Below are 144,179 nucleotides of genomic sequence, written 5' to 3' on the forward strand. Positions count from 1 at the left end.
ATTATGGAGTACAGGGAACCAACTTGTTGGTAGAATCATCCTAAAAGATATTGAACTCATCAAGAAAAATGACAGGAGTAATGCTGGAGAGTGTCACAAGGGTGTAATTTCTTCTTTTTGCCCTACCACATCAATTCTCTATACCTGTTTATCAGGCTCTGTGTCCCAAGAAGCTTACTTATCAGGATAGCCTCAGTGAGCTCCCTTGTCTTTTGTCTTCTGCTTAGATTCCGTCAATTGAAGAACAAAGGGCAGGAGAAAGTGAAATATCTCTAGTTCCCTCCCTGCTGTGTGGCTGGTTTGGCTGTCCTCTTTAATCAAAAGCCAAATCTCTTACAGGCCCTTAGTTTCAATAAATGTTCCTTTATCTATCGCCTTTAGGCTTGTGAGTGGTAATAATTCCGTGATGATATTGCATTGCTAGCCCTAGGATATTATGCTATCTGTGCTGGTTTGTATATTTATGTCCTCCCGAAAAAGCCATATTTAATGCATTCTTGTAGGGGTGGACTTATTAGTGTGGATTGGGTTGGAACCTATTGGTTCAGTGTCCATGGAGATGTGACCCACCCAACTGTAGGTGATAACTCTGATTGGATAATTTCCATGGAGGCGTGGCCCCACTCATTCAGTGTGGGCCTGATTTAGTTTACTGGGGCTCTATATAAGCTCAGACAGAAGGAGCTCATTTAGCTGGAGCTGAGACAGATGTTTTGAAGATGGCCATTGGAAGCTGATGCAGACATTTTGGAGAATGCCATTTTGAAATGCAACCTTGGAGCAAGCAGACACCAGCCGTGTTCTTTCCCAGCTAACAAAGACTTTCTGGATGCCAATGCTTTCTTCAGTGAAGGTACCCTTTGTTGATGGACACTTTATGGGCTTGAGACTTTTTAAAGTCTCTTTTAAAAGCCAATCCATTTCTGGTGTCTTGCATTCCAGCAGCATTAGCAAACCAGAACACTATCCTTTTTCAATATCCCTAAACCCTATATACACCTTTGTAGATAGTTCCTTTAGTAAACTTCTTAACTGTCCTAATTGAATGTGCAATGACTATTTTTCTGGGATTTTTACCAGTAATTAGGTTTCAGAAAAATAAATGATATTGGGTGGTATAGTTTAATGGTAGGGGATTCAAAACTAGGATTTTATTTCTAGAGAGCCCAAAAGAATAATGACCAGGAATAGCAACAAAGAACAAAGGGGATAGCTTTGCCCATTCCATACTCGCTAATATTAAAGGGATGGTAAGAGAAATATCCATATTTGAGAGGAATGGCCATTGAACAATGTCCTTAGGGAAGAGCAGGGACATAAAGGAAAGGTTTTCATTTTAGTGAGAACATAAGAAAAGACTGGAGAAGAGATTGATGATATAGGGAATTTGCTATTGAGTCCCAGAAGGCATGGAGGAATAATTTCAAGAGCAAATCAATCAGAAAAGTGGATATATATGGGGATTTGAGTATGAGGGATCACTAGACTATCTGGATTACTAATAGTTTACTGACATAAATCAGTGATAATGATTGTTATAATATTAATCTGAGTGTTTCAAACAGATGATGGCAGAGAATGAAAATTTTAAATGAGGGAAAAACATCAGTTTTTACCAAAAGCACAGAGGTCTCTGACAACTTGGAGACTCAGCTGTTGCAAGGGTGGAGGTAGGCAGACAGGTAATTTTACACAAAGCCTGAGACTCTGTTTTGACCCTTTCCATTGAAAGATCTGGAGTCTGGTAGAGGGATATTTTTACTTCCAGTTCCATGGTTCCCTCCTAACTGTTGATGAAGATGCCAAAACTGGAAAATCAGCTATATTTTGCAATTCTTCTGATGTAATAATTTCCATTATTTATATAATTTATAAAATTAGAAGCCAGCAAGATATAATTCAAGTTATAAAACTGGACATCATGAGGATTTTGGGTGAGGGTAATGCAGGAGTGAATGATGGAAACCAACTTTCCTTTGCAAGATAATCCCTGGAAGAGTTACAGACTTTTTAATAAAGATACACACTCATCAGCAAAAAGACAAAGGGCTGCTTTTGTAGAGACTATATCAGAAATTATATTTTATTAAGAATAAAGTGTTGGACTAAATAAAATAATTATTGAGGAAATCTCCAAATTTCCACCAGATAAAATTAATATCTATATTGATTTCATTTTATAACCAATATTTTGTACTAATTGTCATCTTATTTATAAGATGACCACCATGGCACTTTACTTCAGGGTTTTTGTTTTTTTTTTTTAACTTTTGAGGGGTTATGGAATCCTTTGAAAAGTGATGAACAATCAAGAACCTTATAACAGAAAAATGTACATATGGGGTGAGGGAAATAGACAATTAAGGGTGATGCTTAGTATTTTGGTTTGAGCAAATGAGTAAATTGAGGGACCATAAAATGATATTGTAAGAAACGGGTGGGGATAAAGAAGTTTGTTTCACATGGATTAAATGTGAAATGCCTTTTGTGCCGGTTTGGATGTATTGTGTCCCCCAAGCGCCATTATCTTTGATGTAGTCTTGTGTGGGCAGGCATTGTCAGTGTTGATTAGATTGTAATTCTTTGAGTGTTTCTGTGGAGATGTGCCCCACCCAGCTGTGGGTGATGACTCTGGTTGGATAATTTTCATGGAGGTGTTGCTCCGCCCATTCGGGATGGGTCTAAGTTGATCAGTGGAGCCATATAAATGAGCTGACAAACAGAAGGAACTCTGTGCAGCTGTGAATGATATTTTGAAGTGCAGCTGAGAGGGACACTTTGAAGAATGCAGAGAAGCTGAGAGAGTAGCTGCAGATGAGAGACAGCTTGAAGACGGCCGTTGAATGCAGACTCCTGCTCCAGAGAAGCTAAGAGAGGACAAATGCCCCAAGAGCAACTGAGAGTGACATTTTGATGAGGAGCCGTGGCCTAGAGAGGAACGTCCTGGGAGAAAGCCATTTTCAAACCAGAACTTGGAGCAGAAGTCAGCCACATGTCTTCCCAGCTAACAGAGATTTTACAGACACCATTGGCCATCCTTCAGTGAAGGTACCTGATTGTTCATGTGTTACCTTGGACACTTTATGGCCTTAAGACTGTAACTGAATAACCAAGTAAACCCCCTTTTATAAAAGCCAATCCATCTCTGGTGTTTTGCATTCTGGCAGCATTAGCAAACTAGGACACCCTTTAACAGTCAAGTCCAGACACCATGCTGGCATTTTGATGGTGTATTGGAGCTCAGACGAGGAACAATGTATAGCCATAGTCATTTATATTTTACTTTAAGCCATAGGGGGGAAGGGGAAGGGATGCTTCTTGACATTTGGTAAAATAGAGTAGGAAACTCAAGATTAAATCTTAGTTACCTTCAAAATTTTGAATTTGGAAAGAAAAGAATTAAAAAGGAAGCTGAGGAACAGCCATAGAGGTAGGAAAAAATGGGAATATGGAGAGAGCAATATGGTGTTTGTGTGTTTGGAAAGGGAACAAAGCAGAGGGCAAAAAGCAGAATTATCACATCACACTCACTTTACCTAATATTATTGTTTCAAAAATGTATGTTAGTATGATTTGTTGTTGTTGTCATCTCAATGCTGTCAATTTTCCTGTTTTAGTTTCCTAGGCTGCTTAAAGTAGTACCATGAAATGGTGTTCCAACCCAGCTCAGCCTCAAGACTGAAGAATATACCAGGAACAGAGTTAGACAGGAGTTTAATGAGACTTACAGACAAGAGAGCTGGTTCCATGGTGGCAGCTGGCCGGGAAAAGATGGAAGTTAGCACTCTATAAGAGTAGGGGGTGCCAGGGAGTGGTTTATAAGGGTTAGAACAAAGATATCCCATAGGGTATGAAAAAGAGTTTCTGCAGGGTCTTGTGACACAGGAGTGTGTAGATTTGTTATCAACAGTGTTCAGAGTAGGGGAGTTTCAGTGCTTTGTTTACAATATGATTCATAATTCTTTCCCTCCTGGGAGGTCTGATGACTTACAACGTCTGTTCTGGTCAAGTAGGTGGCTACGTGAAATAATTCACTTTCACTATGGAGAGGAGGGGTCCTGAACCTTGGGTCCCCACATATGAGTTTGGCTTGAACTATGGGAATTTATTCACTTTTGACTAGAGTCTAGGAAAATGTCTAAATTAAGGCGTCATTAAGGTGATGCTTTCTTCCTAAACTGGCTGCTGGTGATCCGTGGCTGCTTTGCTACATGGCAAAATACATGGCGATGTCTCTGGTCTCTTTCTCTTTCAGATTTCGTTGCTTTCAGCTTCTTGCTTCATGGTGATCAAGTCTGCTGATGTCAAAAATGTGAGGTTGGTTTAAAATTTGAAAACCTATCATTAAATTGGCTGCATTATATAGTCATTTCATTTAACACATGTGAATCATTTGTAATATTAAAAATCTCCTTATGATTCCAAAAAGGTATCAAATTAGGGATAGGAAGAAATCCCTATAATCTGATAGATAATCTAAAATAATTTAGAGGAAACATTTAATTTAATGGTGAAATATTAAATGTTTCCCCCAAAATGTGGATTGACACAAAAGTGCCCTTTCTAATTGCCTGTATTCATTTTGTATTGGAGGACCTCGACAGTGCATTAAGGAAAGGCAATAAGTGATAAAAGGTATAAAGATTGTAACAGAAAACATAAAACTACTCCCATTCACAGACATAATATCCAAAGGAATCTATAAATAAATTTGTAGTAAATTTTGAATGTTTTCTGGATACAATATAAAGGTGACACAAATAAATTGCCTATCTACATAGCAGTGTATTAGTTAAGGTTCTCTAGGAAAACAGAATCAACAAGAGATATCTATAAATATAAGATTTATTAAAGTGTCTCATGCAACTGTGGGTATGCACGAACCCAAATTCCGTAGGGCAGACAGCAGACTGGCAACTCCAATGAAGGTGTTCAATGAACTCCTCAGGCAACAAACTGGCAACTTCAATGAACTCTTCAAGAAATGCTTTGTTGGTCAGCCAAAGAAGGAGTGAAGGTCCTCTGTCTCATTAAAAGTCTTCAACTGATTGGATTAAATCCAGCTGATTGCATTCTTTCATTGTGGAAGACACACCCTTTGTTGATATAATCGGTCAAAGCTGCAGCCAATTGACTGATGATTTAACAAACCAGCCTTCTGGTTTAATAACCAGCCACAAATGTCCTTGCAGTAACGGTTAGGCCAGTGCTTGCTTGACCAGACACCTGGGTTCCATCACCTGGCCAAGCTGACACATGAACCTAACCATCACAAGCAGCAATATACAATCAATCAGAAAATGAAATTTCAAAATTATACCATTTATAGTGCCATTGTAACACATCAAATACCAAGAGGTGAATCTAATGAAATATGTGTAAGAACACTATACAGACCACCCTAAAATATTTTGAAAGAAATAAACTCTAAGTAAATGATATGCTATGTCCTATAATTGGATGACTAAATTTTATAAAAATAACAGTCCTCCAAAATACACTGATGCTACCTGATCAAACCTCAGCGGGTTTGTTTTTGAGAAAACTGATAACCTGATTCTAAAATTTATATGGAAATTTAAGAAGTCAAAAATGATTAAGGTAATATTGCAAAAAAATGAAGAAATTTATATGACTTACAATATCAAATTCCAAGGTATATTGCCATGATCTTTTAATTCAGACAGTGTGATATTAGTGCAATAAAATGAACAGAACAGAATATTGAGTTTACAAACACATCTACACATTTATTATGCAATAAAGAAATATGGTTTATGCTAGCCATGGCCGTACATTACATTGAAGAACATGGAGTCTTTTCAAGAAGTGGAGCTCAATTAATTGGATATCCTTGTGGAAATGTAAAATCACTAACACTTAACCCATACTAAGCACAGAATACACACACAAACCAATCCCTGAATTTGAAAGGCAAAACAGAAAATTTTCTAAAGGATAAGAGGCCATCTTCATGATCTTGAGATAGGCAAAGTGCTTTTTAAGCAGGACATGCCACAAAAATTTTCCAGAAAGAATAAAAACCCACAATTTTACTATTAAATTTTAAGGACTTATGTCTTAGTGCTGATCTATGAGTCAAAATAACTTGTAAAATTACACTATGTAATTACATTTATTATTTTAATAGTCAAGTTTGTGTATTAAATCATTAAGTTATGCTTACACTGTACAAATCTCTTTCTACTGATAAAAAATGGAGTTAAGATAATTGTTCAAGACGAATTATATGTTACCATTGCCTAGTCTAGGCACAGAGAAGTACATTTCCTTTTCTTTTTTTAATGATCTATTGAATATCTTAGAAAGAGGGCAAACATTTTGGGCAAGACAATAAACTACAAGATTTAAGTATGGTATTTGTCCATAAACTGAGCCAGTCATGCTGATCAATAAAGAACAATGATGAATAAGTCCTTTTTCTTCCAGTATGTCAGTATATGCTTCCATAGTACAAGCAATCAGACCACCCAGTAAGAGCATTTTTATTAATAGTTCCTGCTTACATAAGGGTGCTTCATTTATCAACTTCATTGACTGCGACAAAGTGCTTATGCCACTGGCAAAGGCTTGCTCAGCCAAAGGGCAAAGAAATAGCAACTGCAGGAAAGTCAAAGTATGGGGTCTGCTTGAATCAGCCCCTAATTGTTTAGCTGAAGAAACAGAGTTGTGGGATTAAAAGCCCTAAAATTTTATATATTTTTTGGCCTAAATTGGTATTTCTAAAGATGACAGTAATTGTAATCATGTGATCATGTGTGTGAGTGTGTGTATGTGGGGTAAGATCAAGTGTTATCTAGATTTGCTGCATCATATTGCATTAATTCAATGGAATTATTTGAATATCCTTAGAATTTTGTCCCCTGTTTATTTTATAATCAGGTCAGAGTGGAAACTTTGTTTCATGTGGCTTAAGAATTCCCTACGACATCTGATATCAGCTCACGTATTATTTGGTCATGAAGAATTGGATTTGATTAAGTCAGCTGTGTTGAGAATGTTGCATTCATAGGCATCACACGGTAAATGAAGTTAAGACTCTCTTATTTGTTTTTGTTTTTTGTTTTTTTTTTTGACATTTGGAAACAGTTTTCATTGTTCAATACGTTTAAACTTCCGTCAGTCACTGTTCACATTTTCACCATATCCCAATTAGTAGGTGTAGCATAATGAAAAACTTGTCAGGTCTTTGTCCCTAAATCCTGGGATCCCTCTGAATCTTTGCAATTTCCCAGATAGGAGTCTTTTGTTTTTCATACTGAGCCCAGGAGCACACCTCATAGCTCCTATGCTAATGAGATGACAGGGAGGGGCCAGCTACAACTGCAGTTTTAGGATGGGGTGATGTGTTCTGACTCCATACGGAGAGAACAGGAAAGCTTGCATTTGTGACCCTCCCAGACTTTACTCTATGTGTCTCTTCTTTTGGTGGTGTTCTGGTTTGCTAATGGTGCCATTATGCAAAATATCAGAAATGGATTGGCTTTTATAAAGGGGATTTATTAGGTTACAAATAACCTAAGTTCAAAGGCCGTAAAAGTGTCCAAACAAAGGCATCAACAAGAGGATACCTTCACTGAAGCCAGGCCAATGGCACCTGGAACACCTCTGTCAGCTGGGAAGGCATGTGGCTGGCGTCTGCTGCTCCTTTGCTCCGGGGTTGCATTTCAAAATGGCTTTTTCCAAAATGCCTCTGGGCTTCTGCCTCTCTTAGCTTCTCTCTCTCAGCTCCTGTGCATCTTTGCTTGTTCTCCAGGTGTTTCTCTCTAAGTGTCTGGGGGTCCTCTCTTTGCTTCTCTGGGGCAAACTCTGGACTTCATTTCTTAGCTTAGCATCACCAACTGTCTTTCTGTCTGCATATCCAGGTGGCTCTGGATCTCTCTCAAGTACTCCAGTGAACTAATCAAGACCCACCCTGAATGGATGGGGCCACACCTTCATGGAAATAATCTAATCAAAAGGTCTCACCCACAGTTGAGTGAGTCACATCTCCAAGGAAACACTCAATCCAAGGTTCCACCCTAATCAAAAGAGTCATAAGTCTGCACCGACAAGATTGCATTAAAGAACATGGCTTTTCTAGGGGATGTCATATATCCAAACTGGCAAAAGTGTCCCCTCATTTGTATTCTTTTACTATAATAAACTATAATAGCAAGTATAGAGCTTTCAGTGAATTCTGTGAGTCATTCTAGAAATTATCAAACCTAAAGAAGTTGTGGGAACCCTTAAATTTGTAGCCTAAATTTTGATCTAATTTAATCTAAATTTTGACTAAAAGCCTAGTCTCATTTTAGTTCTTTTTAATATTTACAATGACTTGCTTTGGGTTATTTTCAAATGCATGTATAAACATAGGAATAGAATTATGTCTCTTTTAAAGTGTGTTTTTTATATATATATGTGTGTTTGCAGTTTTCAAATATGGAGAGATATAGGAAGTGTTCTTTGTTACTTAACTTTTAAAAATAATTATTGTCTAAAATACATATACACAAGTTTTATTGATTAAAAAAATAAAATTCTTAAGGATATGACAGTTGTTCATTGTTCCCATTCTTTCAGTCAAACCCAAGTTAACTCTGATATCCAAATCATAATTCCTTCTCAGAGGTTAGGCCTGGGTCAAAAAATTCAAATATGACCTTGTAATTCTCAAGAGTTAGATCAAATGTTAAGCTCCTGCCTTTTTCTGCTGAGATAGGGTTAGAATTAGGGTGGTGGCTTGGCTGAGCAAAGGGCGTATTCCCAGAAGTGGTCAGGCTCCCTTGAGAAAGATCTCTCTGAGAAGAACAGCAATAAACAGAACCTGGGGGCCAAAAGGCCACGCAGAATTTTAGAAGCTTGCTATTCAAAGTATGGTACATGAATCACCACTACCTGCATCATCTGGAAGTTTATTAGAAATAGTTTTCTAGGGTCCTGAGGTTTAAATGATGCCCAGAAAATGGGACATGGCTTTGGTCCTTAGTTCCTGATGTTTTCCATCATCCACCATTAGTTCTTCTGTTAAATGATGCTCCTGTCAAATATTGGTTCTCTATACTCAATATAGCACTACTACTATAGCAAGCCTCAGAGATGTTCGATAAGCTTTCCTTGTCATTGAGCAGGTTTAGAACAAAGACCTTTGCACTTACTCTCAAGGAGAGGTGAAAGGATTTAGGACTTGGAGGCAAGCAACAGTAAATTTTGAGATTTGTTTTTATACACATAGAAATATCCCAAACACCCTCCTTTTCTGACTGTGGTAGAAGCTATATCCTTCCAGCCTCCCATCTTCTTCTATCCCCATGAAAAGTACAGTTTTGTCCCTTTAAGTGAGCTTAGACTTCTAAACAAGAGGCCTGAATGGAGAATGGCTTCTGGTTTTCTGGCAGCTTTTGTTTCAGAAATATAAGATATACAATATACAAACACTGATATCTCCCTGGGTTTAGAGTGCCCAGAACTCAGAATATAGAGGGTTGGCCATCTACTAGCTCCCAGAACAAGGCAAGCTAAGGACTAACAGTGATGATGGAAAAACCATGACCTGACATAATAAATTATACTGGAACCCTATCAGTACTAATAGTTAAGACTTTTATATCTCTCACTGTGTACCAGGTGTGTTTTGAGTGTTTTATTATTACACCCATTTTCAGAGAAGGAAACAGGCACAGAAAGGTTAGGTAATATTTGCTCCAGCTTATTTTTAGCTACTAGTGGGGGATCCAGGATTAGAGCTCAGTCTGATTCCGGTGTCTGGCCTTTTATCCACCATATTATGCTGCCTCCTAACCCCTGAATACTTACATACTTACTTGTGCTGAGCAGTATGCCAGGAGCTTTTTGTAAACTGATGCATTTAATCATCTTGTCACATTAGTGAACCAAGTAATAGTATCTCAATTTTAATGTCTGGGAAACTGAGGCTTTAAAGTATTATTTTTTTCAATAGTAAAAGAGACATGATTTAACATTGAGGTAGCACAACCCTCTAGGATTCAGAAAAGCTTACTTTGTTTCTTCCTTTTCTCAAACAAACTTTCTACATTGCCATTTCCACATTTTGAAAATTATGTTTTTCTCCACTTGGATTAACCTCCCTCAATCTCTACCTTTCCACATTTTACCCATTATTCAAGTCCCTCCTCAAATGCTCCTACACCCTTTTCAAATTCCTAATTATGTGATCTCCCTTTCTTTTGAATGCACATAGACTTCTGTGCCAACACATTTTCTCATATATCATGTTATAGCAGTATTTTATGTATGTGCCTTAGAATATGAGTAAGAGAGACTAGGTACAGTATTCTCTACTCGACCTGAACCACCTACCCCTATCACCTAGCATGATCCACCTCTACATGGCAAGCACTCCATACATAGTTTTTGAATGGATAAGAAAATGAGGGGGGAAAATGAGATTATTGTAAAGGTCCAACTAGTACTGTTCTCACTTCTCTCTCTCTTTCTCCCCATCTCTCTCCCCCTTCCTCCCTCCCTCTCTGTCTAATGGTAATTTTAATATGTGGGGAATTCAACAATTAGTTTAAAGCTTGCAAAACCTTTTGAATAAAATTATCTTCTACAGAAATTGAAGATTATATCACTAATACTAACTTTATTTTTACTATTAAAATACAGATATGCATGGATGCATAATGTTAATGGAGCTGAATTTTTCACTATTGAGAATATTTGATCTGCTGTGGGATATAATTATGTCTCAGGATAGAGGACTTTCACATTAGTGTCAAATAAGACAAGAAATTAATTTTTTTTTTTTGGGTATTTTTTTTTTTTAATCTTCATTTTATTGAGATATATTCACATACCATGCAGTCATACAAAACAAATCGTACATTCGATTGTTCACAGTACCATTACACAGTTGTACATTCATCACCTAAATCAATCCCTGACACCTTCATTAGCACACACACAAAAATAACAAGAATAATAATTAAAGTGAAAAAGAGCAATTGAAGTAAAAAAGAACACTGGGTACCTTTGTCTGTTTGTTTGTTTGTTTCCTTCCCCTATTTTTCTACTCATCCATCCATAAACTAGACAAAGTGGAGTGTGGTCCTTATGGCTTTCCCAATCCCATTGTCACCCCTCATAAGCTACATTTTTATACAATTGTCTTTGAGATTCATGGGTTCTGGGTTGTAGTTTGATAGTTTCAGGTATCCACCACCAGCTACCCCAATTCTTTAGAACCTAAAAAGGGTTGTCTAAAGTGTGCATAAGAGTGCCCACCAGAGTGACCTCTCGGCTCCTTTTGGAATCTCTCTGCCACTGAAGCTTATTTCATTTCCTTTCACATCCCCCTTTTGGTCAAAAAGATGTTCTCCGTCCCACGATGCCAGGTCTACATTCCTCCCCGGGAGTCATATTCCACGTTGCCAGGGAGATTCACTCCCCTGGGTGTCTGATCCCACGTAGGGGGGAGGGCAGTGATTTCACCTTTCAAATTGGCTTAGCTAGAGAGAGAGGGCCACATCTGAGCAACAAAGAGGCATTCTGGAGGAGGCTCTTAGGCACAATTATAGGGAGGCCTAGCTTCTCCTTTGCAGCAACCGTCTTCCCAAGGGTAAAACCTATGGTAGAGGGCTCAACCCATCAAACCACCAGTCCTCTATGTCTGTGGTCATGTTAGCAACCATGGAGGTGGGGTAGGCCAATACCCCTGGCATTCTCCACAGACTCCTCAAGCGGGCACTACATATTTTTTTCCTTGTTTTTCTTTTTTTTTTTTTAACTTTCCTTTCTTTTTTAAATCAACTGTATGAAAAAAATTAAAAAAAACAAACATACAATAAAAGAACATTTCAAAGAGACCATAACAAGGGAGTAAGAAAAAGACAACTAACCTAAGATAACTGCTTTACTTCCAACCTGTTCCTACTTTACCCCAAGAAAGTTACCTAATATAGCAACATTTCTATGAACTTGTTCCTACTATATCCATCAGAAGTTAACAGACCATAGTCATTCCTGGGCATCCCCAGAACGTTAAATAGCTTATTTGTTCTTCTTGGATTATTGTTCCCCCTTCCTTAATTGCTCTCTATTGCTAGTTCCCCTACATTCTACATTATAAACCATTTGTTTTACATCTTTCAAAGTTCACATTAGTGGTAGCATATAATATTTCTCTTTTGTGCCTGGCTTATTTCGCTCAGCATTATGTCTTCAAGGTTCATCCATGTTGTCATATGTTTCACGAGATCGTTCCTTTTTACTGCCGCGTAGTATTCCATCGTGTGTATATACCACATTTTATTTATCCACTCATCTGTTGAAGGACATTTGGGTTGTTTCCATCTCTTGGCAATTGTGAATAATGCTGCTATGAACATTGGCGTGCAGATATCTGTTCGTGTCACTGCTTTCCGATCTTCCGGGTATATACCGAGAAGTGCAATCGCTGGATCGAACAGTAACTCTATATCTAGTTTTCTAAGGAACTGCTAGACTGACTTCCAGAGTGGCTGAACCATTATACAGTCCCACCAACAATGAATAAGAGTTCCAATTTCTCCACATCCCCTCCAGCATTTGTAGTTTCCTGTTTGTTTAATGGCAGCCATTCTAACCGGTGTTAGATGGTATCTCATTGTGGTCTTAATTTGCATCTCTCTAATAGCTAGTGAAGCTGAACATTTTTTCATGTGTTTCTTGGCCATTTGTATTTCCTCTTCAGAGAACTGTCTTTTCATATGTTTTGCCCATTTTATAATTGGGCTGTCTGTACTATTATCATTGAGTTGTAGGATTTCTTTATATATGCAAGATATCAGTCTTTTGTCAGATACATGGTTTCCAAAAATTTTTTCCCATTGAGTTGGCTGCCTCTTTGCCTTTTTGAGAAATTCCTTTGAGGTGCAGAAACTTCTAAGCTTGAGGAGTTCCCATTTATCTATTTTTTCTTTTGTTGCTTGTGCTTTGGGTGTAAAGTCTAGGAAGTGGCCACCTAATACAAGGTCTTGAAGATGTTTTCCTACATTATCTTCTAGGAGTTTTATGGTACTTTCTTTTATAACGAGATCTTTCATCTATTTTGAGTTAATTTTTGTGTAGGGTGTGAGGTAGGGGTCCTCTTTCATTCTTTTGGATATGGATATCCAACTCTCCCAGCCCCATTTGTTGAAAAGACCATTATGACTCAGTTCAGTGACTTTGGGGGCCTTATCAAAGATCAGTCGGCCATAGATCTGGGGGTCTATCTCCGAATTCTCAATTCGATTCCATTGATCTATATGTCTATCTTTGTGCCAGTACCATGCTGTTTTGACAACTGTGGCTTTATAATAAGCTTCAAAGTCAGGGAGTGTAAGTCCTCCCACTTTGTTTTTCTTTTTTAGAGTGTCTTTAGCAATCTGAGGCATCTTTCCTTTCCAAATAAATTTGATAACTAGCTTTTCCAAGTCTGCAAAGTAGGTTGATGGAATTTTGATTGGGATTGCATTGAATCTGTAGATGAGTTTGGGTAGAATTGACATCTTAATGACATTTAGCCTTCCCATCCATGAACATGGAATATTTTTCCATCTTTTAAGGTCCCCTTCTATTTCTTTTAGTAGAGTTGTGTAGTTTTCTTTATATAGGTCTTTTACATCTTTGGTTAAGTTTATTCCTAGGTACTTGATTTTTTTAGTTGCTATTGAAAATGGTATCTTTTTCTTGAGTGTCTCTTCAGTTTGTTCATTTCTAGCATATAGAAACATTACTGACTTATGTGCATTAATCTTGTATCCCGCTACTTTGCTAAATTTGTTTATTAGCTCTAGTAGCTGTATCGTCGATTTCTCAGGGTTTTCCAGATATAAGATCCTATCATCTGCAAACAATGACAGTTTTACTTCTTCTTTTCCAATTTGGATGCCTTTTATTTCTTTGTCTTGCCGGATTGCCCTGGCTAGCACTTCCAGCACAATGTTGAATAACAGTGGTGACAGAGGGCATCCTTGTCTTGTTCCTGATCTTAGAGGGAAGGCTTTCAGTCTCTCACCATTGAGTACTATGCTGGCTGTGGGTTTTTCATATATGCTCTTTATGATATTGAGGAAGTTTCCTTCAATTCCTACCTTTTGAAGTGTTTTTATCAAAAACGAATGTTGGATTTTGACAAATGCTTTTTCAGCATCTATGGAGATGATCATTTGATTTTTCCCTTTCAAATTTTTAATGTGTTGTAATACATTGATTGATTTTCTTGTGTTGAACCATCCTTGCATGCCTGGCATGAACCCCACTTGGTCATGGTGTATGATTTTTTTAATGTGTCTTTGGATTCGATTTGCAAGTATTTTGTTGAGGATTTTTGCATCTATATTCATTAGGGAGATTGGCCGGTAGTTTTCCTTTTTTGTAGCATCTTTGCCTGGTTTTGGTATTAGATTGATGTTAGCTTCATAAAATGAGTTAGGTAGTGTTCCATTTTCTTCAATGTTTTGAAAGAGTTTGAGTAAGATTTGTGTCAGTTCTTTCTGGAAAGTTTGGTAGAATTCCCCTGTGAAGCCATCTGGCCCTGGGCATTTATTTGTGGGAAGATTTTTGATGACTGATTGGATCTCTCTGCTTGTGATGGGTTGGTTGAGGTCTTCTATTTCTTCTCTGGTCAGTCTACATTGTTCATATGTTTCCAGGAAATTGTCCATTTCCTCTACAATATCCAGTTTGTTGCCATACAGTTGTTCATAATATCCTCTTATAATTTTTTTAATTTATTCAGGATCTGCAGTTATGTCACCTTTTTCATTCATTATTTTGTTTATATGGGTCTTCTCTCTTTTTGATTTTGTCATTCTAGCTAGGGGCTTGTCAATCTTGTTGATCTTCTCAAAGCACCAACTTTTGGTGATATTTATCCTCTCTATTGTTTTTTTTTTGTTCTCTATGTCATTTATTTCTGCATTAATCCTTGTTATTTCTTTTCTTCTACTTGGTTTAGGATTGGTTTGCTGTTCATTTTCTAGCTTCTTCAGTTGATCCATTAGTTCTTTGATTTTGGCTCTTTCTTCCTTCTTAATATATGCATTTAGTGCTATAAATTTCCCCCTTAGCACTGCTTTTGCTGCATCCCATAGGTTTTGGTATGTTGTGTTCTCATTTTCATTCATCTCTATATATTTAGCAATTTCTCTTGCTATTTCTTCTTTAACCCACTGATTGTTTAGGAGTGCATTGTTTAACCTCCAGGTATTTGTGAATTTTCTAAGTCTCTGATGGTTATTGACTTCTAATTGTATTCCATTGTGGTCAGAGAATGTGCTTTGAATAATTTCAATCTTTTTAAATTTATTGAGGCTTGTTTTATGTCCCAGCATATGATCTATTCTGGAGAAAGTTCCGTGAGCACTAGAAAAGTATGTGTATCCTGGTGATTTGGGATGTAATGTCCTGTATATGTCTGTTAAATCTAATTCATTTATCAGATTGTTTAGGTTTTCAATTTCCTTATTGGTCTTCTGTCTGGTTGATCTATCTATAGGAGAGAGTGATGTGTTGAAGTCTCCCACAATTATTGTGGAAACATCAATTGCTTCCTTTAGTTTTGCCAGTGTTTCTCTCATGTATTTTGTGGCACCTTGATTGGGTGCATAGACATTTACGATTCTTATTTCTTCTTGTTGAATTGCCCCTTTTATTAGTATGTAGTGGCCTTCTTTGTCTCTCAAAACATCCCTGCATTTAAAGTCTATTTAATCTGAGATTAATATTGCTACACCTGCTTTCTTTTGGCTATAGCTTGCATGAAAAATTTTTTTCCATCCTTTCACTTTCAATTTCTTTGTGTCCCTGTGTCTAAGATGAGTCTCTTGTATGCAACATATTGATGGTTCATTTTTTTTTGATCCATTCTGCGAATCTATATCTTTTAATTGGGGAGTTTTTTCCATTTACATTCAACGTTATAACCATGAAGACATTTCTTGAATCAGCCATCTTATCCTTTGGTTTATGTTTGTCATATTTTTCCCCTCTCTCTATTAATATCCTTTATTGTACCCATACCGAATCTCTTTAGTACTGAACCTTTCTCCAAGTCTCTCTATCCTTTCTTTGTTTCTCTGTCTGTAGGGCTCCCTTTAGTATCTCCAGTAGGGCAGGTCTCTTGTTAGCAAATTCTCTCAGCATTTGTTTGTCTGTGAAAAATTTAAGCTCTCCCTCAAATTTGAAGGAGAGCTTTGCTGGATAAAGTATTCTTGGTTGGAAATTTTTCTCACTCAGAATTTTAAATATATCATGCCACTGCCTTCTCGCCTCCATGGTGGCTGCTGTGTAGTCACTACTTAGTCTTATGCTGTTTCTTTTGTATGTGGTGAATTGCTTTTCTCTTGCTGCTTTCAGAACTTGCTCCTTCTCTTCCGTGTTTGACAGTGTGATCAGAATATTGTCTCGGAGTGGGTTTATTTGGATTTATTCTATTTGGAGTTCGCTGAGCATTTATGATTTGTGTATTTATGTTGTTTAGAAGATTTGGGAAGTTTTCTCCAACAATTTCTTTGAATACTCTTCCTAGACCTTTTTCTTCCCCTTCTGGAACACCAATGAGTCTTATATTCGGACTTTTATATTATCTATCATATCCCTGAGGTCTGTTTCAATTTTTTCAATTTTTTTCCCCATTCTTTCTTTTATGCTTTCATTTTCCATACTGTCATCTTCCAGGTCACTGATTCTTTGTTCAGCTTCCTCTAGTCTTGTACTGTGAGTGTCCAGAATCTTTTTAATTTGGTCAACAGTTTCTTTAATTCCCATAAGATCATCTATTTTTTTATTTAGTCTTCCAATGTCTTCTTTATGCTCTTCTAGGGTCTTCCTGATCTCCTTTGTATCCCGTACTATGGTCTCATTGTTCATCTTTAGTTCTTTGAGTAGCTGCTCTAGGTGCTGTGTCTCTTCTGATCTTTTGATTTGGGTGCTTGGGCTTGGGTTGTCCATATCGTCTGTTTTTTTCATATGCTTTATAATTTTCTGTTGTTCTTGGCCTCTTGGCATTTGCTGAACTTGATAGGGTTCTTTTAGGATTTGTAGACCAATTGAAGTCCTTATCTCTAATTTATCAGATCTACAGCTTCGTGGAGTACACTTTCTCTAACTAACCAGCAGGTGGTGTCCACGAGCCACCTGTTCTCCACAAGCCAGTTCTCCCCTGCTTAGCCTTTGTGGTGAGTGGGGGAGTGAGTCTTGTGGGGTCCAATTGGTATACCAAGCTTGCATGTGTAGTTGGTGTTGCCCGCCCTGTATATGGGGCGTGTTTCTGGGCAGTCAGGGAGGGGGGTGGCTCTAACAATCAAATCTCCCTGGTGATCCTGCAGTTTTAAAGCTGCTGCAATAGTCTAATCCTTCAGTTCAGTCCTGCCACAGTTTGTCTCTGCCACTGACCCACAAGTCCTTGGTTTTGGCGTATGGCTCCTGCGACTTGTGAGTGGGTCCCTCTTCCAGGCCGTGCACCCGCTAGTCCTCTGTTGAGGGATGACTGTGCTATGTCACAGGTGAGTACCGTCCCCCAGGGCAGTTCTGGGCTGCTGGGCTGTGTAGGGAGGCTCCCAGTCTGCTGAAATGATGGCTGAATGGGGCTTTGTTAATTCACACTGTTCTACCTTCCCAACTCTGGGACAATCAGCTGAGGTTGCAGGGAAGGCTAATGTCCACTCCCAGTTTTGTGGTGTTTGCCTGTTATTTGAAGTACTTCCATCACACTGGGTTGTCTGGGGCAGCTCTGGGCTATGGGGCTGGCGATGGGCAGGAGTGTTTCCTGTCCACCAGGATGATGGCTGTGAGTGGACACCCCCCTTTTCTTGAGAAGTTGTGGTGTTTAGTGAATTCTTTCAGCCACTGGATTATTGCCTTTTGTCTCAGAGCTCTCTTAGTTCTGCTCTTGTCTTGACCTGCCCAAACTGCAAGTCTTTGAAGCTTTCTGTATTGGGCTTCTTAGAGTAATTGTTTTAGAAAAAGAAAAAAGGATTAAAAAAAAAAAAAAAAAAAAAAAGGTCCCTCCTCAGAGATCTAATGGGTTATTGAAATGCTAAGAGACAAAGCAATTAGGGCCATTAAGGAAAAGTCCACAGAGCAGAGAGATCAGCTTTTCTTTGGGATTTGCATGTGAGCCTCAGGGCCTGAGCTCTGCCCTTCCCCTTTCTATGTTCACCAGAACTCCAAAAATCCTCCGCTTTTATTTTGGAGTTTTTCGTGCTGTTTTTTTCTATGCCTGTCTCCTCTCTGCTGGGCTGGCTGCTCACAGATTCTCTGGTGTCTGGTCTCAGTCTATCTATGGTTGGAGTTTGGATCAGTAGAATGAGTTTCTGATAAGGGCCGCCACTGCAGTTCTCCCTTCTCCTTCCCGGAGCTGACAGCCCCTCCTCCCACGGGACTGAGCCTGGCAGGGAGGGGCGCGGGTCCCCTGGCCACAAAAACTTACAGATTTCGCTGATCTCAGCAGTTCCACATTTTCATGAGTTTTGTATGAAGTATGCCCAAAGTCAGATTGCTCTGTGGTGTCCAGTCCACGCAGTTCCTGGCTTTCTACCTACTTTCCTGGAGGAGTAACTAAAACATACAGCTCACCAGTCCGCCATCTTGCCCCGCCACAAGAAATTAAATTTAATCTCTAGTGGATCTGATTATAAACTTCTGTTGTTGCCATGATATCATGTTCTATTCATTATTTTCCTCATTTTTTATTTATTTCATTATGTTCTTTTAGGCATCTAACAGTCCATATGTTTGCAAAAAATGATTTTCTATCTTTTTTAATGCATTTTACAGGATTTTAATTGTATTGGCTTCAAGTCCCATTGGATTGATAATTTGTAAATATCTGTTTTTCTTTTCTTCTTTTCTGTGTGCCCCATGCTTGATTTCTCTCTGCTGCTTCTGCACCTAGTTAGCTGTGGAATAGTTCTTTCACTTCACAACACTGAGCAACTGGCATTGAAAATAAAGCATTAGTTTCCTGTTTTGACACATAAAATTTGGACATTTTTCTAGATTCCAAATCAAAAGATTTGCCTTAACTAGCTGACTGCTAGTTAGGGTTGTTTAGGATACCGTTTACCTTAAATTTACCTCTAATCTTTAAGTCTCTTAGAATGCTCAGGATTCGGTAAAGTCACTGCTGCCTCCGCATTGATTAAGTTGCCCTTTCTCTCCACATACAGTGTGCTCCTGGAAGAGGTAATCGTCCTCATGTAGTAAGAATTTGGTGCTCAACAGGAACCCAAACCAAGCAGTTGTATTTCATTTCTCCTCCTGGAATTTCCTACACAAAAGCTACAAAATGGACCACGTGCCAGATTTGCCACATACATACCAGCCTATTTCTCAGAAGAAATACAAGTCAATTGACTCAACACAGGAAAGATAAACAATTCATCACTCTACATAAAAAATATTGTCTACTGCAGGGATTCAGAAGACGTCACCCTCTTGCTGATATCTTAAGCACTATCAATATTGATATCTAATAAGATTTCATATCCATTGAACACCTACTAACTGTCAGATGTTGTAACACATGCCTCAAATACCTTCTCCTTTTTAATCTCCACAACAATCTTCTGAGATTTGTATTGCCATTTTGCACCCTGTGATACTAATTTTCACAGAAATTAAAAACATACCAAAAGATTAATGGACTGTAATTGTACTCCTCCTTCCCACCCCCAAAATCAGATCTGTCTCTTTTTGTATCCTCCCCCTTGCTCAATTCTGGATGATATCCTTGACTAATCAATTCCTACTTGTACAATTTCACTTAATTCCTACCTGTTCTTCCTTTCATCAGTCTTTCTCCAAAATTGTTTTTTTTTCCAGATTGACACTAGAAAAATAATAACAGTTTTTATCATGTTATCCACCCCCCCCCCCCCAAAGAGGTTCTGAAACAATCTTTAATCTGAAGTATAAAATTAAGACTTGACTCTTGGTATTTAAAGTGTTTTGAAATCTGACATCGGACATCCTTTTCTCCTCATCTCTCATTTTGCCCTATTAAGTATTCTGTTACTTTGTGATCTTGCTACCCTTCTCACCTCAGACATTCTAGAAACTTTTCATTGCGTTACATCTTTACATTGCTCAGTTGAAGTGCTTCTGATTCAACTTCATCCTCTCTAGGCTTGTTTTGATGATCTGATAATGCAGGTATAGCATATCTTTTACTCTATGGTTTGATTACTGCAACTCCAAATATGTGGGATTGCTGAGTTCTTTATGGAATGCCCAGGATGTTTAAGGAAGTCCGTCTGCACAGCCTGTTTGAAAGTAGACTATGTAGCCACATATGCAAGCTTCAGTCGTTTTTCGCCTTGTAGAGCTCTGATGTTCTTGTTTCCTGGTAGCATTCTTTCCCCAGTAGTTTTTCCTTGTCCAACCTTGTGGGTCTTTCTCTGTGCAGGTACGATGGCCAGAGAACCAAATTGACCGCTATGCACAGCTCCGTCTCTGCACAGCTCCCTTCCATCTAGTACTGTGGCCTAAAAATTCCAGCCACACTAATAGCTCAAATTCTAGTAACAGCTTTTTTAGGTTATCAAGACCATCATGCTCTGTTTGGGCTTCCCCTCTCTGCAATGCAGTTAAAAAAGTGACTTCAGGCAGAAATCCAGCATGATCAAGGAGGCTAATTTATTTGTTTCCCTTTACTTAAGGAGTCCAACCTTGTTATTTCTTTAGTCCAGTAAATCTGGTTAGAGTTATTTCATATATTTTGTTCAGTTTTAGAGTTGTTTACAGCAGGAGAACTAGTCCTATACCAGTTGAGTAATAGTAGTGGAGATGGAAATAAAGTGAATGGAATCAATATGTATTCTACCTTTCAAAATTAGATTAAAACTTTCTTGTTTTGAGTAAGCTTAAAACATTAAATAATTGAAAAATATTGGTTAACCTATGTTTTTTTTTCTGAACAAATCAACTCTATCTGGTAAAATTCTAATTGGCATAATCTCATGAGTTTCCAAAATGAGTTTTGCTGCCCTGATACTTGGCATGAGTTCCAGGTACCTTATTGTCCACTGAGCATTGCTATGCAATAGATTTACTTATTGCCTTGTCCCACTGACCTAATTAGATCCCTTTGGATACACTATATAATCAGAAGGATGACACTTATGGAGAAAATGTTAAAGTCAAATTTATGTCCTGAGTTGGTGATCTGAACATTCCTGGCTTCTTTCTCTTCCCTATTCTGTTCCTCTCTGGTTCCAGTCTGACACAAGCAAAGGCATAAGGGGTTATAGAAAATTGAAGTTTGTTATCAGAATGAAGAGAGCCTTGTAGATATTAACTTACTATTTTTTAGGTTCCTAGTGTAAGTGATAAGAAGTAGTGAGATGTCTTTTGAATAAAGGATGCTTTTTATTACTTACTTAGAAATAAAGCAAAAATATTTGAGAAGAATGAGCCTCAAGATCAAGTTATTGTTTCATTAGTAAAGGTTCTCAATCAACAAGAATATTGCTTCATCATATTTAGGAATGCAATAAAGGAAATGCCGTATTGGTGATTAGGAAGATCAGTCTTAAAACTCAGTGCTTATTGATGCTATTCATTTATACTGGAAAAATAATATAAATATTTTACTCAATAAGAAAATATAGAACAAATACCTTTGAATTTATTATTGTTTTGAAACAAGTAACAGAACCTTTTCAGAACTGTTGTGATTTGCAACTTTCAATTCTGTCATTCAGCCTAGGGGTTTTACTATTATATGAGAATAAGAAGGACATTGTTCTGACAGAAAGTATGGATATAATGGTCCTGACAATTATGCTCAAAAGTGCTAGAAATAAACACTTTACCATTTATTTGGCTTTGTGAGAAAATTTAACAAGGCTTCCATTTTATACAATTAATTAAAAGAGAGCCTGTGTGTTTCTTTCAGTTCAAATTTGTGACTCCACAGACATATCCCAGACAATTCTCAACTATTTGTATTTTTCATCAGAAACAAGGGACACAATTCTGAGAGAATTCATGTACTTTAATAGCTAACTGCTTGTTTGGCCTTTAGAAAGTAACTTTTTTTTTTTTTTAATGTTTATCTTTGCAAATAAATCTTCATTAATTGCCTCATTTGGAAAATGAACATTTGTGATAATAATTAGTTTTTAATGGTTACTTTCATATGTTGGCTGAAATGGTCACAAATTTTATAGGTCTAGGTAAATGTAATTACTATTAGAATGTTATAATGTTCACTTGAATATATGGTAGAGACATTGTCTCCTTGAGATCAAAGTATAATTCCACAGTCTTGAGAACCCCAAGCAACCTCCATTACTAATGCTATTTTAACAAAGGCTTATTTTTTTCCTGTCCTATCCTTTTTTTTTTTTTTTTTTCTTCTGAGGTTAGTTTCCCAGCCTTTTACTTTGACTACTAACAGCATTAAGAGTGTGTTTGGGGGTTTGCCAATATTTCAAATCCAAAACGATGGAGACGCCACCTGAAGAGAATAGCACCCCCAGCCTCCGGCCCAGCCGTAACTACAAGTAGAGAACAGGAGTCTAAGTAGCAGGCCAGCCACCCAGACCTCGGAAAACTGGATAACTCAGACTCCGTTGCTAGAGGGGCCAGCTCTGTCCTGAGTGCAGGTGCTTACGTGAAGAACCCACAGCTCCCCCCTCATCACCAGAAGATCACCAGCAGTTTAGGTGAGCGGTCCCCGGGACTGGGCCACCTGAGGGACATAGCCTTGGGGATGCAGGCGGAAATCGAGGAGCAAGTGGACATTCTTGACCGGCTCACAACCAAAGTGGGCAAGGGAGATGTCGATCTAAAAAGCATACAAAGAAAAGTTTGACACCTTTAAAGAGGTTTTCCACTTCCTTATGATGTGGAAAGATTTTTTTTTTTTAACTCCCAAGAGATTTCACTTATTATTTTGTTAAGTAATGTAATATGTTTGCAAATGTTATAATAGATTTTGTTATTATGTGGAAGCCCATGTCCCACTTTTTCTGAAGGCCAATACCTCTGTTTCGGGCTGAGCATAAATAGCCTGGGAACCTGACCCTGCTGGCCCTGAATATCTTGGGCCTTTGGTTACCATGCTGGAATGAGAAGGAGGACTTGGATTTATCCCTTTGATGAATATATGGAAAGAGGTGGAGAGTTCCAGTATTGGAATCACCATCCTTGGTTTCCTGTGTGCTGTACTTCTCTCATTCCTTCACCTTACAAAGAGTCAGAATGCTAAGGGACTGTGAGCCAGAGGCCTGGGGTGGGAGGGGGCTTTCCACATCGTTTTTTAACAGTCAGCCTCCCACCCCACTGGGCACATTGTGATTCTCTCCACCCCTTAACAAAGGATCATTAGATTTGGAAATAGAGCTAGTAGGCACCCTTTGCTGTTTTATGGACAAATGTTACTTCCTTCCCTCCTGCCGCTCCATCCCTGGCCTTTGTTTTAGTAGAAGGAGTTTAGAATGGCTCTGCTCACTGTGAGCAGGGAAATGTGTAAAGAATTGGGTGAGCCATTCCTCCTGTGTGCTTTCATCTCTAGCTCCCTGTCTCTGGTCAGGAACAGATTCAGCAACAGGGTGGCCCTGTAAAATTTGCAGGAATGGAGTGTCACATGGACATGGCCATAGAGTGGGTTTCTTCCTCTGAGTACTCCACCCCTCTGGGTGTCACCCTACTGACAAGCTTTGGGTAGGTCAGGGATTTATTCAGTATCTGAGGTCTCTTGGCTTGTCCGGGAATCCTACCCCCTTCCCTCTTCTTCCAGGGGGTGATACCAGTTTTAGGATTGGAATTCCACAAATAGTGCTGCCTTTGTTTAGATGGATTTGGTTAAAAAACTAATAAAGAAAAGCCCAGCTCGATCTCTTCTTTTATTTAATCATTTAAAAGCATTAATTAAAATTAAATTCTATAATAAAATGAATTCCTTTCCATTGGTAACTCCAGTGAAATAATTGAAGTCACAAGATCTGTTGAATTTTTAAAAAACAGTAAAAATATTTTGAAGATGGTGAAAGGAACTGATTTTATTAAGACGTGTCAGGAAATGGTTTAAAATAACAGTGCCTTTCACCTTAAAGTGTGACACTAATCTTTGTGACCTTAGCTGGTTTGAGGTCACACTCTGCAGCCTACAAATAAAAGTCCCTTAAGGCATAAGAAACTTCTTAATAATGCTGCAGCAGTGCATTCATATTTATGTAGCAATCTGTAAAAGTTCCATCTCCTGATGCACGACCTTCAGAAAAATACTGACAGCTACCGTCGGCCAACAAATTTCTGTGAACACTGCTCGTGTTCCAGCCCCAGAGAGTCCCATCCCAGTCCTTGTGACAATCCTAGGATGTAAGGATATGATCAAGAGGTTGGTTTATCAGATGAGTTCAACATTATTATTTTTTGTTAACTGATAAAAGGAAAATTTTAAACCTACATCCAGCCCCAAGGAAACTAGTCCTGAAGCTTTCAGTGAAAAGGCTGCTCAAAAGCATGAAACCAGAATGAGGAGCAGCCTTGCATACATTTCCACTCATTCTGATGTTTTCCATTTTCTTTCCTTTCTGATACCTTTCTTGAATGTTGTTACAACTGTTTCTCGTGTTATCATTAGGCATAGATTCATGGAGATTAGTTATTATATCTTATATCTAAACTTCTTTTGCAGATAACTGAGGACAGAGTTCACCACCAAACAATCTTCAATGGACTTCCTGAGGAAAATTGCTATTTTATATAGGGGGATTAGTGATTTAACTACAGTAACATCTTATTCTATTTATGCTGTGTATCTTCCCTGTCTTTTGTTGGTTTGATAAAGCCAATCACTCCCCTCCTTTATTTTTCTTTCCTTTTTTTTTTTTTTTTAACCCCAAGCATATGGAAGGAGACTTGCCCTTATTTCTAGAAATGTCTTCCTCTGACATGGTGGGGGGCTCATCTGTTTTGTTTCATTCTTGTTCAGACTCTGTTCTAAGGCCTTAGCCACCGGCCAGTCTTTAAGCCACACAATGACCTGCTATAGCAGCCAGCTATCTTCTTATTGCTGGGTCTTCAGACCCTGCTTCCTGGCTTTGAAGGACTGACTGCTTACACTACTTTATAAAGCAAAATTGCTTGTTCCTTTTCATAGAGATTGAAGGAAGACCTGAGGAGGCTCCAGAATCTTTTCACATGATGAGTGTCATTAAAAGGGAAAAATTCCGCCTTCTAAACTGACACGTCTCACAGAGATGCTCAACAAAGGGCCAGGCCTGGATTTGGCTACTGGATGTCCTCCCTAACACAGCCTACACCGATGAACTGATAGGACAACACAGTACCGACTGTACCACTTCCTGTACCACTTCCTGCCACTCGCTAATTCTATCTTCTCTCTCTCCCTCTGAGCCCTACTCCACATCCTATCATTATAAAATTGTTCTGGAGAACTATAAATTCTTCTCTTTCATATATGCATAGCAGTATTTATTAGGGATAACTGATTACTCAGGTAAACTCCTCCCAGGGAAATGGGTACTTTCTGATCATAATTACACAATGAAAAGAGGCCACTCAGGTTATTATTTCCAAAATAAATAAAACATAGTGGTAGGTCACTTGTCTATAACCCTAGAAAGACGTGGCAATGTACTTTTGGTTTTAATTCTACCACATTAGTTACCAAGAAAATTAAATTAGATATAAACTCTAAGAATTAAGACTAGGTCCTATAATATATCATTATGGTGGAAAAGTCCTTTATTGAATACTGCAATGCTAGTGACAGAAAGGATGTATTTATCTGATGTACATGGAAAACAGTAAATGATTACCTACAGAAATTAATGGAGAGGGAGAAAACAAAAACAAAGATGATGGGAACAGATTTCTAAATCTAAAATATCCAAATTAGTAGCAAATACAGAAAACTAGGGTAATATAGAGCTCTTAGAAACTCAAAAAGCAAAAAGGAGGTTGGGTAATAGATTCGGAAAGAGATTGACATTGAGCAAAAGGAAGGAAGGATAGGACAAAGGTTAGAAAGGTGTGTGGGGGATGTAATTTTCATCACTTCCATGAACAAGGAAATAAATCAACAGGAATATCAGTAATAGTGTAAACGAATTCAAACCTAACAAAATTCAAACCTAACAATTCAAGCATAAGGTGCAGATTACTTAACAGCAGATATTACAGTTTAAAATGTGAAAAACAGCAAGCATATGCAGGATGTTTAATATATCACAAGGAAAGGTGTATAGATTATTAGGTAAGAAGAAATGCATTCCGTTTGAAAATAGGAGAGATTTGCTTGCCTGTATGGAAAAAATATATAATTTTGACTTCAGACTTATAGTCCATAAAATTCAGTAATATAGCTATCACAAAGGAAAATGAAAATAATTATGAAGAGATAAATATGAGAAAAGAGAGGAAATAAAATAAAAGTGGAACTTTATCACTTTTTTAGTCACTGTACATTTAAAGGCAGTAGAAATCATTGCAGGGGAAAACATGTTTGATAACATAAAATTAATACTTATACATGGCAAAATAATTTACAAGAAAATAACATGAGAGATTTTTGCAGCAAATATTACATAAGTAATTTTTGAAATAAAAGGGTACATATAAATCAGACATAGAACTGTGACAGGCAACCTCTAAAATAGTTCCCTAGTTTTCCCTGTTTCCTGGTATCCCTGTCTTAAGTTTGCTAAAGCTGCCAGAATGCAATATACCAGAAATGGGTTGGGCTTTTACAAGGGGGATTAATTAGCTTACAAATGCACAATTTTAAAGCTGTGAAAATGTCCCAATTCAGTCATCCATAAAACATACCTTCTCTGAAGACTGGTTACAGTCTCCTCTGTCACATGGGAAGGCACATGGTGATGTCTGCTGGTCCTTCTCTCCCAGGTGTCTTTGCTTCAGCTTCTGGTTCTAGTGACTTCCTCTGTGAGTGTCTGTGGGTCCTCTCTTAGTTTCTCAGGAGTGTTTCTCTAAGCTCTCTGGGGTTTTCTCTGTCTTTTATTCTCTTATAAAGGACTCTAGTAAAATAATTAAGACCTACCCTGAATGGGGTCAAAAGGTCCCACCCCAATAAGTATGCATCCACAGGAATGGATTAAAAGAACCTGGCCTTTTCTGGAGGGTACATAACAACTTCAAACCAGTACAATGTCCTTGTGTAATATCCTCTCCTTGAAAGTGAGCTGGACCTAGTGACTTGCTTCTGATGAACAGAAAATGGCAAACACGATGGATGTCATGTTTGAGCTTAGATTACAAAAAGCTGCACCTAATGACTTGCTATAATGAAGAAAATAGTGTACACTGATGAGATGTCACTTCAGACATTAAGTTAAAAAAGAGTATGGGTTCTGTCTTTCACTCCCTCTCTTGTTTTCTCTCTCACAGCCTTTAATCTAGGGGAAGCAAGCTTCCTGGTTGTGAATAGCTCTAGGGAGAGGACCACATGGCAAAGAACAGTTGAGGCCACTTGACATCAGCCAACAAAGCCTTGATGCCTGGTGACAGCCATGTGAGTGAACATGGAAATAGACCCTCCCTCAATTGAGCCTTGAGATTGCTATTGTCCCAGCTGATATCTTGATGGCAGCCTTGAGACTTCACAATGAGGCCTCCAGTGAAACCACATGCAAATTCCAGATCCACAGAAATGGTGAGATAGTAATATTTGTTTTTTTAACTATGATTGGGGATAGTTTATTATATATCAATATATACTTAATACAAATGACAAGACCATAATTGGATAAAAATGGAAATTCCCAAAGAGAAATTTTGGGTAATATTGCTCAGAAGAGAAACTACTGTATTGGAGGAGGAAAACATATCGTGTTCAGTTTGTCAAAATAGAATGCATGTTAGTGAATTCAGGGGTAAATATTTTCTTATGTATACCCGCATTACATTCAATGGTGAAACATGAAAAGTTTTCCAATAAGGACAGTGACAGAATAAGAATGACCTGCTAAATTATTCCTGAAATCATTGATTTGAAATTATGACCAGTCAGCAAGATAGGGATCATAAGTAAGGAGGAGATTTATTAGAAAGATGGGTGCAAAACATCATTATACTTTTGTAGATTATTTAGCCTTAACTGTGTTTACAAGTTGTTTTGTTCAGCATAAAATCATTTATATCATGAGTTCTTAACTCCCGAACTCTTTATTTTGCAAGGTTGTAAGGTACATTATATATGATAATATCTCTTTCACACATGGATGTCAATTTGATGTGAAATAGAATTCTTAGTTAATTTATAAGTTTATAGAAAAAATTCACTCATAATTTAAAAATAAAACATTTTGTTAAAAATAAATATTATGTTGTGTACCCTTCAACAGTTCACTCACTTCTACATTTTCAGAATAAGGGATCACTCATTTTGAGTTTTAATTAACTTGGAAAAGTATGTGTCTCAGAGCTCCAAATTTGGGAATGAGAGAATGAGAGGAAAAGCCTAAGGTGGGCTGGAGAGTGGGGATTGTCCTTGACATGAAAATGTTAAGATGTCTAGGAAGCATACGCCAAGTTTTGGGGGTTAAATGTTGCTGTGTTCTTGGAGGTAGTTTAGGAACCAGGAAATAAGTCAGTCAGACAGGAGACTATGTAGTTATGCATGCCTTTCCAAGAAAAATGGATCCTTAATAAGATCTGGAATACAGTAATTTGGCAGAGATTGGAGGAATGCATTTAGAAAACCTTGGGCCAGGCATGCATGGTGTGGACTAGATTGCCTGATGTGTTCCTAATGCCTGTTTATCTAATTCCCTATAGTTCTCTCTGAGCATTTCATAAAATTGTTTGAAATTTTAAAAGTTGAAGGAATATGATTGTCAATGAAGAGAACATCCCCGTGACAGAACAACCCAATGTTGAATTCTAGAGATGAGTGAAAATTTTTGAACAAAACTTGACCACTGTTTTTAATGTATAGTAGAAGAAATATGAAATTCAAAAAGAATGATATGTTTTCATGGACTTGAGTCATTAAAACAAACTACAAGTTTAAAAAGTAGGAAAGATAAAATAGTACTGAAGATATAAAATTAAAGAAAAATTGGTGAGATTCTTTTGCATACAAACAGGATGACAAAAGAAACATAACTTTAAAAAAATACCTCAGAAGAATGTTAGACAAGGATTTGGGAAGTCGCCATTAGGTAGCAGGTTAAGAATATGCATTTTCTGGCATTAGTGTTCTGGAATATTATGTTTATGGCTCTAGTATACAGTGAGAAAAGGGGAGTAATTTGATAAATTTTCCTTGTCATTATAAGGACATAGGCAAGAGACAACTAGTGTAAAGGGAAGAGATTTAGATATGATCTGTGTAATTCAATGTATTTATATTGAAAGACAATTTTTGTTAATGCAGAAATTGGTTAAACAGCCTTTAATCTTTACCTTCCTATGACAAAACAGACACAAAAACTCTGCTATATTCTTTTCTAAAAAGAGACTTAACCTAGAGTAAGATCCACATCCATTTATTAATGAGAGGCAGTATGGCATAAGAATTAGTAGCATGAACTCTGGAGCCAAACTGCTTGCGTCCAAAACCCAACTCCACTGTTTATTAGCTGGGTGACCTGTAATGGCAAAAAATAAATTTATTGGGTGCCTCAGCATTCTGCCTGGCTTAGGTATGACTTTCCCTTTGAACAACCCTCGGTTAGCCCTACCCTGGGGATAACCACAACTAACAGGGCCTGTATCTTCATATGGCTTGGACTGTACGAAGCTGCCTTTAGCGTCTCTCAACTGCCCTTACCACTTCTGCTTTTTTATACCATATACTTTGAAATTTTCAGTTGGCAGGAAAGTTATATCCCTCCCCTCTGTTTCACAATAAAGGCAAAAGTTTGGAACTCACTTGTGCTCTTCCTCCCCTCTTCCAGGGACCCTCATAGGAGCCTAGGTTAGATAAACCCAGGGTACCCCTCCATTGCCCTCATTCTCTCCTCTGCTCCTCCAGGGCCTTTGTTTGAGCTAACAAAGCTGGCCTTTCATGCTTTCTTGGCTGGCTGCTATCTGTGTTTGTACCTCATCACCGAAGATCTTTCACATAACATCCAAAGCAAAAACCTTGAATAATTTGCATAACTTCTCATGCCTCAGTTTTCTTGTTTACAGAGATGAGGCTAACCATACTATCTATCTCAAAGGCTCATAGGATTAAGGTAAAATTAAGGATTAAGGCACTTAAAATAGTGCCTGGCACATGGCAATTATTGTATAAGTATATGCTGTCATGTGAGTAATTTATTCATTAATGAAGTAAAATATGTCAGTCACCTACTATGTTTAATCACTAGGACATGAGTAATCGACATAGTCAATAAAAGGGAAGAGTGGACCATAAAAGTTAATTTGAAAGGAAAAGCAGAAATCATTAGATAAAGAATCAAGTCAATTGTATGTAATGCATTTCAGGAAGAGCAACTTAAATAGATGTTCAGAGGCTGAGAGACTTTCAGAAGAAACCAGATTCTCACATATCAAACAGTTGGAGAAAATCAGCGTAATGTTCAGTAGCATGAGAGACACATCTGCTAAGAGAAGGCTATTGAACAGGGGCAAATTGTGAGAAGAGCTCATTGATGGTGACTGAATATACTTTGGCCAAGATTATGGTTTAAATAATATTTAAAGCAGAATATTTAGAGCAGAAGGAAATCTATAAAGAATCAAATTGTAAATCTGAGAGAAAACTAATACTTGGACGGTAGAAATACAGTTCAACATTCCATTAAAGAGTTTAAAGAACAAAATAATACTATAGAATTTAGGATAGTAGACTTCAAATGAGGCCAAACTAAGTATTTATTCTGCCTCCGACACTGTCAACTGGGAAATGTTACTTTGCCTATCATGAGCTGCAGTTCCCTCACCTATAAAATGGAGATATAATATCTACTTCAAGAAAGTTTCAAAAAGATTAAATATGATAATATGTGTAAAATACCTAGCAATGGCCAGGAAAACAGTAAGAATACAATTTTGATAGGTAATATAATTAAAGCTTTGAGTGCAATTAAAAATGTAGATAAGATGAAAGAGGAGATTGGAAAAACAATAATTATGTGACAAAATTGAGTTATAAAATATTAATATTTATATTTAGAAAATTTATCTACTAGTCAAAAATAGAATCTAAGTATGTTAATGTGCTTTATAATTAAAAACCTGTATCAAATAACATGCTATATCTGAAAACACTTAGAAAAGTATAAAGTGGTAATTAAATACATTGGTTAAATAAGTACTAAATTTCCATTAAGTTAAAGGACTGGGGCAATTAACAGATGAGAGAACAGCTGTAGTAGTTGAAAATAATGCAACTTTGAAGATAAAGCTTAAAAGTTACAGTAAAATGTACAAAATAAAGGGGGATGGTAATATTATTTTTAAAGGACTTGGGGGATATTTTTTCTAGGAGTTTCAAAAATAATTTTTAATGAAACTTTTGGGAAGGCCAGGGTGCCTTGTCTGTGTTAAGTTTTGATATGTGGATGTACCCATGAAAGCAATCATCACAGTCAAGGTAGGGAATATATTCATTATTCCAGTTGTTCTTCGTGTCCGTTTGTATTCCTTCTTTCCCTCCTTTACCAGCATCACGTATATTCCTCAGGCAACTTATCTGTGCTCTGTAATTATAGATTAGGTTGAATTTTCAATAATTTTCTAGAAATAGAATCCTAAGCATGTACTCTTTTTTTTTGTATGACTTCTTTCAATCAAATTATTTTGAGATTCACCCAGTTGTGGAATTTATCCTTAGTTCATTGAATTTTTACTGTTGAGTGGTATTCCATTGTATGGATCTACCACTGGATATGTTTTCATTTATCCATTGATAGGCATTTGGATTATTCCTGTTTTGAGCTTTGTCATAAATAAAGCTTCAATTAATATTCTTTTACAAGTTTGTATGGATGTAGGCTTTTATATCTCCTGGATATATATCTACAACTTAAAAGCCTGGATCCTAGGGTAGCTGTAGATTTATCTTTTTAAGACACTGCAAAAATACTTTCCAAAGGGATTGTAATACTTCACATACCACCAGAAGTGTTTTAATTAGAATCCCATGTTCTCATCTTCACCAAAACATGGTATAATCAGTCTTTTTAAATTTAACTATTCTAATAAATAATAGGGTATCTCAGTGTGTGTCTGAATGTGTTTTGTTGCTGATGACAGCATTAAGGGTACGAATCAAGGGTTTTTAGTAAATTTAGAGTTGTGCAAACTTCATCGCAATCCAATTTTAGAACATTTCTATTACTCTACAAAAATTGCTTGTGTATATTTCCCATTATTTGCCATTACCATCCATGCCTTAGCAAACAATAGTCTAGTTTCTGTATGTCTAGACTTGCCTTTTATGAACATTTTATATAAACAGAACCATATAATATGTAGTCTTTTGTGTCTGGCTATTTTCACTTAAAATACTGTTTTTGAGGTTCACCCATATTAGCACGTCAGTACTTCATTACTTTTTATTGCCTAATAGTATTCCATTGTATAGATTTGAAGCATTTTGTTGATCTATTAATTGGCTAATGGACATTTAATTTATTCCTAGTTGGGCTATTATAAATAATGCTACTGTAAATATTTAAGCATGGATATTTGTGTAAATATATGGTTCCATTTCTATTGGATATCCAGTTACCCCAGCATCATTTGTTGGAAAAAAATAATTTAACGAATAGTCTTAATTTAACGAATAGTAAAATTTAACAAATAAAAAAGACTATTATTTCCCCATTGAATTTTACTGACATCCTAGTTGAAAATCAGTTAACATACATTTAAGGAATTATTTCTGGAATCTGAATTCTATTCTATTGATCTATAATTCTATTCTTATGCCAGTAATACACTAGATTACTGTTGCTTTGTATTGAAACCAGTGAAAGGGAGTCTCCAGCTTTGTTCATATTTTCTAGATTGTTTTGGTTATCTGGGGTCCCTTGCATTTCCGTGTTAACGTTAGCATAAACTTGCCTTTTCAGACTGAAGGACTCTCTTTAGTTTATCTTGTAAAGCGGGTGTGCTGGCAGTGAACTCTGTTTATCTGGGAATATTTTAATTGTTTGTTTTTGAAAGAGTTTTGCTAACCATAGAATTCTTGGTTGACGGTACTTTTCATTCAGCATTTGACAGTGTCATCCTATTGCCTCTATGGTTTATAATGAGAAATCAACTGTTAATTTTATTGATGACACTTGTAGAGGTTGAGTCTTTTATTTTATTTTTTATTTTTTTGCTACCTTTAAGATTCTCTGTCTTTGACTTTCAACCATTTGATTATGATGTGCCTGAATGGATGTTTCTGAGTTTATCTTATTTAGAGTTTATTGAGCATCATGGGTGTGTATACTAATGCTTTTCATCAGGTTTGAGAAGTTTTTGGACATTATTTCTTCAAATAGCGTTTTTTTCTCTCTTATCTCTCTTCCCTTAGTCTGGGATTCCTATTGTGTATATGCTTGATGGTGTCCCATAGGTTTCTGGAATTTACTTTTTCTTTATTCATTTCTCTTTCTATTTCTAAGGCTCAATGAACTCAATTTCTCTATCTTCGAGTTTAGTGAGTCTTCTAATTTTTTAATGATTTTTCTTATTTTCAGAAGTTGTAGAACAATACATTTTTTTAGTCCCTCTGGTAAATTTTTCATTTCAATTATTGATTTTTTCAAACCCACAATTTCTATTTGGTCCTTTTTATAATTTATATCTTTATTTACAGTCTCTATTTGTTAAGAAATTATTGTCATACTTTCCCTTAATTCTTTTGACATGATTTCTTTTTTCTTTGACATACTTTTAATAGCTGATTAAAATATTTGTCTAATAATTACAACATTTGGACTTCCTCAGGGACAATTTCTATTTACTGTTATTTTTCTTTCATGTACATAGGCCAAATTTTCCTGTTTCTTTAAGTGCCTCCTAGTTTTCATTGGAAACGGAATAGCTTAAATTGTATTATTTGCAAATGTGGAAATCTTATTTCTCCCCCTCCCTAGGATTTTAGATTGTTACTGTTAATTTTGTTGCTGCTGCTTATAGTTTGTTTAATGATTTTCATGAACTGATTCTGTAATGTGTGTATTCTTTGGTGTGTGTGGTCATTGAAATTACTGCCTGGTTAGCTTAGTGGCCCACAAGTGATTGGTCAGGTATATTTTTAATGTTTTGAAGCAGTAAGTCTCCGCCTTTTACTGAAGAACTCTGTGTGTGTGTGTGTTGGGCCATGCCCTAAATGGTCAAGCAGTTTACAACTCTGCCTTAATTTTCACTTTCTTCTTGTGCAGGGCCTCAAGCTCAGACAAAAATTAGAAATTGTGAACTTTTATAGTTGTAGTGGTCTGTGTGCCACTTGATGTTAATTTTTATATATGATACATGATATGGATCATAGTTATTTGTTATGCATATAAATCTTCAATGTTTCAAGAATCATTTGTTGGAAAGTTTACCCATTCTCCATTCAATTGCCTTAGCATCTTTGTCAAAAATAGCTTTCTGTTTATATGTGGGTCTTTTTTCTTTATTCTGCTTAATTTGGATTTAATTTATTCTTTTTATAGTTTCTTAAGATGCTGACTGAGGTCAGTGAGGTCTACCCCTCCTTTTCTAATATAGGTCTTCGGTGGTATGAATCTCCCCACTAAGTATGTCTTTTATGACACACCCCATGCATTTTGATAAGTTGTGTTTTTATTTTCACTCAGTACCAAAAGATTTTACTTTTATTTTTTATTTATTGTTTTACCCCTGGGTTATTTAGAAGTCTGTTAATTCATTTCAATGTATTTTTGTATTTTCCAAAGAGATGTCTGTTTTTGATTTCTTATTTAATTCCATAGTGGTCAGAGAACATGCTGTGTATGAATAGAATCCTTTTAACTAGATTGAGACTTGTTAAGTGGCTGAAAATATTGTATATCTTGGTAAATACTCTGAGTCTTGGAAAGAATGTGTATTCTCCTGTTGTTGGATGCAGTATTCTATAAATGTCAATAAGGTAACATTGATTGACAGTATTGTTCATATCCAGTATATCCTTCCTGATTTTCTGTCTGCTTGTTCCATCCATTATTGTGAGAAAGCTTTTGAAATCACTGACTGTAATTTCAAGTATATCAGTTTTGTTTCATATATTTTGAATCTCTGTTATTAGATGCATAAAAAATTAAGATTATTATGTCCTTTTGATGAATTGACCCCTTAATCATTTTGAAATGACTTCATCCTTGAAAATATTTTTTTTATTCAGAAATCTACATCATCTGATATTAATATACATCACTCCAGCTTTTTTAATCAGTGTTATCATGGTATGTCATTTTACAACATTTTATCTTTAACTTACTAGTATCTTTATATTTAAATTGTGCTTCTTATAAGCAGCATATATCTGGTCTTGCTTTTTTTTTTTTTAATCCATTTTGATAGTCTCTGTCTGTAAATGGGTGCTTAGACCAAATACGGATGTTGTTGGTGTTAGATCTATCATCTTGCTATTTGTCTTCTATTTTTTTTATTTGTTTTGTTTCTTTTTTTTTTTTCCCTCTCTTTCTTCCTTCTTTGGATGAATGTTTTTTTATGGCTCTATCTTATTTTATCTTATCTCTTTACTTATTATTTACACCCCTTTTTTAAAATAAAAATATTTTTGCTGGTTGTCCATACTGACTCACATGTAGTGTGAGGACCCTATACTAGTTTATTACCTATTCCTCTCCCCCCCTTTTATTGTACCATTGCTCTCATACATTTCGTTTTTTGTATGCTACATGCTAATTTTCATATGTTATAACCATACAAATTTTGTTACTACATTTGCTTTAAACAATGTTATCTTTTAGAGCAACTAAAATAATATTTTGTCTTCATTTATTCCATTTCCAGTGCTTTTCATTTCTTTATGTAGATGGACATTTTTATCTGAAGATAGTCCTTTAAAATTTTTTAGAGTAGGTCTGGAAGCAGTGACTTTATTCTTTTTTTTTTTCTTTTTTTTTTTGAGAAATGCATTATTTCTCCTTCATTTTGGACTTACGGTTTTATGCACGGAGGAGAATACAAAGATGAGTCATACGTATATCCTCAAGGTACTTATTATCTGGTGAAATGGTAAAACATAAGCAAAAAGTGTGATATAAAATGACTATGATTAGGAAGAAATACCAATAAAATCATTTCTTAGGTAAGATTAGTAAACCAAAATGCATGTCCTAAGAAATGCAAAACTCCCTCGTAAACAATGATTAACTCATTAGTTTGACCTATATTGGATATTTATTCCTAAGTGCATTTTTACGTTTGGAGCAGCTAAAATCATGGAGAGAAGGGAAACAATATTGTGGAGTCTTCCCCACAGAAACAAAGTGAAAATTTTACCCTCAGAAAGGAGTCCTGAACTATCTAAATATATAAAACGATAACAAAGGCTTTGCCATTTTAATATTTACAATACTTTTTTCTTGAGAAGAACTGTTCTCTATTTTACCTTAATGGCTTTTTTCCTTTTGGAATGTTAAAATACCTGTGGTAAAATGAGAATTAAAATGGGGTGCAGATTTTTGTTTTTTCTTTCATGCTTGCTTTCCCCCCCTGTCATTCTTACTTAGAAAAATTAAGTTGCCAACTTGATGACTGCCCCAGAAGTTTGTAAATTTGTGTGTGTGTGTGTGTGTGTGTGTGTGTGTGTTTCTTTTACTTTAGTGATTTAAGAACTACAAATTCTCAGAATGTGGGCATCCTAAAATACTAGGAGAAATCAATGAGTTTTCTTATACCTAGTTGTTGTTGCTATTACCATTTATATTTCAAAAAGTGTATATGAAAAATGTATGAATATTGAGGAGCATACTTGAAAGAATTTAGATAGAAAGACAGATGAGAGATGTGAATTTTTCTTTAGAATACTTCAATCTTATAAGGTAAAATAAGATTTCTATTACTAGTTATGGATCATAAGAATATATTGGAAGAAAAGAAAGAGCTAGTAAATAGATTCTAGCTTCCATCTTAGACTCTTTTATAGCTTCTGTCTAAACAATATCATTCATTTTCATGTATGCATCTAGTATATATATATTAGTGATTGCCAAATCTATTTTCAACCCCAACATCTCCTGTAGGTTTCATGATTGTATTCCAAATGGCCACTGGACATCTTTAGTGATATCTCACAGGTATGTTAAACTCATCATAGTTCAAACAAATTTATTAATTAGTTTGACTCTAAATGGATTTCCATTTTGAAACATGATTAACTAGCATCATCATTCATTCAGCTTCCTTAACAGGAATCTCTGATGTTAGCCATATATTCACAATTGTCAATCTCCACGTCTAATGTGATATTAAATTCAGCTAAATATAAGTCCTAAATAGCTCACAGATTTATTATTTCCTCACTAACTCATCATTACTATCATAATTTCTATTCTCATTATCTATTTTCTAAACTATTTAAATAGCCTTTTAGCAGATTTCCCTTTCACCAGTGCCTCCTAACTTTCATCTATGTCTGACATTCCCACAAAATTACCTTTGTGTAGTATTCCTCTACTTATTTCACCACTTTTGGCACCTCTCCTTTGCCTATAGTAAAACCTCAAGCTTCTGAGGAAGGTATTTAAGAACATTGATGAACTGCCTCCAAATTTATTCTAACATGTTTTATTTTGATCCCTTCAGTTCAGCTATTTTTAATGATTATGCCCTTATATATGATGCCTTCATCTATACTACTTAACTTAGAATATATACTTACTTATTTAAAACATGCTAAGTTGTTTCTTATACCTAAGACTCATCTTGCATCTTATTACTTCAGTCAAGAACATCCCTTTATCCCTCATAATTAGTCCTGATCCCATAGATTGTTTATGTCTTAATTTATAGCAAATATCTCAAAGTATTTCAGTTACTCATTTCTTTTGTTTTTGGACTTCATTAGGCAAAGGAAACATGGAATTTTAAAAATTTTGTCTCACTGGTTTTGGCATAATTACCAACAGGTGGTTGGTACACAGTATGGGTCTGTTAAATGAAGTAAGTAAACAGCAATATTACTTTACTATGTCACCATCCTACTTTCTTTTTATCATATTTTTTATTGTGGAATATAACATATATAATAGAAGTGATAACTTTCTAAGTGCAATTTAACAAGTAGTGATAGAGCAAATTTCAAAGAATTTTATAAGTTACAGTTCCACAGTTTCAGTTATTTCTGTTTTGTGAAATATAACATATATGCAAAAAGGTAATAACTTTCGAAGTATGATTTAAAAAGTAGTTTATATAGGAAATTTCCAAAAATGTTGACTTATACTATCGTAGTTTTAGTTATTTACTTATTGTGAAATATAACATATATACAAAAGGATGATAACTTTCAAATTACAATTTAACAAGTAGCTATAGAGCAAAATTGAAAGAATACTATGGGTTACAGTTCTACCATTTCATTTCTTTCTTTCTAGCTATTCTAATAACCTAGCAACTAAAAAAAAGCAAATTATATAGAGATACAGTATTCCTAATCCTTTATTAAGTTCGATCTTGTCTGTTGCTACCCCTTCCTCCATTTTAATCACCTTCCCAATTTTCAGGGATGTCTAGGTAGGCAGTAACCACCCTAACTTGTTCATGTTGAAAAGGTGTGGAAACAATATGGGAAAAGGGGACACATCTGGTTAATGTTCTTGAAGAAGCTATTGCTCTGGGTTTGGATACTTACCTGGCATAGTTCTCTGGAGGATTTAAATTTCTAAAGAATAAAATTAGTGAGTGAAAATTTATAGAGTCTCAGATAGGGAGCTGGGTATTCTTTAGGGTTTTTGGTACTTCTGTTGACTTGGGCTTATCATACTGTGGCCACTTGGCATATCTAGCTAAAGCTTGCATGGGGTAACCTCCATGACAGCCTCTTGACTCTATTTGAATTCTCTTAGCCACTGAAACTTTATCTTGTTGCCTTTCTTTTCCCCCTTTTGTTCAAAAAGGCATTCTCAATCCCTCAATGCCAGGGAGACTCATTCACCTGGGGGGGTCCTGTGCCATTGTTGGGGGGAGAATGATGAATTTATTTGCAGAGTTGGTCTTAGAGAGAGAAAGTCCACATTTGAGCAACAAAACAGGTTCTCTGGAGGAGTCTCAATAGGCATAATTATAGGTGGGCTTAGCCTCCCCTTTACAACCATAAGTTGCACAAGAACAAGCCTCAAGAATGAGGGCTTGACTTATAAAGTAGAGGGTTCCTAAATTCACATAGCATATGTTCTGTTCTTGATAATCCATCCATATCTCACATAATCATCACTTAGTTGTACACTCCTCATTGTTCTCCATTTTAAACAATTCTCGTGACCCAACACACCCCACAGCTCTTTTCAGCCCTTAATTATTTGTCCATAGTATTTGTGTGGTACCGGTAAGAAATTCCTGTTAATTATAGTCCCTGGTATGCAATATGTAGATTTTTCCCATATATCAGTCTTCTGTCAACTCTCTGTACAAGTGTCATACTTTAGAAATATGTTCTGCAAGCACCTATCTATATTTCTAGTGCTAATCTGTGGGATATATGCCTTTAAACAACCCCTTTCAATCTTATTTGCATTCAATAGAGCGCTGATACTTATAATCCCATTAACAAACAATTGTCACCCCTATCCATTACCATATTATGAATTCACCCTCATTAATATATCTGAACATATTAGATTATCATTCCTCCTCCAATAGCTTCTGTCTATCACTAAGTCCCCAATAATCTATATTATAAGACATTGATTTTACATTGTTCTGGGAGTTCATAGTAGTAGTAACATACCACATCTCTCCTTTTGTGTCTGACTGATTTCACTCAGCATTGTATCCTCAAAGGTTATCTATGTTGCCATATGTTTCAGGACCTTGTTCCTTCTTACTGCTGCATATTATTCCATCATACACACACACACACAAACACACACACACACCACATTTTGTTTATCCACTTGTCTGTTGAAGGACACTTGGATTGTTTCCACCTCTTGGCAATTGTGAACAATGCTGCTATGAATATCGGAGTACAAATGTCTGTTTGTGTCACTGCTTTCAGGTCTTCTGATTATATACCGAGAAGTGAAATTGCAGGATTGGAGAATAATTTGATATCTAGTTTTTTGAGAAACTGCCAAACTGTCTTCCACAGAGGCTTTGCCATTATACAGTTCCACTAGCTATGAATAAGAGTTCCAATTACTGCACATCCTCTCCAGCATTTATTGTTTCCTGGTTGTTTAATGGCAGCCATTCTTATTGGTGTGAGATGGTATCTCATTGTGGTTTTGATTTGCATTCCACTAATAGCTAAAGAAGATGAACATTTTTTCATGTGTTTTTTAGCCATTTGTATTTCCTCTTCAGAGAAATGTCTTTTCAGATTTTTGTCCATTTTATAATTGGGCTGTTAATACTATTGTTGTTGAGTTGTAGGATTTCTTTATATATGCAAGATATCAGTCTCTTATCAGATACGTGGTTTCCAAATATTTTTTACCATTGTCTTGGCTGCCTCTTCACCTTTTTGACAAATTCCTTTGACATACAGACGATTTTGATTTTGAGGAGTTCCCATTTATATATATACATATTTTTTTCGTTGCTTGTGCTTTGGGTGTAAGGTCTGAGAAACAACCTCTTAATACTAGGTCTTGAAGATGTTTCCCTACATTATTTTCTAGCAGTTTTATGGTACTGTCTCTTTTATTGAGGTCTTTAGCCCACTTTGAGTTGATTTTTGTATAGGGTATGAGGTAAGGGTCCTCTCTCATTCTTTTGGATATGGATATCCACTTCTCCCAGCCCCATTTGTTGAAGAGGGTGTTATGTCTCAGTCCAGTGGATTTGGGGGTCTTGTCAGAAATCAATTAACCATAGATCTGGAAGTCTACTTTTGAATTCTTAATTCGATTCCATTGATCAATATGTCTATGTTTGTGCCAATACCATGCTGTTTTGACTACTGTGGCTTTATAGTAAGCTTCAAAGTCAGGAAATGTAGACCCTCCCATTCTGTTTTCCTTTTTTAGAATGTTTTTAGCAATTCGAGGCATCTTTCCCTTCTAAATAAATTTGATAACTAGCTTTTCCAAGTCTGCAAAGTAGGTTGTTGGAATTTTGATTGGAATTGCATTGAATCTGTAGATCAGTTTGGGTAGGATTGACATCTTAACAATGTTTAGCCATCCTATGCATGAACATGGAATATCTTTCCATCTCTTTAGGTCCCGTTTTATTTCTTTCAGTAAAGTTATGTAATTTTCTGTGTAGAGGTCTTTTACATCCTTGGTTAAGTTTATTCCTGTGTACTTAATTTTTTTAGTTGCTATTAAGAAAGGAATCTTATTCTTGAATGTCTCTTCAGTTAGGTAATTTCTAGTATATAGGAACATCACTAACTTATATGCATTAATCTTGTCTACTGCCACTTTGCTGAATTTGTTTATTAGTTTAAGAAGCTGTGTCATTGATTTCTCAGGGTTTTCCAAATATAAGATCATATTTTCTGTAAATAATGGCAGTTTTACTTCTTCCTTTCCAATTTGGATGCCTTTTATTTCTTTGTCTTGCTGGATTGCTCTGGGTAGAACTTCTAGCACAATGTTGAATAATAGTGGTGACAGCGGGCATCTTTGTCTCATTCCTGATCTTAGAGGAAAGGCTTTCAGTCTCTCATCGTTGAGTACTGTGCTGGCTGTGGGTTTTTCATACATGCTCTTTATCATATTGAGGAAGTTTCCTTCAATTTCTACCTTTTGCAGTGTTTTTATCATAAAAGGATGCTGAATTTTGTCGAATGCTTTTACAGCATCTGTTGAAATGATCATTTGATTTTTTTCCCTTTTGATTTGTTAATGTATTATATTACATTGATTTTCTTACATTGAACAACACTTGCATGCCTGGAATGAACCCCACTTGGTCATGATATATGATTTTTTTAATGTGTCTTTGGATTTTATTTGCAAGTATTTTGTTGAAAATTTTTGCTGTTTATATTCATGAGGAAGATTGGCCTGTAGTTTTCCTTTCTTGTAGCATCTTTATCTGGTTTTGGTATTAGAATGATGTTCCCTTCATAAAATGAGCTAGGCAGTGTTCTATTTTCCTCAGTTTTTTGAAGGAGTTTAAGTAAGATTGGTGTTAGTTCTTTTTGGAAAGTTTGGTAGAATTCCCCTGTGAAGCCATCTGGCCCTGGGCATTTATTTGTAGGAAGCTTTTTGATGACTGATTGTATCTCCTTATTTGTGATTGGTTGGTTGAGGTCTTCTGTTTCTTCTCTGGTCAGTCTAGGTTGTTCTTGGGTTTCCAGGAAATTATCCATTTCCTCTTAATTATGTAGTTTGTTGGTGTACAGTTGTTCATAGTATCCTCTTACGCTTTTTTGATTTCTTTGGGATCCGCAATAATGTCTCCACTCTCATTTATTATTTTATTGGATCTTCTCTCTTTTTGACTTTGTTATTCTAACTAAGGGTTTGTCAATCTTGTTAATCTTGTCAAAGAACAAACCTTTTGTTTTATTTATTCTCTGTTGTTTTGTTGTTGTTGTTCTCCATATCATTTATTTCTGCTTTAATCCTTGTTATTTCTTTTCTTCTACTAGCTTTAGGATAAGTTTGCTGATCATTTTCTAGCTTCTTCAGTTGTTCCATTAGTTCTTTGATTTTCAGGTCTTTCTTCCTTTTTTAATGTATGCATTTAGAGCTGTAAATCACCCTGCCCCCCCGTACTGCATTCCGAAAGTTTTGATATGTTGTGTTCTCATTTTCATTCATTTCTAGATATTTAGCAGTTTTTCTTGCAATTTCTTCTTTGACCCACTGATTGTTCACTAGTGTCGTTTAATCTCCAGATACTTGTGAATGTTCTGGATCTTGGATGGTTATTGACTTCTAGTTGCATTTCCTTGTGGTTAGAGAAAGTGTTTTGAATAATTTCAATCTTTTTAAATTCACTGAGGCTTGTTTTATGGCCCAGCATGTGATCTATCCTGGAGACAGTTCCATGAGCACTAGACAAGAAGGTATATCCTGGTAATTTGGGATGTAATGCTCTCTATATATCTGTTAAGTCTAATTCATTTATCACATTGTTTAGGTTCTCAGTTTCCTTATTGGTCCTCTGTCTGGTTGGTGTATCTCTAGGAGAGAGTGATGTATTGAAGTCTCCCACAATTATTTTGAAACATCTGTTGCTTCTTTCAGTTTTGCCAATATTTGTCTCATGTACTTTGGAGCACCTTAATTGGGTGCATAAACATTTTTGATTGTTATTTCTTCTTGGTGAATTTCCCTTTTATTGGTCTGTAGTGTCCTTCTTTGTCTTTTATGACATCCTTGCATTTAAAGTCTATTTTATCTGAAATTAGTATTGCTACCCTGATTTCTTTTGGCTGTGGCTTACACGGAATATTTTTCATTCCTTTAACTTTCAATTTCTTTGTGTTGCTGTGTCTAATATGAGTCTCTTGTAAACAACATATTGATGGATCATATTTTTTAATCCATTCTGCCAATCTATATCTTTTAATTGGAGAGTTTATTCCATTCACATTCAATGTTATTACTGTGAAGGCAGTTCTTGAATCAGCCATCTTATCCTTTGTTTTTTATTTGTCAGATGAATTTTTCCCATCTCTCTCTTTATTTACTTTAAGGTTCTCTTACTAAAGCTCTTCAGTTCTGTGCCCTTCCCCAGACCTCTCTGTCCTTTCTTTTTTCTTAGCCAGTAGAGGTCCCTTCAGTATTTCTTGTAGGGCAGGTCTCTAGTTAACAAATTCTTTCAGCATTTGTTTGTTTGTGAAAATTTTAAGCTCTCCCTCAATTTTTTTTTCTAAACCTTTTTTTTCAATTCAATTTTATTGAGATGCATTCACATACCATACAGTCATCCAAAATGTACAATCACTTGTTCACATTACCATCATTCAGTTGTGCGTTCATCACCCCAATCTATTTTTTGAACATTTTCCTTGTACCAGAAAAAGTGAAAATAAGAATAAAAAATAAAAGTAAAAAAGAACACCCCAGACACCCCTCCCTCCTTCCCTATTTTTCATTTCATACTTTGTCCCCATTTTTCTACTCATCCATCCATACACTGGATAAAGGGAATGTGATCCATAAGACTTCCACAATCACACTGTCACTCCTTATAAGCTGCATTGCTATACAATCGTTTTCAAGAGTCAAGGCTACCGGGTTGCAGTTTGATAGTTTCAGGTATTGACTTCTACCTATTCCAATGCATTAAAACCTAAAAAGGGTTATCTATATAAGGATGCCCACCAGAGTGACCTCTCTACTCTATTTGGAATCTCTCAGCCACTGAAATTTATTTCATTTTATTTTGCATCCCCCTTTTGGTCAAGAAAATGTTTTCAATCCCACGATGTTGGGTCCAGCTTCACCCATGGGAGTCATATCCCACATTGCCAAGGAGATTTATACCCTTGGGTGTCAGATCCCACATTGGGGGCAGGGGGGTGGGTAGTGAGTTCACACCCCATGTTGGCTTAGCTAGAGAGAGAGGGCCACATCTGAGCAACAAAGAAATACTCAGGGAGACTCTTAGGCACAATTATAAGCAGGTTTAGCCTCTCCTTTACAGTAACAAGCTTCATAAGGGCAAGTCCCGTGAGAGAGGGCTCGGCACTTCAAACCGCCAGTCCTCAATATTTGTGTGAACATCAGCAACAATCCAGGCGAGGAAGCCCAACACCTCTGCATTTTCCCCCAGCTCCTCAGGGGGGCCCTGCATATATATTTTTATTCTCTGTCCAAATTACTTTGGGATGTGTCGCTATTGCACACTAACCTATGCAAACCTACCAGGTCTCACTTCCTATCCAAAGTTACGTGTAATTATGGTATTTGCACAAACTGTGCGAGTTATATTATTTAGGAAATATAGATCTTGCACCAACTAAACATCTCTTCCTTTGGTCTCACATGGAATTTGAAATTTTAAAACAGTCAGTATTGTCCTTTACCCTTTGGCCCAATTTGCCCTAGTTCTAACCATGTCTGCTTCATTCATATCTTCTGGCTTTTTAATTGTTCATTTGGCTTGTGCGTATCTTCTGGATTCTTCAGGTACTTTATGATTTTCTGTTGGCTTTGTGCATTTTCTTGATAAAATTAATTTGGGGAATGCAGGATTATTTGAGCATTTATATATAATTTGGGAGATCTAGAGCTTGTTGGGGTGCAGTTTCCCTATCCTACCAGCATGTGGCACTCTTGAGCTCGGTATTATTCTCAAATTGGTCTTCCCTGAACTTCTATGCACTGAGTGGAGTCCAAACTGGGTGGGGATCAAGTCAATGCACTAGTTCTCCATGTGTACTGGGGACTGCCTGCCCTTGGGGTGCGATCTGGGCCCTGAGCAGTTCAGCAAGGAGTCCATTGAAGCATACCCACTGGCCTGCCATGCATCTGCGATCCTCTGGGGGTGTCGGAGGGTCTCCTGATGCCTCCGTATGGCGCCCTCTCGTATCCCCGCTTCTTGCCGGTGCATACCCCTGACTTCCATGGGGGATGAGTAAATGCTGCCTCCTGGGTTCCCTCACGGGAGCTCCTGGCTTTACGTCCCCAGCTAACTGCCAAGGTGAGTGCATGGGAGGGGAGAGCTACTGCTCACTCCCTTGCCTGGCAGCCGTCTGCCGTTTCCGGCCCCAGGAGGCCATTCCTGCTGAAAAATTCAACCCATCCATCGAAGCGCTGTGTCTCTCCATTTTTTTCCAAGTCCCCACCATGTACTGTAGGGGGCCATCTATGGCTGGTCAGACCTCGAAACTGCAGCCCTCTGGCCCCTCTCTAGTTTATTTCATGTTGGAGAAGCCTGCTCTGTCTTCCCAACTCCACCATCTTTCCAGAAGTCCATCCTACTTTATTTTATAACCATTATTTTAGTTTTATGGATGCTGAATCAAATATGATAAGGTTGGTTGGCTGAACACCAGGAATTTATTGGCTCACTGTTTCAGAGGCTAGAGGCTTGCTTCCTCCTGGGGTTGGTATCTTCTGGCTGGCCTGCAATCTTTGGAGTTCTTTGGCTTTTCCAAAATGCTGTGCACATGGTGGCATCTTCTTTCTCTTTTGGGTTCCACTGACATCCAGCTTCTGGCTGCTCCCTTGGCTTCTCTTTCCATGTTCAGTTTACTTTGCGTGTAAGGATTTAAGCCATCTAGGATTAAGGCACAGCTTCATTCAGTTTGGGCACACCTTAACTAATAACATCTTCAAAGGTCCTATTTACAAATGGGCTGACACCCATAGTTGACCTTTGTGGAGGACATGATTCAATTCCCAACATTCCACCCTCTGTTCTCCCAAAAAGACATGTTCTTCCCACATGCAAAATACATTCATTCTACCGTAACATCCTAAAGCCTTAAGCCATTTTACAGCAATGCTAAGTACATAGTCTCATTGGGTATAGGCAAAATTATAGGGCAAAATTCCTGTGTCTAATAGACCTGTAAAACCTAGGAAAAAACTTACCTGCTTCCAGTATACAGTGAAGGAGCAGGCAAAGGATAAACGTTTCCAGTCCAGAAGGGAGAAATTGGAAGAAAAACATGGGTCATGAATCCTGAACATGTATGAAAACCAGCATGGAAATTCCATTAAATTTCAAGGTCTGAGAATCATCTGTTGATCAATATTTTCTCCTCTGGACTTGATAGAGTGGCGGCTCTTACTCTTCCAAGGGCTTGTGCGGCAGCCATGCTCTTCCTGACACAGGGGTGAAATTGGGATGGCAGCCAGTCTCTCTGTGAATGCCTGGGCACAGGATCTACCCTCTCTGATCCTTGCGGTCTTAGCTAGGCCCTCTGCAAATGCTATGACATGGGCCCCATCATCTCCAAGTATTGGGGTGGTGGCACTCTCCCTAAAAAATGGAGAACTAGTCTCACTCCCTCCAAGCTCCAGGGTGGATGATCTGCTCCCTCCAAGCACAGCTTACTGTGCTGTAAACTATGGACTATGGTTAATTGTACAATTATAATGATTTTCTTTCATCAGTTTAACAGATATACCACACTAATTTAAGGTGTTAGTAATTGGGAGGGTAAATGGGAACTCTGTATTTTATGCTTGATTTTTCTGTAAACCTATGACTTTTAAAATAAAAAAAAAAGAGGACCTTGTCAACAAAAATGTAAAACATCTCATTCAGAAAATTCAAACAAGTAGTAAAAATAATCATTCATATTCTCAATAACCAAAAATAACCCTTTAGTTTGTTTTTCTAATAATATATGTTGATAGGGTTCTAAGAACATGTTCAACTTTTGATTTTCATAATGTAATCTTATACCTGTGATTGAGATTCAGAAAACTACTCTTTTATTGGAGGTTTTTGTTTTTTATCCATGTCCATTAGTTTATGGTTGATAGATTTAAAACAACTCTGAAACTTGGAGTATGGTTTTAATAAATGGAACATAAAAAAAATGAGTTTTTTTTCCTTTTAGGAAACTGAAGTTTATTATTTTGTATCATAATATATGTAAAGTTGGAAAGTCTCAGAACAAAAACATAAGGAAGAATAACTATATGTTAATAGTTCTAAAGTATTCATATTTTCTTGACAAACAGTAAATTTCAAAAACAAATCATGCTATACCACTATGTATATATAGGAGTACTTTTTGTAAAAAAATGGTTTATATGCTCTCTTTTTTGCCCAAAATAAAAAAGCAACAATAAAAAAGAAGAAACAAATGATCTATGTAATATTTCCACTCTTTAAACTCTTGGAAACCATATGCCAGAAAATCTGCTAAGCGTTGGAATAAAGTAAGACATGTCCTATGCTTTTAAAAATGTTACAGTTATTTGAATGCTAAGACCATGACATGCATAGGTATTCAAAAGTCAGATGTAAACAAGATGGGACTACAAAGTAGAAATAGAAGTAGGACAGGATAGCATTTTGAAGATATGCCAGATATGAAATTGAAAGGATGAATATTTTATTGAAAATAACCTACAACAATTATTGAATGAAATATGAGGCAAAGATTTCTTTTAAAATAATAGCTTACCTGGAGAGAATGTAAAGTGAAACTCCCCTGGCAAAAAAAAAAACAAAAAACAAAAAACAAAAAACAAAGTTAAAGCCATATCACTCATGAACATGGACAAACAGTTGCTTCATAAAATATTGGAAAATGTGGAATCCAGCAGTACATGAAAAGGATACTACATCAAGGCAAAGTGGCATTTATCCCAGGAATGCATGGTTGGTTCATTGTTTTCCCATCAATTAATGCGATTCAACCTATTGACAAATCAAAAAAGAAAAAATAAAGACAAAACATAAGATCATCTCAAAAGATGAAGCAAAATAATTTGAAATAATTCCACATTCATTTGTAATAAAATTTCTGAGTGAAGTATGAATAGAAGACAACTTTCTCAATTTGATAAAGGTATCTGCAAAACCTATGTTTAGCATCATATTAATGTTTATAGCCAGAATACTTTCTATCAAAGATCTAAACAGGGCAAACAAGGGAATCCAGTCTCACCACTTCTATTCAACATTGTCTGTATGTGGAATAAAAGAAGGAAAATTAATTCAGAACGTAAAAGAAAATATAAATCTGTCTTCATTAGCAGACATCCAGATGTGGCATATCAACGCACTGAAACAGTAGAGCTAGTGATGTGTTTTTTCATTGCCACTTAGTAATTAATATACAGCTGTTGCTTCCATGGAAATTATTAATGGTGTAACTCTTCAACTTTAAGGTTTATCAATACAACTAGTTTGAAATATATGAAACTCTACTTTGTCAACACATAGTAAAGGGCATCAAAATGTACGTATTAAATGGTGACATTTATTGTATGAAAATTATATATCAATAAATAAAAGGAAATGAATTAAAAATCATATATTTAAAGGTTAGGCTTTTGCCAGTTTAGTACTTAAAGCATTGAGAGCAAATATTTAAATACTTTTATAGAAATCTGTCAGTTTTGTGGCTTCCTAGGCATAAATCAAGTTAGGTGTCAAAATTATGTTGTGAGTGGCATGTTTCATGAGCTGCATGTTAGTCATAGCAGGGCAGTTTTACAATGTTTAAATTTTAAGGTAACTTACCAATTGTAGTCTCAAAGTGTATAAAAAACTCTTTGGAGTTCAGGGTTTTTGTAGAAGTATGTACTGCTGGTGTATATGCCTGAATACAAATCAATGTTTCTTTCATGGAGAAAGTTTTTCTCCTTCTTCCTACCCCTCTTCCCCGACCCCCCCCCCCACCAATAATAGTTAAATTGGATTGTGTTTAATAAAGTAATGAAGTATTTAAAGCCTAATGTTAATATGTTGTGATTTTATCATGTGAAAGCTAATCATAAACACTTGTGAAGGGACAGAGATAAAGTAGCTATTTAGGAGAAAATTTATGTTGAGTATTTTTCAACTTTGCAATGCATCTGCTGTGTTTATGCAAAATAAAACATAAAACTGTTTCTGATATTTTAATATATGAATTATGCAGCCAGATTTGCTTAATTCTCTGGTATTTTTTGTATTTTTAATGATTCCAATACTGCTATTCAAGTCAAGAAGGCAATATATTTTTTCCTATCAGCCTGTAGCACTCCCTTTAGTATTTCTTGTAGTGCCGGTCTCTTATTCACAAACTCTCTCAGTATCTGTTTGTCTGAAAATGTTTTAATCTCTCCCTCATTTTTGAAGGAAAGTTTTGCTGGATATAGAATTCTTGGTTGGCAGTTTTTCTCTTTCAGTATCTTAAATATATCATGCCACTGTCTTCTTGCCTCCATGGTTTCTGCAGAGAAATCTGTACATAGTCCTATTGACCTTCCCTTGTATGTGATGGATTGATTTTCTCTTGCTGCTTTCAGAATCCTCTCTTTGTCTTTGACATTGGACAATCTGACCAGTAAGTGTCTTGGAGTAGGTCTATTGGGCTCTATTCTATTTGGGGTATGTTGTACTTCTTGAATCTCTAACTTTCTGTCTTTTATAAGAGTTGGGAAATTTTCAGTGAATATGTCTTCTATTACTCTTTCTGCCCCTTTTCCCCTCTCTTCTCCTTCTGGGTTACCCATAACACGTATATTTGTGCGTTTCATGTTGTCACTCAGCTCCCTAAGACTCTGCTCATATTTTTCCATTTTTTTCACCATCTGTTCTTTTGTGTGTATGAATTCGAATGACCTGTCTTCCAGTTCACTGATCCTTTCTTCTGCCTGTTCAAATCTACTGTTGTATCCCTCCATTGTGTTTTTCATCTCCTCCATTGTGGCCTTCATTCCCATGAGTTTTGCCATTTGTTTTTTTAAGTTTATGAATTCTTCTTTATGGTCAGCCAGTGTCTTCTTTATATCCTTCAGCTCTTTTGCTATATCTTCCTTCATTTCATCAAATTTATTTAGCATTAGTTGCCTCCACTCCTGTGTCTCAGCTGAGCTATTAGTTTGTTCCTTTGGCTAGTCCATGTTTTCATGTTTCCTGGTATGGCTTGTTGTCTTAAGTTGTCTAGGCATCTGATTTTCTTGATTAGTTTATTTTGGAGCTTGTTTTCTGTCTTTTACCTAGTGGTTTTCTTGTTGGTTGGCTTTGTTCTCTGGCCTCTGTTATTCAGTTCAACTTATTCTAGACCTCTAACTTAGGTTCTATTTAGTTGATCAGAATTTTTCCCCTCTTGTTTTTTCTGTTTCTTGCTCTGCCTCTATGTAACCTTTTTGTGAGTGGGTCTCCTCAGATATGGTCGACCCTAGTCAGATTTTCCCAGTCTAGTGAGGCCCAGGTCTCATTGGTAGGGTATGGAGTTTTCCTGAGAATGAGACCCTCCTATGAGGCCTTTAGAATTGGTGCTTTTCCTCTTCTGTCCAGCAGGTGGCGCTGGCCAGCCCACAGCTCCCCCACCAGTGTAAGGAGGTATGTAGACTTTAGTTCTCCTGGTGACTCTGATCCTGTCAGGGGCGTGGCTGACTGAAGCCGGAATCTGAATTCCAGCCCCTGGGGTCTGAATTCCCAGAAGGAGGACTGCCAGTTGAGCTGGACCTCCCTCCACTCTCCCAATCCTCAGAACTCCAGTTGTCTCTCAGGGGCACTATTCCGTTCTCCCCTCTCCTCTTTGGGGCCTCTCCAGGTAGATTCCTTGGTCAGCCTGAGTTGCCAATTAAAGACGGGGGTGGAGGCCTTCAGTAGTGAATACGGAATTCAAAGACACTGTGGGTACTCTGTCTCGCCCAAGCCCAGCCTAGTCCCTCAACCTGGGCTTTCCGATAGAAAATAAGCACATATATTACTTTTAGATTTAAAAAAAAAAAAAAAAAAAGTAGAAAAGAAATCAAGAAAAAGAAAAAAGAAAAAAAAAAAAAAGTCTCTTTTAGAAGTCTTTCCCCAGCCTGGAAGTTTTGTCAGTGTCAGAATAGAGCATTTAAAGATATGCTTTGGGCTATTGTCTGATAATTACTCTCCAACCGCTTCAGTTCCACCCCTGCAGGGGGGGGGGGGGACTATTGAAATGCAAAAAGATAAGGGATCAGTGAGAAGCCAGAAGGGACAAAATGTAGGGGAAAAAAATGGCTTTTTTGGAGTCTGGGAATGGGTGCCCGCTTTTATGTGCCCCCACTTCTCGGAGCCCAGCCCTTCTTTAGCACCCCAGCTCCCAAAGTTAGTTAATTAATTTGTTAATTAATTCTGCAGTTGAGGCTGGTTTGAGCCTCCCTTCTTGCCCTCAGCAGATTGCTGTTTTTTGGTTTTTTTTCCCCCCCTTTCAGGAGCCGGCAGCAAGACAGTCTGTGAGGTCTGGGTGGGGAGGGGCGCCAGACCCCTGGTCTGGGGAACTTACAATGTTCGCTGCGATCTCAGCTTTTCCTCCAAGTCCAAACTTGTGTCCAGTGTGTGACTGGTTACTGGAGACCCCGAAAACACTGTTTCATATAGTTCTTGGGTAATTGCCAGCTGCTCTAGGGGAGAGATGAAATTCTGCTCCTCACCACTCTGCCATCTTGCTACGCCTCCGGCAATATATTTTTTAATGACAGATAAGATCCAAGGACAAAAGTAAAAGAAGTTGGAAGAACAGACTTTCTACAGATCATTATGATATATTCCATAATTTTAGCAATTATTGTCAAAGAATTAGGTGATAATCTATTAAAATTATCAATGAACAAATTTACAAATTTGATAAAATATTTTTTTCTTGTTTTCTATTAACAGAAAATTATGCATAGAAAATTTATGGATCAGGATCCATGTCTTTCATGGAAAAGGTTTAAATTTAAATATAAGCTTACAAGTTAAATTATTGGAGTTGGTTACTCACAAAGGTTTAAAGATTGATTTTGAAAATATAGTATAATTTGTTTCATTGTGAATAAATTACTTTAAAATCTCTTCTTACAGTCCCACCCATAAATGTGTGGGGATAGTTTCTCCTCTCTGAATGTTATTAAAACAAAACATAGAAATAGTTTAGATATCCATTATTCCCTGTGAATACCATTGTCATCAGTATATCCTAGATTAGGTAAGCAAAGAGCAAAAAATGAGCTTACTTATTACATTAAAATACTTTAAATATCAGTGTACACAATGCTTGTTCAATGTGCGCAGATACGTGTAATATGGGGAATCATTTCACTTAGAAATTTTCTTTAATTATAATTCCAGAACAACAAAATTTTTCAAGTATTATGGTTATTAGCTGCACCTTAAACATGCCTATTGTGTATTTACAATGAACAATGTTTATAGTTTTCTGTTATGTTTGCACTTGTATATATAGATGCATATTTATTAATTCAACCAATATTTATTATACTCCCACCAAGTGTCAGACATTCTTTTAGGTGTTTGGAATATAGCAACAAAAGAAAACCAAAATCCTATCTCTCTCTTGGACTTTATATTTGTATACTTCATATTTCTGAGAACAAAATATTTAGTAAAGTTGAACATGCACATATTAAATGACACACCAGTTCCATTCCTGGGGATATATACTCTTTGTAATATCACGTATACATGAAGATACATAAAAATATGTTTATATCCAAAAGTGGAAATAACCTAAAAGTTCATCAACAGAAGTAATGAATATAGTGTAATACTATACAGCACTAAAAAACAAAGTTTACATATATATATAAAAGGATCAATTTTATAAATAAAATGAGTGGCATGGAATTTAAGAAAAATGTATTTATGATGATATTTAGATATTTTAAAACATGCATAACTCTTAGGATATATATATAGGGAGTTAAAGTGTTTATAAATCCCTGGAAATGATAAACTTTTCTGGTTATTGTTTACTTCAGCAGGCAGAAGCAGTGATGAAGTTTGATAGCAAAGACTACAAAGGAGGCTCCAAGGATTTTAGTTATGTTTTAATCCTTAAATTGGCTACTGGTGATATGGGTGACCATTGTATTATTATTTATTTCTCTTTGTCAGTCTTAAGTATTTTACAGTAAATCAGAAAAAAAAAAAAAAAGACAATTAAGCAATGTTATATTGGCTTAATTGCCAGAGCCCATGGACTTACTCCAACAGAGCTCATTATCCTGTGTATTTAAGCAGATTATTTTGATAGTTGGATTTATGTATATATTTTATTTCCCCAAGTGTGGAATAACAGTGGTGGTGCAGTTCAGTTTTGGTGAGCACAAGGTCATGTTTATGGGCCTGCAAGTGTGTTGCTGAAATGGAGTTGAATAGGTTAAAGGAGAATAATCTTAGAAGGCCGGGTGAATTATTTGGGAGATACTGAAGTTATAACGAATGATAATAGAATTAAATACTACATGGTTTAGCTTGTTATTTTCTCTCTCTGTTTTCTCCTGCCCTCTTCTACCCCTACTTAATTATTTTTTTAGAAAGGTAAAAGAATACTAGGTTAGAAGAAAAATCATCCAATTTCTGAGCAGCCTCTAGAGGAGAGGAGTATCAAAGAATAGTTCTAAGGACAAAGCCAAGTTTTCACAAAGGTGACTAAAAAGCATTTAGTAAAAAAAGAGAGTGCTAGATTATTTGTTTACAGTAGCATAGAGTTTCAACAGGCATTGGAAAGTTCAGATGGGCAAAAAGAAATTGGGAGGACCTGTCAGAGAACTGAAGCACAAACAGAATCAAGATTAGAGACTTTTGGAAAAGATAGGTATAGTATGCAAAATATACACTTCAGAAACTTTAAATATACTGCCTTGTTTATAGTTTCTTAGGAAGTATGGAAGGCTTTGTTTCTTATGTAGAGAAAGGAAGATTGACTTAAAAATCGCTCGTAACCTCTATAGTCCCTGCTATGGCATCTTTCAAAACATATTATAATACATTGCATTATATTACATAATATTACATTACAATAATGTGTGATTGTGGAATGTTCTAGTAAAATACATTTGAAAAAACATGCTTAGTGCTGTTATAGAGCACTAACGTGTAAAAGTTACTTAAAAATCATAGTTTAAAAAAATGTCACAGGGTCATGACTCTATTCTAATATTTACCAATATTAATGCTATACTTTTTCCAAATAAAATAAAATCATCATTTGAGATCTTTCCAGGGATGTAAACCAAGATACAGACATCAATGTCTTGAATAAAAAGTTTTAACTTCAATATTCATTTATTCATTCATTCATTTTTGCAACAAATATTTACTGTCTACTCAGTGTGTGGTAATAAAATAAATATATTTCTAAACAGATTTAAACGTGTTTTAAAAAGAGGAGAAGATAGGAAACCAAATTATCAAATTCCTTAATATTTAAATCTATGAAATTTTAGATTTAATAGAAAGATGGGATTTTGTATTTATATTTATTTTTGTAACACCCTTCTGTGAAGTGTTTAAATCCGTTGCACTTAGGATGTATAAAAAGGATTTTTAGGTATGATCTCTTTAACACATTATAACAAGTCAGTGTTAAGAGAACTCTTTCTGTCATTGCCATACTGTTTCTGTCATCAACTTAGGCCCCACCAAAATGCTGAGCCAGTGCCCCCAATCCACCTCTATTCCATTCAAAAAGTATTAATCCAAGTTTGCTTTCTAGTGGGGGTAGTTCACATAAAATTCTTATTTCAATACTTTCAGAATAATCTGGCATCTTTATTCCTTATTCATTATATGTCATGCACTTTGTTTTCTGACATTCATCTTAGTCTCTTTTGGCTGTAGTAAATCTATTTTAAAATTACATTGCACATTCATTGGGGTCAGATGTCTTTGGCAGACAAGTTTCCCCTGGTTTATAAAACTCACAAAATGATTTTAACATGATTTTTCTTTATGATCCTTCAACAAGATCTGTCACAGATTGTGCTATAACCTTATTTTTTCATTGCAGTTTCAGAATTTATTTTAAACTCACTTTAGATTTATCAAGAGTTGTAAATAAATTGGCGTGAATAGTCATACCAGGGTGTGTGGCCAAATATAAAAATAGCACTAGCTCTTGCTTCATAGAGAATTATTTTCTTGACCACATGGAATGTATTATGTACACTAAGGCACACACATACACACAGAATGTATCTGCTATCTGCTGCCCTATAAAATGGAGTTTTTATTATGTACATCCACTCATACCATAGATACAATCATGAATGCCTCCTAAGTAACATTTATAACTACTCTTGGACTCTAAAATTAAGATGATACCACACTGTTCAACTTCAAGTTATTGGTCATGACCTATTAGAATGATCTGATAGTTTTCTAATTATAAATTTTGGGAGATAAAATCAATCTATCTCTGATACAACTAATTTTAAAGAGTAAACTAGCAGTTACTTTTAACTTGAGATACAGAATCATGAATTACCAAAAACTATCAGTTTATTCTCATGAAAGAATTGAGCATTCCCTTACAACTTCAATTTGGAGATAATGCATTTCTGGTTTATCTGATTTTAAAAAAGTGCTAGCTGGAATGCTTTTTCTCCCATAACGAAAGTAAGAAAGCATTGCGTTTAGATTTACATTAAAATAGACTTGTGGGATACTCACCTTCGTTCATGGAAAACATCTTTATAAATTGTTTTCATATTTAATTATTCCTTCTACTAATATTTTCTTAGCACTTTTTAAAAAATTGAAACTAACTCAATTCCCTTTTTAAAGTTAGATTCATTCTAAAGATACAGTGTTGGTAAAATCATGATTTTCCTATGTTAATTATATTTATTTTAACATGCACTAAAATAGATATATCATTATTGCGGATTTTAAAAATACTCATCTGTATATTCCATAAAAATCATTTCACATACCACCATTGATTCATATATTTAAGAGAATGTAAGAACAGATTGTTCTTCTTGCCGTAGAATTGTTTCTTGTGGACCAAACTTGAGAATAATGAGGTTTTAAATGACTCCATTTATAGATAGAGATGTACTAGGAGCTGCAAAAAGTTGGTATCAGTGCATAACTTTATGTTTATCTATAATTGACTGTATAATGTCTGATAACCCCAAATATCACTAAAGCAGAAGCTTGAAAAGGAATCATGAGTTATGGCCCAGAATTAGGTATTCTAGCTCCACCCACCCACTCTGTCTCTCTCAGACTATAGACAAAGTAGGGAGGCTTCAAGAGACAATTTGTAAAGATCGTCAATGACAGCAAAAATTAAATATTGGCATATTTTACCCAGCTGGAATTTTTTTTCTGTACTTGGATAGCAGATCTAATCTCTCTTTGAACACACAGTAGAAGACATTTTTATAAATGGAGGGAAGGTTGGCAGTGGGGCAGCCTATAAAAACACCTATTCATATGAAAAGGATGTGAGAATTTTCTTGTGTTACTTTTCCACTTGGGCTTGAGTTCTCTTGCAGGCTCCTGGACACAGAGATCACAGAAAAGAGGGTACTGCCAGAGTCAGGATTTAATAGGTGCTGGAAGGGTTTGACATAGAGCTGGAACTTCTACAAAATCCTGCAAAGGACTCACAACTGCTCCTTCAAAGAGAACACGCGTTTCTGTGTCTGCTACCTGTGGTACATGAATGACCCAGTCCACATTAACCAAAGAAATCACACAATCAACTTAATTGTTTGTAAAAGACCCATTCTCTTCCTCACTTCTGCTTCTAGGCTTCCAGTACAAGAGACATTAGGGCTTAAAAATGTATAGGTTGTTGTGGTAGGTTGAATTATGTTCTTAATATTAATCTGCATTCCTGTGCATGTGACTCTAGTCAACAAGAACTAGGACCTCTTGAAGATGTTGTTTTTGGCTAAGGTGTGGCCCAAATGATTGAAGGCAGTAATCTGAATTACTGGAGTCCTTTATAAGCAGAATAAATTCAGACATAGTCAGAAAAATCTCAGGGGAGGGACAAGAAGCTAGAAGTCAATGGAAGAAAGGAGAGGACATTGCCATGTGACAAGTGATGTGAGGCAGGGATACAAGCCAAGGAACTCCAAGGATGCCAGGAGCCAGTACCAGAGGAGAAAGCATCGCCTTGCTGATGTCTCAATTTTGGACATCCCCTAACTCAAAACTGTGCGACAATAAAGTCCTGTGGTGTGCCAGTTTGGATATATTATGTCCCCTCAAAAGCCATATTCCTTAATGCAATCTTGTGGGGTCAGTGTTTCCATGGAAATGTGACTCAATCAACTGTGGGGTAAACATTGATTAAATTATTTCTGTGGAGATATGGACCCCACCCATTCAGGATGGATCTTGATTTAATCACTGGAGTCCTATAAAAGAGCTCACAAACAGAAAGAGCTCAGAGCAGTCGAGAGGGACATTTTGGAGAGAAGCTAAGAGCTGATACTGAGGCTGACACTTGGAGATGCTTGGAGACCTTTGGAGATGCTAGCCCAGAGTTTGCTCTGGAGAAGCTAGCAGGGGATCCCACTGCTTAGATGTACAAGAACTGAAGAAGTGAAGAGAGAACCAGAGACATTTTGGAGAAAGCCCTTTTGAAATGCAGTCTGGGAGCAAAGGAACAGCAGATGCCAGCCATGTGCCTTCCCAGCTGACAGAGGTGTTCCAGATGCCATTGGCCATTCTTCAGTGAATGTATCATCTTGTTGGTGCCTTAGTTTGGACACTTTTATGGCCTCAGAACTGTAAATTTGTAACTTAACAAATCCTCTTTATAAAAGCCAATCCATTTCTGATATTTTGCATAATGGTATCTTTAGCAAACCGGAACACATGGCTTAAGCCAGAACCAATTTTTGTGGTTTTTATCACAGCAGCCTGGCAAAATTAAGACAGTGGTGTTAAACCGGAACATATCAAGAACTCCAACTCCATTCCAAGGATGGGGAGAAGACCACAGCATCCTCCCAGGTTCAGGTTCTTGAAGAAACAAATTGTTATAGCAGTGGGGTAGGGGAAATTATTGAGTATCAGATATGAGTTTGTAGTTTAAACTGGATGAACATTAAATAAATGAAAATGATGTGAAGTTATAGAATATACCTAGGATTTGCTGCCCAGTGAGGAAAAGATAGGTTGGCATGATACAGTTGAGGAAAATAAAATTCCTTTAAACCAGTTAAGAGAATAAAGGAGAAGACATATGTATTTATATTGTCTGTTGTAATTATTAGTTACCTTTACCTTTACTGACTTCCTGTGGATTCAAATTATTGTCTGGTGTCACTTCCAATCTCAAGGACTTTTTTTTTTTTTTTTTTTTTTTTTTTAGTATTTCTTGTAAGGCAGATCTGCTAACAACAAATTCTCTCAGTTTTTGTTAATGTTATTTCTGCATTTTTTTATGTTAGTTTTGTGGGATATAAGCTTCTTAGATGAGAAGTTTTTTTGTTTTGTTTTATTTTTCTTTTTCTTTCAGGACTATGATTATATCTTCCACTCTACTGTTCTCCATGGTTTCTGATAAGAAGTCAGCTTTTAATGTCACTGGGGTTCCTTTCAATGTGACAAGTAATTTTTACATTTTTTTTTTTAAATTTTTCTCTTTGTGTTTAGCTTTCAGTGTATTTTTAATGATATATGTGGGTGTGGATCTCTTTTTTTTTATCCTACGTGGAGTTTGATGAGCTTCTTGGATGTATAGATTATTGTTTTTCATCAAGTTTGGGGAATTTTTCAGCCATTTTTCCACTAATTTTTTTTCTACTCCTTTTGCTTTTTCCTTTCTTTCTTGTACCTGCATTACATGTATATTGGTTTGCTTAGCTATTTCTCACGCTTATCTGAGGGTCTTATAATTTTTCTTTATTTTCTTTTCTGTCTGTTCTTTAGATTGTATAATATCTATAAGTCTGTCTTAAAAATTGCATATTATTTCTGCTAGTTTAAATCCATTGTTGAGTCCCTCTACTGAATTTTTATCTCAGCTTTTCTATTTTCAACTCCAGAATTTCCATCTGGAATCTTTTAAAAACTAATTGTTGTCTCTTTTATGATATGCTCTGTTTGATGAAACTTTGTTATTGTCTTTGCTTCTTTAATCATGGCTACCTTTAGTTATTTGTCTCTCGAATGTATGTCCACTTTTAAAAATCTAAAGTTTTTCAGTAAATAAATTCTTTTTTCGCTCTCCTTATTGGTCATCTATCTTGCCAGTGAATGCAGGTGAGATTTCTTTAAAGAGTGAAATTGATGAGATTTATATGTAACTGGACCAAATGTGTTAAGGATATCCCCAACACATGGCAATACTATTTTGACATAAGCTTTAGGGTGTAGCTGTGTAAAGCAATATGTTTTTGAAGAAAATGATTATTTAGTGTCATGATACCAGAGAGAAAATGGTCTTAAAACATACAGAAGCCACTAGCTCCATAATAAGCAGCCCTATTAACTAAATAGTGCACACTAAAGTTTTTTTCTATAAAAGCAGATGATGAAGTCCACAAATATAAGCTATGTTTAATTTTCATTGAGGCGTTACTAATGTAAATGAATGGTAATGCCAGATGCAGCTATGCAAAGCAGAGACAAATGTTAATAGGCTATTTTATTACAAAATTAATAACTTTATTCATAATGGACATAATGTATAGACATGATTATAAGTTTCTCTGATAATGTTCTGTGAATTCTGGAAGCATGGTTCTGTATGTGTGTATGTACAGGCGCATAATGTATTTATGAATACACTGTGCCCTATCTTTGTTCCATTTCAGTATAGCTAAGTAAGTTGTTTTCTCCTAGTATAAATACTGTGCCATAAGAAAAAGTTTCCTCATAATTCACACTGAAAATTTCATCATAAAATATTTCTTATATTTTTAGTAATAGTCCTTTATACAATACAATATCTGTGAATCTAGGTAAAAAATTCAGTGCATTAAATATGTGTTCCATGCTTGGTTTCAAAAATATTCTGTGTTCACCTCTACCCATCTTAATGGGCAAAATACATGAAGAACAAATTGCCTTATATAAATTGACAGAAATATTTTATGAATTTAATTTAATTGCAATCATGTTCTTTTTGAGAAAGAACAGTCATGCAAAATGGAGGGGAAGGAAGTGTTTTTTAATTGTCAAAATTAAATTTCCAGACATCGATTCTTTGCTTTGGAGTAGATTAACTTCTAAAAGTTTTATCAGAATTATACAAAGTATCTTCTCTGACCACAATGGTATGAAGTTTGAAATCAATAATTGGTGGAGAAATGGAAGATCTTCAGATATATGGAAGTTAAATAACACACTCTTGAACAATCAATGGGTCAAAGAATAATTCACAAGGGAAATAAATATCTGGAGATGAATGAAAACGAGAATACAACATAGTGAATGTACTTAAAGGGGAGATTTTTGTCTGTATTTGTGTTATTAGAATAAAATTTTTTTTAAAATTTATGGAACTTCACAAAACAGTGAACCCTAAGTTCAACAATGGACTATAGTTCTTAGTACAGTTATAAAATAGTATTTTCACCAGTTGTAACAAATGTACCAGACCAATGCATGGTCTTAATAGTAAGGTGGTATACTGGCCTCCTGTATTATATACATGATTGTTCTGTAAACCTAACTTCCCCAATTAAAAAAAGATAAATAAAAAAAAGACTAATCCAAGTGGATGAAAAATTATAGTAAAACAACTTGAGTGAAATTGTCTTCTTATTTTATTGAGATATCTAAAGATTAAAATATAATAAATTGTAGTAAAATTAATAAAATATAATAATAATATAAAATGGTAAAGTCAGCCACGTTTAGTATATACAACAAAATCATTAAGTGGAAAAAAGACTAACAGTTGAATAAATGTCTTAAATTATTTTTAAAATTTTACTTCTATCATAAAGAATTCTACAAATGTTATAATATAGTTATCCATGATGGACAGAGAGGCAAATAAATAATTTTGTTCACCCTTCAAAAAGAAAAAAAATAGCTTGTGGGAGGTAGTGAAAGCAGTGCTGAAAGGGAAATTTATAGCCCTAAATGCTTTTATTAAAAAAAGAAGACAGGGCTTATATATATATATATATATACACAAAAAAAAAAAACAAAAAAAACAAAAAAAACAAAACCTAACCATACACCTGGGAAAAGAATAGCCCACTAAATCCAAAGTGAGCAGAAGGAAGGAAATAACAAGAATAGAGCAGAAAAAAATGAAATAGAGAATAAAAACACTAAAGAGGGAATTAATAAAATCAAAAGTTGGTTCTTTGGAAAGATCAATAAAAGTGACAAACCTTTAGCTAGACTGAAGGAAAAAAATAGGACAAAAATATTTAAAATCAGAAATGAAGGAGAGGCCATTACTACTGACCCCATAGAAATAAAAAGGATCATAAGCGGATACTGTGAACAACAGTATGTACCAATTAGACAACCTAGCTGAAATGAACAAGTTCCTAGAAACACACAAATAACCTTCACTGACTCTAGAATGAATAGAAAATCTCAGCAGACCAATTACAAGTAAAGATATTTAATCAGTCCTCAAAAACCTCCCAAAAAAGAAAAGTCCAGGATCAGGTGGCTTCAAAGCTGAATTCTACCACATTCCAAGAAGAAACACCAATCCTGTTCAAATGCTTCCAAAAAAATTGAACTGGAAGAAACACTATCTGATTCATTCCATGAAACCAACATCACCCTCATACCAAAGCCAGATAAAGATACCACAAAGAAATTACAGACCAATATCCCTTATGAATATAGATGCAAAATTTCCTCAAGAAAATACTAGCAAACCACATCTAACACCACATTAAAAAAATTATATATCATGATGAAATAGGATTTATCCCAGGTGTAGAATGACTGCTCAACATAAAATCAATTAATGTAATACACCGCATTAACAGAGTGAAGAGAAAAAATATATGATCATCTCATTTGATGTGGAAAAGTCATTTGACCAAACCTAGAACCTCATCTTGATAAAAACAAATAGAAAAACAGGAATAGAAGGAAACTTCCTCGCATCATAAAGGGCATACACAAATAACATCCTATTTAATGGTAAAAGACTGAAAGCTTTCCCTGTATGATCTGGAACAAGAAAAGTATGTACATTGTCATCACCATTATTCAACATTGTACTGGAAGTTCTAGCTAGAGCAATTAGGTAAGAAAAAGTAATAAAAGGCATCCAAATTGGAAAAGACAAAGTAAAACTTTCATGATTTGCAAATGACATGATTGTATATATCTACAACAAAGCTGCTAGAGCTAATTAACAAATTCAGGAAAGTGGTGGGATACAAGATCAACACTCAAAAATCAGTAGTGTTTCTATACATTAGTAATGAACAATCTGAGGAGGGAATTAAGAAAAAAAGTCCACTTGGAATTGCAACTGAAAGAATCAAATTTGTAGGAATAAATTTAACCAAGGGTGTAAAGACGTATACAGAAAACTACAAATCATTGTTTAAAGGAATCAAAGAAGACCTAAATAAATAAAAGGCTACTCCATGCTCATGGATTAGAAGACTAAATATTGTCAAGATGTTAATTAAACCAAAGGTTATTTACAGATTCAATGCAATCACCATTAAAATTCCAATAATCTTCTTTCCAGAAATGGAAAATTCAATCAATTTTTTTTTTTTTTTTTGGCAGAGTAAGGGGCCCTGATTAGCGAAAACCATCTCATCAAAGAAGAGTGAAGTTGGAGGACTCACGCATTCCCAGTTTTAAAACTTACTACAAAGCTACAGTGGTCAAAACAGCATGGTACAAGGGTGTGTGTGTGTGTGTGCGCGCGCGCGTGCGCATGCCTGTGTGTGTGTTTGTGTTTGTGTGTGTACCAATACAATAAAATTGAGAGTTCAGAAATAGACCCTCACATCTATGACCAATTGATTTTTCTGCCAAGTACACTCAATTAGGAAAGAATAGTCTTTTCAACAAGTGGTGCAAGTGAAACTGGATATCCATATGCAACAGAATGAAGAGCACCCCTTTCTTACACTGTATTCGAAATTTAACTCAATGGATCATCCCATTGCCACTTAGCCTGACCTTGAAAACATTCTTTCCTTTGGAGAATAAAGACTGTGACTCCTATAGATTGTTATGCAGAGTTACTGACAGCAATTGAAAGGGTGATGAGTATGTTGGTGGAAACCTGGGTAAGGAGAAGACAGTGGCCTTGAGTTAAAATTTGAGCATAGAGCCTTCCCAACAGATGCACACTCTGGCTCAAAATGTAGGTATCAGGCTGCAAAAGTGGACTTTCTCCTCCAGGGACCATTCAAATTAGACCCTTATTCCAGCTCATATGAAGGATATTTTTTTTTCCTTGAAAACCTGGAGCTCTGAGGCCTGTAGATGGATAGTTGCTTTTTCCTATCTGCCTCATGAGGTATTTAAAATGATAGGCCCAAGTTCCACAGTGAGGCAAAGAAGGTTGCATGGAGCAACATAGACATTCCTTAAATAGTGATCTTTACTATGATTTATTTTTTGTGGAAGACATAGCTGCTCTTTGCTGAGAGTTATTTCGATACATTAGTTGTATGTCCTAAGAAAACCATATCAGCACTGAGGCTTTGAAATCTTAATCCTCCTGGTGGAAAATTAATGCTGTTTAACCACATTTCCTTCCTGCTCAGGAATTCTTGAGAAAGCAAAAAGATATGTTGGTGTTTTACTTTGTCTATATAGGGAGAAAAAAAGCTAGATCACATAATTTAACAATGATGTGAAAGGGTTTTTTGGGGGATAGAAATTGCAAACTGAATTTAATCCACACGTACTTGTGAATGCCCGCAGTTATGTAATTTAGAAAACAAATAACCCAAGAGAAGACTGATGACTTTTAGAGAGAAGAAAGCATATTTACTATTCTTCACAGCTTCCATTGCATTTGCAAGTTGAAGAGTAGCTCAATGCCAACACATAAATGACTTAGCAAGCTGTGCATTTCTCATATCTACACTGTGTGACATGGGGTAACGATGATTCATGAATGAAAATATTCCCTTTTCTAATCTGGTAAGGTAAATGGTTAATAGCATCCATAATTTCTTCTTTTTCTTTTGCAAGTTGTTAAATTCAAGAATATCCTTGCCCTTAATCATTTATAATACTTTCGCTTCTATAATCAGCTCTACAAATGGAATTGTTTCATTGTGTCACAGAGCTTCAAAACAAACAAGTAAAATAAATGAATGAGTGTGATGGTTTGAAGCTGTGTGTAGCCCAGAAAAGGATGTTCTTAAAGTTAATCCATTCCTGTGGATGTGGACCCATTCTATGTAGGATCTTTTGGTGAGTGGGATCTTAAGTTGAGATGTGACTCACCTCATTCAGGTGGACCTTAAACCTCTTACTGGAGAGAATGCTTTGCATGTGACAGAGGAGTCCAAGATCACTGGCAGCCAGTCTTCAGGAAGAAGGTGTCATTTTGATGATGACTTGTTTTGGACATTTTTCTCACTCTCGAGACTGTTAGCTTCTAAACTAATAAGTTCCCATAGTTAAAGCCAGTGTATTTATGATATCTTTTTTTGTCAACTTAGCAAACAAGAACAATGAGTCTGAAAAAAAATAGTCAACATACCTGATAAAGTACCTTATTTCTTGAATAAATGCATTTTGATTTCGATCCATGCACTTAGGTATTTAAAAACAAATTAACATACATCTAGTATTATTTTAAGTTTGAAATCAAAGTCTCACAATGAGGAATTAGAATATTGGAATTAGAAAAGACTTGATTTTAATCAGGGCACTCTACCTCAGTGAGAGAAGCAGGTCAGAAGTCTTAAAAGAATTTAAAGCCTGAACCTGGAATTCAGAAGCATACTAGTTATGGGCCTGGGCTTTAGACTCAGATAGGTCTGGTTTAAAATCCTGCCATTTTCCTTCCTGGGTTAATCTTCTTGTTTATCTGATTGTTTAATTAATAATCATCTCTCCACAAGACACTAAGTTCTTCTAGTGCAGGGATGCTTTCTGTTTTATTCATTTGACATCTAAAGGACAGAGCCAGTGCTAAAAATTTCATAGGCACACAAATTTATTTTTTGAAGATTTCTAATTCAACACACTGCTTGGTTTCTGAATTGCTGAAATAGCCAGATCATATTCATATCCTGAAATCTCTGATCTACAAAACATAGAAATCTCTTGTACAATGCCTTTTTTTCTAATACGACAAAGAAGTTGAAGTGTTTCAGTAGCAGAGATGGAAATAAAGATTTCAAATTACTTGAAGTTCTTCAGTTTTTTCCCCATTCTTCCTTGATTCAAAACTGCATTTTACTTATAGCCTCCTTTCAAGACATCATATTCCCAATTGATAGGAACTCTAAAACCAAAATTCCCTAGCTTATTGGTGTAATTGACTTTTTTAGAAAATCTTATGATGTAAAATGTGGCACATTTCTTACTAGTGAAGATTTATGAGCACATAAACATCTAGAATTTTCACATTTTGTCAAGCTTTCTTGTTATATATAAGTTTATTCCAAACTCTCCTGTCCCATGGTAACTGGAAAGTGGAGGTATTCTTATTCCCAAACATTTATATATTTCCTAGTTGTAAATGTCTCCTTTCTAAATAATTTTGAAGCTGTATTCTTCAAGCAGTTTAGTGCCTCAGATATTCACATTATTTTGGGCAAGATGGATTTTTACCTATTTTAGACTGACTGAAAGAAGGACAGAGTATGTCAGTATTTTTATACATCCAATTATGAACACGTTTAATGTTTTGTGTGTTCTTTAGTAGATTCTCTTGCTTTCTCTTTCATGATTAAACATATACATAACCTATGCAGTTATCTCCCTCTGGTCAGGCAGGCAGTTTAGGCTTACTCAGTATTTTTTCTGTCCACTAACTCATGTATGTACTAGCTCTGCATTGAAGAAACATCAAAAACATCAGGAGTACCAAATGAGTTTGTGGTTAGCATGGGATCTCAGAATTTAGTTTTTTCTGTTTGAAAAGATTCATTTTTATTTTTCATTTGTATTTAAAAATAAAACAACCAGTAATATAAAAGAAAAATAACAATGACCAAAAGCAGCTAATGAATCTAAGGCAAGACAACACATAATAATTGTAAATAAAATTCTATAAAAACCCCAGAGCAAACAACTATTATCATGTCTATTATTACTACTTACTATATATTTCTATACTACTTACTCCCAAAGGGATTTTGACACACTTAAAAAAAAAAAAAAAAGCATTAATATAATTCCCATGTAAATTTTTTGTTGAATTGAGTTTGTGCTCTTTATAAATATTACACTTATTTGTCTTGGTGGTTTGCATGGTTTAAAAACCATATCCAAGTGATATCAGCAGCATAATATTCAAATATAAAATGGAAAATGCTTGTATTTTTTCTACTTTTCAGTTATTGTGCAAATGAATTATTGAATACAAATGGTTATAATACTTGTAATGCTGGCTGTGTTATTTCTGGCCATAACATCCCTGTATTAAGTTCAAGAGTTTTGATAGTGGGACTCTGAGTTTTTAATAGAGAAAAACTAATTTTTAAAGTTATGAGTGCTCTTTTCTTGGCAGTTCCTTGATATGGTCAAACAGTTTAAAGATTGCTTGTTAACTAATAATGCAATGAATTCTCAAACATAAAACTTGAGGAAAGCTTTTATGCATGTTAATATTTTTCATTTACTGCTTCTGTACATATCAGTTATTTCTTGAGTATTTTTACATTTGAACTTACGTTACCTCATTTAGTAGGTAAGAAAATTTTTATAATTTCCCATTATAGAGATGGAGAGAATGGAATTCAAGAGGGATGGTTAACCAAATCAAAAACAAGACAAATACATGTCACACGACTCATAAAACAATGACATTTCTATTGTAGTCTTCCAAAGTTGATGCGATTAGTGCCTTAGTTTTATCTGCTTCTGAGAGTTAGTGGAAGACCAAATGGAAAATTGTCAAATGTTCTGGAGCTATAGGTGAATTTACATTTTATTATCTATTTCCAAGACTGTATTTCTCAAAACCATAGGTTTTTTTAATAGGGTCTAATAATTTATAGGTTTCTTCTAAAGGCTGATGTTTAGAGGAAGGCAACAAGAATTTTTTAGCACCTACTGTATGATAGCACTTTGCTATGCACTTTGGGGAAGGTATTTTTTTTTTAAGTTATTTAAAAGTTTTTCCTTTTTTATTTTTAACATTAAAGATTGCCACATAAGATGCAAAATTAAAAAGCCATCTCAAGAGAAGTATTCTAAGAGCATTTTTCTCATTTTTTATTAGTACTGATAGAAATCCTTCCCATGGGTGAGACTCCACAGGGAAAGGGAATCTGGAACCATATTTTAAACTGCATTTTTAAAAAATTCAATTTTATTGAGATATATTCACATACCATACAGTCATCCAAAGTGTACAATCAGTTGTTCACAGTACCATCATATAGCTGTGCATTCATCACCCCAATCTATTTTTTGAGCATTTTCCTTTTAACAGAAAAAGTAAAAATAAGAATAAAAAATAAAAGTTAAAAGGAACACCCAAATCAGCCCCCCCCATCCTATTTTTCATTTAGTTTTTGTCCCCATTTTTCTACTCATCCATCCATACACTGGATAAGAGGACTGTGATTCATAAGGCTTTCACAATCACACTGTCATCCCTTGTAAGCTACATTGCTATACAATTGTCTTCAAGAGTCAGGTCTACTGGGTTGCAGTTTGATAGTTTCAGGTATTTACTTCTAGCTATTCCAGTGCATTAAAACCTAAAATGGGTTATCTGTATAGTGCATAAGTATGCCCACAGGGTGACCTCTTGACTCCATTTGGAATTTCTCAGCCACTGAAACTTGATTTTGTTTCATTTCACATTCCCCTTTTGGTCAAGAAGATGTTCTCAATCTCATGATGTTGGGTCCAGATCCATCCCCGGGAGTCATATCCCATGTTGCCAGGGTGGGGAAGAGACATTTTTAATCAAATAATTTGTTTCTTGCCTCTAAGAAAATTAAATTCTCGTGGAGAAAATTTAGTCTTTAAAAAAGTAATTAACATTGCAAGCTTGGCACGACTAATAATTCACATTAAAATGTATTTGATTTCCTATTAGGTTTACACTTTAGGACATGGTTTCTATTCTGAAGGAGGCAGAGAATCCAGACACTTTGTAAACTAAAAAAAGACCTGACAAATGTGGCATTTTCTGAAGCTTAATCTGGCAGTAGATAAAAAATGGATCACGTGTGCAAGTGGAGGACACATGTTTTACTCTTTATTTCCCATTGTGAGGAGAGCCTCTAACAAGAGAATGCATGAGTTTAAATAGTTTATTTTGAGATGTGGTCCCAGAGAACAAAAGTCAGGGTCTAGAGAGGAAAACAAAGGAGGAAGAAAAGTAATATAAGTGTATATTGTCAAATTTGGTCACCATGGTGGGTTGCTGTCACAGGACCTCAGCCAGGACCTTTTGAGGGGTTTACTGTCTGTGTTTCAGAATTCCCTGCCTGAGCATCAGAAGAAGGAGCACATATTTACAGATCCTTTTCCTTCATTGTTCTGCCATTGATCCATGATGCATTCACTTCCCCATGTTCCTTGGTTACATATGTGTGAATATCAGGTGGGTTTCCAGAGTCATCCCACACAATGGATTGAAGAAGCCCCTTGTGAAGAAAGCAAGAGACACATGCCTACTCTGATGGTCGATATTGTCGTGTTATACCTGCTGAAATATCCTATGGCAAGAACAGCTGGTGCAAAAAGTGGGCCAACAGGATATGAATTAGAGCCCAAGACATATCTAATGCAACATATGAGGAAGACAAACTAGGAAGATACCTCAGCAAACCCAATGTGGATGACAAAGATCAGGTTTATTAATTAACTCATTCCACAGAAATTCCTCCCAGCATCTTTTGCATGCCAAAACCTGCTATACAAATTGCAGTACAAAGAAGAATCAGACATGGCCCCTGACTTCAAAGAACTCAAAGAAAAGTAAGACAAACTAATGACATAAAACTGAAAAATGATGTAATAGAGATTAAGTTTTAAGACTACTAAGGGCAGAGACTTAACAAAGCTTTTAGATGATGCAAATAAAAATGTAAATTCCTTAACAGGTTTGAGAAATATTTTGCAGATAGAAACATCAGCACTTGGTGACTAAATGCAAATAAAATATAAAGGAAAGGAGAAAAAAATGTCTTCATGTTGAAAGGGAAAACTTTTATTGAGAGGAAAATTTGAAGTTTGATTTCACACTGATGATGGTTTGGGAACCCCACTAATATAACATATTCCAGTTCTCTACATAGCTCAGTTTTGCAGTTTCCTAACTGAAGAATAGTTACCTGAAAGTTAGTTTGAATGTCCTCTAAAAGACTGTTCCTTTCCAAAGGACACTCTTGAAGACATAAGTCAAACATCAGGAGTTCTGAAAATAACAACCTCATGCCAATTAAGGATTTTCTAAAGAGGACTCAAAAACTCATGCTGGGATAGTGGTGGTTCAGTGCTGTTATTTGCTCTTGAAATGACCAAGATTCTCTGAAAACTTGCAGCTGTTGTCTTTATAAGTATCTGTCCTCATATTTTAACTCATATAGTACTTAAGAGATAATCCTTTCATTCAATATTCTCCCCCTCCCCCTCCAAAATAAATAAAATTAATACCCCAACTTTAAGTTTGTAAAATAGAGATTTGAAAATTACTGTCATCCTAATTGAAGTTGAGTTTAGACAATAAAATATGCTGAAATATATGCATTTTGAGAATTTCTATACCAATTAGACTTACCCGTTGGTTGTGACTAATTTAGAGATAGAGTATTATAAGCACCAGATCCTACTCAATCCCTTTAAATCTTTGGACTTCCCAAATTAGTCTGTGGCTAATTTTTAGCTTCCAGAATACAATGTGCTCTTAATTTTCCTACTTCTCTGATGGTTCTTCTCAGGTTTCTTAGCTGGACCCTCTATATTTTCTGTACTTCTTATTGATAGAATACCCACAACTCAGTACTTGGATCTCTTGTGTTTATTGTTTATTTCCATTCCCTTGTTGAGTTGTATCATTTTGAATATTAATTCTCTGACAAAGACTCCCACATTTTTATTAGCAGCTGCAGCCTTAGTGGCACACCATTTATCCAGCTGCTAACTAGATACCTATGCTTAGGTGTCAGTAGACATCCCAAATTTAAACAGTCCAGCACCAACTCCTTACCTTCACCTATCTCTAAAATTTCTTCCACCTATAGAATTTCCAATCTCAGTTGATTGCAACTCCATTCTTAAACTTGCTTAGACCAAAACCTTGGAATCCTCCCAACTTCCCTTTCTCTCATCATCTCATATCCAATCAATCAGGAAATTCTGTTATCCGTACCTTCAAAATATCCCCACAATGTACTATTTCTTAAAAATCTCCATGGATACCAGACACATCAATGCACCATAATTTTTCTCTTGGATATTGCAAAAGATACCAAAACTGTTTCCCATCATCCCTTTTTCTTCCCTATATTACGTTTGCAACAGAATTGTCAGAGTCACCCTTCTAAAACCTTACCAGTGACTGTCATTTATCTCTTCAGAAATCTCCAATGGTTTCTCATTTTCCTGAGAGTACACAACTGTTAAACAAATAGCAGTATAATTATCTACAAAGCCTTAAACAGCTTGTCCCTTCTTAATGCGCTTACCTCATCTCATAGGACATTCCCTCCTGCTTGCTTTCTTCTAGCCAAATTGCCATCCCTACTGTTTTTGGAACTTGTCAGGTAAACAAATGTTGTTCCCTCTCTTTGGTATGCTCTTTCCCCACACTCAAGTGGCTAGCATCTTCATCCCTTCAAGCTTCTGCATAAATGTCAGCTTCTCAAGGAACTTGTATAAACCTCTCTGACACTTCTGATTCTCCTTATTCCCTTCCTTTTTTTTTTTTTTTAATATATTTTTCCATAGCAGCATTTATCCTCTTACACACAATATAAATCACTTAAATGTTGTGCTTATTGTTTATTTGTATCTACCCATTAAAAGGTAGGTCTGATGAGGGTAGAGATTTTCATCTACTTTTCCGTGTGCCTAAATCAGTGCTTGGCATACATTAGGCATACAATGAGTGTGTTAAATGTAGGATGAAGAATTTGCTGAAAAAATGTGCAAAGTAGACTATTCTCTCTATAGGGTGTCTTGAGCAGTAATTGCCTCCCCTCTCCCCCACAGATATCCTTGTTCATAGCACTTAATATAATTACTGCTATAGGCAAGCCTTTGAATTTAGGCATTATCCTCTAAATATGCATGAAATCATAGATATGTTACCTGGGCAGTAGAGCACATTATGTTTTTATAGTATAATATTAGCATAAACTTAGTGGTATGAACTTCATTTCTGGGCTAGGTTTTTAAAAGAGAAATGCCATGTTTTGATCAGAGTAGGCAGACATAGTAAAAAAGATACTCCTGGGGAGACCACCAGAAATTTGATGCTGCAGTATAATGATTTATGCATCCCAATAATCTAGAGGGTACCATGTGTGTGTGTATATATGTGTGTATACATTGTAACGAGGAAGAAATATCCAAAATCAGGGAAGTGGGGATTGTTAGTAAAATTATAAGCCCTTAAAATCAGGTAGAAATAAAATTAATGATTTCAAAATCTGTAGTGTCAGAAATGTTTGAACCCAATGAAATAATGAAGCCATTGTAAAATTAGCACTTCAAAAGTGCACATACTTACTAGTTCTATTTACTAGGGAAAGCTCACTGAAAAGTGAAGTGAAATTCATGAAAGCATCTGTTACATTATCAGCTTTATTCTATTGAAGCATAGGTAGAATCAATTTATTTTTAGAAATGTTAATTAGGAACTTAATGCATATCGCCATATAAGTGAATGTACTTCGATTCCACAGTGATTTTTCTAAATTTAGTAGTTCAAGCTCAGTCAAATTACATACAAGTCATTAAAAAGAAATAGTCAAGATAGGCCTGAAGAGATAAAATATTACACTTATTAATATGACCCATAACCAGTTGAATCAGATAGCTTTTCTCTGCTGAGATATTAGTGTTGATTGGATTCTATTTATAGATAAACTACTCTTTCACTTTTTTTTTGTGGTGTGTTCTCATAATGGTACACTGCACATGCAAGGAATGTATCATATTTATTTAGTGAGAGTGATATTCATAGCACTATTTTAGGCATATTGAGAATTTGAAACTCGAATAAATGATAAACTATTGTCATCAAGGAACTTACAGTTCTTAAAATTTTGGAGCAGGGATAGAATACTGGATCAAATGTTATACAAAACAGAGTGCTATAAATTTTAAGAGTTCCTGGAAGTAAAATATATACAAGTATACTCTGATAAACACTTTATAAATAGGATCTCATTAATCATACTAACAACTTCAAAGGCAAGTCTACATTTATCCCCATTGTACAAAAGAGAAGATTAGGTTTAGACTGATTAATAACTTTCCTATGATAACCCATATTAGCATATTTTCATCTTAAACCTGCAATTTGACATTGCATTAACAAAATATTTGTTCTAAAAACTAGAGCAAAATGGTCAAGAATATATTTAAGTAGAGGATACCTGTACACTTTTTTGAAGGCACAGAAGAAATACTTACATTTTTGGATCATAAAAAATGAGGGAATCTGGCTGAGAAACAGAATCTCTGGGTATTCATGAATATCAGGGATTTTAATCTGAATCTTTCAGATAGTGTGGCTGACTATAATCTAGTAGTATCACAGCTTCTACAAGAATTTTAAGACTTGAAAGATTCACAAAATTTGAAGTTTAGTTGAAGATATTACACCAGAAAATCCACCTCTCATAACTAATGGAAGGAGGGTAAAGACAGTTATCAATACTAATGGAAAATAATGAATATTTAGTAGTGAATAATAGAGCTGTTTCTTAACTTTAATATATTAAACCCCTTAGCATTATTGAATTGTATGTTTTTGCATATCCTTTGAATATTCCAAGAGCTATTTGGAAATCTCAATTTTAACTTTATATGATTGATGGAATTATATTTTTTCTTTAAATTCTTTTTGTACTAACTTATGATAAAATATTTTCTAAAAATTTACTTTTCTATGGACCATTTTATTTTTATTTGCCCTTTTTCTTGTCTCAATTCCTCCAAAGAGTAGTTTAAGTGGAAAGCCCAAGGTTTGGTTACACTGCTGACTTATGGATAATAAAGGCGTTTGCCCTGTGGTGGATAAAGCAAAGTCATTGCTACATTCTGTAGCTATATGGTCAAATGAATCGAGACTATACATTATAAAGTGAAATCATCTTCACCTAACTTTTGAGCATATATAAATTTTGAACATATATTTACAGGCTGTTTAATCCTTTAGTTAAAAACAATTTTAATGTAGTTTTTGGAATGGTTGGAAAAATACATTTCTAAAGGAAAAGCATATTGCACTGTCTGCATAAAATGTCAGGGTGTTATCTCATTTAAATTATACTATAAAAAGAAGAGCTGTTCTAAAATAATTCCCTAAATAAGGGTACACATTTTCACAACAAGGAGTGTCTGCTTTTACATAACAAAAGAGTAGTGGATGAGGAAGGGAAGAAATACAATCTTCTCTTAATTTTTTAATTAAGATTTAATTAATTTTTTAATTTGCATAAATTGTATCAAAGCGTGTTTCCTGTATAAATGAGATGGCAATGAATCTATAAATGACTTTGGATAGTATTGACATATTAATGATATGTCATCTTTGCATCAATGAACATGGAATATTCCGTTTATCTAGGTCTTCTTTTATTTCTTTTAGTAATGTCTTACAGTTTTCTGTGTAAGTCTTTTACATCTTTGGTTAGATTTATTCCTAGATATTTGATTCTTTTTGTTGCTATTATGAATGAAATTTTTTTCTTGGTTTCTTGTGGTCATTATTCATTGCCTGTGTATAGAAACACTGATTTTTCGGTATTGACCTTGTACTCTGCCACTTTTCTGAATTCATTCATTAGCTCAAGGAGCTTTGTTGTGGATTTTTTTGGGATTTTCTGTAAATAGGATCATGTCATCTGTAAACAAGGAAAGTTTTGCTTCTTCCTTTTGAATTTGGATGCTGTGCAGATTTGAAGCTGTTATGCACTACAGAAAAGGCCATGTGCTTTTAATGCATTCCTGTGGGTGCAGTCCTATTGTGGGTAGGACTTTCTGGTTAGGTTATTTCAGTTGAGATTGAAATCACCCCATTCAAGGTGGGCCTTAATGCTTTTTGCTGGAGTCCTTTATGAGAAGATAAGGGACAGAAAAAGCCCAGAGAGCATAGAGAAACACCCAGAGAAGTTTGGAGAGAGCTTAGGGAAAAAGCCCCCAGTGGAGAGGGAGAGAAAATCCCTGGAGTAGATCCACAGAAGCTCAGAAAGGAGATGTGCTATTTTGGATATATTATGTCCTCCAAGAAAAACCCATGACCTTTTAATCCAGTCTCATGGGATGTTGGCATTAATTGTTTCCAGGGAGATGTGACCCACCCAACTGTGAGTGACATCTTTGATTAGGGTATGACCTCTTGATTCAATGTTTCCATGGAAGTGTGGCCACACCCATTCAGCCTAGGTCTTGATTAGTTTACCAGAGCACTATAAGAGCTCAGACAGAAGGGGCTTGGAGAACTGCAATTTTGAAGAGATATTTTGGAGAAAGCAACCTAGGACCAAGCAGACACCAGCCACATACCTTCCCAGCTAACAGAGGTTTTTCCAGTCACCATCAGTGTTCTTCAGTGAAGGTACCCTACTGTTGATGGCTTTGTTTGGACACTTTATGGCCTTAAGACTGTAAGTTTACAACCAAATAACCCCCTTTATAAAAGCCAATCCATTTCTGGTATTTTACATAAAGGCAGCATTAGCAAAACGGAATAGGAGGCCACTGGAAACAGGAGCTGAAAGCACTGAAACCCGGGAGTGAAGGATGAGCAGATACCAGCCATATGTCTTGCTATCTGACAGAGGAACCCCAGCTGGATGCCAGCAGCCTTTCTTCAGAGAAGGTATCATCCTGTTGATGCCTTAATTGGGACATTTTCATGGCCTTAGAACTGTAAATTTGTAAATGAATAAATCCTCATTGTAAAAGCCAAGCCATTTCTGGTAAATTGCATTCCAGCAGCTTTAGCAAACTGAAACAGATTTTTCTTCTTTTTCTTGCCTAATTGCTCTGGCAAGAACTCCAAGTACATGTTGAGTAGAAGTGGTACCAGTGGGCATACTTGTCTTGTTCCTTACCTTGGAGGGAAAGCTTTTAGTCTTTCACCATTAAGTGGGATGTTAACTATGGGCTTTTCATATGTATCCTTTATCATAATGAGAAAGTTGCCTTTATTCCTAGTGTTCTAAGTGTTTCTATCAAAAAAGGGTGCTGTATTTTGCCAAGTGCCTTTTCTGAAGTGATTGAAATGATCATATGTTTTTTTTTATTCCTTCGTTCTGTTTATGCAGTGTATCACATTAATTGCTTTCTTATGTTGAACCAACCTTGCGTACCGGGGATAAATCCTACTTGATCATGGTCTGTATTTCTTTTAATATACTGTTGTATTCACTTGCTAGTATTTTGTTGGGGGTTTCACATCTATATTCATAAGATATATTTTCTATACTTTTGTTTTTTTATGGTATCTTTATCTGATTTTGGTATGAGGGTGATGTTGGCCTTGTAGAATGAGTTAGGAAGTGTTCCCTGCTTTTCAATTTTGAGTTAATCTTCTTGGAATGTTTGGTAGAATTCCCCTATGAGACTGTCTGGTTCTGGAATTTTCTTTGTTGGGAGGGTGTTGATTGCTGATTCAGTCTCTTCTTTAGTGTTCTAGTTTGATAATCCTGCCGGGACGCAAAACACCAGAAATGGATTGGCTTTTATAAAGGGGATGTATTTGGTTACACAGTTACAGTCTTAAGGCCACAAAGTGTCCAAGATAAGGCATCAACAATAGGGTACCTTCACTGGAGGATGGCCAATGGTGTCCGGAAAACCTCTGTTAACTGGGAAGGCATGTGGCGGGTGTCTGTTCCAAGTTATGGTTTCAAAATGGCTTTTTCCCAGGATGTTCCCCTCTAGGCTGCAGTTCCTCAAAAATGTCACTCTTAGTTGCTCTTGGGGTGTTTTTCCTCTCTTTGCTTCTCCGGAGCAAAAGTCTGCTTTCAATGGCCACCTTCCAAATGTCTGTAAACTGCAGTTCCTCTCTCTCAGCTCCTGTCCATTCTTCAAAGTATCCCTCTTGGCTATAGCTCCTCTTTAAAATGTCACTCTCAGCTGCACTGAGTTCCTTCTGTTTGTCAGCTCATTTATATGGCTCCAGTGATTTAATTTAGACCCACCATCAATGGGTTGGGGTAACACCTCCATGGAAATTATCCAATCAGAGTCATCACCCACAGTTTGGTGAGGTGCATCTCCATGGAAACACTCAGAGAATTACAATCTAATCAACACTGATACGTCTGCCCACATAAGATTGCATCAAAGACAGTGGCATTTTGGGGGACATAATACATTCAAACCACCACAACTAGTTATTGCTTTGTTGAGATCTCTGTTTCTTCTTGAGTCAATTCAGGTTGTTTGTGTGTTTCTAGGAATTTGTCCATTTCTTGTAGGTTATCTAATTTATTGGCATATAATTGTTCATAGTATGCACATAATAGTCTTTTTATTTCAGCAGTGTCATAAATAAAGCCCCCTTTACAGTTCTTATTTTTGCTGTTTGGATCATCTTTTCTTTTCTTCAGTGTGGCTATAGGTTTGTCAATTTTGTTGATTTATTCAAAGAAACAACTTTTAGTTTTGTTGATTCTCTCTATTGCATTTTTGCTTTCTATTTCATTTATCTCCACTCTAATCTTTATTTCCTACTCTCTTCTTGCTTTGCATTTTGTTTTCTCCTGTTTTTCTACTTCTTCCAGTTTTGAGGTTAGGTCTCTGATTTGAAATCTTTCTTCTTTTCTAATATAAATATTTAGAGTTGTAAATTTCTCTTGCAGCACTGCCTTTGCAGCATCCCACAAGTTTTGTATGTTGTATTTTCATTTTCATTTGCCTCAAGTCATTTCCTAATTAGTTCTGATTTCCTCTTTGTTCCATTGGTTGTTTAAGAATATGCTGGTTAGTTTCCACATACCTGTGGATTTTCCCTTTTTCCCTCTGTTATTGATTTCTAGCTTCATTCTGTTGTGGTCAGAGAATATACGTTATGTGATTTAAATATTTTTTAATTCATTGAGACTTGATTTTTGACCCAACATATGGCCTATCCTGGAGAATGATCCATGTGCACTCGAGAAGAGTGTGTATTCTGTTTTCATAGGGTGCATTGTTATATCTATGTCTGTTAGGTCTAGTTTGTTTAGTTTATCATTCAAGTACTGTACTTCCTTTGTTCTGACTAGATGTTCTATCCATTATTGAGAGTGGTGTGTTAAAGTCTCCTTATTTTAGAACAGTCAATTACTCCCTTCAAATCTGTCAGTATTTGCTTCATATATTTTGGGGCTCTTCTGTTAGGTGCATATATATTTATAATAGTTAAATTTTCCCATTGAATTGTCCCCTTTATCAGTATTGTAATGACCATGTTTGTCCTCCATAACTGTTTTTTACTTAAAGTCTATTTTATCCAATATTAGTATAGCCACCCCAGCTCTCTTTTGGTTACTACTTGCATGGTGTATTTTCTTCCATACTTTCATCTTCAAGCTACTTGTTTTGTTTTGTTTTGTTTTTTACTCTATGGTGAGTCTCTTTCAGACAGCATAAAGTTGGGCCATGGTTTTTATCCATTTGGCCAATCTCTGCCTTTTGACTGGAGAGTTTGATCCATTTACATTTAAAGTCACTTCTGATAGTACAGGTCTTTCTTCTGCCATTTTGTTATTTAACCTTCTATTTTTTTTGTCCCTTATTTCCGTTAAATCCTATTTTTATATTTATTTCCTTTCTTATGTTGCACCATATTGAATGTTGTCTCATTTCTATCTGGATATATTTTTCATCTTTTCCTTCTGTTTACCATAGGGTTAAAATTTAATATTCTAAATATATAAAACTTGTAATTGGTTTGGTACCAACTTATCTTCAATAGCATGTACATATGCTTTTTCCCCTTTTTCTTTCCACCACTTTTTGGTAATTGTTACCACTTATATCTCTGTACATAGTATGTCCAAAAACCTAGATTTATCATTACTTTTTTTGCATTAGCATTTTAGCCACTGTAGGAAGTATAGGTGTAGTTATATACCAAAGAATACAGTACAATAATAGTGGCATTTATGATTACCCTAATGGTTACCTTTACTGCAGGTCTTTATTTCTTTATGCTTCTTTGAAACAATGTCTAGTGTCCTTTCCTTTCAGTCTAAAGAACTCCCTTTAGCTTTGCTTGTAGGGTAAGTCTAGTGGTTATGTACTCCCCTTAGCTTTTGTTTATCTGCGAATGTCTTAATCTCTCCCTCACTTTTTTTTTTTTTTTTGGGTTTTAATCTTATTCATTTTATTATTTTTTTTTAATCATCATTTTATTGAGATATATTCACATACCACGCAGTCATACAAAACAAATTGTACTTTCGATTGTTTACAGTACCATTACATAGTTGTACATTCATCACCTAAATCAATCCCTGACACCTTCATTAGCACACACACAAAAATAACAAGAATAATAATTAGAGTGAAAAAGAGCAATTGAAGTAAAAAAGAACACTAGGTACCTTTGTCTGTTTGTTTGCTTCCCCTACTTTTCTACACATCGATCCATAAACTAGACAAAGTGGAGTTTGGTCCTTATGGCATTCCCAATCCCACTGTCACCCCTCATAAGCTACATTTTTATACAACTGTCTTCGAGATTCATGGGTTCTGGGTTGTAGTTTAATAGTTTCAGGTATCCACCACCAGCTACCCCAATTCTTTAGAACCTAAAAAAGGTTGTCTAAAGTGTGCGTAAGAGTGCCCACCAGAGTGATCTCTCGGCTCGTTTTGGAATCTCTCTGCCACTGAAGCTTATTTCATTTCCTTTCACATCCCCCTTTTGGTCAAGAAGATGTTCTCCATCCCACGATGCCGGGTCTACATTCCTCCCCGGGAGTCATATTCCACGTTGCCAGGGAGATTCACTTCCCTGGGTGTCTGATCCCACGTAGGGGGGAGGGCAGTGATTTCACCTTTCAAGTTGGCTTAGCCAGAGAGAGAGGGCCACATCTGAGCAACAAAGAGGCATTCAGGAGGAGACTCTTAGGCACAAATACAGGGAGGCCTAGCCTCTCCTTTGCAGCAACCGTCTTCCCAAGGGTAAAACTTATGGTAGAGGGCTCAACCCATCAAACCACCAGTCCCCTATGTCTGTGGTCATGTTAGCAACCATGGAGGTGGGGTAGGCGAATACCCCTGCATTCTCCACAGGCTCCTCAAGGGGGCACTACATCTTTTTTTTTTTTTTTCCTTGTTTGTCTTTTTTCTTTTTTTTAACTTTCCCTTCTTTTTTCAAATCAACTGTATGAAAAAAAAAGTTAAAAAGAAAACAAACATACAATAAAAGAACATTTCAAAGAGACCATAGCAAGGGAGTAAGAAAAAGACAACTAACCTAAGATAACTGCTTAACTTCCAACATATTCCTACTTTACCCCAAGAAAGTTACATAATATAGCAACATTTCAGTGAACTTGTTCCTACTACATCCATCAGAAATTAACAGACCATAGTCATTTCTGGGCATCCCCAGAACGTTAAATAGCTTATCTGTTCTTCTTGGATTATTGTTCCCCCTTCCTTAATTGCTCTCTACTGCTAGTTCCCCTACATTATACATTATAAACCATTTGTTTTACATTTTTCAAAGTTCACATTAGTGGTAGCATATAATATTTCTCTTTTTGTGCCTGGCTTATTTCGCTCAGCATTATGTCTTCAAGGTTCATCCATGTTGTCATATGTTTCACGAGATCGTTCCTTCTTACTGCCGCGTAGTATTCCATCGTGTGTATATACCACATTTTATTTATCCACTCATCTGTTGAAGGACATTTGGGTTGTTTCCATCTCTTGGCAATTGTGAATAATGCTGCTATGAACATTGGCGTGCAGATATCTGTTCGTGTCACTGCTTTCCGATCTTCCGGGTATATACCGAGAAGTGCAATCGCTGGATAGAATGGTAACTCTATATCTAGTTTTCTAAGAAACTGCCAGACAGACTTCCAGAGTGGCTGAACCATTATACAGTCCCACCAACAATGAATAAGAGTTCCAATTTCTCCACATCCCCTCCAGCATTTGTAGTTTCCTGTTTGTTTAATGGCAGCCATTCTAACCGGTGTTAGATGGTATCTCATTGTGGTCTTAATTTGCATCTCTCTAATAGCTAGTGAAGCTGAACATTTTTTCATGTGTTTCTTGGCCATTTGTATTTCCTCTTCAGAGAACTGTCTTTTCATATCTTTTGCCCAATTATAAAATGGGCTGTCTGTACTATTGTCATTGAGTTGTAGGATTTCTTTGTATATGCAAGATATCAGTCTTTTGTCAGATACATGGTTTCCAAAAATTTTTCCCATTGAGTTGGCTGCCTCTTTACCTTTTTGAGAAATTCCTTTGAGGTGCAGAAACTTCTAAGCTTGAGGAGTTCCCATTTATCTATTTTCTCTTTTGTTGCTTGTGCTTTGGGTGTAAAGTCTAGGAAGTGGCCTCCTAATACAAGGTCTTGAAGATGTTTTCCTACATTATCTTCTAGGAGTTTTATGGTACTTTCTTTTATATTGAGATCTTTGGTCCATTTTGAGTTAATTTTTGTGTAGGGGGTGAGGTAGGGGTCCTCTTTCATTCTTTTGGATATGGATATCCAACTCTCCCAGCCCCATTTGTTGAAAAGACCATTATGGCTCAGTTCGGTGACTTTGGGGGCCTTATCAAAGATCAGTCGGCCATAGATCTGAGGGTCTATCTCTGAATTCTCAATTCGATTCCATTGATCTATATGTCTATCTTTGTGCCAGTACCATGCTGTTTTGGCAACTGTGGCTTTATAATAAGCTTCAAAGTCAGGGAGTGTAAGTCCTCCCACTTCGTTTTTCTTTTTTAGAGTGTCTTTAGCAATTCGAGGCATCTTCCCTTTCCAAATAAATTTGATAACTAGCTTTTCCAAGTCTGCAAAGTAGGTTGTTGGAATTTTGATTGGGATTGCATTGAATCTGTAGATGAGTTTGGGTAGAATTGACATCTTAATGACATTTAGCCTTCCTATCCATGAACATGGAATATTTTTCCATCTTTTAAGGTCCCCTTCTATTTCTTTTAGTAGAGTTATGTAGTTTTCTTTGTATAGGTCTTTTACATCTTTGGTTAAGTTTATTCCTAGGTACTTGATTTTTTTAGTTGCTATTGAAAATGGTATCTTTTTCTTGAGTGTCTCTTCAGTTTGTTCATTTCTAGCATATAGAAACATTACTGACTTATGTGCATTAATCTTGTATCCCGCTACTTTGCTAAATTTGTTTATTAGCTCTAGTAGGTGTATCGTTGATTTCTCAGGGTTTTCTAGATATAAGATCATATCATCTGCAAACAATGACAGTTTTACTTCTTCTTTTCCAATTTGGATGCCTTTTATTTCTTTGTCTTGCCGGATTGCCCTGGCTAGCACTTCCAGCACAATGTTGAATAACAGTGGTGACAGCGGGCATCCTTGTCTTGTTCCTGATCTTAGAGGGAAGGCTTTCAGTCTCTCACCATTGAGTACTATGCTGGCTGTGGGTTTTTCATATATGCTCTTTATCATGTTGAGGAAGTTTCCTTCAATTCCTACCTTTTGAAGTGTTTTTATCAAAAAGGGATGTTGGATTTTGTCAAATGCTTTTTCAGCATCTATTGAGATGATCAATTGATTTTTCCCTTTTGAGTTGTTAATGTGTTGTAATACATTGATTGATTTTCTTATGTTGAACCATCCTTGCATGCCTGGAATGAACCCCACTTGGTCATGGTGTATGATTTTTTTAATGTGTCTTTGGATTCGATTTGCAAGTATTTTGTTGAGGATTTTTGCATCTATATTCATTAGGGAGATTGGCCGGTAGTTTTCCTTTTTTGTAGCATCTTTGCCTGGTTTTGGTATTAGATTGATGTTAGCTTCATAAAATGAGTTAGGTAGTGTTCCATTTTTTTCAATGTTTTGAAATAGTTTGAGTAAGATTGGTGTCAGTTCTTTCTGGAAAGTTTGGTAGAATTCCCCTGTGAAGCCATCTGGCCCTGGGCATTTATTTGTGGGAAGATTTTTGATGACTGATTGGATCTCTTTGCTTGTGATGGGTTGGTTGAGGTCTTCTATTTCTTCTCTGGTCAGTCTAGGTTGTTCATATGTTTCCAGGAAATTGTCCATTTCTTCTACATTATCCAGTTTGTTGCCATACAGTTGTTCATAATATCCTCTTATAATTTTTTTAATTTCTTCAGGATCTGCAGTTATGTCACCTTTTTCATTCATTATTTTGTTTATATGGGTCTTCTCTCTTTTTGATTTTGTCAGTCTAGCTAGGGGCTTGTCAATCTTGTTGATCTTCTCAAAGAACCAACTTTTGGTGATATTTATCCTTTCTATTGTTTTTTTGTTCTCTATGTCATTTATTTCTGCTTTAATCCTTGTTATTTCTTTTCTTGTACTTGGTTTAGGATTGGTTTGCTGTTCATTTTCTAGCTTCTTCAGTTGATCCATTAGTTCTTTGATTTTGGCTCTTTCTTCCTTTTTAATATATGCGTTTAGTGCTATAAATTTCCTCCTTAGCACTGCTTTTGCTGCATCCCATAAGTTTTGGTATGTTGTGTTCTCATTTTCATTCGTCTCTATATATTTAGCAATTTCTCTTGCTATTTCTTCTTTAACCCACTGATTGTTTAGGAGTGTGTTGTTTAACCTCCAGGTATTTGTGAATTTTCTAAGTCTTTGATGGTTATTGACTTCTAATTGTATTCCATTGTGGTCAGAGAATGTGCTTTGAATAATTTCAATCTTTTTAAATTTATTGAGGCTTGTTTTATGTCCCAGCATATGATCTATTCTGGAGAAAGTTCCGTGAGCACTAGAAAAGTATGTGTATCCTGGTGATTTGGGATGTAATGTCCTGTAGATGTCTGTTAAATCTAATTCATTTATCAGATTGTTTAGGTTTTCAATTTCCTTATTGGTCTTCTGTCTGGTTGATCTATCTATAGGAGAGAGTGATGTGTTGAAGTCTCCCACAATTATTGTGGAAACATCAATTGCTTCCTTTAGTTTTGCCAATGTTTCTCTCATGTATTTTGTGGCACCTTGATTGGGTGCATAGACATTTACGATTGTTATTTCTTCTTGCTGAATTGCCCCTTTTATTAGTATGTAGTGGCCTTCTTTGTCTCTCAAAACATCCCTGTATTTGAAGTCTATTTTATCTGAGATTAATATTGCTACACCTGCTTTCTTTTGGCTGTAGCTTGCATGAAATATTTTTTTCCATCCTTTCACTTTCAGTTTCTTTGTGTCCCTGTGTCTAAGATGAGTCTCTTGTATGCAACATATTGATGGTTCATTTTTTTTGATCCATTCTGCGAATCTATATCTTTTAATTGGGGAGTTTAATCCATTTACATTCAACGTTAAAACCGTGAAGGCATTTCTTGAATCGGCCATCTTATCCTTTGGATTATGTTTGCCATATTTTTCCCTCTCTCTATTAATATCCTTTATTGTACCCATACCGAATCTCTTTAGTACTGAACCTTTCTCCAAGTCTCTCTGTCCTGTCTTTGTTTCTCTGTCTGTAGGGCTCCCTTTAGTATCTCCAGTAGGGCAGGTCTCTTGTTAGCAAATTCTCTCAGCATTTGTTTGTCTGTGAAAAATTTAAGCTCTCCCTCAAATTTGAAGGAGAGCTTTGCTGGATAAAGTATTCTTGGCTGGAAATTCCTCTCACTCAGAATTTTAAATATATCGTGCCACTGCCTTCTCGCCTCCATGGTGGCTGCTGAGTAGTCACTACTTAGTCTTATGCTGTTTCCTTTGTATGTGGTGAATTGCTTTTCTCTTGTTGCTTTCAGAACTTGCTCCTTCTCTTCTATGTTTGACAGTGTGATCAGTATATGTCTCGGAGTGGGTTTATTTGGATTTATTCTATTTGGGGTTCGCTGAGCATTTATGATTTGTGTATTTATGTTGTTTAGAAGATTTGGGAAGTTTTCCCCAACAATTTCTTTGAATACTCTTCCTAGACCTTTACCCTTTTCTTCCCCTTCTGGGACACCAATGAGTCTTATATTCGGACGTTTCATATTATCTATCATATCCCTGAGGTCCATTTCGAGTTTTTCAATTTTTTTCCCCATTCTTTCTTTTATGCTTTCATTTTCCATTCTGTCATCTTCCAGGTCACTGATTCGTTGTTCAACTTCCTCTAGTCTTGTACTATGAGTGTCCAGAATATTTTTAATTTGGTCAACAGTTTCTTTAATTTCCATAAGATCATCCATTTTTTTATTTAGTCTTGCAATGTCTTCTTTATGCTCTTCTAGGGTCTTCTTGATTTCCTTCATATCCCGTACTATGGTCTCATTGTTCATCTTTAGTTCTTTGAGTAGCTGCTCTAGGTGTGTCTCTTCTGGTCTTTTGATTTGGGTGCTTGGGCTTGGGTTATCCATATCATCTGGTTTTTTCATATGCTTTATAATTTTCTGTTGTTTTTGGCCTCGTGGCATTTGCTGAACTTGATAGGGTTCTTTTAGGGTTTGTAGACCAGTTGAAGTCCTTATCTCTAATTTATCAGATCTACAGCTTCGTGGAGTACACTTTCTCTAACTAACCAGCAGGTGGCGTCCACGAGCCACCTGTTCTCCACAAGCCAGATCTCCCCTGCTTAGCCTTTTTGGTGAGTGGGGGAGTGAGTCTTGTGGGGCCCAATTGGTGTACCAAGCTTGCGTGTGTAGTTGGTGTTGCCTGCCCTGTATGTGGGGCGTGTTTCTGGGCAGTCGGGGAGGGGGGGGTGGCCCTAACAATCAAATCTCCCTGATGATCCTAGAGTTTTAAAGCTACTGCAATAGTCTAATCCTTCAGTTCAGTCCTGCCACAGTTTGTCTCTGCCACTGACCCACAAGTCTTTGGTATTGGCGTATGGCTCCTGAGACTTGCAAGTGGGCCCCTCTTCCAGGCTGTGCACCCCAGGTCCTCTGTTGAGGGATGACTGTGCTATGTCACAGGTGAGTGCCGTCCCCCCAGGGCAGTTCTGGGCTGCTGGGCTGTGTTGGGAGGCTCCCAGTCTGCTCAAATGATGGCTGAATGGGGCTCTGTTAATTCACACTGCTCCCCCTTCCCAGCTCTGGGACATTCAGCTGAGGTTGCAGGGAAGGCTAATGTCCACGCCCAGTTTTGTGGTGTGTGCCTGTTATTTGAAGCACTTCCGTCACACTGGGTTGTCTGGGGCAGCTCTGGGCTATGGGGCTGGCGATGTGCAGGAGTGTTTCCTGTCCACCAGGATGGTGGCTGTGAGCGGACACCCCCCTTTTCTTGGGAAGTTGTGTTGTTTAGTGAATTTTCTCAGCCACTGGATTATTGCCTTTTGTCTCAGAGCTCTCTTAGTTCTGCTCTTGACTTGACGTGCCCAAATTTCAATTCTTTGAAGCTTTCTGTATTGAGCTTCTTAGAGTAATTGTTTTAGAAAAAGCAAAAAGGATTTAAAAAAAAAAAAAAAAACGGCCCTCCTCAGAGATCTAATGGGTTATTGAAATGCTAATAGACAAAGCAACCAGGGCCATTAAGGAAAGGTGCACAGGGCAGAGAGATCAGCCTTGCTTCGGGATTTGCATATGCGCCTCAAGGCCTGATCTCCACCCTTCCCCTTTCTGTGTTCACCAGAACTCCAAAAATCCTCTGCTTTTATTTTGGAGTTTTTCGTGTTGTTTTTTTTCTATGCCTGTCTCCTCTCTGCTGGGCTGGCTGCTCTCAGAGTCTCTGGTGTCTGGTCTCAGTCTATCTATGGTTGGAGTTTGAATCAGTAGAATGAGTTTCCGATAAGAGCAGCCACTGCAATTCTCCCTTCTCCTTCCTGGAGCTGACAGCCCCTCCTCCCCCGGGACTGAGCCTGGCAGGGAGGGGCGCGGGTCCCCTGGCCGCAAAAACTTACAGATTTCGCTGATCTCAGCAGTTCCACGTTTTCATGAGTGTTGTATGAAGTATGCCCAAAGACAGATTGCTCTGTGGTGTCCAGTCCACGCAGTTCCTGGGTTTTTACCTACTTTCCTGGAGGAGTAACTAAAACATACAGCTCACCAGTCTGCCATCTTGCCCCGCCTCCCTAATCTTCTCCCTCACTTTTAAAAGAGAATCTCCCTGGATATAAAATTCTTTGCTGGCTGCTGTTTTCCTTTAGCACTTTAAGTATTTCACCCCACTGCCTTCTTGCCTCCATGGTTTCTGATGAGAAGTAGGCATTCTTATGGAGATTCCCTTGTATGTAACATGTTGCTTTTATCTTGCAGTTTTCAGAACTCTCTCCTTGTCTTTTACATTTGAAAGTATAATCAGTATATGACGAGGTATATTTTTCTTCATGTTTATCCTTTTTAGTGTTCTCTGAGATTCTTGAATGTGCATATTCATGTCTTTTGCTAAGTTTGAGAAGTTCTCCGTCACTATATCTTTGACTATTCCTTCTGCATTTTTATTTCTTCTCCTTCTTGGATTCCCATAACTTGTATGTTGGTGTGCTTGATGTGTCTCATAGCTGTCTTTGGCTACTTTTGCTTTTAATATTTCTTTCTTCTTTCTGCTCCTCCGCCTGACTCATTTCAAGTGTCTCATCTTCAGGTTAACTGATTCTTCTGCCAGCTCCATTCTGCTCTTGAAACCCTCATGGGAATTTTTCACTTCAGCTATTGTGGTCTTCAATTCCAGTAGTTTTGTTTGGTTCCATTTTAAAGTTTCTGTCTCTTTACTTAGACTCTCATGTTGTTCATTCATTGTTCTTCTGATATCTTATAGTTCTTTCTTTGTACTTTCCTTCATCTCCTTAAGAATTTTTAAGAACATTTTTAAAAAGGCTTTGTTTGGTATGTCCACATTCTCATCTTTTGTTAGTGTTTTCTGTATTTTTATCCTCTTCCTTTAGATAGGCCATCATTTCCTGTTTCTTTGTTTGTCTTATACTTTTTTGTTGCATACCATGCATTTTAATATTTTAAAATTTAACTCTGGGGTTTACTCCCTGGAATGTCTATTTCCTGGTTTTGTAACAAGCTGTAGGTAAGACAGAGATTTTCTTGAGCTTCAGCCCTCCTGTCAGGAAGGTCTGCCCAAGGCAAATGTAGTGTGCAGAGTTTTCCCTGTCTTAGTAGGCCTCTGTCTTATCCTAGGCTTTAGCTTTATAGTTGTTTTGAGTCCCCCTGTATAGGAGTTTGGTTGTCCCTTATCTTTCCCAGGGGACAACCATTCCTCTTCGGGTGTCTGAAGCCAGCAAGCCTTTGTCTCAGACTGTCTGCCTCTATAGCTTTTTACTCTTATTTCTTTGTTTCAAGAGACGTGTGCCTGGTAGGCAAATTCTGGGAGAAGTGTCACCTTGAGGAGGGCTTTCTCAATTCAGTGTTTCCCAGCCAAAAGATGGCAGTGTACCAATGATGGATGCACAGTTTGGCTCCAGAGTGCTCTGAGGAAGGGGTCAGGAAGGGTGTCAGAAGCTTCTTTGATGGCTCTGCAAAGCTGAGCTTTTCTGACCCGCCCAGCAAATGCAGACCTTCAGTTACCTGCCCCCCACATCACTGAGGAGGCCCTGCATCTTTAAATCTACACCATCTCCTTCCCTGTCCAGGGAGGGTTGAAACAATTGCGGTCACCACCCGTGTCCAGGTGCATTAAAACAATAGTTGCCCTTGGAGCCCAGACTCAGCAATCCAAATTCACTAATTAAAAGCCATGGTCACTGATAGTCCATGCACACTCCTGTTCTTGGGGAAGAGGATTTTTATGTCCTTTGCTGTCAGTGGAAGCTAGCCAGGGACTGGACCCCAAGACAGCTTGCCTTCAGAGTGGGGGTTGTTTGCCAGTACCCATCACACTGGTAAGCACAATTTACAATTCTTTACCATAATTTATCAGCCTCTTCCTCCCACTCTTCTCTGGATACTGTATACCCTCTGGAGTTTAAAAATAGTTGTTTCAGACAGTTCCTGCATGTTTAATAGTTGTTTTGGTGGAAGGCCCAAGTCCTGGAGCTTCATACGCCATCATCTTCCCAGTAGTCCCCCTCTGTATCTACTTTTTAATAAATAAGTTTGGATTTATGACAAGGAAGATGATCAGAAGCAATTCAATGTCAAATATACAAGAAATAATAGGACAGAGGCATGACTGAAGAAAATAATAAAATCTAATATTAAGATCAATAATTTTAGATAAAATATTTGCATATGGGGAAAGAATTAGGAAAATAAACTTAATTGAAGTATAAATAACATTTAAACTTATATTACAGATTATATATTACAGAGAAAAATTGAAGAAACATAATATTATCACAAATGAGTTGAATCATATTTATTAATGTCAAAATAATTCTAAGTTCCTAATTAAGTATTAAAGTGTAGAGTTAATATATTGAAATGTTGCCATATTTTGACAGGTACATTCAGTTTGCAATACGTAAAACCTTGGAAATTTCTATTTTAGTATGGAATGGAAAGTGGATTAGGAAAAGGTAGCAAAAAGAGCGAATAGACAAGCTTTAGAGTAAACTTCTGGGAACAATAGCATCAAGAGGACAAAAGACAACAAGCTAACCAAAAAATATACAAACATAGTCAAGATATTAAGTGCTAAGCTAGATATATAAGTGTTCCTTGGTAGATAACTAGATATGTTTTTAAAATAATATTCCTGAAATATATACTTTATTTTCATTCACAATTTCTAAAAGAATGCATAAGATGGCAAAAATGTGAACCATTTAAAAATAATCTCTATATTTGAGTTAAGAAAAAATGGTGTTACAATTTATTAAAGTGTCAAAGGTTCCAGAGTTCCCCCTAAATTTTAAGAATTTGCATTTGTTTTATTGGGTTTATGTACTTATATTAAAGTTGAAAAGGAGATATGTAAGAAGTATGAACCTTCTCTCATAGCAAGCAATAATGGTGATTTTCTCTCCATGTGTTAGCTATCACAGCATGAGCCAATACTCAAATTTTGAATTATTTCCAAGCTTCTCCCTTTCTATTTCTATCATATAAATTTAATCGAGGCTGCCCTAGTGGTATAAGCTTTTATTCCTGTTTAAATTCAAGAAAGCTAATTATATGCTATCAGTTGTTAAGTCCTGATAACAACAAATCCTGTTTAACTCCTGTTTAACACAACTATAAATATAGAAGGGAAATATGATTAACAGTTGCTCCATATCTACCTTAAAGGAAAATTTGGAGGTTTAAATGGATCATGTCTGCAAAATGTTTCAATTCCTAGAAGAGAAGAGTACATAAGCATAAGGAGAAAAAGGTACCACAGTAAAATTATGCTGTGTAAGTAGCAATGAAGGTAGGTTTTAGTTTGAATTCTGACAGTCTAGTAATAGAATCCTGATATGAATTTCTCTAAATCTCTATTTGAAATGCAAATACTTATATAACTGTGAGCTATTATGGAAACTATAATAGATTACTAGAGACAGAGGAGAGTAGGCTCAAGTACTTTTTCTCTTATTATCAATTGTATGTCCTATTTGGAGTGATGGAAATGTTTTGGTAATGAATGGATGGATGGTGGTGATGGTAGCACAACTTTGTTAATGCAATTAACAGCACTGAAATATATATCTGACTATGATTAAAAGGAACATATTAGATTGTATGTATGGTAAAAGAATAAAAAATTAAAAAAAATTCATGGAACTACACTGCATAGTGAACCCTATGTTAAACCATGGATTTTAATTAATAGTACAGTTATAAAAATGTGCTGCCATCAGGTGGTGGGGTGGTATAAGGGGATCCTGTGTTTTGTGCATAAACCCTCAAGTTCTCTAATAAAAAAGATAAATTATAGATCTGTAAGCCTGTCATGGCAACTTTCAGACCCAGTTTCCTCAGCTACAAAATGATGACTTAAATTACTTTCTACCTCTCAGATTTTCTGAGGATCATGTGAGATAAAAATTAAATGAAAGTGCTTTGGAATATGTAATGTATTCTGTAAATGTTTGCTAAAAAATGTTTATGACATGTGGGATAGCCCAGTACATGGAATACAAGTGTATTGTATAAATAAATAAATAAATAAATAAATAAACAAATAAATAAATAAATAACATTCGGTTCATGTCTTTTTTTTTGGTGGGGGGGGGGGTCTGGGTCCCAGTTGGTGAATTTATAACACATTTGCCAAATGTTTTTCTTTCCCCCTAACTTCAGCATGATTTCACAGGAAATAAAGATGATCTTTTTCTGTTCTTATAGCTCTTTAAAAAAAAGTCACTTACTACACATGAGGTGTGGATTAGATTAGGTAAGGAAATGTCCCAGTAACAAAACATACCTCACTACTCACACAGTTACGCCACTTGAAAATTGCATATTCCTACTGTTGATCTTCTGTGGCTAACATGAATATGGTCTGGGTATTTTTAACACACAAGAATGCTGATAATAAAAAATCAGCACTGTAGTTTGAATTACTCTATTAGTTACAAGTAAATACTTTCATAATTATGGGTTTAAAATCAATTACACAAAAGCAATGACTGTTTGTACTATTCTCTATTGTACCTCAGAGCTGTCATTTCACATTGTACTTACTAATTAAATATATTTTGAATGAATGAAGAAAGGCTTTCTGTGACCCTTTCAAACTACTTCAGTTGCTACCACCTAGTCTAAACTTCCATTGTATTTTCCCTAGAGCTATACAATAACCTCCTAAATTATCTCTGGGCATCTAACAATTTCTCTGCGTGCTTTTCCCAATAGAGAAGCCAGAAAAAAGAGGCCTGGAGGTTTCTGCCAATATCAGATATGAGAGATAGCTGAAAGTATTATTCTCTTGCTCCATGGCACTGGAAAACAAACAAGTTAACATTTGTCCATCAAGTTTAAATAGACTTAGGAGCAGCATTGCCATCTGTTATGTTCTCCTTATTTCCATTCATTACCTGTTTTGATCCACACACTTTACCCCACGGTTGAGCTTTCTCTCAGCATATACACTCTATCCACAGAGCTAGTAATAATGTCAATCTTATTAATATGTCTTCTTACCCCACCCCCAGACAAATGCCATAGTCTTTGATGAGTAAAGAATTGTAGAACTGTCGCTGATGTTTAGTAATGGAACCACCTTCACAGTTTGCTTCAGTTTGGCTACATGGGCTGAAGTTTCACCCACTCCCAAAGTACTAGTAGAAGTACTCATTTTAAATACAGTATAACAAGTTAAGGATGGACATAGTAATTTCTAGGATAACCAATAAAATACTGATTTTAAATCTTTAATATTTTCCAAGCAATCTAATATAGGAGATAAATGGAGGAATATAAATTTGTGATTGATTAATATGCAAGAAAACAAGTTTTGGGGACTGAATCATATACCTCACAAAAGACAGTCAAGTCTAAATATGCACTCCTGTGGGTGTGAACCCATTTGTAAATAGTACCTTTTTATATTTTAAGGCGAGTCAGGGTGTGGAGTCATTTGTGAATAGGAAATATACTATTTGATGTGACCAAACAGAATCTAGATGGTCTTAATTCATATTACTGTAAGCCTTATAAAGAAAACAGAAGTCAGAGACAGACACGAGTTGACCAAGGGCATCCATTTTATCGAGCGCTGTCATCACCAGAATGCTTTCAACACTAGAGGAAAAGCGTGACCTTGCTGACATCCTAATTGTGGACTTCCAGCCTACAAGCTTTGAGCTCATAAATTCTTGTTGGTTAAGCCAATCCACTGTGTGGTATTTGTCATAGCAGTTCTTGCAAATTAAGACGACAAGAAAGAAGCAAAAAAAAAAGAAGAAGAAGAAAAAGATGAGGCAAATAGAAAGACAAATAGCAAGGTAGTGGACTTTAACCTCCCTTTATCAGTTATCAAATTAAATGCAAATAGGTGAAACAATACAATTTGAAGACAAAGATAGTCAGAAGTTAAAAAAAAAACACCATATGCTATTTATAACAAATACACTTGAAAAAAAAAGGCAATGACAGACTGAAAGTGAAAAGGTGGAAAAATTATTTCATGTAGACAATAACATAAAAAAAGTATCTTTACTAATATCAGATAAAAACAATAATAAAAGTGTCATTCAAGACAAGGAATCTGATGTTAATTACATTGCAACCTGTCTTTCTTGATATACTGAAATAATTATTTGCCTACAGATTTAATGGTAAGTTTGTTTTGATTTGTTTCATGTTCACAACTTTATTTGAAATGCAATGTGAATAATTGTGATCCCAAAAATCAGGCCCCATTTCTTCTTTCAGCCTATATATATTGTCCTGCTTCATAATAATAGGATTACTTTATATTTGTGGGTGAAAAGCCTTCTACAGAGGCTGAACCAAGTAGACATCACAACATCAGCATTTCTGTATATGCTCTTTTTGCTCTTTCTACATTAGGTAATAAAATTAGCTTATGTCGCTTGATTTTTCCCGTTTCAAATCTCTTTACATTGGATGGTAATTGAAATTCGCCAATGTTGAGCTGCACAGAGCAACCTATAATTTATATGAAACAGTAAATTTAGAGGAAGCTGCTAAAGCCATTAAAGATTTGATAGGTGAAGTTGATCAGTTATTTTCCTAGATATTAGTGATGTTCAAATAATGACATTCACAGTGATGTGTAGAGCATATTATTTTCCACTCTATTTTTGCCAAAATCCAAGGCTTATAATTACTACAATATTTGAAAATTTCATTTGAATAAATATTTGGGACATATTTAGATCACTTGGCTAGTTTTCATGAAGAAATACTTTGCATAGCCCTTGGTGAGCTTGTGGAGGTTATTGAACCAGCATCAGATAGTATAGATCTCAGATGAAAAAAGATGAGAATTCAAAAATGAGAATTCAAAAGTGAAAATAACAACTCGCTAAATTAAGTAGCAAAAGTTTTTTGGCAAACAATGGCATGATCAAATCCTCCTCCCAACTACCTACCACTACACACACCAGCACAATTGCATCTTTATGCATAACCAAAAACCACATCCTAACAGTAAAATTCTCTCTATCCAGCTTTCATTAAGAAGTTATCCTTGAGGCTTAATCATGTTTTAAGCACTATAATTGAACACAGTAATACAAACGCTCCTTTCTGTCATAGGGAAGACAGATAGTTAAATAAGAAATTAAAATAGAGTGGTGTAATCATACCGTGTGGAGATGTAGGAGTGTTAATAAAACATATAGGAAAGAAACATAACATTTTGTGATATGGATGAGAGCCAGTCTGCCGCAAATTATATTGAAAGTGGTACCTGAAGGATGAATGTGAGTCAATCAGATTAGATGTTTATGTAAGAGAGATATGCTCTAGGAGTGTGATAGTTTGAAGCTGTTGTGTACCCCAGAAAAAAATCATGTTTTTTTAATCCATTCCTGTGGGTATAGACCTCATGTAGGTGAAACCTTTTGATCAGGCTATTTCAGTTGAGATGTGACCCACCTCATTCAAGGTGGGTCTTAATTCTCTTACTGGAGTCCTTTATAAAGAGGATAAACACAGGAAAATGCCCCCAGAGAAGCTGAGAGAGAGAGAAGCTGGCAAAACTGAGAAAGCAGCCAGAGGCTGAAAGCAGTCAAACCTAGGAGTGAAGGTGTTGCCATGTGCCTGCTGTTTGACACAGGAGCCCAAGCTCTCCAGTAGCCCTTTTTTGGAGAGTAGATATCATCCTGTTGATGCCTTAATTTGGGCATTTTCATGGTGTTGGAACTGTGAATTTGTAAGATACAAATCCCCATTGTTAAAAGCCAGTCCATTTCTGGTATACTGCATTTCATCAACATTAGCAAACCAAAACAAGGCATAAAGTTTGGGTGGAAGAGACAGCAAGACATTTTCAAAGGAATTAAAGAAGTTCAAGATGGCTTGATTACAGAGCTGCATCATATATAGCAGTAGTTAGGAACTTGGCCAAAGAATAACATGGAAAGAAAGGCAATGGATATATAACAGTGAGTTCATAACGTTTGTTGATGAACTTATAAAATATCCTTTGATATAGAGTGCATGAATTTTCAGAAAAAGAAAAATAGTTTTCTCTTTAAGTGTATTCTTCACCATGATATTATATTCTACAGCATCGCACCTGTCTTCTGAGGATTATATATGCACTCATTTCAACTTTTCTTCACCTATTTTATTTGTATGTTTTGTGTTTTTGTGGCCTTCTCTCACCAGTCTTTTAGTAAGAGTCACTCTTACCTTTTTACATTCTCTAATTTGTTCCTTCATGTTTATTTGCTGATTCTTTAAAATCTCCAAGTTTTGTTATCATCTGTTTTTCTTCTATGTGGTTCTGCCTCTTGATTGATATTCTTCAAAGAGAGAGAGAAATTAGGAAAGAAAAGGAGAAGAGAAACTTGAATAATTATTTTCATCAATAGAGTTAATAAAGAGAAGAGATAAGAAATCAGTGAGGTCTGAATGAAACCAGCAACATGTTTTTTCTAAGCACACAACAAATATTAGAACTTAGATAATTTGAGAATTATTTTTTAAATTGAGACTTGAGTAATAGATAAGAAAAATATAATGACTGCCGCATGCTAATATGCAACATAACTTACTGCACTCAAATGTCCATATAAAAATATTATAGACAAATACATCCCTAAATTCTGCAATTTAAAAAACAACAAATTCTAATTCTTTATCCATTGTAATTTACTCTCACTTATGAACATGCTTCTTTCTGATCCATTTAATATTCAAGGTGCTATTTGTAATGTACAATTGCAAAATATATATTTGGTAACATTGTAAACAACAAAAATTATAAATTTTGTTTTAAAGTAATTAGATATTTATGAAATTAATTTTTAAGTGTCTTTATACAGTTTAGAAGGCATTTGCTTACTTATTGAATCATAGCCTGTGTTTGTTTGCCTGGGCTCATATGACAAATACCACACAATGAATTGGCTTAAAGAACAGAAATTTATTGTCTCATGGCATTGGAGGCTAGAAGTACAAAATCATGCTCTCAAGACGCTTTGCTTTCTTCCAGTTTATAATGTTCTGGAGCTGGCTTGCTGCAATCCCTGAGATTCCTTGTCTTTCCTCTCTGCCTCTGTCACATAACTTCTCCTTCTGGCTTCTGCTTTTCCTCCTCAGTAGCCTGTGTCTCTATCTAGATTACCTCTCCTTATAAAGATTTCAGCCATATGGATTAAACCAAGATTCAATTGGCCTCATCTAAATAGTATCTTTGAAGATCTTACTCAGAGATGAGTCCACCCTTTACCTAATAATAGCGTCTTCATAGGTCCTTCCCACATACAAATGGCTCCACACACACAGAATTTCAGAGTAGGAAATGAACATGGCTTTTGCGGTGTATGTGATTCAATCTCCAATACAGCCTTTTTAGAACTCTGTTAGAGGAACAATCTAAGCACCACAATGCCAGACATAGTAGGCAAACAAAAACCGATAGCAGTATGGATGTTGAATGAATAAAACAAAGATATGAAGAAATTGATTATTTTTTTCTTATTAATTTTCCTATTTATACACTTATGGTTTAGCTTTTAATGTTTTATATTTGTTGCTTTAAAGATGCAGGTGTATATTTATAATTTTGACATAGTTTTTTGATACATGTCTTCTTTCCCATAATAATGATATCCATATATAGACTTGATTTATAGCTTCTTTCCAATAATAATTATAATCAGCATAATAATAACAATAACAATAGCAACAATAATCACACATATAGAATTTATTATATGCCAGGCATTGTTCAAAGAGTCTTACGTATATTAACTAATTTAATTCTCCAACAACCTCTTGATGTAAATACCAGTTTTATTGCCATTTTACAGATAAGAAAACTAGGACACAAAGAAATTAAATAACTTTCTTAAGTACATACAGCAACTATTAAGTGGATAATATGGGATTTCAACCCAGACAATCTGTTTCCAAGTTCTGTGCCTTAAAACACTGTGTTTTATTGATTCTCAATACATATCAGCTTAATATGAAAAAGTGATATCTTGCTATAAGGTAGCTTATGTTGAATGATATGGTTAATTATAAAACCTTGAAAAGCAATGATTGCTTTTTCTCACCACCATCTAAATATCCTGTTTTGTTTTTCTTGCCTTTTACCTTTGCCTAAGATATTTTCCTCTACAAAAATGTCCTTTCCCCATTTCTAAATATAAAATTCCTTCTAAACTGTCAAGACCTAGCTCAAATCATAGTTTCTTTATGAAACCAAATCTGACCTGCCAAGGCAACCCAACATCTTCTGGATTATAAAATGTGTTTTCCATTCTTGTAAATACTGTCACCTGATATCTTACTTTAATGAACTTACGTGTTTATGTGTCTGTGCGTGGAAGTGTATATATGTGAATATGTAGCATATAATAAATTCCTTCACAAGAGGAGATTCATCTTATTCCTCTTTTATTTTCTCATCATCATAACACTTATTTTCAGCCATCTTGGAAGACACATTGCTAGACAGGACAACAGGCCAATTTAACCCTTCTCTGATCATGTCCCATACTCAACATTTTTGCTTAACTTTTGCATATGTTTTTTTCTGGCCCAGTAATTTTCTTATTACCAGGATTATCTGGGTCCCTGCTTTTTTTTAGAACAATAGAAAACAATCTTTTGGCATTGTTAGTAAAAATAATAAACAGATATTTAAAATAACACCTGTGTAGTTTGCCTTTGCCTAATCATTTTAATCCTCCTCCAATGATGCTTTTTAAAATGTATTATTATCATCTCCTTCTGTATCTTTTCCTGGGTACTGCTATTTTAGAAGGGAATTAAATGTATTCCTATAATCAGTAACATAAAAATGGAATTTTAATAGGTGGATTATAAAGAAGCTCTAACCTACAAATATGACTTGGGATTTTTGTTTCTCAGTTCTTGATGTGAATTAAATTATTATAATAGCTTATAAAATTTATAATTGTCCCTCCTGTGTAATTAACTATGTAAAAATGCAGAGAATAGAGTCATTCAAGATACTGATAGAGTGTTAAAACAGGACTCAGATTTATTAAATACATGTCTTAACACTTATGTTAACACTGATCTGCTTTGTTAGTTGAAATAAGAAATGTTATCTTTGGCTCTTATTTAGTTTTCTATAAACCAGAATCTAGCATTCTGTTGCTATTCTACACATGTAACAAGAAACAAAAAGGAAGGCTTATGAAAATGGCAGTTTTGCAAAGCCTTGTAGTGCAGATAGAGAAGAAAGAAAAAGAAAGAAAAACAGCAAAAAAGCTCTTTTAGGGTTTTAGTCTTGCAAACAATGAACCTTAAACAGCACAAAGTGAAACCACAGAATCCTCTTCAGTCTTTTCTGGGCATGCATCTTGTCCTGGACATGCTCTCATGGTCTTAGGAATTCCCTGTTTTCAGGGACTTGAATGTTCCCTTTTCCCCCAGGAAACAGTCTTTGCGCTCAGCCCCAGTTACTGTATTGTATGTCTTAAAGTCCATAATTCTTTGCTCCATGACGCTTTAATTTGATTGCTCTCTTATAGCATTATATGCTGACCTTCGTGTTGCTTCTTCATGCTGTGCAAGTGCAGGACAGCAAGCCAGAAATGAGTATCTTGGTTCAGTACCTCACACTGCCACTAGATAAACTGGTATAGACATGTACACAGCCCAGTATATGCATAGGGGTTATTCTGCTCCCTGAGGAAATCTGGACCAGCAGTCTGCTCCACACAGGGAATGGGGGTCAATTTGCAATCAAGTTGCTAAAGGCAGTAGGAAAAGGACTAGCAAATGTGCCACGAGGTTTTCCTACCATTTCTTTTTCCTGACTTTTGTAAAAATTTTTAATGCAATTTTACTGAGATATATTGACACACCATACAAGCCATCCAAAATGTACAATCAGTGGCTCACAGTATCATCACATAGTTGTTCCATAGATTTTTAAGTTGCCTTTTTATTGATTTTGCACTAGGTTACTTCAACCCTTTATCTGTTTTCTGGGCTTTGAGAAAGATGGTTCTGCCAGTTTTTGCTTGTTGTTCAAAACTTCCGAGGGGGTGCTGAAACTTGGAGCATCTCACTTAACATCCTGGAGATGTCACCATTTCAAAAGAATTTTAGATACGCAGACTCTTTTTCTTCTTCCTTATTCCCCTGCCAACTAATTTTATGTTTTATTTTTTCCATCTAGTTCACTTATGGACAATAATGTATTTCCTAAAAGTGGCATAATTTTGAATTTGATTTTAAATCCTGATAATTTAGATATCATCAGAATGATATGGAGATTATACCTCACTGGCTAAGTAATGACTGAAAATCTACATTTTGTAGTAATTTTTGTTTGTTTGTATCTTTGTTTTTGAACTGAAAATAAATTAAAAATATTTTATTCCCGTTTGTTGTTGTTTGTATCTGGACCAGTGAATTTCTTGTGTCTGTCTTTTGACATGCTACTGAAGTTGTAGAACTGTAGCTATAAACTTCCTAGTTACTCTGTGTCTTTTTTAAGTAATTCAGAAAGTCGTTTACCTCAGTGTGAAGTATTTTTCTACCAATTTGAGGTATTTATAAAGTATATTTTTATATCCATTAAATTAAAATTTCTGTTCCCATAAGTTTATAGGAATAATCAGTAGTTATGCAAATTCAATATTACCAAAATTAACAGAAGAAACCAAACCTTCAATAATTTGTACATGCTAGACTTGAAAGAGAAACCTTTCTTGATGACACTGCTAGCTCAGAAATATTTTTTAAAATCCAAGGTGCACGTAATTGAGGTGAATGATTGGACAAATAAGACTGGTGTTATATTTTTGGTTTAGGAAATTATAAATAAAAGAGCTACATTTCTTTTCTCTGAGTATAGAATATAATGCAAGGGTACATTTAATTTCTGGAATGCTGTTTAGGTTTATTCACTCTGAGGAGACTAATTCATCTTGAATTCCTAAACTTTTTAAACCAGTTTCCCGATCATGTTAATATTAGCTCATGTATAGTATTTAAAACAATGGAAAATATAAATTTGTGTTCATCAAATTTGAATTACAAGTTTTTGGATGTTTTTATAGTAGCAATTAAAATTTTAAAGTGTCATCATAAACATAACTTGCAAAATATTTTGGTAACTGAAATCTTGAATAAATATTAAAGCAATATAATTAGAGTCATCTCTGGATAATTGTGTAATTTCCAAGTAGCACAGGTGCTGAAATATTGGTAACTAATCATTATACATGTATATTATATATGTACACACACACACACACACACACACACACACACATATATATACATATACACACCTTTATTTCTTATTTTTATATGTGGAATGACTATATTATTATATTATAGCAATGGACAGGTTTATTTTCTTCACTTGCAAATGTAAAAGGATGATATGACTTTAGGAAGTTGTTTTATGGGTTTCATGAATTTTGATAGTTTGTTAAAATATTTGTGTATGACAGACAGTTCTCAATTATCTGCCTCCCAGTTTTCTTTGTGATTAAAGGTAATAATTAATATGGGTTGCTGAGCCTACATAGGATTGTTACTGACAGAGAAATACTATCCTGTATGAAAGGTAAAGAGATACATTTTATTTTAAAGAAAAACAAATGACCTTTGGCCCTGTCAGTTGGTTCCAGAATGTGAACGCGTCATGAAATAAAAATTGGGAGGATTATAGCAAACTGTAGAGTATTGAGTTGAGTAAATTTTGTCTTGTTTCATAATACCTGAGTCTTCAAGAAAGCTATTAATTGTGCTAAATTTTTGCCAAGTTGACTCCTTTTTACTGGGCTTATTTACCAAAAATTTAAGAAAATAAAAGTAGTCATAAAAACTTTACTGTCAGATAATATGCTAGTATAAAATGAGAATTTGGCTTTCTCTTTGTTAAAAAGATATATTGGTCTTGGTGCTTTTAATAAAGACATAGTAGAAGATAACTCTACCCCCGACTCCCAGGGGTGTAAATCTCCCTGGCAATGCAGGATATGACTTCCGGGGGATGAATCTGGACCCAGCATCGTGGGATTGAGAGTATCTTCTTGACCAAAAGGGGGATGCAAAATGAGATGAAATACTTTCAGTGGCTGAGAGATTTCAAGTGGCGTCGAGAGGTCACTCTGGTGGACATTTCTTATGCACTATATAGATAACACTTCTTAGGTTTTAATGTATTGAAATAGCTAGAAGTAAATACCTGAAACTACCAAACTCCAACCCAGTAGTCTGGACTCCTGAAAATGATTGTCTAATAATGTAGATTACAAGGGGTGACAGTGTGATTGTGAAGGCCTTGTGGATCACACTCCCTTTGTCTAGTGTGTGGATGGATGGGTAGAAAAGTGGGGACAAAAACTAAATGACAAATAGGGTGGGATGGGGGGATGGTTTGGGTGTTCTTTTTTTTACTTTTATTTTTTATTCTTCTGATTCTTTCTGATGTAAGGAAAATGTTCAGAAATAGATTGTGGTGATGAATGCATAACTGTATGATTGTACTGTGAACAGTTGATTGTATACCATGGATTATTGTATGGTATGTGAATATATTTCAATAAAAACGAATTAAAGAAAAAAAAATAACTCTACCTTCTTTGTAATCTGCCCAGATAGCAGAAATTCCATATCTCATCAGAAGAATAAATTTCCTACCTGTATTGACTTTATTATGCCCTTAATTATTTACAAACACAGAACAAAAGGAAAACAAGGTTCCTTGCTTATTAAAGAGCTAAGTTTTCTGACATTCTGGTAGCCTTCTTTATTTTAAAATATTTTCTTTCCACTTTGATTGTAATTAAGAATTTTCCCATGCACTCATAATTCTCTTAGTCAAGTGGCTGTATCTCCTCTCTTGATTCTGTTTTTCCAATATTTGATTCTGGGTTAAAAGAAAAAGAAAAGGAATTAGTACCTAAAGTTCTTTAAGATTTCCTAGAGGCTCCTGGAAGCACAAAGTTCTATCCATTTATTGTATAAAAGGAGATGCTAGGAATGTTCCATATGTATGGGACATATATATTAATTAACTCATGACTATTTGAAGAGCTATATGGGAAGAACTGTGAAATGAGAAGAGACACTCAGCCTTCCCTAGGTTAAGTTTGTATAGGTAAAATTTTATTAATATAAATACTTCAGAAAATGTATACATCATGGGAGGGTACTGGAGAGTTGTCATGTCTTTGTTGTATATACAGGTCTGACCTTTGGAGAAACATGAACCACATCTTTATGAAATAGTTAGGTACTATAATTAAAAAAAATATATACTTCTCAATTTTTATATAATTGTATACTGAAAGAAATTAACTAGAGCCATTCAGCCTTATTATCAAACAGGTTTATGCTTTTCTTTGATACTTGACTAAAGGCTCTGCTCTATATTGTAAGCTAGAAGCTGTGTCTGCCACAAAAAAGGACTGTACCAGAACCCTGTGGAAAGAACTGCATCAACTTCTTTGAAATTACTAACGCTTCAAGGAAGAGACACTTGGGTACAGGTTACCAAGCTGTGATTGCTTATACTAGTTTTAGACCGTACCAGTGGTCTTTCCAGGAGTTTTAGTTCAGAAGCAGAGAGATTGCTGGCCCAAGGTCCAGAGAAACAACAATTAATTAAATAAAACAATGTACTAATGAGAGAAATTTAATCTTTGTTATTTGTCTGGAATATTGTTGGTATTTTGTTTTATTGTTCTGTTACTACTGCTTAGTATTCATGTGCCCAGTTTCACAGGTGGCAAGGAAGTTCACAAACCTTAGCAAATTTTGAGGACCTCAAAAACAGTGGAATTCATAAAATATGAATTCATAAAAATATAAAGATACTGTGGTGAAAAACATTTGAGAGAATATTTTGTGCTTGGTTTCCTAGGGTCTGTATATAAGCTTTTAGAAATACATTCCAAGATTCCTTATGAAAATTTCCAGACAAAAATTAATTCTTTACCTCTGGTTTGCTCAATACTGTCTGCTCAAATAATTCTATGAAATTAATTAACATTTTACTGGAGACATATAAATAATAATCAGACAAAACATAATGAAACAACTCTTTTGGTAATCTTTGGAGATTATTTTCAAAAGAGTAGAGGGAGACTGTCAGAAATTTTATCTGAAACTTGGAATCAGCAAAAGAGATTATAATTGTTCTTTTAGGACATTACTGGTCTTGCATCTTTGATTTTCTATTGACTGTACTATTTTAAAATTGTGTAAGGGCAGGATTTATTTTGTATATTGACAAATAAAAATACAAACAGTTTCTGGGTCGTGGAAAATATATCTCTAAAGATTATGGTCTTTGTCCTAAAAGACATGACTCAGCTTTGTTCACTGTCGTAAAGAACCTGAACCAGCTTTGTGTTTAAACTACCAACTTTATCCTAACACTCCTGTATTAGAGTCCCCCAAAACCACCAGATCCTCAAATGATCTTTGAACTGGATTTATCACCCTTCTGCTTCCCACATTAATTTATGAGTAAAATAAAATTTTTGATATATATTCATTTTGTAATTTTGAGTCATTTTTTAAACCTTTTGTTATTTTATCAAGAGGAAAACTCAGATTAAAACTGAAATGTCATAGAACAACATGCCAAACAGTAATGGCAAAACAAACAAAAAAGACTGAAGACACCAAATATTTTTGATATATATGTGGAGAAACTATAAATCTCATACACAGTCTATGAGAGACCAAATTGTTAGCCACATAGGAAAGCTGTTTGGTAGCATTCACTAAATTTCAGCATACACAAATTTGACACTGCAATTTCATTGTTTGCAACAGCTGAGAAGTGGAATCTACTCAAATATCCAACTAGATAAAGTGTGGTTACATTTGCCAAATGGAAATGCATACAGTTATGAGAACGAGCTAGCAAATGTGTGCAACCATACGGATGAGTTTCACAAACATGATGTTGGCAAAAGCCAGACATAAATGAGTATACACTCTTTAATTTCTTTCATATCTAGTGCATAAACAGTTAAGATTAAACCATACCGATAGAATTCAGGATGATGGCGTGTTGTTGCCTGGAAAGGAGAGTAAAGGGACTTCTATAATACTCTTAATTTTTTGTGTGTACTTAATTTGTAAAAATGTGTTGAGTTGTATGCTTAAGATGCACAATTCTTCTGTATATATATTGTATTTCAATAAAAGGCAGGTGTGTATGATAGTGATGTGTGTGTCACTAAACACATGTTAACTGAAGGTAAAAGTTCAGCTTAGTGGGAAATTCACTAATACTGTATGATCCAGGAGACTCATGAAGTTGTAGAATTAAGAGAGAAAGTGAAAATATTAGCAAAGAAAGAAATGTTCCAGATCTCAATAAAATTGACAAATATCCACAAGTTTGCTCTTTGTATGAGAACTCATACTTCTAAGAATTTATCCTATAGAAAAATATATATACACATACCAAATGGCATGTGGAAAGAATATTGATTGCCACACTGTTTCTATTTTTCATAGTAAAATATTAGAAATTTTCTTCTGGTATGGAAAAAAAACAGTCCAGAATATTGTATATCACATGCTACCTTTGGGTAAAAATGGAGTGAGTAAAATAAGGATATATATTCATATTTCAACAATAAGCCCTTGAAGGATACAGAAGAAATTAATACAATGGAATATTTACAGGGCCTGGGGGAGACAATATATTGAGAAAAGAATTAGAAGTGACATTTGTCAAGGTATACCATATGTGTGTGTATACACACACATATATATATATATATACACACACACACAATTGGAATGTGAATTATATGAGTATATTACCTTATCAATGATGTAAAATAAAAAATGAAACAAATATGAAGTGTATATTGAAGTCAGCAGCCCTCAATCTGGCAAAAACAGGAAGTGTTGGTTTGTAAGAATAGGAATTTTAATTTTTCATCCTGCTGTAGAGTAGAACAGAATGATGTGGTTCCTTGAAAATAGCTATCAGGAAAAATATGATAATCAAGGACGTTTGTACCAACACCAGGTAATAACCATAAAAAAGGAGGCGTCGAACCAAAGCACAGGTGGCAGAAAGGAATCTGCTTAAAATTTCTTTCAAAGTTTCAATCCATATGCATTAAATTATGAGTTCCATAAGGACAAGCTTGTATCTTCATGCAATTCATTTCATTTCTGATGTTTCTATGTCATGTTCGATTTTTAAGCTTATTGTTCTGTTTATGAGAGCACACAAGGTAGACTAATAATAATAAAACAGCAAACATATATTGATTATTTATTATGTGTCAAATACTGTGAAAATCAATTTACGTGTACTATTTCATTTAACATTTTCAGTAATTATTTGAGAAGGGTCAGATTTGTTTTGTCATGAGGAAACAAGTTTAGATTTGTTAAGATTGACTAGCAAGATTGAAAGATTTCAGGGAGGTCTTAGGCTCTATTTCTTCCACTGTCAAGTTTTCGAAATGTCTGTTGCATATCCCTACACTAATGACATTTGCATTCTAGACAGGAAGAGGGAAGTGGAAAGATCAGAATGTTGTGCTACTTCTCTTTATTTTATCAGGGAAGCAAATATTTCCCAGAATCCCTGCCCAGAGACTTTTCTTCTCATTTGCCAGAACCAAATCACATGCACTCATCTAGATAGACAAATTACCACAAGTGGTTTAGATCAATCACACATTTTTCCTAGGTCAGTTTATAGACGTACCCTTCCCAAGATGTGCTTCTGGAAGAGTCTGGAATATTGTTACTAGGAAAAAGGGGAGAGGAAGTGAAGCCTGTTGGGGAAGTAAAGGATGATTTTTGCTGCACAGTTTCTCCCTGTCCCAGACATGAATAAACTATCTCAAGGTAGTAGTAAATACAAACTCAAGTATTTGAGGATGATGTTTCAACATGTAGCAACTTTCTTTGAAATGGGTTAGGAAAAATGTTCCTTGTGCTCTTCTTGTGACTTTTTTTTTGAAACTTTGATATTGTTTCAAAGTAAAAGTTAAAGAAAAAGAAAAAGAAAAGGTAAGAAAGAAGGAAGAGAGGGAGGGAGGTTGTGAGGGAGGAAGAAATTAGAACTCCAAGCCTGCTCCTTCAGGTTTTTGGATCCTCTTTAACACTTTCCAACACAGAAATTTTGAGTCAAAACAAAAATAGAAACAAAACAAACAAATAGGAAATGAAAGGGAAAGAGAAAGAGAGAGACCAACAACTCATGAAACTCATAGGGCCTAGCAAAACAAACGCAAAATATTTCATTTCTGTACACTGAAAACATAATTCTCATGACATATGAGAAATGTTATAGAAAATCTAACTACTGGTTCCAAATTTAACATATTGCTACTTATATTTACTGAAAATTGAATTTCAAGAGAAAAAAGATGTATGCTTAGTAGCTAGTAACAGGGAAATCTGCCCATCCCAATTTTTAAATTATATTGTGGTAGATTGATTTATGTACCCCATTTTAGATATGTTCTTAATCTTAATCAGCATTCTTGGTGTGAACCCATTGTAAATAGGATCTCTTGAAATTGTTATTTTTAGGTAAAGTGTGGCCCAACTGAATGAGGTTGGATCTTAATCCAGATTACAGGTATCTTTTATAAACAGAAGCAATTCAGACACAGAGAAAGCCTCGGGGAGGAGCCCAGGAGCCGGAAGCCGGAAGCCGGGAACCGGGAGCTGGGAGCTGCTGGGAGCTGCTGGGAGCTGCTGGGAGCTGGGAGCCGGAAGCCAGGAGCCGGAAGTCAACGGAACCGAAAGAGAAAGGATAGGGCATTGCTGTGAGGGAGGCAGCTCTGGGAAGGAATTTCAAGACTCTTGGGCAGTCAGCATCAGAATGTTACAAACTTTCCAGAGAAAGCTTCGCCTTGCTGATGCTTTGGTTCTGGACTTCTCCTAGCCTGAAAACTGTGAGCCAAAAAAAAATTCCCGTTGATTAAGCAAACCCATTGAGTGGTATTTGTGATAGCATCTCAGGAAAATTAAGACATATATTTAGGGGTTTTCTTTTATGTATAGACACAAACTAGAAGACTCTTATAAAATTACCTTGTAGTCAGCAACAGGGAAAGAAACTCATGGAATGTTGGTAGGATGAAGAAGACTTAAGGATGGTCACCAAGTGAGGAGAGGATGGCCTGAGAGTCTTAAGTCATCAAAATTTAAAAAGCTAACTTGGGACTTAGATGGCATAAGATAAAGCAAGTTCTAATTTTTGCCCAGTAAAATCTTAGAAGTCTACCCTTTCTTTTTCTAATTATTGCTATTCAGTGATTACTTATTAGGGAGGGACTGATTTTTTCTTCAGAAAGCAACATCCACTAAAACTAATCTCACAGAAAAACTGATGAAGCACATCAGGAAATCCAAAGATATGAAATAAATTCAAAAGTTGAAAGAAATGGGAAAATTAAAAGGGAGGAGACTACAGTTAATATATACTATGTCAAAGGGATTTTAAAAAAGGTTGTAATTATAATTCTCAAAGACTTGAAAGAATTGAATCAGATAAGTGAGCATGAGTAACTTGTCCAAGGTTACACAGTTTTAAAGACATGTATCTAAGTTCATACTCAAATAATCATGACTCTATAGTCTCCTCTTTTAAATAAATTTTTAAAATCTGTTCTACCTTGCCCACTTATATTCTAATTCTGATTGGCCAAAGCATGAGGCTCAATAAGAAATTTATTCAGTTTTAAGATTCTTTTAAATCTGACTCCCCCATTTGGTGACTCAGTGATCTTGGGTAAGATTACAGTCTTTCTGGGAATCAGTTTTATCATTCATATTATATCCCAAGTGGGCAAAGAAGATGAATAAGACGGTTAATATGAAAATACTTGGCACCTCTAAAGCCTAACAACAATAACAAAAAACGAATTGACAACAAAACTCAGTCATTTTATTGCAGATACATGCATTGTATTAAAAAAAAAAATCTGGGTGATGTATATGTGGGTTCAAGAGCAATTCCAGGAAAACAAAATAGTTTTCCTTTGGTAGTTGATTAGAATCTTTCTTGTATTGGAAAGGAAGTGCATATTGGAAATACCATGGTGGAGGGGGGGTGTCCATTGGTAGTTTGATTTTGGTTGTTTAGTTGCTATATTTTGCATTTAAAAAGTGAGTAAGTTTTAAACATTGTGATCAGATATGAAATATTTATTGAGATTTGTATGTAGAATTCCTTATCCTTAATATCAAAATGATTTTTTTAAAATAGAAAAGCTTTTAAAAATACACTTTGACTCCAAATCTGACTAGTCCGAACTTATATGGTGGAAAACGTAATCTAATGTGGTTGAGCCTATTTGTCTTCTATATTTATTCCAGTTTATATGTTTTATTGAAAAAAATGATATGCTTAATTATGGGCTTCTGTACCAACTCCTGCTGAGGAGAATATGTAGTGTCACATATACTATATTAAGTTTTCCAAAATCTGAAAACTTCTCCAGTGGATATATATCTGACTCCAAAGATTTCTGGTAAGGGAACTTTTATCAATATAAATCATAATAAGTCAATATTTTAGAAGTTTATTAATAAACCTACTGGAATTGAAGAAGCTCCCAGTTATTGTGTCACAATTTCAAAAGAATTACCTGAACAGGAAGTGATCTAATTCACTAAGTTTAAAGTGAAACAAAGTATATCTTGCAGATGAATTCTTAAAAGAAGACTGAAAGACTGATAGTAATAATTATAGGAATGTAATTTTTGTTTCTAGATTTATAGGAAATTCTCTAACCTCCAGGAACAATGTCATCGTAAATTTAACTACTAGAAAGGGGACGAAGAACTGGGCTTTCTATGGTCTAATTACTAGCATTAACCCCACTTTAAGGGACATGCTAATTTGTCCTCTGTATGAAATATTAAAACAAGTAGTTTCTACTTTTTAGGCAGAATGGATAAAATGGCATGTCTAAAAAGGAATTAATGATTACAAATACCAAATCCATGGTGACATTTGAATTTGTTGTAAGGAATCAGTTCATCCTGTTGGATGCAACAGGTTAAATTTTTTTTAAATTCCTTTCATATCTAATACTGGAAAGTGAATATAGCTAGCTGATACCTGGAATGCTCCTGTCTGCTCTGCAGAGCACTCCCTAATGCATGTGAGGCAATACACAGTCAAGATTAAGAATTTGGGCTTTGGATTCAGCCAGGGTTGGATTAATTATATAATTAATGCATCATTATATAATTAATGAATTTTTACATTTGTAAATTAAAGTACCCTGTATGTTTGTTGAATACAGTAAATGAAATGCTGTATTTAGAGTTGTGTAATTTACAATATTAAGCTTATATATACAATAACTTGTTTCTAGCATGTTATAACTAAACATCTCCCATTTACTAAGTGCTTGTTACTCATCAGGTACTGTACTAAATCCTTTAGATGCATCATCTCATCTAATTCTCATTATTCTATGGGATAGATTAAATTATTAGAGTCATTTTACAGATAAGAAAACTGACATTCAAAAAGGCTCAGGTGACTTGCTGAAATTATATAATGAAGTAGAATTGAGAGTCAAAGTCTGGACTCTGAAAGCCAATATATTAACTACATTATGTTATACTCTAGGTGGTAGTAGATGAGGATGTTTTTGGATATGGAATAATCATAGGTAAAACATTTCTTTTGCACTGTAAGTTCAATAGCACTTTGAGACATACTTTTGCTAATTGGATGACAATTAATTTTAGGTCCATTACCTATAAATTCTGATTACTCTTTCAGTCCGTTATTCTATGTAAACCTATCACTTTCCTTAAAATTACTATTTGGAAGCTAATTTCATTTATGGATATTCTCTAACTTATTTTCATTCATTCAATCATCTTTATCAGGTGCTTGGTTTAAGGCGTATTCTGTGAGTTATGTGGAATTCAACAATAAGTAAGAAATCACCTATTTGTTCAGTTGTCTGAATTTTTCTCAAACTTTGTCAGTAATGGTTCAACATTTTTCTGGAAGAACTGAGTGCAATCTAAAAGCATGGATTTGATTGTTCATTCATTTCTGCAAATGCAGTATTATAACAATATTAAGCATGCACAATTGAAGCATTCTCTTAAAGTATCTCTTGATTTACTTTTGTGTATTTTTATCTATAAAATTTCCTTTATCCCATACTTTGTTTTTTGCTTTTTTATGTTAGTAACATAAAAATGTTCACTTAAATTTTATCTTTAATTTTTATATCAACAAAATAAATCATAAGGATTAATTCTGATTGTTCATACTGATGAAATTCCCTGCATGATTGTTTTACCACCCCCTTGATAAAATTAGATAGATAGGTAGATAGATAGATAGATAGATAGACAGATAGATAGATAGATTGGAATACACAGTGCAGAGTTTGCCAGGACATTGTCAGAAAGCTCCTTTCAGTGATACGTCTTTTTAATTTTAAATGCTTACTTGGTTTAGAGGCCATATTGCAATTCGTGGATATTCACTTTTAATACCATGTTCTTCCAATATTTAGGTATAGCGTATCTTAGAATCAGTAGTGGATTAAAATGGAAATGAATACTAAGTAGTGTACTATTAAGGTTTAAAAAATCTGCTTTTTAGCCAACGGTAACGTATATGACATTTCATAAAGTGAAGTCCATGACAATTACATTTCCATGGTAACAGAAAATTCAACATTTTAGTTAAAGATGTGATTTTGGAAATTCACCTTTTATGAAGGCTACCACTAGTTAAACAGGACTCAAGTATGTGTGGGGCGGTTAACATCTGTGCAGTTTCTGACATCCCCACATTTTAGAAGGAAATCATTAAGAAACAGATGCTCTTAATGGGTTCAAATAAGGCTTTATTAGTCAAATACAAACAAGTCATTAAATATTAAACTATGCTTTTTAAATATTAAGAGAGTATGTGTGCAGTATTTTTTTTACAGTGTCCAAAATGTATTGCTTTAGAGACCTGACTAAAGGTTCCTTAGATTTTTACTTTATCTTAACTAGTTTTCCTTTCCTTCTGACAATTTCTTTTGAAATGAAAGTTGCAGCTGCAGGTTCCTGAAGTCTTTCCAAACATCATGTACCAAATGTTAAAGCCATTTTCTTTCAGATTCTTAATCAGAGCAGTGGTTCAATATGTTGGAATTGTTTGTGTTTTTTCTTTTCCATAAAATTTCAAGTTGAGAAGCTCTGTTTTATATTCTTTTGGATTTCCTCCCTCATTTTTTTTCCTACTGAATTACACTTTGCTAAATGTTTAGTATTACTTCCCAAAGTGTACTTATTTGGTGCTCATCTGTCTGTTAACCATTTCTTTTGGATTATCACAATTTTTTGTAAAATTAAAATATATTGACTTTTTCCAAAGCTATTACTAAAATAATGTGATGTAAAATGAAGTCAGATCCTTTCATATATATGTATGTGTGCATGCATTTGTATATTTATGTATACATATATATATATATATTCATACAAACAGCCATTTTAAAAATAGTGAATTTATTTTTGCAGTTACAAGCAAGGTTTAGTAAATTATCTGAATTACCTGCATATGAAAGTGCTTAGAAAAAAATTACAATAGTCATTAAAGTCATTCTTAGCACAAATGTTCCACTATCTCTTGAGGTCTGTAAATTAGACTATAAACAAAATTATTGGAGTCAACAGGGCACTAAAGAGCCTGCTATATTATGGCCTGACAACTGCTTTATATAGAATTATTAGGAACTCAACTGAAAAATGAAGTTTGAAAAATTTGACTCTGGTATTGAATTTATGTTTAACATACAAAGTGTTATTCAGAGTTTGGGCTAAAGATGATTATTTGTAGTGTATGAATAAACTACAGATTTTGAAAATAAAGTTGGGAAGGATTTTAGTAGGGTCTGATCCTCAAATAATGCCCAGCTCTTTGGGATTTCAAGTCAGTCACATTAATTTTCATATTTCTTAAAAATAAACTTCCTTTTACTGTCTATATATGTCAGTAGATCTTTCATGTTTCATCATACTTATAACAAGATTTATTTAAAACTAAACCAAAACATAGGCACAATCAGCATCCTTATTTCAACTTGAGTGCCATATAACATCTATCCCATACTTGTCCTTCAACTGGGAAAACTAGAACAAACTAGGGAGTTAAATTCAGTATTTTATTGAAGTATAAAATACATACTAAATGGTGCACATATAATTTTATAACTGTGAATTTTCAGAAACTGAATATACATGTGTAATTTGCAAGCAGATCAAAGAATAAACCGCCAGAGAAGCATCTATCTTGCTTCTTTCTGGTCAATAGCCACCTTTCTTCAAAGTTATATTGACTTCTAACATCATATAGTATTTGTTTCCTGTTTCTGTACTTTATATGAATGCAATCAAAGTGTGTGCACTCTTTTGTGTCTGTCTTCATTCTGTCAACATTAACTTTGTTATTCTTTATTTTTATTTCAGCGTAGTAGTCCAGTATGTGATATGTTAAAATTTATCTTTTCAAATGTTGATGGACATTTGGGTAGTTTCCAGTGTGGAAATATGACAGATTATGCCACCATAAACTTTCTCATATGGATCTTTCATGAGCACATAGGTGCATTTCTGTTGAAAGTATGCATAAGGGTGGAATTACTAGGTCATAGGTTTGATATTTGTTCAGATAATGTATAAACTGTTAAACAGTTTTTCAAAATGGTAGTACGAATTATATGACACCAGCAGTGTATAAATCACCTTCCGATATACACTAATGGTGCTGTCAACATCCTATTTGGGAAAGTGCCTAGTCAGTTTTTCTATTGTATAGTCTGTCTTTTCATATTTTTTTTGGGGGGGGGGGAGTTGGTTTATATTCTGAATATGTCATATATATGTAGTAAAAATATCAACTCCCACTCTGTGACTGCCTTTTTTAAAAAATTAAATTCAGTTTTATTGAGGTATATTCACATACCATACAGCCATCCATGGTGTGCAATCACCTGTTTATAGTACCATCATATAGTTATGCATGTGTCACCCCAATCTAATTTTGAACATTTTCCTTACACCAGAAAGAATAAGAATAAAAAATAAAAGTAAAAAAGAACACCCAAATCACCCCCCCATCCCACCCCATTTTTCATTTAGTTTTTTCCCCATTTTTCTACTCATCCATCCATTCACTGGATAAAGGGAGTGTGATCCAGAAGGTTTTCACAATCACACTGTCACCCATTGTAAGCTACACGGTTATAAAATTGTCTTCAAGAGTCAAGGCTACTGGGTTGCAGTTTGATAGTTTCAGGTATTTACTTCTAGCTATTCCAATGCATTAAAACATAAAAATGGTTATCTATATAGTGCATAAGGATGCCCATCAGAGTAACCTCACAACCGATCTTGAAAAAAAATGTTTATTTATCAAAATAAAAAGACATTTCCAAGCAAAATAAATCAAAGCAATGGGAAAAACAAATATCCTGAAATAACTTCATTCCTTCCAATACACTCCTACCATACCAAAAGAAAATTAATGAATCATAGTCACACTGTGCATTCCCATATCATTAAGATTACCCTCAATATCTTGTCTGTTCTTACTAAATTATCATTCCCCTTTCCCTAGCTGCTCTCAACCTCTAGGTCCCCTGTATTCTACAATATAAGACACTTATTTTACATGTTTCAAAGAGTTCATATTGGTAACATACAATATCTCTCCTTTTCTGTTTGACTTATTTCACTCAGCATTATATCTTCAAGATTCATCCATGTTGTCATATGTTTCATGATCTTGCACAACTATCTGTTCATGTCACTGCTTTCAAATCTTCTGGGTAAATACCGAGAAGTGAAATTGCTGGATCGAAGGGTACCTATATATCTAGTTTTCTAAGGAACTGCCAAACTGTCTTCCAGAGTGGCTGAACCATTATACAGTCCCACTAACAATGAATAAGAGTTCCAATTTCTCCACATCCTCTCCAGCATTTGTAGTTTCCTGTTTGTTTAATGGCAGCCATTCTTATTGGTGTGAGATGATACCTCATTGTGGTCTTGATTTGCATCTCCCTAATAGCTAGCAAAGATTAACATTTTTTCATGTGTTTTTTCACCATTTGTATTTCCTCTACAGAGAAATGTCTTTTCATATCTTTTTCGCGTTTTGTAATTGGGCATTTGTACTATTGTCGTTGAGTTGTAAGTTTTTTTATATATACAAGATAACAGTCTCTTATCAGATACATGGTTTCCAAATATTTTCTTCCATTGTGTTAACTGCCTCTTTACCTTTTTGACAAATTCCTTTGAGGTACAGAAGCTTTTAATTCTGAGGAATTCACATTTATCTATTTTTATTTTTGCTGCTTGTACTTTAAGGTGTAAGGTCTAAGAAGGGACCTCCTAATACTAGGTCTTGAAGATGTTTCCTTACTGATCTTCTATCTGGGTATTTTGATAGTTTTTTTTTAAACTGTTTTTAAAAATTTGTTTTCTGAAAATTTATAACCTATTTTTAATTTTCCTATGGTTTTATTTTATTATTCCTCAATTATTGTATGGAAAAATTTAAAAATTGTGTTTGGTTTTGATATCAGGTACACTTGACCAAATTTTAATTAGTACTAATATATATCTCTTTTAAAAGCTATAAACGTAAAAACGCTTAGGAGTTTCCTTAATTTCTTTGTTGGGTACGCATTTTAGAATATTTTAATTTAGATTGGCAAAGTATATTGAATCTTGTCATTATTTCATCTATACTAATGGAAATTTTAATAATGTCTGTTTATTTGGACTGATTATATTCCTTCTATTTGTCTATATTTTTAAATTAGAATTGACAATATTTTTTCATTACTTTTGTTCTGGCACAATTGGCTAATATTGTGTTTATCATATCCATACTGTTATATGAAATTTGCCTGTTTTGGGAGTTTTAAATCTGTGTATTTTCCATTCCATTCAGTGTTGTACCTTTGCAATTTTTTTTAACTTTCTTTTGTTATTTATTATTTATTTATTTAAGATTTTTTCATACACCATACAATCATCTAAAATATATAATCAGTTGATAACATTACCATCATATAATTGTTCATTTATCACCCTGATCTATTTTTTTTAACATTTTCCTTGTACCAGAAAAAGTGATAATAAGAATAAAAAAAAAACAGTGAAAAAGGGACACCTAAATTGCCCCCCACCTTATTTTTCCTTTAGTTTTTTGCCCCCATTTTTCTACTCATCCATCCATACACTGGATAAAGGGAGTGTGATACACAAGGTTTTCAAAATCACGCTGTCACCCCTTGTAAGCTACATTGTCATACAGTTGTCTTCAAGAATCAAGGCCACTGGGTTTGGGTTTGATAGTTCCAGGTATTTACTTCTAGTTATTCCAATACATTAAAACCTAAAAAGTGTTATCTATATAGTGCGTAAGAACATTCACCAGAGTGACTCTCAACTCCATTTGAATTCTCTCAGAAACTGAAGCTTTGTTTTGTTTCATTTTGCATCCCCCTTTTTGGTCAAGAAGATGTTCGCAATTCCATGATGCTGGGTCCACATTCATCCCCGGGAGTTATATCCTGCATTGCCAGGGAGATTTACACCCCTGGGAGTCCGGTCCCACATACGGGGTAGGGCAGGGAGAGCGCCCGCTGAGGTGGCTTAGTTAGAGAGAGAGGCCACATCTGAGCAACAAACAGGGATTCAGGGGGAGACTCATGGGCAGAATTATAAGCAGACCTAGCTTTTCCTTTGCAGTAACAGGCTTCTTAAAGGCAAGTCCCATGATAGAGTGTTTGGCACACCAACACGCCAGTCCTCAATGTTTGTGAGAATATTAGCAACCATTCAAGTGAGGAAGCCCAACACCTCTGCATGCCCTGCCCCCCCCCACAGCTGTTCAGTGGGGCTCTGCATATGTTTTTAATTGTTTTTGTTTTAAATAACTTTATCAAAAAATTTAAAAAAAAGACCATAAAAAATTTTCAAACAAAACCAAAACCAAGGAATGAGAAAAAAACAAATATCCTAGAATAACTACATTACTTCCAACATGTTCCTTTTCTACCCCAAGAAAATATACACACCATAACCTAAGAGAGGAATAAGAGAAACAGATAAGACAACTACATTTCTGTTATCTTGTTCCTACCATACCCACCAGAAATTAACAAACCATAGCCATTCCTGAGCATTCCCAAAATGATAAATTTTCCCATAATAATTTATCTGTTCTTATTAGATTATCATTCCCCCTTCACTAATTGCTATCTATCACTAGGTCCCCTAGATTCTACATTATAAACCATTTTACATTTTTCAGTGTTCACATTAGTGGTAACATATAGTATTTCTCTTTTTATGCCTAGTTTATTTCACTCAGCATTGTGTCTTCAAGGTTCATCCATGTAGTCATATGTTTCACAACATCATTCCTTCTTACTGCTGCATAGTATTCCATCATGTGTATATACCACATTTCATTTGTCCACTCATCTGTTGAAGGACATTTGGGTTGTTTCCATCTCTTTGCAATTGTGAATATTGCTGCTGTGAACATTGGCGTGCAGGTATCTATCTGTTCATGTCACTGCTTTCAGATCTTCCAGATATATACCAAGAAGTGTGATTGCTAGATCGAAGGGTAACTCTATATCTAGTTTTCTAAGGAACCGCCAGATGTCTTCCAGAGTGGATGTACTATTATACAATCCCACCAACTGTGAATAAGAGTTCCAGTTTCTCCATATCCTCTCCAGCATTTGTAGTTACCTGTTTGTATAATGGCAGCCATTCTAATTGGTGTGAGATGATAGCTCATTGTGGTCTTAATTTGCATCTCCCTAATAGCTAATGAAGCTGAACATTTTTTCTTGTGTTTTTTGGGCCATTTGCATTTCCTCTTCAGAGAATTGTCTTTTCATATCTTTTGCCCATTTTATAATTGGGCTGTCTATACTATTGTCATTGTGTTGTAGGATTTCTTTATATATGCAGGATATCAGTCTTTTGTCAGATACATGGCTTCCAAGTATTTTTTCCCATTGAGTTGGATGCTTCTTCATCTTTTTGACAAATTCCTTTGAAGTACAGAAGGTTTTAAGTTTGAGGAATTCTCATTTATCTGTTTGTTTTTTTTTTTTCTTTTGTTGCTTGTGCTTTGGGTGTAAGGTCTAGGTAGTGACCTCCTAATACAAGGTCCTGAAGATGTTTCCCTACATTATCTTCTAGGAGTTTCATGGTACTGTCTTTTATGTTGGGGTCTTTAATCCATTTTGAGTTACTTGTTGTGTAGGGTGTGAATTATGGGTCCTCTTTCATTGTATTGGTTATGGATATCCAGTTCTCCCAGCCCCATTTGTTGAAAAGACTCTTATATCCCAGTTCAGTTGTTTTGGGGGCCTTATCAAAGATCAGTCGACCATAGATCTGGAGGTTGATCTCCAAATTCTCAATTTAATTTCATTGATCGGTATGTCTGTCTTTGTGCCAGTACTTTGCTGTTTTGACTACTGTGGCTTTATAATAAGCTTCAAAGTCAGGGAGTATAAGTCCTCCCACTTCATTTTCTTTTTTAGAATGTTTTTAGCAATTTGAGGCATCTTCCTTCTCCAGATCAATTTGATAACTATCTTTTCCAAGTCTGTGAAGTAGGTTGTTGGAATTTTGATAGGTATTGCATCATATGTTTCAAGACATCATTGAGTAGGATTGACATCTTAATGACATTTGGCCTTCCTATCCATGAACATGGAATATGCATTGAATATGTAGAAGAATTGGGGTAGAATTGACATCTTAATGACATTTAGCCTTCCTATCCATGAACATGGAATATTTTTCCATCTTTTTAGGTCCCTTTCTATTTATTTTAGTAGAGTTATGTAGTTTTTTTTTGTACACGTGTTTGAGATCTTTGGTTAAGTTTATTCCTAGGTACCTGATTTTTTTAGTTGCTATTGAAAATGGTATCTTTTTCTTGACTGTCTCTTCAGTTAGGCCATTTCTAGTGTATAGGAACATTTCTGACCTATGTGCATTAATCTTGTATCCCGCTACTTTACTAAATTTGTTTCTTAGCTCTAGTAGCTGTGTTGTTGATTTCTCAGGGTTTTCCAAATACAAGATTGTATTATCTGCAAATAATGACAGTTTTACTTCTTCCTTTCCAATTTGGATGCCTTTTATTTCTTTGTCTTGCCGGAGTACCCTGGCTAGCACTTCCAGCATAATGTTGAATAACAGTGGTGACAGCGGGCATCCTTGTTTCATTCCTGATCTCTCGCCATTGAGTACTATGCTGGCTGTGGGTTTTTCATATATGCTCTTTATCATATTGAGGGAATTTCCTTCAATTCCTACCTTATGAAGTGTTCTTATCAAGAAGGGATGTTGGATTTTGTCGAATGCTTTTTCAGCTTCTATTGAGATGATCATTTGATTTTTCCCTTTTGATTTGTTAATGTGTTGTAATACATTGATTGATTTTCTTATGTTGAACCATCCTTGCATGCCTGGAATGAACCCCACTTGGTCATGGTGTAGGATTTTTTTAACGTGTCTTTGGGTTCGATTTGCAAGTATTTTTTGGAGAATTTTTGTGTCTTTATTCCTGAGGGAGATTGGCCTATAGTTTTCCTTTCTTGTAGCATCTTTACCTGGTTTTGGTATTAGAGTGATGTTAGCTTCATAAAATGAGTTAGGTAGTGTTCCATTTTCTTCAATGTTTTGAAAGAGTTTAAGTAAGATTGGTGTCACTTCTTTTTGGAAGGTTTGGTAGAATTCTCCTGTGAAGCCATCTGGAACTGCGCATTTATTTGTGGGAAGATTTTTGATGACTGATTGTATCTCTTTGCTTGTGATTGGTTGGTTGAGGTCTTCTGTTTCTTCTCTGGCTAGTCTGGGTTGTTCACGTGTTTCCAGGAAATTGTTTGTTTCCTCTTTATTATCTGGTTTGTTGGCATACTGTTGTTCACAGTATCCTCTTATAATTTTTTTTAAATTTCTTTGGGATCCGCAGTAATGTCACCTCTCTCATTCACTACTTTGTTTATATGGGTCTTCTCTCTTTTTGATTTTGTCAGTCTAGCTAGGGGCTTGTCACTCTTGTTGATCTTCTCAAAGAACCAACTTTTGGTGTTATTTATATTCTCTGAATTTTTTTTTTTTTTTTTTTTTTTATTTCTCTATGTTATTTATTTCTGCTTTAATCCTTGTTGTTTCTTTTCTTCTACTTGGTTTAGGATTAGTTTGTTGTTTGTTTTCTAGCTTCTTCAGTTGCACCATTAGTTCTTCAATTTTAGCTCTTTCTTCCTTTTTAATGTATGCATTTTGAGCTGTAAATTTCTCCCTCAGTACAACTTTTGCCGCATCCCATAAGTTTTGATATGTTGTGTTCTCATTTTCATTTGTCTCTCTATATTTAGCAATTTCTCTTGCTATTTCTTCTTTAACCCACTGATTGTTTAGGAGTGTGTTGTTTAACCTCCAGGTATTTGTGAATTTTCTAAGTCTTTGATGGTTATTGACTTCTAATTTTATTCCATTGTGATCAGAGAATGTGCTGTGAATAACTTCAATTTTTTTTAATTTATTAAGGCTTGTTTTATGGCATGGCATATGATCTGTTCTGGAGAAAGTTCCATGAGCACTAGGGAAGAATGTGTATCCTGGTGATTTGGGATATACCTTTGCAAATTTAATTGGCTAAATTTCTATGTGGGTAAACAGATGTTAAACTTACATGTTAGGAATTTATTTTTTTTAATTGGAATAATTTGCCTGAAAATTTCTCTGGAGTTGAGTTTCAAATGCTTTCTACAATTTCTTTTTGATTTTCATCATCTCAATGCAGAATTTGTTTGTCTAGTTGGGCAAATTGCTAAATTAACAGTTTTAAAGAAAATAATGTAATTTAGACTTTCTTATTCATTGATTTAGAGACATATATAGTATTTCTGTAAAATGTTTTAAGTTCATCTGTCCAATATTTAAATTAGTTATGATTTATAGAGTGAAAAGTATTTCTACCTGCTCATCTTTATTTTTCTTTTCTTTTATTATTTATATTTGATGTGTATGAATTTGTTATCTTTTCATCTTTAAACACCTTTATCCTTGTTTGTCATAAATATGTAATTATTAAAAAAATGTTTTTTAGTTTTCTAGTCTTTTTTAAAAAATTCAGTTTTATTGAGATATATTCACATATCATACAGTCATCCGTGGTGTACAATCACCTGTTCACTGTACCATCGTATAGTTGTGCATTCATCACCACTTTATGGCCTTAAGACTGTAACTGTGTAACCAAGTAAACCCCCTTTATAAAAGCTGATTCATTTCTGGCATTTTGCATTCCGGCAGCATTAGCAAACTAGAACAGAGTTTGGTACCAGTACTGGGATGCTTTTGCTGCTGTGTTTGCAAATACCGTGTTGGAACGGCTTTTTAAATGGATAAGGGGAAGATTCTGGAAGAATTGTGAGGAGCTTGATAGTAAAGGCCTAAACTGCTTTGAAGAGACTGTTTGTGGATACATGAACTCTAAAGATACTTCTGACAAGGCCTTGAACAGAAATGATGAATGTGTTGTTGTGAACTGTAAGAAAGGTGATCCTTGTTTTAAAGTGGGAGATTATTTGGCAAAATTGAGTCCTGGTGTCAGATGGAAGGAAGAATTTGAAATCGACAACCTGGAATACTTAGCTGAGGAGATCTCTAGACTACGTGTGGAGGTTGTACTCTGGCTTCTCCTTGTAGCTTATAGTAAATTGTGAGTGGAGAGAGATAAACTTAGAACTGAACTCTTGGGTTCAAAGAAACCAGAAGCTGGTGGCTTGGAAAATTAACGGGCTTCCAGGGGGTGGAATCCCAGAAGCTACAGCCCAACATAAGGATGTAACCAAACATGGAACCCAGCCACCGTTTCAGTACAAGCCAAGATTGGAGATGGAGTTAACCAGAAGGATTTGTGGAAAGTCCTATTGTCTGATGGCTTTGACCCCTGTGTGCTTCATGCTAAGCCAACAGAATTTTTGCAAGATCTTTATAGACAGAGCCATTGCTGGTCTGGACTAGAGGAGAAAGACAAGAAACAAATTGAAGGAAAAATTTCTTCAAAAGACAGAGCCATGGAGGTTTAGGTCTGGAGTCAAGAGGCCTTGGCCTAAGAGAGCGGAGTGACCCACACACATGGAAAGGGTGAATTTGCCCTGGAAGTCAAGGGTGGGCATTCTGCCTCGATGCTCTGGAAGAGTTTTGCCACCCCAGGTCCCAAAGAGGGTGGAGCACATTCCCAGGGAATTGGGGAGAAACTGGCTGCCACCCCACTGTTCTGAAGGGGTTGAGGATGTGCCCTGGAAATGGAAGGGAATCCGGGTGCTGTCCCAATGTTTGAGGAGGGTGAGGCCAAGAAGGTGGTCTCCCCAATGTGTGGATATGTTGGAGAATTTACCCAGCATTTGGAGAGGAACAGGCTGCTGAAGGGTTAGGAAGGGTTAGATTCCCACTCTCTCAAGCCCTGAGGATGCAACATCATTCTGTTAATGACTCTCAGGCTTTAAAATCTAAAGGAGTTTGTCCTGCAGGTTTTAGGAACTGTTTTGGTCCTGGGAACCCTGTTTTCTTTACTGTTTCTCCTTATGGCAACGGGAATGTTTATCCAATGAATGCCCCACCTTTGTACATTGGAAGCACATAACTTGTTCAATGTTTCACAGATCCACAGCTAGAGGGGAATTATGCCTTAGGACTGACCATGCCTGTAATTGATTCTGATTGGATCTACTGTTACTGAAATGATTTATGTTTTTGTGATATTGTGATGGGGTGAATGTATTTTGTATATGGAAAGATAATGTCATTTTTGGTTCCGGGGGTGGAATGTGCCAGTTTGAATGTATTTTGTCCCGCAAAGCTCCATTATTTTTGATGTAATCTTGTGTGGGCAGAGGTAACAGTGTTGATTAGATTGTAAGTCTTTGAGTGATTCCATGAAGATGTGCCCAGCCAACTGATGGGGTGATGATTCTGATTGGATAATTCCCATGGAGGTGTTAACCCACCCATTCAGGGTGGGTCTAAATTAAACCACTGGAGCCATATAAATGAGCTGACAAACAGAAGGAACACAGTGCAGCTGAGAGTGACATTTTGAAGAGGAGCTACAGCCACAAGGGACACTTTGAAGAATGCACAAGAACTGAGAAAGGAGCTGCAGATGAGAGACTGTTAGAAGACAGCCATTGAAAGCAGACTTTTGCTCCAGAGAAGCTAACAGAGGAAAAAGGCCCCAAGAGCAACTAAGAGTGACATTTTTGAGGAACTGCAGCCTAGAGAGGAACATCCCAAGAGAAAGACATTTTGAAAGCAGAACTTTGGAGCAGACGCCAACCATGTGCCTTCCCAGCTAACGGAGGTTTTCTGGATGCTATTGGCCATCCTCCAGTGAAGGTACCTGATTGTTGATGCATTACCTTGGGCACTTTATGGCCTTAAGACTGTAACTGTGTAACCAAGTAAACCCCCTTTATAAAAGCCAATCCATTCTGGCATTTTGCATTCCGGCAGCATTAGCAAACTAGAACAAGAATAAAAAATGAAAGTAAAAAAGAACACCCACATCATCCCTTCCTCCCACCCTATTTTTCATCCAGTTTTTATCCCCATTTTCTGCTCGTCCATCCATACAGTGGTTAAAGGGAATATGATCCACAAGGCTTTCACAATCACACTGTCACCTCTTGTAAGTTACATTGCCCTACAGTCGTCTTCCAGAGTCAAGGCTACTGGGTTGCCATTTTATAGTTTCAGGTATTTACTTCTAGCTATTCCAATGCATGAAAATCTAAAAAGGGTCATCTATGTAGTGTGTAAGAATGTCCACCAGAGGTGACCTCTTGACTCCATTTGGAATCTCTCAGCCACTGAAGCTTTATTTTGTTTCATTTCGCATCCCCCTTTTGGTCAAGAAGATGTTCTCAATGCCATGATGTTGGGTCCAGATTCATCATCGGGAGTCATATCCTGCATTGCCAGGGAGATTTACACCCCTGGGAGTAAGGTCCAATGAAGGAGGGAGGGCAGCGAGATCACTTGCTGAGTTGGCTTAGGAGAGGGCCACATCTGAGCAACAAAGAGGAACTCAGGGAGAGACTCTTAGGCACAATTATAAACAAGTTTAGCCTCTCCCTTACTGTAATGAACTTCATAAGGGCAAGTCCTGGGATAGAGGGCTCTCAGCACACTAAACCACCAGTCCTCAATGTTGATGAGAACTTCAACAGCAATCCAGGTGAGGAAGCCCAACATCTCTGCATCTTCCCCCAGCTACTCAGGGGGGCTCTGCATTTATATTTTTATTCTCTGCCCAAATTTCTTTGGGATGTGTTGCTATTTCACACTCACCTATGCAAACCTACCAGGTTTCACTTCCTATTCAAAGTTCCATGTAATTATGGCATTTGAACAAACTGTACAAGTAAAATTGTTTAGGAAATGTAGATCCTGCACCAAATAAACATCTCTTCCTTTGGTCTCACATGGAAGTTGACATTTTAAAACAGTCAGTATCGTCCTTTACCCTTTGGACTGATTTGCCCTAGCCCTAACCAGATCTGCTTCATTCATATCTCTAATTGAAGTCTGAACTCTTTTTCAGCTTTTTTGACAATTGCTATATGTGCTAATACTGACATTCATATCTGTAGTCTGGCAACTTTTTACCTTTTGACTGGATTTTGTTGTCAATTTACATTTAATATTATTATTGATATACTTGACTTTCAATTACCATTCCTTTTTTTAAGCTTTCACTTTGCTTAAATTTATTTGTCTTCCTACTTATGAATTGTCAATTTTTATCATTCCATTTTTCCCTTTCTACTAGTTTGGAAGTTATAAACCTTCTTTCTCATCTTTTGTAGTTAGAAATTACATGTTAATTTGTTAATGTCTTCAGTTAATCATTTTCATTTCCTCTCAGATAATATAAGGATTATATCCGCTGTATCAATCATCTGCTGCAAAACAAACATCCCAAAATCTCAGCATTTTTCAACAACACATATTTATCACTCACATTACTTGAAGGCATCTCTGGGTCAACTGTGGCTCTCCACAACTCTGTTTGGTTTTACTTGATACACTTTTTTTAATTCAAGACTCAAGCTGAAATAACAGCTCCTGTAGAGTATTTGCCCATTCTCATTGAATTTTGGGACTGGGAATATGATTGCTTTGAGCAGTATATTGTGATTGAATATTACTTTAAATGTAATTGCAAGTCCAGGCTCTACTTCTTGTTCTTTTTCTCATGAGAATGGGCATGTCTTACACAGAAGCTGCTCTTTCAGGCTAGGTCTCGGGTAGAATAAATGATGAGGGTAGTAAATGAATCTATATGGTTGTAATTTTCTACATGTTGCACTATGTGGTACAATTTCTACTAAGTACATTGAGAAAGTTAAGGCTGTATGTTGTATCTAGAGCAAACATTAAAAATAATGCAATGCTTCCAACAACATAGATGAACCTCGAGAACTTTATGTTGAGCAGAATAAGCCAGAAACAAAAGGACAAATACTGTATGGTTTCACAAATAAGAGCTGACTAGAATGAGCCAACTCTGAGAGTTAAATTACAATGCACAGTTTGTTGGGAGATAGATGGCAGAGATTGGGCAATCTATGCTTAAGGAGTACAGAATATTCAATAAGGTTAATTGTAAAGGTTCAGAAGTGGATAGCACAATACTTTGTGAGGGTAGCACAATATATAAGTGTAATAAACAAAACAGTGTGAATATGGTTGAAAGAAGAAGGCTAGAGCTGGGTCTGTCACCAGAAGTTGAGCTAGAATATAAAATCCGGGACTTTATAACTTAGCAAAATCTGGAGTGGACAATGATGGTAGTTAATTATGTAAATATAAGGAAGTTTTATTTCTTATATTTGTAATATACAACTGTATGTCACTATTACAAGGTGTTAAAAATGGGATAATGTATGGAAAAATACAATTAATGCAAACTAAGGTCTATAGTTAACAGTAACACTGTAATATTCTTCATTAATTTTAACAAAGGCAATATACCAAAGCTAAATGTAAATAAAAAGGGGATACAAGAGAGGGATATGGAATTTTTTTTTTTCTTTTCCTTCTTTCTTTTAGGAAGAAATGGGAATGTTCTCATATAGATTGTAGTGGTGAATGCAAAAGTATGTGATTATGCCAGGAGCCATTGGTTGTGCACTTAGGATGGATTGTATGATGCATGAATAAAACTGTTTTAAAAAATAAACAGAAAACTACAAGTGTTGGAGGAGATGTGGAGAAAGAGGTATACCTATTCACTGTTGGTAGGGAATTAGAATTGTGCAGCCCCTCTGGTGGGCAGTGTGGCGGTTCTTCAGGTAACTAAGTATAGAGTTGCCGTATTATCTAGAACTCCTATTACTAGGTATATATTCGGAAGAACTGAAAGCAGGGATACAAATAGACATTTGCACACCGATGTATATGATGTTATTATTCACGATTGCCACTGGATGGAGGTTGCCCTAGGGTCCAGTGTATGATGAGTAGAAGGGTAAACTGTGGTGTATACATGCAATGGAGTATTGTGCAGCTGCAGGAAGGAATAAAAGCATGAGGCATGGAAAAGTGTGAATGAACCTTGAAGACATTAGGTTGAGCGAAATAAGCCAGAAATGAAAAGCAGATATTGTATGATCTCACTAATATGAACTAATTATAACAAGCAAACTCTGAGAGTCAAAGTCGAAAGCATAGGTTATCAGGAGATAGAAAGAGGGCAGAGATTGGTTAATCAATGCTTAAGGCGTACAGAATGTTCAATAAGGTTGATTGTAAAAATTTGGAAATGGATAGTACAGTAATGTGTGATGGTAGCACAATACTGTAAGTGTATTTAATGAAGCTAAGTATGAATGTGTTTGAAAGAGGAAGGCTAGCATCATGTATGTCAGCAGAAGGAAACTAGAGGATAAAAACTGGGACTGCATAACTTAGAGAAATCTAGAGTAGACAATGATGGTGGTTAATTGTGTAAATATTAGAAAGTTCCTTTATGAACTAGAACAAACATATGTCACTATGACAAGGTGTTATTAATAAGGTGGTATATGGGAAAAATACAATTATTGTAAACTAAGGTCTATAGTTAACAGTAACGTTGTAATATTCTTGCATTAATTATAACAAAGGCACTATACCAAAGGTAAATGTCAATAATAGGGAGATTTAAGGGGTATGGGATTTTTTCTTTGGAAGAAATGAGAATGTTCTCATATTAACTGTAGTGGTGAATGCATAACTATGTGATTATACCAAGAGCCATTTATTGTGCACTTAGGATTGATTGTATGATGCGTGAATAAAACTTAAAAAATAGGGGGGTAAGGAGTATGTGATTTTTTTTTATTATTTTTATTAATTTTTTTTTGGAGTAATGAAAATGTTCTAGAGTTGATTGTGGTGATGAATTCACAACTATATGATTATACTATAAGCCATTTATTGTATACCTTGGATGGATTATATGGTGTGTGAATGTATCTCAATAAAATTGCATTAAAACTAATGCAAAATGGTATATAGCCTAAAGTCAATAGATAAAATTTCACAAAATGTTCAGACAATCCAACAGAAGTCAGGAAAGAAGAAACAGAGGAACAAAAAGAGAGGAGAAATATTAAGCAAATAAAGAAAAAATGATAGGCCTAAATCTAATTCTACTTCTTTTCTCATTTGGATCAACAAGACATTGAAAACTCATTGGAAACAACAATGAATATACAAGGAAGAAAGAAGAAAAAATGTAATAGAATTGAAAAATTAGTCTAAATGATTCATTTGAAACTAAAAAATACTTACGTGTTTATCAAACCTAAAAAAAAAAAAAAACAGATAAAGTGTGTCTGCTTCAATAAGGAATTAAAGTCTTCACACATGGAAAATATTAAAAAGATAAAATTTTACATGTGAGTTATAAAAAATAGTCAAGGAAGAGCTAAATCCATTACTAAAATCAGACTAAAAGAAAATAAAAGAAATATTCAGGCTAATTTGATATAACGCAGTTGCAAAAAAAAAAAAAAAAACTCACAGAAACTAACAGCAAACCACATTTGGCAATATATAAAAAAAAACATTATGAAAAGAGTGACTTTATTTTAATATAATTAATTTGGCCCAGTACACTTAAAATCTATTAATATAATTAACTGTGTTTGAATATTAAAAGGAAACTATATTATCACAACTATAGAGAGGAGGCATTTAATAAAACTCAAGAGACATCAGCAATAAAACTTTTTACCCTAGCAGGAATACAAGCAAATGTCTTTGACCTCGTAAAGGACATGTATTTATTCTTGATAAAATACTTTTAAGAGTTCAACATTGATTATAATGGTTTTTTCTCTGATATTGACTTGATTTGAGTGGATTTTTCCCCTCAAAGGTACTCAGTGTGTCATTTTAATATATCCTTTCCAATCTTTAGTATTTCTAATATGCAGTATTACAATTATAAATTGTAAGTGAATATATATAAGAAAATGTCATATTCAGTGATCAAATATTAAAAGTATTTTATCAAGAAAAAGATAATAGCGTCTGTTGACATCAGTGTGTGCACATTTTACCCAGTGCATTAAGAGAATGAGAATTAACATTGGCATAAGAGTTGAAAAATAAGAAACTGAATAGAACATGTCAAAGTAACTTTAGATAAATCATTAGATTTAATAAAAGAGTGTAGAAAATTCACCAGATTTAAATGTTGTAGACTAATCAGTGACACCTCTAATTACTGGCAGCAAACAATTTAAAAATATATTTTAAGAAATCATAACATTTACAAAAGCAACAAAAATATATGGAAGGGTGGTGGGAACCATTATACAGTAATGTATTATTCACTGTTGCTGTTAATCTAATTGTCAAATATTTGGTAGGCAGTCTGTCTTTTTTCTCTTCCTGCTTTTCGAATGTCCTCCTTAAATTTGCTACCTGTGAATTTAGTTTTATTTAACCTGCTTTGGATTCACTGATTCCCTTAATTGTGAATTAGCTCTATGGACATTTTTCAGAAGACTTACTGATTAGCACATTCAAAAATTGCCCCTTTTTAAAGAAATCAACTAATACTCTACATTCCCTTTACTATTATGCTTGCATCAATCTGTGTGCTCTGGAATAATTATTGAAATATTGATTTCTTGTGTTTATATCTCAGTACAACTCATTGATAGGTAAGTGTTCTCAAATAGTATATTCAGTTTGGAACTGGGTGTCATTTCAAAACAACATGTTATCTAATAAAAGCACTTGGTCCAAAGCATCTTACTGAGTTTTAATGCATTTTGATAATATATGATGTACAAGATCTTCTGGGAAATCATTGGCAGAATCATTCAGGGCAAGCTGCTGTGAACATTCATGTACAGATATTTGGGTGAAAATCAGTTTCCATTTTTCAGAGATAAATGTCCAAGAGTGCAATTGCTGGGTCATATGGCTAATTCATGTTAATTTTATAAGAAAATGCCAAGCTGTTTTCCAGAGTGGTTATACCATTTTACATTCCCACTAACAAAGTATGAATGTTCCAGTTTCTCCACCTCCTTGTCAGCATTTGCTGTTGTCACTAATTTTTTAACCATTCTTTATAAGTGTGTAGTGACATCTCATTTTTTTTAATTTCTATATCCATAATATCTAATGACGCTGGACATCTTTCCATGTGCTTATTTGCCATGTTTATATCCTCTTCAGTGAAATGTCAATCTGTGTGTTTTGCCCATTTTCTAATTGGATTTTATTTTCTGTTTTATATTAAGAGTTCTTTATATATTCTAGATACTAGTTCTTTGTCAAATATGTGCCTTGAAAATATTTGAACATAAGTTTTGATATCACTTGGGTAAAAATCTATGGTGAGATTGTGCACCATGTATGATTGTGTGAATGTATCTCGAAACTTAATTAAAAAAAAATCTATGGTGAGGTTGCTGGATTTTATGGTAAGTGTATGTTTCACTTTATAAGAAACAGAAACAGTTATCCAAAGCAGCTGTGCTATTTGAGCTTTTTCACTAGCAATGTATGAAAGTTTATGTTTTCTCCAGTTCATTCTTATCAGGTTTTAAGTATTCTTTATGTCTTTGCATGATGTGCTGTTTACAAGTATTTTAATCCAATATGTAGTTTCTGTGTATGTGTGTGTGTATGTTCAGTGTCATTTCTAAAAATATCTTTGCCTAATACGAGAAGATCCTTTATCTTTTTTTCTTAGAGTTTTGTGGAATTAAATCTTATGTCTTAGTCTATGATTCATTTTGAATTAACTTTTTAATATAGTGTGAAATATGGGTTGAGATCCATTTTCATTTTATGTTTTCTGTTTGTTTTTGCTTATGGATATTCTATTTTCCCAGCAGCATTGTTGAAGACTCTCCTTTCTCCATTGAATTCTCTTTGTATCTTCACTGAAAATCGATTGACCATGTGAATGTTAGTCTTATTCTGAATTCTCTATTCTGTTCTACTGATCCCTGTGTCTGTTCTTTAACTGATACCACACTATATTGATTAAGTAATTTGCATCCTACAAATTGATGATTCTTTTTAATATTGCTTTGGCTATTCTTCTTCCTTTTTTTTAGAAGAAACCTACTGATTAAAAAAAATGTTCTGCTGAGATTTGGTTTGGAAATGCTTCAAATCTGTAGATGAATTTCAGGAGAATTGAAATCATATCAATAATGTATCTTGCATTCCATGATGACAGTATAGTCTATCAATTTATATAGATCTTCTTTGATTACTTTCATAAATGTTGTGTACTTTTTAGCAACAAACTTTGTACACACTTTGTGGAAATTTTGCCGAAGTATTATTTATCACAATCCTTCCATCTGGTTTGCCGTTTCCCTTCAACATAAATAAAATGTCAGTGCCTACTCTCCCCACATAGTTATCTGTTTTTTCTTCTTAGTTCTTATCATTATCTAACATCATGTTTGTGCTCGTGTGTGTGTGTGTGTGTGTGTGTGTGTGTAAAATATATCTTTTTCGCTCTCTTTGCCCCATTAGAATATGTAATTTTTGAGGCAGCATTATTTTTGCCTCTTTTTCAAGTACATAGAAGATGGCCTGATACTTAGTACTTGCTTAATAGATATTTGTTGAATAAAGTGATGGACTGAGAAATGCAAGGTAACAGAAACACAGGTAGTGCTTCTTCAGAAGGTTGGCAGAATTAATGAGATGAAGATCAGTTTGCATTTTAAGAGTTCAGAATTTGATTTCATGGTATGAAAATAGCCTTGTCCATTATTGCAGACACCTTTTAGTCCTATTATACTTCCTGAAAAAATAGGCTTTGTTTTTCTTAAATATCTGTCTAAATATCCCAACTTAATTTATTATAAAATCAATATTTTCCTTAAGCAATTGAACATAAAATAGATTTCCCAGTGTATTAGATTTTTTTCCTGGGCTTTCTATTTTGTTCCTCTGGTCTGTGTATTCATGCATCAATACACTGTTTTAATTACAGACTTTAGAAATATTTTAATATCTGGGTAGAATATTTATCCCCCCACCATTCTCTTCATTAGATTCCCTGATCATATGTAAACATTTGTTTTTCTATACAAACTTTAAGATATACTTTTGTGTTTCTTTGGGGGGGGGGAAGCTTGTTCAAATTATATTGGGTTTGCACTAAATTTATTTAACCACTTTCATATATACAATTCAGTGGTATTATGTTCATAATATTGAGCTACCATCACCCACATCAATTCCCCAAATATTTTCACTACTTCAAATAGAAATTCTGCACCCTTTAAGCAGTAACTGCCCCTGCCCTCACCTCCATCTCATGGTAACCTGCAGTCTGCTATCTGTCTCTGAATTTGCTTATTCTGGGTATTTTATATAAGCGAGATCATACAATACTTGTCTTTTTGTGTCTGGCTTATTTCATCAACATGATGTCTTCAAGGTTTATCCATGTTGTCACATTTATCAGAATTTCATTCCTTTTTACAGCTGAATAATATTCCATTGTATGTATATGCCATATTTTATCTGTTCATGGGTTGATGGACACCTGCATTGCTTTCCACCTTTTGGCAATGGTGAATAGTTGCTGCTGTGAACATCATTGTGAAAATATCTGTTTGAGTCCCTGCTTTCAATTTTTTGGGTGTATACCTAGAAGTGGGATTCCCTGGTTATACAGTAATTCTATACTTACTTTCTGTGGAACTGCCAAATTGTCTTCCATAGTGACTGCACCATTTTACACTGGCACCAGCAATGAGTATTCTTTTAACTCCACAACCTTTCCAACAATTTTATTTTTCTTTTTTTAAAATGGTAGCCATTCTAGTGGGTATGGAATGATAGCTCACTGTTTTTTTGATTTTCATTTCCCTGATGACCAATGATGTTAAGCATCTTTTCACGCGCTATTTGTATATCTTCTTTGGAGAAATTTCTGTTCAAGTCGTTTGCCTTTCTTTTCACTGGGTTTCTTTTGTTGTTGTTGAGTTATAACAATTCTTTCTATATTCTTTATATTAAACCCTTATCACATATATGGTTAGAAATTATTTTCTCCTGTTATGTATTGTATTTTTACTTTCTTGGTGTGCAAAAATTTTGAATTTTGATGTTCATTTTATCTAATTTTTTCTTTTGTTATCTGTGCTTTTGGTGTCATTTCTAGGAAATCACTATTAAATTTAAGGTTATGAAGGTGTACTCCTGTATCTTCTAAGGGTTTTATGGCTTTAGTTCTTCTGTTTGCATCCTTGATCTATTTAGAATGAATTTTTGTATATGGTGTGAGGTAGGAATCCAACTTCATTCTTTTGCATGTAGATATCCAGTTTTCCCAGTGCTATTGAAAGAGTTTGTTTTATTTGTTGAAGAGAGTGTACTTTCTCCATTTAATGCATCTGATACCTTGTCAAAAATCAATGGCCATACATGTATAGCTTAACTTTGGAACTCTCAATTCTATCCCTTTGGTTTACATGTCTATCTTTATCCCAGTATCACACTCTAATACTGTGGCTTTCTAGTAAGTTATTATTTATTTATTTTTTTTAGTATGAGATTTTTTTTTATTTTGAAATAAATTCGAAGTTATAGGAACAGTTGCAAAAACAATACTAACCCCATACACAGAATTCCATCATACCCTGACCCCCCCCGATAGCCCAATCCACCAACTTTAACATGCTGTCACATTGCTATTTCTTTCCCTCCCTCCCTCCCTGTCTATCATCCATCATCTATTGCTCTGTCTTCTGAACATATGAGAGCTAGCTGCACACATCCTTGAACATGCACTATAATTCACGTATACACTTCCCATGAACAAGAACATTCTTTTATGTAATCCCATCAAGCATAGCTAAGAAGTCCAAGAGATTCAACAATGATACAAGGCTTACATTCTATATTTCCTTTTCCTTATGTCTCAACTGTGTCCCTTTGAGCCTCCTGTCCTCCATCCTCCAATCCCATCAAAGTTCATCCTTGGCATTCAATTGTTATCTATTTAGGCTGTCTTTTTTTTTTTTCTTTTCAGTTGTGGAAACATATATACAACCTAAATCTTCCCATTCCACCCCTCCCTAGCCTTCTATTAGTGGGATTAATCACCTTTAGAATGTTTTAATGCTCTTTCCCATCATCCATTACTAGAAATTTCCCTTCACCTCAAACAGCAACCCTACGCTCATTTCTTAACTCCCCATTGCCCCTTCCCCCATTTCTCTTAACCTATACTCTACTTTTCATCTCTATGATTATATTCTCTGATAATTTCTTTGTGTTTACTGTGGGGCTTAAAATTAACCTCTTAAATCCATAACAATCTTGTTTTTCTTTGATACCAGCTTCACTTCAATAGGACATGTAACTATGTTCCTATACTCCTCCATTCCCCCACCTTTATATAGCTGTCTAAAATTACATATTCTACACTGAGCTCAAAACCCCCGACTCGTCACTAGAGTCCGTGTACTTTATATCATGTAGGAAGCAAACAGTGGAGCCACAGTTCAAAAATTATTGACTTCTATCTGCACTCCACCGTGGCCGGAGAACGCACTTCGAGTACATCCAAATCTTTTTTTTTTTTTTTTTTATTAATTTATTGAGGCTGGTTTTATGTCCCAGCTTATGGTCCCTTCTGGAGAAAGATCCGTGATCACTAGAGAAAAATGAGTGTCCTGGTGATTTGGGATGTAAAGTACTATATATGTCTGTTAAAATTCTCTATCTCTTTCTCCTTTCTTTGTTTCTCTGTTGGTAGGACTCCCTTTAGTATCGGAAGTAGGGCAGGTCTTTTATTGGCAAACTCTCTCAGCATTTGTTTGTCTGTGAAAAATTTAAGCTCTCCCTCAAATTTGAAGGAGAGTTTTGCTGGATAAAGTATTCTTGGTTGGAAATTTTTCTCTCTCAGAATTGTAAATATGTCATGCCACTGCCTTCTCACCTCCATGGTGGCCGCTGAGTAGTCATAACTTAGTCTTATGTTGTTTCTTTTGTATGTGGTGAATTGCTTTTCTCTTGCTGCTTTCAGAACTTGCTCCTTTTCTTCAGTATTTGAGAGTCTGATCAGAATATGTCTTGGAGTGGGTTTATTTGCATTTATTCTATTTGGAGTTCGCTGGGCATTTGTGCTTTGTGTATTTATATTGTGTAGAAGGTTTGGGAAGTTTTCCCCAACAATTTCTTTAAATACTCTTTCTAGACCTTTACCCTTCTCTTTCCCTTCTGGGACACCAATGAGACTTAAGTTTGGATGTTTTATTTTATCTATTGTATCCCTGAGATCCATTGCAATTTTTTTTATTTTTTTCTCCATTCTTACTTTTATTCTTTCATTTTCTGTTCTGTGGACTTCTAGGACACTGAGATATTGTTCAGGTTCCTCTAATCTTGTATTGTGAATATCCAGAGTCTTTTTAATTTGGCCAACAGTTTCTTTTATTTCCATAAGATCTTCTATTTTTTTATATACTCTTGCAATGTCTTCTTTATGCTCTTCCAGGGTCTTCTTTATGTTGCTTATATCCTGGGCCATGGTATTCTTGATGTCCTTTAAATCCTTTGCCATGTTTTTGATCCTCGATTGTAGTTCTTTGATTAACTGTGCAAAGTACTGTGTCTCTTCTGATATCTTGATTTGTGTGTTTGGAGTTGGATTCTCCATATCGTCTGGTTTTATCATATGCGTTAAGATTTTCTGTTGTTTTTGGCCTCTTGGCATTTGCTTTGCTTGATAGGGTTCTTTCAAGTTGTACAAAAAAAAGATACCAATCTAAATTTTTCAGAAACACAGTTTGGTGACATACACTTTCTCTAACTAACCATCAGATGGCGTCTGTGAGTCACCTATACCACTCAGGTCAGTTCTCTTTAACCTTGTCATCATGGTGTGTGGGGAAATGATTCTTGTGGGGTTCAGTTGGGGAACTCAGTTTGGGTGTGTTGCTGGAGATGTCCACCCTGAATGTGGGACGTGTGTACGGGTGGCCAGGGAGGAAGGGCAGCTTTAATATTCAGATCCCCCAGGTTCCCAGAGATTCAAGGCTGCCACAAGAGTCTAAGCCTTCATTTCATTTCAGCCGCAGACCCTCTCGCTTACTGTCCCACAAACTGCTGGACTCGGCGTAGTGTCCCTGGGTTCTCTGAGTGGGTCCTCCCGCCCAGCCGTGATCCTCCAGGACCTCTGCTGAGAGAATGCCATGCTACATCACCAGTGTGTGCCTTCCCTCAAGGGAAGCCCTGGGCCACCAGGCTGTGCAGGGGCGCTCTCAGCCTGATGCAAAGATGGCTGAACAGGGTGTCTCAACACCCCCCTCCTTGCACAGTTCCTCCTTCCCAGCTCCGGGACAACTGGTGGGGCTCTGGGCTATGGGCACGGCCCCAGGCAGGAGTTTATCCAGCCCTCCGGGGAGCCAGCTTCTAGCCGCGGGGTTTCTTTCTGCTTCCGGCTCTCCCCTCTGTTCCCCTGGACCTGAGGGTATCTGCAGCAGACTATCTTCCAGGCCAGACACCGAGAGGCTGGCCCAGCCCCCTCTTGCTGTGTTTTACTGCGTGGTTCCCACTATCACAACTGCAGCCGCTCCTGGGTTTTTCCCTTTTTTTTTTTTTTTAAAGAGCAGTAGGTCTCTAAACGCCAACCCCTGGCTTCCCCAGACTGCCGTGCGGCTGCGGGTCTTCCAGCCAGCTTACTCACTCGTTTCAGAATGCAGACTCCCAGTTTCATCAAGTATACGGCCCCTGTGGAACTAGTATGCCTCATTCAGCTGGCGCATCGCTGTAACCGGTATTCTGGGTCACTTTCTGGTTTATATTTAGTCTTTTTCATGGAGGTGTTTTTTTGCCCTGTCTCACCTAGCCGCCCTCTTAGTTTCACTAGTAAGTTATTAACCCAGGAAATCTGAAACCTAGAAGTTTGTCCTTTTTTGGAAATGTTAATTGGCTATTTAGGACCCTTTGTGATTCTATATGTACTTAAAGATTGGCTTTTCCATTTCTGCAAAAATGGCTGCTGGGATTTGGATAAAAATTGCATGGAATCTTCAGATCACTTTGGGTGGTATTAACATCTTAACAGTGTTAGTCTTCCTATTTAAGAACACAGGGTGTCTTGCCATTTATTTAGATCATTTAAAATTTCTTTCAGCTGTGTTTTGTAGTTTTCAGTGTAGAAGGCATTCACTTCCTTGGTTAAATTTATTCCTTGTTTTTTTTTTTTTAATTTTTTATATGCTATGGTAAATGAAATCATTTTTAAAATTTTCATTTCTGAATGTTCTTTTCTGGTATGTAGAAAGATAGCTGATAGCATGTTAATCTTAAGCCTGCAAGTTTGTTTAATTAGTTTATTAGCCCTAGTAGTTGGTTTTTTATTTTTTTGGGGGGGGGGGGTCTTTGGGATTTTCTATATAAAAGATCATATCATATGGGAATAGAGCATTTCAATTTGTTTGCCTTTAATTTTTCTTACCTAATTGCTCTGGCTAAAATTTCCAGTAATATTGAATAGCTGTGGTGAATGAGGGCAGCCTTATCTTGCTCCTGATCTCAGGCTTTTAGTTTTTCCCTATTGAGTATAATGCTACAAGCTGTGAGCTTTGCACGTAGGCCTTTTATCATGTTGAGGAAGTTTTATGAACCTTTTTTTTTATCATGCAAAAGTGTTGTATTTTCTCAAATGTTTTTTCTGTATCAATTGAGATGATCATTTGATTATTTTCATCTCTATCCTATTGTGGTATGTTACATTAATTGCTTTTCTTATGTTGAACCGCCCATGCATTGCTAAGAAAAATCTCATTTGATTATGATGTGTAAGATTTATAATGTGTGTATTCAGTTTGTTAGTATTTTCTTGATAGTATTTGAATTGGTATTCATAAGGGAAGATTTTCTGTAGTGTGTGTGTGTGTGTGTGTGTGTGTGTGTGTGTGAGATGCCTAACTGGTTTTGATAACGGAATAAGGCTTGTCTCATAGATGGAGTTGTGAAGAGTTCCCTCCTATTAAAATTTTTGGAAGGGTTTGAGAAACATTGGTGTTAATTCTTCTTTTGATGTTTGGTAGAATTCACCATTGAAGCTCTCTGGCCCTGGAATTTTCTTAGTTGGGGGATTTTAGATTACTGATTCAATCTCTTTTCTTGTTATGCCTGTTGAGATATTTATTTCTTATTGAGTCAATTTAGGTAAGTTGTATTTTTCTAAGAATTTGCCCATTTTCTCTAGATTTTCTTATGTTGTTGGCCTACAATTTTCCATAGTATTCTTTTATTAACCTTTCGGTTTCTGCAAGTTCAGAAGTAATATCCACACTTTAATTTTGGAGTTTAGTATTTGTAGCTTCTCTCTGTTTCTCACGCTCACTCACTCTCTCTCTCTCTCAATAATTTTATGTCTTTTAGGGGTGTTTATTTTGTTTTTCTTTAGTTACTTCAGTTTGAACAGTAAAAAATATAAAATATATACAGTGAGATGTGTAAGCAATTTGTAATTGTACAATTTGGTGAATTTCTATACATGTATATACCAAGATAATCACCACCACCTGCAACAAGAAATGGAACATTTCCAGAACCCTAGGTGTTTTACTCAGGTTTGTGTTCCTTCAGAATGAATATCAAGTCCCTACTTGGGATAATGACTTTAAAGTGGGGGACTTGGTTTCTGTCACTATTAATTAGTTTCCTAACTGACCCTTCTGAAGAATATTTGTCAAATATTTTGTAGAATGTACCTCAAATTGGAGTTGTGTTATATTTTCTCATCATTAGACTAAGATTAAACATGACTTATTATTGGTGATGTTCACCTCAACATTTTGTTAAGTTGGTACCTGCCAGATTTTTCAGTTCAAGCTTATTATTTTTTCCATTTCCATACTCTTTTCATTAGAGCAAGTCATTAAATTCAGCCCATTTTCTATCTTCTTTCCTATCATCCCTGTAAGTTCCTTTTGGGGTTCCTGGAGATAATGACTGCAAATTGTGTAATCCTTCCTAAATTTGGTACCCCCATGAACTTCATAGTGCTACTTATGCACTAGGCCAGAACTGTAGCAATTCATAAAAATTTCTTGCCGAATATTCATGTAAGTATATATGGCCTATATGGTATCCATAAGCCATCCCTCCCAGGTAAACACATTAATTTTTTTTATTTCCTGCAGGCAGCATCTTTTTATCCTTGTTATGAGTTTCCAAGTATGAATAAGTTTGCAACTCTGTTACATGTTTCATTTAAAAATAGTTTGTCTCTCTTTATTTGAAAATCCTTATGCTTCAAAATTTCTGAAGTAGAAGGTTACTTGCAGAAATCTTTTATTTTATTCCTGCCTTGTTTTACAATGGACAAAAGTTCAATATCATGTAAGAAAAATTCTCTTGACTAGCAAAGAGGATAGTGTCTATGGAAACGCTAATAAAGTCTGCAAACCTGTTAGCATTTTATGCTCAATTGTGGGGAAAGACCCCATCAATTACTGTATTTTTGGATTTAAAGTCTGATGGTATAAAGAAGAAATTGTTAATATGTTTTGATAAATCATTAGACATTGAATTTTACAAAGATGTGAAAGGTAGAGTAAATTATTATAATTGGGGAGCCTCCATTTTTAACACCTCTTTCTAAAGCTAGCAAACTTCTCTTTTATGTATTTTCCATAAAAATGTATCTTGTGCAAATGACCTTTGCCAAACCAAAGTTGTAGATATTGAACAGCTGTATTATTACTGACAAAAATACAGGTTAATCTTACCATAAATCTTTTATTTTTGTGAAAAAGATGAGTAACTGTTTTGAGAATTTGAGTGAGATTTTATATGTACTTTTGACTTCAAAATAACAGTTCCATCATAAAATCTTTGGAAATACAAATATAATTTTGCTGATATTATCACCCCAATGTGTCTTTTAATAGCTGAATTTGATTCTTACATATTAGTTTACCTTAACTGTATTAAGCTGAATTCAAAATGCTAGCACAGGTGAGATCACACACAGAATCTTCTTTGGTACTTTATTGGAAACTACTTCATTTTTCTCCTCACACCCATGAAGTAGAAATTATTTGTCCCATTTTAGAGGTGAAAAAATTGTTGCTTATACAAATTGTTTAAGATAATATATGTGTTATATTTCTGTATCTTTCAGCTAATTGAAAATTAAAATTCTAGATTTTATGACAAAATAAAAACAACCTAATCTCAAATTAACCAGAATTTAATGAACTCTAAAATAGGGAAAAGTAAGTCAAACCCAAATACTCAAATTATCCTTCAACTAGAATACACAGCAAATCCTGAATTTGACTGATGTTGATGTAAGCTGGTTAATTACTGGTTAATTGTTGATGTTGAATTAGTAGATTAGAAAGAACTCATGAAGGAAGTGACATTCTACAGCTCTGGGAAAGATAGCGGAGAACCTATATTGTTAGAATATTAGAAAAGCACCATAGGCACTGTTCTAGTTTGCTAATGCTGCCGGAATGCAAAATACCAGAGATGGATTGGCTTTTATAAAAGGGGGTTTATTTGGTTATGCAGTTACAGTCTTTAAGGCCATGAAGTGTCTGTCCAAGGTAATGCATTGACAATTGGGTACTTTCTCTGGAGGATGGCCAATGGTGTCTAGAAAACCTTTATTAGCTGGGAAGGCACATGGCTAACATCTGCTTGCTCTGGGTTGCATTTAAAATGGTGTTCTCCAAAATGTCTCCATCACCTTCCAATGGCCCTCTTCAAAATGTCTGTCCTAGCTACAGCTGCAGGTACTCTGTCTCAGCTCCTGTGCATTCGTCAAAGTGTCCCTCTTGGCTGGTAGCAAGCTTTCTCCTTCTATCTGAGCTTATATAGTGAGTGCTCTAGTAAACTAATCAAGGCCCATGCTGAATGGGTGGGGCCACACCTCCATGGGAATTATCCAATGAAAGATCTCACCATCAATTGAGTGATCACATCTCCACAGAAACTTCCAATCAAAAGTCTCCAGCCCAGTTAACACCAATTCATTTCCTGCCCACACAAGACGGCATCAAATATAATGGCGTTTTGGGGGATGTAATACATCCAAACCAGCACAGGCACTAAAAACCACTTTAGGGGAAAGTTAAATCAGATGGTGTTTTTCACTTCCTTTCTTAGTGTTTAGGTAACCATGATGATATTTTCTTTATTTGAACTTCTAAATATTTTATATATGTGTGCATATATGTTTGTGTGTGTAACTACATATGTGCATAATTTAGTTAATATATGTCATTTTGCAATGTAACATTTATTCTTAGTATACAAAGTCATTTTCCTTAACTATAGTAATGGAATTTGCTTTAGTGATTTAAAGGTAAATTTTTGTGGATCGGAATTAAGAATAATTCCAGTATCTAAAAGGAGTCTGAAGCAGTATCTTGTATCTTGAATTGTATATTGATTGTTTAATCCCTCTCATTTGATAAAATTTAAGATGAATTTGATGCAATTAATTTAACTTGAAACCTCGATAGTTAGGTTCTTCAGACCTACAGGAAAAAATAACTAAGTTTTCATAAGTGAGTTTTAATAACTAACATGAATTTGTCAGCACAAAAATATTGTTCCCATAAAGTCTACAAGTATAAAGGAATATTCTTTATGGCCATGTTCATTTAATTCATGTTTATTAATATAACACATGATTAATAACATACATATGTGTGTGTGTTTGTATATATATTTAACAAGGGACCTCAAATTAGAATGAACTATAATACATTATTTTAAAAAATATTTGGCTCAAATATCTGGATCACTGAATGCAGACATGCAGACAACTTTATATATTCCATTTAATGATTTTTAATGGCATCATAAAAGGTAAATCTTTTTACACTAAATATCAACATAAATCCACTTCCTTAAGTGTAAAATTACATATGTGATCAATAATACTGAGCCTGTCATAAACTAGTCTCATTTTGGTCTCTTTTTGCTCTCATGAAACCTTATAGATAAATCAGCTAACAAAAATTACAGTGTATCAGCATATTGATATGGCAAAATTCCACTGTACTTTAAACTTCATGGGAGTAGATCGTGGATCTTGACATATAGTTCTACTAACCCTCAAAACCACTCATGGAATATCAGGATGTTATTGAACGCAAGAAATTTTCAGGACCAGAAAATACACAGATCTGCTACTCCAAGGAGATTATACTAAAAAGAGAGTAGCTTGTAGAAATATTTGCATAAGCTTAGTACAGGTTCAGAGTTGAAAAGTAGCTATAATGATACCATTCCAAAAACACTTTAGGGACATGTTAGGAAGCATTACACCAGTTACTTTAAGGTTCTGTGATGGTCAAAATTTTGGCAACTTTTTCAAGTGTTCAACTAGAGAAGCATTTGGAAAAGAATCCCTTGATTTAAGCTTGCGTGTATGACTCAAATCACAAATGAACAGACCTTAAATGTGCTTGAAATCATTAGAGCTTCTGTTGTCTCTGAATCCTATAAAATATTGTTTCTTGAAAATGAGAAAAGTTAGAGTTTTAAAGTTAATTTCTAGAAAAGTAGATAAAGAAATTATTACATTTATTTTTCAGAATTTGTTTAATATTTAGAATTGCATTTATTTTCAGATTTTTTCTTCTACTTGAGAATAAATATTCTGTATTCTTAAGACCTAAATTTAAAATATTTTCTTTAAAGAATGTAAGAATTATCTGTTGCAATTTTCATGTGGCAAATAGTATACCAGAGGCCTTTTATTTTTTGGAGGATTTTGCACCACAAACATACTCAATTTTTTGAGAAGGTAGGAATGTTCTATTTAATTTTAGCCAAATTTGAAGGAAAGAATTGTGATTGATTATTCAAAGAGTCTTGTAGAGAGGGTCACATAATTGATTAGCCTGTGGAAAATTTTCCCAATGTTTGACGTTTTCAGCAACATTTACTTCCTCAATGCTTTCTTTTGTCTATCCTATACGAATATAGTATTGAATACTACTGATATTCCACTTGGAGCCCAGATATCATTACAAACTACTGTACTCTTACATATAGTTTGTTGCAAATAATAGCGAGCATAACTTGCACCTCTGTAGAGAAAAGTGAAAAAATTAAGTGAACTAATAAATATGGAGGTGACTTTGAGTAGAAGAAAAATTTCCTTCCTAGAATATTTGTACTTAAATAGAAATAATGGTCATTATCTACACACTAATGTTAATATTTTAGACATAGAATTAAAAAAAAATTTTCTTGGTCTTAATTGTCTTTCTCACCATTTTTTTTTTTTTTGTATGATCAGTTTTCTGGTTTGTTAATGCTGTCATTATGCAAATAGATTGGCTTTTATAAAGGGGGTTTATGTGGTTACAAAGTCACAGTCTTAAGGCCATAAAGTGTCCAAGGTAAGGCATCAGCAATTGGGTATCTTCACTTAAGGATGGCTGATGGCGTCCAGAAGACCTCTGTCAGCTCAGAAGGCATGTGGCTGGTGTCTGCTTGCTCCCAGGTTGCGTTTCAAAATGGCATTTTCCAAAGTGTTGCTCTTGGGGCGTTTTGTCCTCTCTTAGCTGCAGCTGCTCTTCAAAATGTCACTCAGTTGCTCTCCAAAATGTCACTCTTAGCTGCTCTGCATCTGGGCCTCTGTGGCTTTTTAAAGTACTCCAGTGATCCAGTAAAGACCCATCCTGAATGGGTGGGGCAACACCTCCATAGAAATAATCCAGTGAAAGTTCCCACAGTTGATTAAGTCACGTCTCCATGGAAACATGGAACCAATGGGTTCCAACCTAATCAACACTAATACTTATGCCCACACAAGATTGCATCAAAGAACATGGCATTTTGGGGGACATAATACATCCAAACTAGCACAATCAGACATTCAATGAAAAGACTCTTCTAGAATGAGGAAATAAAGTGATTTGGTAATTTACTTGTGTATTCTACTTGCCTCTGTATGCCTCTTTTTCAACATTTCTCTATTTTAATTATGTAGCCAACACATTATTACAGCATTTTAAAAAAAGTGCCTTGCCAAACGTAAGTTAAGCAAGATGATTATGTAATCCCTTAACTTTGGACCAAATGGCTTGCTCATTATCGAGTTTTCTGTTAAAGTATTTTATTCACATTGAATAAGGCATGGGATATCGTCTTGTACATTTTACCTTTGAAGAACCATAGATATATAAGTAAACATCAGGCTGAATCCAAGATAAAACTTGTGTCTCATACTTTCTATTTCTTTTCCAATTTAATTAATCCCTTTCCCCATATTTATTCTTGGCTTTATTATTAGTGATTATTCTAAATAAAAAATAATAAGCATCTTGTGTTTTAGTTCTAAAGAAATTTTTGATATATTCAGAAGGAAACATTTTAAGTATTAGGTATTCAAAAATACAATCTCTGAAGAGAAGGCTATATGACCTACAAACATAATTTCAAGTAAAGGAGAAATTCATGTAGTCACCTGTTATTTCCTTGTAGGAGGGAAAGAGTATAGGTGATATTGGATAAAGAGTATAGAGACTAAGTCTTCTCTTTTAAACTATACCTTCTCCTTTCACTCAGGTATACTCAAGTGATGGAGATTTATTTTCTAGGGTCTTATAAACAGAGAGAAAGCAATCTTATATACCTGATAATCTATATCAAATATTTCATACCTGACTCTTCCCTCTCCTTTCATTCCATTTCTCTAATGTTAAGTTCTCCATTGTGATCTGTTTCCATTACTATCAGATTCAGCAGTCTAGCATCCTTTTTTACACTGAGCTTAACCCTACCATACCATGCTGTACAAGTAGATATTTTGTTCAAGAACTTTTTTTGACAGTGGAAGTCTGATGAGTAAACTAGCATGAGGAATAGGGCCTTCAAGATTTGGGATGGGGGACAGGATATTGAATGGAGGATTTTCCATGTGTGTGTGTGTGTGTGTGCACATAAGAATGAGAGATGGGGTGGGGGACAGGGGGAGAGAGAGAGAGTTATAAAAATTAATAATTTCTAATTATAGGGGAAGAAATGTTAAGATTTATTAAGCACTGATTATTTGCTAGTACCATAAAAAGTACTTTATGCGTATTTATTTCAGTACTTGTGCCGGTTTGGATGTATCATCCAAACCGCCATTATCTTTGATGCAATCTTGTGGAAACTAACATATTAGTGTTGATTAGATTGGAACCTTTGGATTAGGTTGTTTCCATGGAGATGTGACCCACCCAACTGTGAGTGACACATTTGGTTAGGGTGTGACCTCTGACTGAATGTTTCCGTGGAGGTGTGGCCCCACCCATTCAGCATGGGCCTTGATTAGTTCACTGGAGCCCTACAAAAGCTCAGACAGAAGGAGCTCATAGCTAGCTGCAGCTGAGACAGACACTTTGAAGACAAAAAGTTGGAAGCTGACACAGACATTTTGGAGAATGCCATTTTAAAACCCAACCTGGGAGCAAGCAGATGCCAGCCACGTGCCTTTCCATCTAACAGAGAGTTTCCGGATGCCAATGACCTTTCTCCAGTAAAGGTACCCTACTGTTGATGCCTTACCTTTGACAACTTTATGGCCTTAAGACTGTAACTTTGTAACCGAATAAATCCCCTTTTATGAAAGCCAGTCCATTTCTGGTGTTTTGCATAATGGCAGCATTAGCAAACCAGTACAGTACTCATAGCAAGTACATTAAATGATCATTAGTAATATCTCCATTTTACAGGAAAACAAAGACATATTTAGTAAGCTATTTATCTAAATGTGCATG

The 144,179-nt window shown here is 35.5% G+C and overlaps 1 long non-coding RNA gene across 1 annotated transcript; it reads left to right on the plus strand.

Moving 5' to 3' along the window:
* Window positions 1–6,950: 6,950 nt before the first annotated feature.
* LOC119537787 lies at window positions 6,951–63,272 on the plus strand. Its single transcript, XR_005217463.1, has 6 exons — window positions 6,951–7,043; window positions 27,394–27,658; window positions 35,306–35,366; window positions 37,176–37,229; window positions 38,000–38,094; window positions 63,142–63,272. It is a non-coding gene; the product is annotated as an uncharacterized LOC119537787 (long non-coding RNA).
* The last annotated feature ends 80,907 nt before the right edge of the window (window positions 63,273–144,179 follow it).

This window comes from Choloepus didactylus, chromosome 6, assembly GCF_015220235.1.
Source record: "Choloepus didactylus isolate mChoDid1 chromosome 6, mChoDid1.pri, whole genome shotgun sequence".
Classification (NCBI taxonomy): domain Eukaryota; kingdom Metazoa; phylum Chordata; class Mammalia; order Pilosa; family Megalonychidae; genus Choloepus; species Choloepus didactylus.